This window comes from Sebastes umbrosus, chromosome 8 (genome assembly GCF_015220745.1).
Source record: "Sebastes umbrosus isolate fSebUmb1 chromosome 8, fSebUmb1.pri, whole genome shotgun sequence".
Lineage (NCBI taxonomy): Eukaryota > Metazoa > Chordata > Actinopteri > Perciformes > Sebastidae > Sebastes > Sebastes umbrosus.
Window position 1 is genome coordinate 274646 of NC_051276.1, and position 124379 is coordinate 399024.

At 42.1% G+C, this 124379-nt stretch overlaps 5 protein-coding genes across 7 annotated transcripts; 3 read left to right on the forward strand and 2 right to left on the reverse strand.

The window, feature by feature from the left end:
- Window positions 1-8363: 8363 nt before the first annotated feature.
- On the forward strand, window positions 8364-15484 carry LOC119492511 (perforin-1-like). The gene is made up of 2 exons (XM_037777003.1): window positions 8364-8498; window positions 14984-15484. The coding sequence occupies exons 1-2, from the start codon at window positions 8450-8452 to the stop codon at window positions 15382-15384; spliced, it is 450 nt and encodes a 149-aa protein (XP_037632931.1). The 5' UTR covers window positions 8364-8449; the 3' UTR covers window positions 15385-15484.
- A 15641-nt stretch (window positions 15485-31125) lies between these two features.
- On the forward strand, window positions 31126-34503 carry LOC119493208. Its single transcript, XM_037778359.1, has 3 exons — window positions 31126-31929; window positions 31972-32171; window positions 32236-34503. The coding sequence occupies exons 1-3, from the start codon at window positions 31126-31128 to the stop codon at window positions 34490-34492; spliced, it is 3261 nt and encodes a 1086-aa protein (XP_037634287.1). The 3' UTR covers window positions 34493-34503.
- Window positions 34504-38454: 3951 nt separating this feature from the next.
- zgc:113436 (uncharacterized protein LOC503528 homolog) lies at window positions 38455-42195 on the reverse strand. The gene is made up of 8 exons (XM_037778589.1): window positions 41801-42195; window positions 41081-41274; window positions 40872-40983; window positions 40632-40770; window positions 40318-40372; window positions 39956-40213; window positions 39761-39877; window positions 38455-39012 (listed from the first exon to the last, which is right to left on the reverse strand). Exons 1-8 carry the CDS (start codon window positions 41967-41969, stop codon window positions 38755-38757), a joined length of 1302 nt encoding a protein of 433 aa, XP_037634517.1. The 5' UTR covers window positions 41970-42195; the 3' UTR covers window positions 38455-38754.
- A 1748-nt stretch (window positions 42196-43943) lies between these two features.
- Window positions 43944-49483, forward strand: ogfod2 (2-oxoglutarate and iron-dependent oxygenase domain containing 2). 2 transcript variants are annotated; one of them, XM_037778591.1, is made up of 7 exons: window positions 43959-44247; window positions 44850-44906; window positions 47837-47947; window positions 48035-48134; window positions 48210-48334; window positions 48441-48698; window positions 48903-49483. In XM_037778591.1, the coding sequence occupies exons 1-7, from the start codon at window positions 44113-44115 to the stop codon at window positions 49164-49166; spliced, it is 1050 nt and encodes a 349-aa protein (XP_037634519.1). In that variant the 5' UTR covers window positions 43959-44112; the 3' UTR covers window positions 49167-49483. The 2 variants fall into 2 exon arrangements, with proteins under 2 accessions (XP_037634518.1, XP_037634519.1); XM_037778590.1 differs by having other exon boundaries at window positions 43944-44247; window positions 48035-48334.
- A 1149-nt stretch (window positions 49484-50632) lies between these two features.
- slc4a5a (solute carrier family 4 member 5a) lies at window positions 50633-115797 on the reverse strand. Of its 2 annotated transcripts, none has more exons than XM_037778585.1 (26): window positions 115612-115797; window positions 103007-103065; window positions 102045-102257; window positions 96568-96697; window positions 93091-93251; window positions 86382-86534; window positions 85857-85985; window positions 83279-83334; window positions 75342-75499; window positions 75152-75239; window positions 73802-73956; window positions 73364-73492; window positions 72072-72246; window positions 69019-69152; window positions 67204-67475; window positions 63605-63639; window positions 63110-63301; window positions 62729-62842; window positions 62229-62390; window positions 61948-62126; window positions 61705-61777; window positions 59756-59824; window positions 59155-59328; window positions 57079-57240; window positions 56926-56984; window positions 50633-51567 (listed from the first exon to the last, which is right to left on the reverse strand). In XM_037778585.1, the coding sequence occupies exons 2-26, from the start codon at window positions 103062-103064 to the stop codon at window positions 51369-51371; spliced, it is 3429 nt and encodes a 1142-aa protein (XP_037634513.1). In that variant the 5' UTR covers window position 103065; window positions 115612-115797; the 3' UTR covers window positions 50633-51368. The 2 variants fall into 2 exon arrangements, with proteins under 2 accessions (XP_037634513.1, XP_037634514.1); XM_037778586.1 differs by having other exon boundaries at window positions 51369-51534.
- Between the last annotated feature and the right edge of the window lie 8582 nt (window positions 115798-124379).

Sequence of the window (124379 nt, forward strand, 5' to 3'; positions counted from 1 at the left end):
CTGTGGCGGTGCCATCGGTCCAAGCCAACATCCAAAGGTGTCAGCGGATTTGGAGAGAGGTCCGGTCTGCCCTTCTCCGTTCAGCTGTCCGGAATCAACGCCTTGCTGACCGCCATCGATCCCCTGCACCCACTTACCAACCCGGTCAAAAGGTATGGCTTTCCTCCCGTGACTTGCCCCTTCAGGTGGAGTCCCATAAATTGGCTCCCCGATACATTGGACCTTTTGAAGTTGACAAGATCATTAATCCCACTGCTATCAAGTTAAAGTTGCCTTCATCTCTGAGAGTCCACCCCACGTTCCATGTTTCGCTGCTTAAGCCTGTGTCTTCCAGCCCCTTGTGCCCTCCAGCCGAACCCCCTCCACGCCCCCGGATCATCGACAATCACCCTGCCTTCACTGTTCGGCGGATTCTGGACGTCCGTCGCCGAGGCCGGGGGTTCCGGTTCTTGGTTGACTGGGAGGGTTATGGCCCAGAGGAACGCTCATGGGTCCCGCGCAGCTTCTTTCTGGATGCCTCCCTCATTCGGGACTTTTATCGGGAGCATCCAGACAAGCCTGGGGCGCCCGGAGGCACCCGTTGAGGGGGGGGTCCTGTCACGTCTCTGGCCTTGACTCCAGTAGTTTTTCAGTGTTCTGCTTCCCCTGGGTCTCCCCCTCCCCTGCCTGTGGGTGTGGCAGGGGCGCGGCTTCCTCATCAAGCACCTGGTCTCACTCTCCACTCTGCACTCTGCACCTGTCAACAATCACCTAATCAACCCACAGTACAAGAACACCAGCTTTCCTACCAGTCCTCGCCAGATTGTTCTGCCTACCAGTTGGTATTTTCTCGGCCGCTCTGTATTATAATTACCAGAGTTATTCTTGTGTTTCCTAGTGCTTCTGATATCTAACATTGTGTTCTCCTGTCTTCTGGATTCCAGTGCCAGCCTCCCATCAAGCCATCCTCACGCCGCCGCAGCTCATTCCTCCAGCTACTCCACCCTGCTCAACAGCCTGCCTGTCCCCTGCCTTCTCCAGCGCCCTCACCACCTTTATTATAATAAATCCACCTGACTTTCAACCACCATCCAGCTGTGTCTGTGTCTGCTTCTGGGTCCTAAACCAAAGCCCTCACAGAAATCAAGCTCAATAACAGAATCATTTGTATCCTGATAATGACCAAGTAGAGCAATATGGCATGAAGATTACATAGTTCTGCTTCAGATGTAGCAACAAACTAATATTAGTCTAATAGACAGGTCAGAAGAAATAAAGTAATTCAGTTTTACTTAAGTACATAAGTATTAGCTGCAAATGAAAAAGTTAATTAAAATAAATTAAAAGTACAAATTCTCATAATGAAAAATGACATTAAAAGACAACTTTGATATTTCTTTAAAAACATTTTAACCCTATTTTCCCATGTTGTGATGAAAGGGGACACCAGTTTCTGAAACTGATCCAGTATTGAGCGAGAGTGCTGTAACCAGCAGCTACTAAACAAGCTGTGAGGGCAAGTGAGAAGCGTTAATGTAACGTTACGTCCACTAAAAGTGCTTGTATATGCCACTGACAGGCTCAGATTGTTATTCTAAGTGTCAGACAACATCATGGAAAGGACCCTACAGAGAAATAAAACATTTTTCTTTACCTTTGTCTTGATCTGGTCAGTTTGTTATTGTGTCCAAGTCCCAGTCAAGGAGAAGTCTTGTTATGAAATCTGAATAACCTCCGGTTCAAATAAATACGTCCGGCCATCGGATTCAAAGACCTCATCCACATTGTGGAAATCATCTAAATATTCATCCATGACATTGAACATTTTTAGATAACACTAAGCTGCGCTTTCTGTACTCCAACACAACAAGCTCTGCCCGGCTGCCACTCAAATTTCCACCATGGATGTATTCCACTATTCCACCGTTGTCTTCCGGCAACACGTCACCTCGTCAGATTTCAGAATGAGATTTCTGCTTGAGCGAGACTCTTTCCATGATGTCAGATAACAATTAGAGCCTGTCACGGCAAAAACAAGAACATTTAGTGGACATAAATGATGGTGCCAGCTTGCTCCAATAGGATTGCTGCCATCCGCTGCGCTCTGCCTCAATACTGGACCAGTTTCACAAGTTGTTTTCTCTATCAGTCAGTTAGACACAAAAACATGTAAAAAATAGGGTCCAGGTTGAAAAATACCGGTTACCCTTTAAATTATAGGTGTATTATTGTGGCATCATGTATGAGTGGTTGTGTTATTTTCTATTAATGTAGTAGACAGAGACCAATGATGTGTGTGTGTGCGGGGGGGGGGGGGGGGGGGGCGATACCATGAGGAAGCACGAGGTGGACGTCACGTGAGAGGTTGCTCCTCATCGCGGACGATGCCGCGAAAGTTAAAGTAAAGATCACGTTATCACGTATCGTCAGGAACTGTGCCTAGGTGTAAAGGGGAAGAGTTGCAACGTTTGTACCTCCTGTAACAAGTAGAGTTACAATGGAAAGGCGCGTCCTTGTACGTGCGCTCTGCTTATATCTCCGGTGAGACGGTGGGCGTGCCACAGGAAACTTCCCCAAAGTTCCTGTGAGCTTCATCCAATGGGAGACCAGAATTTGAATTCTAATGAAATCTCGCACCCAGGTGAGCCCCCCATATAATTAAAATTAAAAAACGAGCCGTCAAATTTTATAAACACCTCCGATCTAGCGACCCCCACTCCTACCAGTACTGGGCCCTGCAGTGCCAAGAGTTGAACAAAGAAAAGAGTAGTAGCAGCAGTAGCAGCAGTAGTAGCAGAAGCAGCAGTAGTAGCAGAAGCAGCAGTAGCAGCAGCAGTAGTAGCAGCAGCAGCAGTAGCAGCAGTAGCAGTAGTAGCAGCAGTAGTAGCAGAAGCAGCAGTAGCAGTAGCAGTAACAGCAGCAGTAGTAGCAGCAGCAGCAGCAGTAACAGCAGTAGCAGCAGTAGCAGTAGTAGCAGCAGCAGCAGTAGCAGCAGCAGTAGTAGCAGCAGCAGTAACAGCAGTAGCAGCAGTAGCAGTAGTAGCAGCAGTAGTAGCAGAAGCAGCAGTAGCAGTAGCAGTAACAGCAGCAGTAGTAGCAGCAGTAGTAGCAGAAGCATCAGTAGCAGTAGCAGTAACAGCAGCAGCAGCAGCAGTAACAGCAGAAGCAGTAGCAGCAGCAGCAGTAACAGCAGCAGCAGCAGCAGTAACAGCAGTAGCAGTAACAGCAGCAGTAACAGCAGTAGCAGAAGCAGCAGTAGCAGTAGCAGTAACCGCAGCAGCAGCAGCAGCAGCAGCAGTAGCAGTAACAGCAGCAGTAACAGCAGTAGCAGAAGCAGCAGTAGCAGTAACAGCATCAGCAGCAGCAGTAACAGCAGCAGTAACAGCAGTAGCAGCAGCAGCAGTAACAGCAGCAGCAGCAGCAGTAACAGCAGCAGTAACAGCAGTAGCAGCAGCAGCAGTAACAGCAGCAGCAGCAGTAACAGCAGCAGCAGCAGCAGTAACAGCAGCAGCAGCAGCAGTAACAGCAGCAGTAACAGCAGTAGCAGCAGCAGCAGTAACAGCAGCAGCAGCAGTAACAGCAGTAGCAGCAGCAGCAGTAACAGCAGTAGCAGCAGCAGCAGTAACGGCAGCAGCAGCAGCAGTAACGGTAGCAGCAGCAGTAACAGCAGCAGCAGCAGCAGTAACGGCAGCAGCAGCAGCAGTAACAGCAGCAGTAACAGCAGTAGCAGTAGCAGGGACCTTCCCCTGCTTCTTTGAATACCCAACAGAAATAAAATCAGAAACAGGAAGAACACAGTACAATACAGTTTAGACACAGAGTGCAGAGAGAAAATGCAGAGACTTTGTATGCTGATCGCTCGAATAGTACTGGGGCTATTACCAACTTGCTCCTTTACACTGAGCACAAGCATGGCACACAGCCATATCAAAGCACTACAGCTTCACCACAAGGAGAGGGATCTGCAAGGGGAGGCAAATCCAGATATTTGAGGATGAAGACAAAGACCAAGAGGGAAAACTGATGACTGTGAACCTTCACCAGAATGGTACAGTAATGGTGCAGGGTAATGAAACCACCCTGGGCTCATTTACACAGGACTTCCCCACTCTGACAAATACGGCAGAATTAAAAAAGAATAAGAGCAGCACTCCGAGCTCCCCCATTACCACAGGCACCCCAACAGCAGAAACCCAGGCCCACAACATCATTCTATTGTCCCCTCTGCCTGGCTTTGACAACCAGAACCCAGACCACCAGAACCCAGACCACCACACTGTCAACCAGCTGAGAGAGAGACTGGCTCTGTTTGAAGTGGAGCTCACCGAGCTGAGGGAACAGGTGTGCTCCTATACCAGCACCACATCACACCCTGACCTCCGAGAACAGCTCTGCCAGGAGAAGCACCAGCTGGAGACTGCTGCCCAGGAGCTGAGGGAACACAGGGAAACACAAAACATTATGAGGAAAGAAATAGCACAGATGAAAGAAGAGATTGCAAGGGAACTGTCGACCTGGTGGAGCTACAACACAGAAAACAGATTGTAGAGACTCCTACAGAACAACTACAACCCCCCACCCCTCCCAATCCTCCCCCAACTGACGCAACTCACCTTCACCTGTCCAGGGTGTACCCCGCCTTCACCTGTCCAGAGTGTACCCCCCCACCTTCACCTGTCCAGGGTGTACCCCGCCTTCACCCAATATCAGCTAGGATCAGCTCCAGCCCCCCCGCGACCCTGAACAGGATAAGTGGTTACAGATAATGGATGGATGGATAGAAACCGGAGGAGCGAGGTGCGAGAAGACTTAGGAAGTACTAACAAAACTGAAAACAAAAGAAAAACATGACCTTAACCGTGAGACTGGGATGTAACAGACATATTTTACAAATGAATACATTGATCTACCAAAAAGAGATTAAATCAATAGGAATTTAATGAATTGATTGTAAGAAAAAGAACCATTTACATGATACCTGCGGTCCTCCACAAACTGAAGACTATATAAAGGGATAAATAAAAGACCCAACAGATAAAGTAAATTTAATAAATCTATCCAAAGATCAAATTGAAAATAAGAATATACTGTATACATTTTTGACTTAATAAAATAATGAATGAAAAGTATATAGCCAAGGAGAGCATTGTCGATTCCATAATGGATTTAGTTTTACCTCAATCTGTCCACACAGTGCTGCATGGCTGATCATGAACTTCTGATAGAATTGGACGAGTAAGTAAGTATTTGAAAATCAATCTCCATTTTAGATAATTAGGACTTTCATCCAGAGTGACCAACTAAGTGCTACAACAAAATAAACAAATACAATTTGCAGGAACTAATAGTCAAGAAATCAATGGTTGAAGGCCAAACACTCACTTTGAGTGTCAAATGTCTCGGACATATTGTGAATGTAGGTCGAACAGTCCAAACAAATCCAGCTGTTATGGAACTACATTTTCTCACTCGCCTTCAGTGAGGATGATGCAACATGTCAACATTCTAACCCAACAAGTTGTGTGTGGAAAGAAGACAACCACATACTCTAGGTTTGTATTATCTTTAATCTGTTAAAGCATCATTGGGCGAGATTGAAGCAAATATGATTAAAAAAAGGTTCTTTTTATAAAACGGTCGCTACATCATGACAGTAGTACATGAAACAGGTAACCTGACAAAAACCATGTTCGTCTGTGTCCTCCGTGCTCCTAACGGCATCTGCAAGAATTCACAGACTGGTGGAAAACAAGCAGTAAGAGCTGATCTGTTATCTGCTGTCCAGCTGCTGTCTATGAGAGCCAGCTGTCAATCTCTCGCGAACTCTTACCAAACGGTCAAACTTTTTGCCCAATGATGCCAAAAATATACTGACTACTGAAGCTTTAAGCCTTAGCCCTATCCCTTCAGATAACAATGCCTTAAATAATTACCCAAAATGAATCAGTACTAACTCCTCTGCTCCCTGCATATCTGGTCTCCTTTCAATGGTAAGAAGCTGAGGAATATGAATAAATTGTAAATAAACTAAACTATATTACCATGGAGATTACAATGGAGGTGCAATAACGTCATTTTTTATTTTCTTTATCCTCGCCAAGTATAAAATCTTTCAAAAGGTAATATCAACATTTCAACAAAGCTCTCACGGATAATGATGCATCTGAATGTGTTCTAATACTCTTTACTACAACTGGGACTGTCAAATTGATGAAAATACACAAAAATACACCATTTATGATACAATTTATAAAGATATACTCAGGCACTTTCCATTTTTTGGTCATGTACACTGTATACATATTGACTGTTTACTGGGAGTTTTACTCTAAAAAAACAATTTATTTCCATAAAGCCATACAATACCAACAAAATAAAGAAGTACATTAATATTCAGAATCTTTTAATGTTTGCTATTAGTAAAATTATTTTGCTGACTTACTGAATCATGTCATTTCCAGCACACCCTACCTGCTAAACCTTTCTCTTTTCAGTTGTTGGGGACAGGATTGTTGTTTCTTTCTGCCAGCTTACAGCATTTCTTTGGAGTAAGGCCATGGAACTGATCAGCCAACTTTTTGATGTCCGCAAACTCCTTTTCTACCTCCTCTGTATGAGCTTCCACTGTTCCAACCCTACTGTTTTACTGTTTTTACTTCCTTTACCTCCTTCTTTTTTTATGTACCAGGGTTGAACCTGTCACTATTTCTGTCTTTTACCACTGATTTGATGACTTTTTCACTCATAACATCAATGGCAGCTCTTGCCATCTCTTCAGGGGGTGTTGAGCAGTGGTGTAACTAAGTACATTTACTCAATTACTGTACTTAAGTACAAATTTTGAATTACCTTACTTGAGTGTTTCCATTTTATGCTACTTTATACTTCTACTCCACTACATTTCAGAGGGAAATATTGTACTTTTTACTCCACTACATAAATTATATCTGACAAATTTAGTTTATTTGTAGACTCAGAATGGCCATGGAGACGGGACCCCACTAGAAGACAGCCGTGGAGACGGGACCCCACTAGAAGACGGCCATGGAGACAGGACCCCACTAGAAGACGGCTATGGAGACGGGACCCCACTAGAAGACGGCCATGGAGACAGGACCCCACTAGAAGACGGCTATGGAGACGGGACCCCACTAGAAGACGGCCATGGAGACGGGACCCCACTAGAACACGGCCATGGAGACGGGACCCCACTGGAACACAGCCATGGAGACGGGACCCCACTAGAAGACGGCTATGGAGACGGGACCCCACTAGAAGACGGCCATGGAGACCGGACCCCACTAGAAGATGGACGGCCATGGAGACGGGACCCCACTAGAACACGGCCGTGGAGACGGGACCCCACTGGAACATGGCCATGGAGATGGGACCCCACTAGAAGACGGCCATGGAGACCGGACCCCACTAGAAGATGGACGGCCATGGAGACGGGACCCCACTAGAACCCGGCCATGGAGACGGGACCCCACTAGAACACGGCCATGGAGACGGGACCCCACTGGAACACGGCCATGGAGACGGGACCCCACTAGAACACGGCCATGGAGACGGGACCCCACTGGAACACGGCCATGGAGATGGGACCCCACTAGAAGACGGCCATGGAGATGGGACCCCTCTCAAGGACTCTGGGCATTGAGGTCAGGGAAACAGGAGACTGCTGAAGTACAGCCACAGGGGACTGCTGCAGCTCAGGAACTGGTCACTGCCCAGGTTTAGAAAGACAACCGTCCCTCTGTATTGATTATTAGAGGACTTTAGATTGTACAGTTCATCAAATGAAGTGTCTGCTGAGTCCATGACAGGTGGGTTCGTACTGTTACGGTTGGGAGAGCAGGCAGCAGGGGAAGGACCCAAACACAGTGAAAAGCAGGCTGACTGGTGCAGTTAAATGATATATCAAACAAAAGGATCACAGACTGAGATTGGAAGATGCAGGCAGGTCACAGCACGCAGTTATCAAGCAAACAAAACTCCACATAGCAACAAAAAGGGACCGACAAAGAAGAAAGGAACTGGGCTGGTATAACTAGTGAGTGACTAATGGGAGTGGGAAAAGGTGAGCAAAATGTAGTACTACAATGTTTTCCTCTCAAGCAGAAGTACACAGTATGTAGTATACAGCTGAATTGCATATTTTTGCTTTAGGAGCCTTTTGTAAGTTATTTCATGGTACAATGAGTTAGAATAGTAACACAATTAAATATTTTTCAAATCATATTAAATGCATAGCTGATTGGGGCCCTTTTAGTTGGGGGCCCAGGCAGTTGCCTACCTTGCCTAACGGTAAAGTCTGCCCCTCCAAGCATTGAGCCCGTTGTGAACAGGCATGTTTTGAACAGGCCCTACGCTAGTGTGATGTAATGCTGAGAGTGGAGCAGGTAGTGTTGTCAGCGTGTTGTGGGAGGGTGAGATGAAGCTGATATGAGGTTTGCTGGCCTTTAAAACCATGTGGAACAACACCCAGCATGGTGAGAGACCAGGTATCAAGACTACAGGTAAGACTTTCCATCTGTTACTGTAACTTTGCTTTAGTTTTGTGTTTGTGCTTTTAATTTCTTCAAACTAATCCGTGCCATTTTTTTCCCTGCATGTTTGTCAAGCGTTATCTACACTCTTCATTCCCTCTAATCAAGCTATCGAAGTGTCACAAACTGACATATTTGCTCAATGTGTTGCTAAATACATTGCAATGTGCACTTCTCAGTCTGATATCATTTAAATAAGCTTGTAGTTATCCAGTGGAACAGTTCTCTGAGGACACAGGACTAGAGGGAAACTGTGAAAACAGCCTAACAATGCATTACAAAGCTTGATGAAAGAAGAAAAAGGCACATGAAGATCCCTAGCAATGGTGTAAACATAATTTGGATTATCAAAAATCCCAAAAGAATGATTTAATGGGCTCCTGTGAATTCAGTATTTGATGTCATATGTATCCCCTATTCCTAATTTGCCTTTGTTTCTGTCTTGTTTCTTTTTTCTTTTTTTAAAGTTTAGAAGTTTTGTCTCTGATAATTGATGATTCTTACTTTAGTGAAAACTTGTGGTACATTTCATAAAATCTTCATTACATTCCTGCTTCTTGTTTAAGCCATAGCCTGTTTTTATTATTATTTCTTCCATTTTTTTTATATGATTAAACGTCCCACTGTGCTCCTCATTTTGGAATTATTTTCCATTGTCCTTAAAATGCTATTGTGTTGGAGGGTTTCATCTTCCGGTCCACTGTTACCAACACTGACATGCAACTGAGAGTCTGAAGGTATGAATAATAATAATAATAATAATAATAATAATAATAATAATAATATTAATAATAACTAACTAATTTCACAGTGGCAAAAAGTACAGTTTTAAAACACATGCCATTTTGTGTCTTATGATGAAACAATGGCTTGTCACCCCATCAAATTAAAAGGGATTTTTTTCTCTCAACCTTCGTTGCAGATGTGCAGACTGAGAGCATTAACACATTCAATTTTTAAGATTACAACTTAAAAAGGAATGTGTTTTAAGATGCTCTGATTGGTAAAACATGGGAAAGATTTGGCATAAGCCAACTAGATTAATGAATTAAATTGGACAGTGGGTCTGACACAAATAGGTCACCAGTTGAAGGAAGTGTCCACACCATAAGTATGTGTTTGGAATGATTGGAGATAACAAAGTGAATGGATCAACAATCTAAACAAATCCAGCTGTTATCAGACTACATTTTCACACTCTTTTCCTTTGAGGATGATAAAACTTCTCCCCCACTGCTGAAAACTCAGCGAGTCATAGTATTTGACTGAGCTGCTTTTTTTTAGGAATCACATCAAAGTGCTGCTATCATAGTGTCAGTCTGAGTTTGGACAGGAGGAAGCCGGCCCTTCGGCTGCATTCATTGAAAATACGACAACTCTGCACCTTCCCGCAGGGTTGTGCTGAGTTGTGTGTTTCTTTGTGCTTTAGAATTTAACTGCCGCGAAACAATCAGAAAACTAAAATGGCACTCAGAGAGCGCAGACCTCTGCCAAGATGCCCGAGTACGATTGCCCCCTCCCAACACCCCCGCCCCCTCTCCGTGCAGCTGGCGCCATCATCCACGTGTATTGGTGTTTATGTTGAGATCAGCTATATGTAGCTGAGCATCGTAAAACACTTCATTCAAACTGGACAGAAACAGAATAAAACTCACCTAAACCGTCGTCGTTACTCTTTCCAAGTGTGCTTTGGTCCAACTCGGTCTGGGTATCATTGGATAATCCGTTTTTCCTTTGGAATTCAGAAAGGAAAAAACGTTTTTTTATTTTTTCGTTTTAAACCAAATACGAGAAAACGGCTGTTTTCTCGTTTTTCGTTTCTGAATCAAAAAATGAAAAACGAACCCAAACCGAGCCGTTTGGTCTGGGTATCATCGGATAATCCGTTTTTCCTTTTGAATTCAGAAAGGAAATAACGTTTTTTTATTTTTTCGTTTTAAACCAAAAACGAGAAAACGGCCGTTTTCTCGTTTTTGGTTTCTGAATCAAAAAATGAAAAACGAACCCAAACCGGGCCGTTTCTTTGTTTTTGCGAATTCCTTTTCTCATTATTCGTTTTTAATTGAAGAACGGAAGTCACGTGGGTTTTTCGTTTTTTCGTTTTAAACCACAAACGAAAAACGGAATCACGTGGTGCTCTGTTTGTTTTTTGTTTCCAAACGAAAAACGAAAAAACCAAATTAAAAAACGATTCGATTTTAGTTTCTTCAAGTTTCTTTCTGTCATTTTCTCTTTTAAATTGAAGAGCGGAGAACGGCAGTCACGTGACCAGGAAGTGAAGGCAAACATGTCAAAATAAAAGCCAAGAAGATAGTTTGGTCATTCTATAAAAGTGTAACATTATTTAAGCACAGGATCAAAGTAACAGTAGAAGATAAATAGGCTAAATAAATACACAAATAAATACATACATAGATATTTTTTTGTTTTGTTATTTTCATTAACACATCATCATCATCATCATCTTTTATCCAAAAAGTGTGTGATAAATTACAGGGAGGGTCTCTACAGATGTTATACAACAGGGAGGGTCTCTACAGATGTTATACAGAACTCTCACATAATTGACAATTTTCTCTCTCACACTCTTACTATGGGCTGTTTCTTTATGTCGGCAGGTGAGAAGCACTATGTGGCTACTCCTTTCAACACACATGACACTTCCACCTGATCCCTTCACTCCATTAGGAAGGCTGTAGCCGAGTAGTTCTACATCATGATAATGCTGATTTTTCAACCAGCGATTATGATATTAATGCCAGCTAGACAGAATAAAGCTCTGTCTGTCATGACAATAGTACTGGACTGAAGGCCACTTCATCAAAATCATGGAAATTCACAATAATTAGGCCTGTGCTAAAAAAGCAGACACAAGTAAGCCAAGTGATCTGTGGCCTATCGCAATAACCTCCATATTGTGTAAAACCATGGAATGAGTTCTTGCCAGCCACCTGACCAGCACAGTGCTAGATCTGCTCCAGTTCGCTTAAATAAGAGCAACAGAGGCCCAGATGACGCTGTGCTGACTCTGCTTAACACAGTCACAAAACACCTTATGCATCCTAAAGGTTATGCCAGAGCTTTATTTGTGGATTTTAGCTCAGCTTTGAACTCAATGAAGACGCATATTCTCCTGAAAAGGCTCATTGATCTCAACATCAACACAGGGTTATTTGTGTGGATCAGAGGGTCTGTGTCAGGGAGAACATATCAGACGTGCTGCCCACAAGGCTGTGTTCTTTCCCCTGTGCTATTCTCTCTTTTTACTAATGAGTTTATGATCAATGAGAAACATTTTAGACTGTCTAAGTATGCGGATGACATGGCCTTAGTTGGCCTTTTACAGGAAACAGGCCCTCTAGGTGAAGCTGCCTATCTGGCCCACACTACAGCCCTTCAGACACGGTGTCACACTAGCCAGCTAGAAATCAATGTGGCTGAGAAGAAATAATGAATCATGTGCTGCACAAAACAACATCTGATCACAGAGCCAGTTTCACTTGATGGCCAACATGTTGAAACTGTGGAACACTTTAAATACCTCGGTACAGTCCTGGACACCCAGGTGAGCTTCTCTGAAAATACAGAGTATATTTTCAAGAGATGCTCACAGTGACCTTTATCTTCTAAGGAAACTTAGTGGCCTCGGTGTCAGCCAGCAGATTTTAGAATTAGTGTACAAAACTATTGTTGAGAGGATTTTAACCTTTAACCTTCCTGCCTGGTACGGTCACCTACACTGTAGATAGAAGAATAAACTGTCAAGGATTGTGTCAATGGCAGGCAAAATAGGTGGTAAACCCCAAAAGCCCTTGACTAAACTTTTTACAGAAAGGACGAGGAAGAAAGCGAGGAGTATCCTGGCAGATAGCTCCCACCCTCTCTTCAGCCAGTCGGGAGGCGCTATAGAGCCCCTCTGGCAACTAAACATGTGTTTAAAAAGTCTTTCATCCCAAATGCCATCAATATTCTAAACTCAACACAGGGACTGAGCAGATCTGAGCCACAGACACTGTCATGAACTGTTTTAATGTGTAACATAACCTGTCTCTGTGTTTTACTAACTGCTGTCTGGTTTTTAATGTCTGTTGTTTTCTGTGTTTTGTGAGACGAAGACATATTTCCACCCTGGTGGACAATAAAGTTTGATTGTATTGTATTGATCAGATCATATTGAGGGGCTGTTAACTTTACAATTTAGTTTGGAGGGAGATTCGGTATCAGGAAGTCAGTGCATTTTATGAGTAGGCCTTCTGTGACATTACCCACCGTAGGGGTCAGAGGTCACCACTCCTCAATCCCCAAGGATTTTCTTTTCAGTCAAATTTTCAATTTTGACGCATTTATAGATGAAAAGTCAAGTCAATAATCCTGGTCAATGATAGATAAGTATGGTTGATCAGCATGTTTGCCAACCTTCAGACATCATAGTCTGAGGATTAATCAGCCTGAGTTCACTAAAAAAATGAAATCACTAACTTTCTGTATTCTGTTTGGTGGTTTATGATCCTTTTCAATCATTTCTAGCCTATTTGTTAGTATATGTAATTTAGTTAATTTGTTCGACATCATGATAATGCTGATTTTTCAACCAGTGGTTATGACATTAATGCCAGCTAGACAGTCTTGTCTGTCATGACAATAGCACTGTACTGAAGCCCTTTCCTTTACTCGGGTGACTCTTTACAGCCATCTGAAGACAGCAGGTATCTGTTAAATCTACAGTATCTGGAGTGATGAAGTGGCCTTCAGTACAGTACTATTGTCATGACAGACAGAGCTTTATTCTGTCTAGCTGGCATTAATGTCATAATCGCTGGTTGAAAAATCAGCATTATCATGATGTAGAACTACTCGGCTACATCCTTCCTAATGGAGTGAAGGGATCAGGTGGAAGTGTCATGTGTGTTGAAAGGAGTAGCCACATAGTGCTTCTCACCTGCCGACATAGAGAAACAGCCCATATTAAGTGTGTGAGAGAGAAAATTGTCAATTATGTGAGAGATCTGAATAACATCTGTAGAGACCCTCCCTGTGATTTATCACACACTTTTTGGATAAAAGACATTCATGCGTTAATGAAAAGAACAAAACAAAAAAATATCTATGTATGTATTTATTTTTGTATTTATTTAGCCTATTTGTCTTCTACTGTTACCTCGATCCTGTGCTTAAATAATGTTACACTTTTATAGAATGACCAAACTATCTTCTTGGCTTTTATTTTGACATGTTTGCCTTCACTTCCGGGTCACGTGGCTGCCGTTCTCCGCTCTTCGATTCAAAACAGAAAATAACAGAAAGAAACTTGAAGACACTAAAATCGGATTGTTTTTTTTAATTTGTTTTTTTCGTTTTTCCTTTGGAAACAAAAAACAAACAGAGCACCACTTGATTCCATTTTTCGTTTGTGGTTTAAAACGAAAAAACAAAAAACCCACGTGACTTCCGTTCTTCAATTAAAAATGAATAATGATAAAAGGAATTCGCAAAAATATAAATAAAAAATTGTTTTTTTGTTTTTGAATTCAAAAGGAATAACGGATTATCCGATGATACCCAGACCGTTTCCCCCCTCCCTCCACCCCCGCTCTCTCTCTGTCTGCTGGCAGAAGGAAAGAGGCAGGGTGACGCGTCATGAACGCGCCATCAGTTACACTGCGCTTGTCTTAAAGCCTGTGGTGTTAATACACAGGCTGAGCGGAGTTATTAATAAAAATTTCTGAATCCGGATCATGATCCGGATCACCACCAAATTCTAATGGATTGTTCATTGTGCCACACCCCACCCCTCCAAAAAATGTCCTTCAAATCCATCACGGACTCTTGGAGAAATACTGCTAATGGAAAAACCAAAAACCAACATACCAACAAACCAACAAACCAACGCCGGTGAAAACAGAACCTCCTTCCTAGGCCTTCGGCCTTACCGGAGGTTATATCGTTTTATTTCTCAAAACTGGCGTTGGACATAAAAAAATGCTGTCATTGCATCTCTGGCAAGTGGTTGCCTCAAGACTCCATTCTCAAAATGTCTTTAAATGACTCTTATTATTTTTTTAAAGAGGGCGTAACAATCAAATAAATTATAATCCTGAATGATTGATGACAAGAGGAAGCAAGTAATATGGGGCCTAATAGTGATCCTTCAGTGACCCCACAGGGGATACCAGCAAAGCAGGATATGAAACTGCTCATACTGACTGAAGAATGCAGTCTGATACATCAAGGTCAACCAGTCCATGATTTTGCTTTTAATACCAACTTGGTTCTGAAGACAGCTAATCTGAATGTAATGGTCTACTGATTCAAAAGCAGACTTAATGAGGTCTAAGTGGAGTAAAACAGTGCAGTCACAAGCATCCTAAACTAAGAGTGTGTCATAAGACCCTCACAGGGCTGATTCATTGCCATGTAAGTCCCCAGATTAAAATGCTGCTGTTCCTCCTCCACAGCCTCCTGTGAAGCCATGGCCTCCAGCCGTCCCCTCCTTTTGTTGGTCCTGTGCAGTCTGACTGTGGTTGAAGCCCAGCTGAAGCTGTTTAACCTGCGGGCCAGTAAACTTCCCTCCAGCATCCTGGGAACCACAGATGGCTATGTCAAGGTTTTCTGTGGCTCCATCACTCTGGGTGAAACGTCTATTCGCAACAACAACAAAAACCCCTGGTGGGAGGAGGAGTTCACTGACTTCAAGGCCCAGCAAAATGACGTCCTGAGGCTCGAGGTTCATGACAGTGACTTACTCTTCGATGACCTGTTGGGAGTCTGCCAACGTCAGATCAAGCTGGGAACCCATCAGCATGAATGCTACCTAAAGAAAGGTGGCACCCTCCATTATACCTACATCCTCGGCTGAGACAGTCATTATGTATACTGTAGATGTATCTGACCTTAAGTCGTTACATGCAGCCTACAATTCTCTCAGATTAGCAATAAACTGTGCTACAACAACCAAACTTTTTGTTTTCAGTCATTTAGGATAATATTGTGGGAGTGAAACATATTACTTGACAAGAGTTGACTACCTTCTAAGGCTGACAGAGAGCTTGATTTATCACATTCCTAATGAACATCACACAAGCTCCTGCAAACCAATAGATATTCATGAGAATAGGATGCATATATGGGAAAGTTACAGCAAAATTTAATTGTTTGCTCCTTATACACATATCCCATTCCATCAGTGTTGAGCATGTTTATTCATGCACACACCACTGTCAAACACCAACATTGCTAATACAGGAAGGAGTAGGCCACATACTGTATGTAGGTAGAACATAAGGGTTGGGTTGGTCCATTTCCATACAGGACTGTGCATCCTGTCACAGACCTACAATTAACATTAGCCTTTTTGTATTAATCCTAACCACAGTCTTTCCCTAACATTAACCACATAGTTGCCATGCACAGAAAAACATCGTCATTGAACGTAAAAAAAAGCAGTTTCCCGGGGGCATCGGCCCGGAGGTTACCTCTCTGAATGAACTAAACCTCGGGGAGGAGACTGGCCGTGGGTCCGTGAAATAGTTCAGCTTCAAATTGTTGATGTGTACCGATACGAGGCAGCGGTGAGGGGGAGCCGCAGCAGGCAGATGACCCATTGTACGGAGCTGGGAACTATGACCGACGCTCTGACCCCATGACAACCACCTCATTTACATAATGAGGCAGAAATGCAAAAAGAAATGTGTAAAGAAAAAAAGTACAGAAATAAATAAGTTTGGGGAAATAAATAATGGGCAAAATGGAAAGGGAAAATAGTGCTGAAATAAATGAATAAATAAATGCATAAATACATAAATAAATATATTGTTTTTAAAAATGATGTAAAAATAATAGCAAAAAATAATAAATAAAAAATCAAAGCAAAAATAAATGAATCAATTTTAATTTCAATAAAAATAAAAACATTAATAAATAAAAGGGAACATTAAACAGAAGAGTAAATAAATAAGGGAATTAATACAGATATAAATAAATAAAGAATCAGGTCACATTTTATCAATTCATTAACTACATTTATTTTTAATGTAATTTTTTCTATATTTAATAACATTTATTTATTTATCGAGTCATGTATTTATTTATTCATTTATTTTTGATTCTGGCAGTATAAATAGTGAATGACTAATGGGAAAGTGGGAAAGGTGAGCAGGAGGTCTGGTGACTGTTGCAGGGCTAACTAGGGACAGATGAGATAGTGAAGTTATCTGAAACAAGAGGAGAGGTGAGTAACAAAATAAAACAGGCATGAATCAAACAAAGGAAAAACATAAGCGAGGAGCAGGGCTGGATTCCTTGGCATCTCATGCCTCCGTGTCTATTGATTCCTTTTATTGATTCTATTGATTCCTCTTATTGATTCTATTGATTCCTCTTATTGATACTTTCCAACAGGTACGCTGCACCATCAGTCGTCGAGTCCGCCCCCACATTGTTTTGCGGTACGTATATATGTCCTAGACATTACGGTAAGAGCGTGTCGGAACTGACTTCAAACTAAAAGCACCATTCTGATGAACATGATAGGCCTTCAAAATAAAAGCACTGTTCTCATAAACTTGAAAAGCCATTTCACATTTATTCAATGGGTCAATCAGTCAGTCAATAATAAATAAATAAATAAATAATTAAACAAATAAATACATAAATGAATACAAAATAAATATATGAAACAAAAAGAATACATATGAAATACTAAATTTTTTTTTTTTTACCGCCGCGGTCAGGACCAAGCCTTGATACATGGACGCCCGCTCTACCAACTGAGCTAACCCAGGCGCCATGAAATACTAAATTAAATGAATGATGATTTAAAAGAAAAACAACCGCCTCAAAAATGCAGTTCGCAGAAAAATGTTAATCCAATTGTGTAAATACTTAGTCAAACTTAATGTTAAAGAATACATTTCCAAAGACTAATCTGACTTTTAAATTATAGTATAACACCTCATAATCAGCACCTTCATGTTTCTACTAAGTGCTTAATTTCACTTGAGATAGATAGAATTGATAAAAGGAAACTGTCAATTATCATACGCTACTTTCACTTCAGAATAATAGCAGACCACCTTAGGGGAATCACTTAGACAATATATTCTGATGGAGAATTTAAAAATTAAAGCGCTTTAAAATCTCATATATGGGCTATCTTCCCTCTAAATCCAGATTGGAATTAAAAGGAAACTGTCTACTAGCACGAACTGATTTCACTTCAAAATGATAGCAGTCTACGTCAGAGTGTCACTCAGAGAATATTAGGACATTCTGAAGTAGAATTTCAAAATTAAAGCCCTTAAAACATCTCATATATATGGGCTATCTTACCTCTAAATTCAGAATATAATGAAAAGGAAACTGTCCAATATCACAGACCAATTTCACTTCAAGATGACAGAAGACGACCCCTACTGTTAACCTAAAGTGAACTTAGTGTGTGACAGTGGACAGTTTCCCTTTAATTGTAATCTGAAAGTTGTAGTTTTATTTCTTAAAACTAAAGAAGCTGTAGTTTTGTTGCCTAAATCTAAAGAAGTTGTAGTATTGTTGCCTAAATCTAAAGAAGTTTTAGTTTTCTTGCTTAAACCTAAAGAAGTTGTAGTTTTGTTGCCTAAACCTAAAGCACTTGTCTAAACCTAAAGTTGTAGTTGTATTGCCTAAACCTAAAGAAGTTATAGTTTTTTTGTCTAAACCTAAAGAAGTTGTAGTTTTATTGTCTAAACCTAAAGAAGTTGTAGTTTTATTGCCTAAACCTAAATAAGTTGTAGTTTTGTTGCCTAAACCTAAAGAAGTTATAGTTTTGTTGCCTAAACCTAAAGAAGTTGTAGGTTTATTGTCTAAACCTAAAGAAGTTGTAGTTTTATTGCCTAAACCTAAATAAGTTGTAGTTTTGTTGCCTAAACCTAAAGAAGTTATAGTTTTGTTGCCTAAACCTAAAGAAGTTGTAGGTTTATTGTCTAAACCTAAAGAAGTTGTAGTTTTATTGCCTAAACCTAAAGAAGTTGTAGTTTTGTTTCCTAAATCTAAAGAGGTTGTAGTTTTCTTGCCTAAACCTAAATAAGTTGTAGGTTTATTGTCTAAACCTAAAGAAGTTGTAGTTTTATTGCCTAAACCTAAAGAAGTTGTAGTTTTGTTGCCTAAACCTAAAGTTGTAGTTTTATTGCCTAAACCTAAAGAAGTTGTAGTTTTTTTGTCTAAACCTAAAGAAGTTGTAGTTTTGTTGCCTAAACCTAAAGTTGTAGTTGTATTGCCTAAACCTCAAGAAGTTGTAGTTTTGTTTTCTAAACCTAAAAGAGGGTGCAGTTTTGTTGTCTAAACCTAAAAGAGGTTGTAGTTTTGTTGCCTAAATCTAAAGAAGTTGTAGTTCTATTGCCTAAATCTAAAGAAGTTGTAGTTTTGTTGCCTAAACCTAAAGCAGTTGAACTTTTGTTGCCTAAACTTAAGAAGTTGTATTTTTTTTGCCTAAACCTAAATAAGTTGTAGGTTTATAGTCTAAACCTAAAGAAGTTGTAGTTTTATTGAATATACCTAAAGAAGTTGCAGTTTTGTTGCCTGAACCTAAAGAAGTTGTAGTTTTGTTGCCTAAACCTAAAGTTGTAATTTACTGCCTAAACCTAAAGAAGTTGTAGTTTTGTTGTCTAAACCGAAAGAATTTGTTGTCTAAACCTAAAGAAGTTTTAGGTTTATTGTCTAAACCTAAAGAAGTTGTAGTTGTTGCCTAAACCTAAAGAAGTTGTAATTTTGTTGCCTAAACCTAAATAAGTTGTAGTTTTGTTGCCTAAACCTAAAGTTGTAGTTGTATTGCCTAAACCTAAAGAAGTTGTAGTTTTGTTGTCTAAACCTAAAGTGTGATGGAATTTCTGATACACAAGTTAACTTAAAGGAAGGAAGAGGCCCCGGAGCTGTTGATGTCTTACATAGAAGGTTTATTGAAGCTTGATCAAGGAACAATTGTCAGGTCTCCACCATTGAGATGCTCTCTGCGTGAAGGCCTCACAACTCTGCCCTTCCTCTCTGGTGCTCAGTGTCTTACCCTTATCATGTTTTGACTTACTCCGTTCCTCTGGCCTCTCTGACCCTGGCTGCCCCAGCGACTGGCTCTATGGTCCCTCCTACAGACACAGCTGTACAGATAACGGTGGCTCCGCTAGACAGGACTCCAACCCAATAATGTCAACAGAGGGACACTCTGACAAACTCTCTGACCTCCCGACCAAGAAGAGAGGAATTAATAGAAAATTCCATCACATAAAGAAGTTGTAGTTTTGTTGTCTAAACCTAAAGCAGTTGTAGGTTTATAGTCTAAACCTAAAGAAGTTGTAGTTTTATTGCCTAAACCTAAAGAAGTTGTAGTTTCTTTGCCTAAACCTAAACGAGTTGTAGTTTTATTGCCTAACCTAAAGAAGTTGTAGTTTTGTTGTCTAAACCTAAAAGAGGTTGTAGTTTTGTTGTCTGAACATAAAAGAGTTTGTAGTTTTGTTGCCTAAACCTTAGTTGTAGTTGTATTGCCTAAACCTAACGTTGTAATTTTATTGCCTAAACCTAAAGAAGTTGTAGTTTTATTGCCTAAACCTAAAGAAAATGTAGTTTTGTTGTCTAAAATGTAAAGAAGTTGTACTTTTGTTGCCTAAACTTAAGAAGTTGTTATTTTTTTTCCTAAACCTAAATAAGTTGTAGGTTTATAGTCTTAACCTAAAGAAGTTGTAGTTTTATTGAATATACCTAAAGAAGTTGCAGTTTTGTCGCCTAAACCTAAAGAAGTTGTAGTTTTGTTGCCTAAAACTAAATGGGTTGTAGTTTTCTTGTCTAAATCTAAAAAAGCTGTAGTTTTGTTGCCTAAATCTAAAGAAGTTGTAGTTTTGTTGTCTAAACATAAAAGAGGTTGTAGTTTTGATGCCTTAATCTAAAGAAGTTGTAGTTTTGTTGCCCAAATCTAAAGAAGTTGTAGTTTTGTTGCCTAAATCTAAAGAAGTTATAGTGTTGTTGCCTAAACCTTAAGAAGTTATAATTTTGTTGCCTAAACCTAAAGAAGTTTTAGTTTTATTGTCTAAACCTAAATGGGTTGTAGTTTTGTTGCCAATATCTAAAGTTGTAGTTTTGTTGCCTAAACCTAAAGCAGTTGTACTTTTGTTGTCAAAATCTAAAAGAGGTTCTAGTTTTGTTGTCTAAACCTAAAAAAGGTTGTAGTTTTATTGTCTAAACCTAAACAAGTTGTAGTTTTGTTGTCTAAGCCTAAAAGAGGTTGTAGTTTTGTTGCCTAAATCTAAAGAAGTTGTAGTTCTATTGCCTAAATCTAAAGAAGTTGTAGTTTTGTTTTCTAAACCTAAAGAAGTTGTAGTTTTATTGCCTTAACCTAAAGAAGTTGTAGTTTTGTTGCCTAAACCTAAAGTTGTAGTTTTATTGCCTAAACCTAAAGAAGTTGTAGTTTTTTTGTCTAAACCTAAAGAAGTTGTAGTTTTGTTGCCTAAACCTAAAGTTGTAGTTGTATTGCCTAAACCTCAAGAAGTTGTAGTTTTGTTTTCTAAACCTAAAAGAGGGTGCAGTTTTGTTGTCTAAACCTAAAAGAGGTTGTAGTTTTGTTGCCTAATTCTAAAGAAGTTGTAGTTGTATTGCCTAAATCTAAAGAAGTTGTAGTTTTGTTGCCTAAACCTAAAGCAGTTGAACTTTTGTTGCCTAAACTTAAGAAGTTGTATTTTTTTTGCCTAAACCTAAATAAGTTGTAGGTTTATAGTCTAAACCTAAAGAAGTTGTAGTTTTATTGAATATACCTAAAGAAGTTGCAGTTTTGTTGCCTGAACCTAAAGAAGTTGTAGTTTTGTTGCCTAAACCTAAAGTTGTAATTTACTGCCTAAACCTAAAGAAGTTGTAATTTTGTTGTCTAAACCGAAAGAATTTGTTGTCTAAACCTAAAGAAGTTTTAGGTTTATTGTCTAAACCTAAAGAAGTTGTAGTTGTTGCCTAAACCTAAAAAAATTGTAGTTCTATTGCCTAAACCTAAAGCAGTTGTACTTTTGTTGCCTAAACTTAAGAAGTTGTATTTTTTTTGGCCTAAACCTAAATAAGTTGTTGTTATAATTTAGTTTGCAAAAACGTGGACCTAAAAGCAGCACACAACGAGAATTTTTTAAAGAGTGAACAAAAGAATATTTATTCCAAAAAGGTTCCAAATTAATCCATGAACAGAGTGCAGGAGTGAGCAGGCAGGTGGGGAGCAGCCACAGCTGGCAGGTGACAGACCTGAGCACAGAGCAAGAAAAACACGAGGTAAGTCCAAACAATTCCAAAACGAGAGCAACATCAAAAACAAGAGCAAAAATACTCGGGAGCCTGATTAAGTTCAATACCACTGAGGGCGACGGAACGATCTGGCGAAGAGTAGCAGGAAAACCGGGGTATATATACTGCAGGTGTGATGATTGGTGGCAGCTGCTCCAGCCGAGCCCGCCCAGAGGAGGAGGAGGAGGAGGAAGGCCACACCTCCCGACACACTGACAAACTAGACAAACCAGGGGAAAACACACAAGAGACAAAAGGACAGGGAAACATAGGAAACAAAAGGAACTCCTAGACTAAAGGTAGTGAACATGACAGTTGTAGGTTTACAGTCTAAACCTAAAGAAGTTGTAGTTTTATTGAATATACCTAAAAAAGTTGCAGTTTTGTTGCCTAAACCTAAAGAAGTTGTACTTTTGTTGCATAAACCTAAAGTTGTAATTTATTTCCTAAACATAAAGAAATTGTAGTTTTGTTGCCTAAACCTAAAGAAGTTGTAGTTTTGTTGTCTAAACATAAAAGTTTGTAGTTTTGTTATCTAAACCTTAGTTGTAGTTGTATTGCCTAAACCTAACATTGTAATTTTATTGACTAAACCTAAAGAAGTTGTAGTTTTATTGCCTAAACCTAAAGAAGTTGTAGTTTTGTTGTCTAAATGTAAAGAAGTTGTAGTTTTGTTGTCAAAACCTAAAAGAAGTTTTAGTTTTGTTGTCTAAACCTAAAAAAGTTGTAGTTTTGTTGCCTAAACCTTAATTGTAGGTGTATTGCCTAAACCTAACGTTGTAGTTTTATTGCCTGAAACTAAAGAAGTTGTAGTTTTATTGTCTAAACCTAAAGAAATTGTAGTTTTGTTGCCTAAAACTAAATAAGTTGTAGTTTTGATGCCTAAATCAAAAGAAGTTGAAGTTTTGTTGCCTAAACCTAAATAAGTTGTAGTTTTATTGCTTAAACATAAAGAAATTGTAGTGTTGTTGTCTAAACCTAAAGCAGTTGTAGTTTTGTTGTCTAAACCTAAAGAAGTTGTAGTTTTGTTATCAAAACCTAAAAGACGTTGTAGTTTTGTTATCTAAACCTAAAAGTGATTGTAGTTTTGTTGCCTAAATCTAAAGAAGTTCTAGTTTTGTTGAATAAACCTAAAGTAGTTGTAGTTTTGATGCCTAAATCAAAAGAAGTTGAAGTTTTGTTGCCTAAACCTAAATAAGTTGTAGTTTTATTGCTTAAACATAAAGAAGTTGTAGTTTTGTTGTTTAAACCTAAGCAGTTGTAGTTTTGTTGTCTAAACCTAAAGAAGTTGTAGTTTTGTTATCAAAACCTAAAAGAGGTTGTAGTTTTGTTATCTAAACCTAAAAGTGATTGTAGTTTTGTTGCCTAAATCTAAAGAAGTTGTAGTTCCATTGCCTAAATCTAAAGAAGTTGTAGTTTTGTTGCCTAAACCTAAAGCAGTTATACTTTTGTTGCCTAAACTTAAGAAGCTGTATTTTTTTTTGCCTAAACCTAAATAAGTTGTAGGTTTATAGTGTAAACCTAAAGAAGTTGTAGTTTTATTGAATATACCTAAAGAAGTTGCAGTTTTGTTGCCTAAACCTAAAGAAGTTGTAGTTTTTTTTGCCTAAACCTAAAGTTGTAATTTATTGCCTAAACCTAAAGAAGTTGCAGTTTTGTTGCCTAAACCTAAAGAAGTTGTAGTTTTGTTGCCTAAACCTAAATAAGTTGTAGTTCTATTGCCTAAACCTAAAGAAATTGTAGTTTTGTTGCCTAAACCTAAAGAAGTTGTAGTTTTATTGCCTAAACCTAAAGAAGTTGTAGTTTTGTTGTCTAAATGTAAAGAAGTTGTAGTTTTATTGTCTAAACCTAAAGAAATTGTAGTTTTGTTGCCTAAACCTAAAGAGATTGTAGTTTTGTTGCCTAAACCTAAAGTTGTAGTTTTATTGCCTAAACCTAAAGAAGTTGTAGTTTTATTGCTTAAACATAAAGAAGTTGTAGTTTTGTTGCCTAAACCTAAATAAGTTGTAGTTGCATTGCCTAAACCTTAAGAAGTTTTAGTTTTGTTGCCAAAACCTAAAGAAGTCGTAGTGTTGTTGCCAAAACCTAAAGAATTTTTAGTTTCATGCCTAAACCTAAAGGAGTTGTAGTTTTGTTGCCTAAACCTAAATAAGTTGTAGTTGCATTGCCTAAACCTAAAGAAGTTGTAGTTTTGTTGTCTAAACCTAAAAGAGATTGTAGTTTTGTTGTCTAAACATAAAAGAGTTTGTAGTTTTGTTATCTAAACCTTAGTTGTAGTTGTATTGCCTAAACCTAACATTGTAATTTTATTGACTAAACCTAAAGAAGTTGTAGTTTTATTGCCTAAACCTAAAGAAGTTGTAGTTTTATTGTCTAAACCTAAAGAAATTGTAGTTTTGTTGCCTAAACCTAAAGAGATTGTAGTTTTGTTGCCTAAACCTAAAGTTGTAGTTTTATTGCCTAAACCTAAAGAAGTTGTAGTTTTATTGCTTAAACATAAAGAAGTTGTAGTTTTGTTGTCTTAACCTAAAGCAGTTGTAGTTTTGTTGTCTAAACCTAAAGAAGTTGTAGTTTTATTGAATATACCTAAAACAGTTGCAGTTTTGTTGCCTAAACCTAAAGAAGTTGTAGTTTTGTTGCCTAAACCTAAAGTTTTAATTTATTGCCTAAACATAAAGAAGTTGTAGTTTTGTTGTCTAAAACAAAATAATTTGTAGTTTTGTTGTCTAAACCTAAAGAAGTTGTAGTTTTGTTGCCTAAACCTAAATAAGTTGTAGTTGTATTGCCTAAACCTAAAGAAGTTGTTGTTTTCTTGCCTAAACCTAAAGCAGTTGTACTTTTGTTTTCAAAACCTAAAAGAGGTTGTAGTTTTGTTGTCTAAACCTAAAAGAAGTTGCAGTTTTATTGTCTAAACATAAAGAAGTTGTAGTTTTATTGCCTAAACCTAAAAAAATTGTAGTTCTATTGCCTAAACCTAAAGCAGTTGTACTTTTGTTGCCGAAACTTAAGAAGTTGTATTTTTTTTGGCCTAAACCTAAATAAGTTGTAGGTTTACAGTCTAAACCTAAAGAAGTTGTAGTTTTATTGAATATACCTAAAAAAGTTGCAGTTTTGTTGCCTAAACCTAAAGAAGTTGTACTTTTGTTGCCTAAACCTAAAGTTGTAATTTATTTCCTAAACATAAAGAAATTGTAGTTTTGTTGCCTAAACCTAAAGAAGTTGTAGTTTTGTTGTCTAAATATAAAAGTTTGTAGTTTTGTTATCTAAACCTTAGTTGTAGTTGTATTGCCTAAACCTAACGTTGTAATTTTATTGACTAAACCTAAAGAAGTTGTAGTTTTAATGCCTAAACCTAAAGAAGTTGTAGTTTTGTTGTCTAAATGTAAAGAAGTTGTAGTTTTGTTGTCAAAACCTAAAAGAAGTTTTAGTTTTGTTGTCTAAATCTAAAAAAGTTGTAGTTTTGTTGCCTAAACCTTAATTGTAGGTGTATTGCCTAAACCTAACGTTGTAGTTTTATTGCCTAAAACTAAAGAAGTTGTAGTTGTATTGCCTAAACCTAAAGAAGTTGTTGTTTTGTTGCCTAAACCTAAAGCAGTTGTACTTTTGTTTTCAAAACCTAAAAGAGGTTGTAGTTTTGTTGTCTAAACCTAAAAGAATTTGCAGTTTTATTGTCTAAACATAAAGAAGTTGTAGTTTTATTGCCTAAACCTAAAAAAATTGTAGTTCTATTGCCTAAACCTAAAGCAGTTGTACTTTTGTTGCCGAAACTTAAGAAGTTGTATTTTTTTGGCCTAAACCTAAATAAGTTGTAGGTTTACAGTCTAAACCTAAAGAAGTTGTAGTTTTATTGAATATACCTAAAAAAGTTGCAGTTTTGTTGCCTAAACCTAAAGAAGTTGTACTTTTGTTGCCTAAACCTAAAGTTGTAATTTATTTCCTAAACATAAAGAAATTGTAGTTTTGTTGCCTAAACCTAAAGAAGTTGTAGTTTTGTTGTCTAAACATAAAAGTTTGTAGTTTTGTTATCTAAACCTTAGTTGTAGTTGTATTGCCTAAACCTAACGTTGTAATTTTATTGACTAAACCTAAAGAAGTTGTAGTTTTAATGCCTAAACCTAAAGAAGTTGTAGTTTTGTTGTCTAAATGTAAAGAAGTTGTAGTTTTGTTGTCAAAACCTAAAAGAAGTTTTAGTTTTGTTGTCTAAACCTAAAAAAGTTGTAGTTTTGTTGCCTAAACCTTAATTGTAGGTGTATTGCCTAAACCTAACGTTGTAGTTTTATTGCCTAAAACTAAAGAAGTTGTAGTTTTATTGTCTAAACCTAAAGAAATTGTAGTTTTGTTGCCTAAAACTAAATAAGTTGTAGTTTTGATGCCTAAATCAAAAGAAGTTGAAGTTTTGTTGCCTAAACCTAAATAAGAGTAGTTTTATTGCTTAAACATAAAGAAGTTGTAGTTTTGTTGTCTAAACCTAAAGCAGTTGTAGTTTTGTTGTCTAAACCTAAAGAAGTTGTAGTTTTGTTATCTAAACCTAAAAGTGATTGTAGTTTTGTTGCCTAAATCTAAAGAAGTTGTAGTTCTATTGCCTAAATCTAAAGAAGTTCTAGTTTTGTTGAATAAACCTAAAGTAGTTGTAGTTTTGATGCCTAAATCAAAAGAATTTGAAGTTTTGTTGCCTAAACATAAAGAAGTTGTAGTTTTGTTGTCTAAACCGAAATAATTTGTAGTTTTGTTGTCTAAACCTAAAGAAGTTGTAGTTTTGTTGCCAAAACCTAAATAAGTTGTAGTTTTGTTGTCAAACCTAAAGAAGTTGTAGTTTTATTGCCTAAACCTAAAGAAGTTGCAGTTTTGTTGTCGAAAACCTAAATAGGTTGTAGTTTTGTTGCCCAACCTAAAGTTGTAGTTGTATTGCCTAAACCTAAAGAAGTTGTAGTTTTGTTGTCTAAACCTAAAGCAGTTGTAGTTTTGTTGTCTAAATCTAAAGAAGTTGTAGTTCTATTGCCTAAATCTAAAGAAGTTATACTTTTGTTGCCTAAACTTAAGAAGCTGTATTTTTTTTTGCCTAAACCTAAAGAAGTTGTAGTTTTGTTGTCTAAACCGAAAGAATTTGTAGTTTTGTTGTCTAAACCTAAAGAAGTTGCAGTTTTGTTGCTTAAACCTAAAGAAGTTGTAGTTTTGTTGCCTAAACCTAAATAAGTTGTAGTTCTATTGCCTAAACCTAAAGAAATTGTAGTTTTGTTGCCTAAACCTAAAGAAGTTGTAGTTTTATTGCCTAAACCTAAAGAGATTGTAGTTTTGTTGCCTAAACCTTAAGAAGTTTTAGTTTTGTTGCCAAAACCTAAAGAAGTCGTAGTTTTGTTGCCAAAACCTAAAGAATTTTTAGTTTCATGCCTAAACCTAAAGGAGTTGTAGTTTTGTTGCCTAAACCTAAATAAGTTGTAGTTGCATTGCCTAAACCTAAAGAAGTTGTAGTTTTGTTGTCTAAACCTAAAAGAAATTGTAGTTTTGTTGTCTAAACATAAAAGAGTTTGTAGTTTTGTTATCTAAACCTTAGTTGTAGTTGTATTGCCTAAACCTAACGTTGTAATTTTATTGACTAAACTTAAAGAAGTTGTAGTTTTATTGCCTAAACCTAAAGAAGTTGTAGTTTTGTTGTCTAAATGTAAAGAAGTTGTAGTTTTATTGTCTAAACCTAAAGAAATTGTAGTTTTGTTGCCTAAAACTAAATGGGTTGTATTTTTCATGCCGAAATCTAAAGTTGCAGTTTTGTTGACTAAACCTTAAGTAGTTGTAGTTTTGATGCCTAAATCAAAAGAAGTTGAAGTTTTGTTGCCTAAACCTAAAGAAGTTGTAGTTTTATTGCTTAAACATGAAGAAGTTGTAGTTTTGTTGTCTAAACCTAAAGCAGTTGTAGTTTTGTTGTCTAAACCTAAAGGAGTTGTAGTTTTGTTATCAAAACCTAAAAGAGGTTGTAGTTTTGTTATCTAAACCTAAAAGTGATTGTAGTTTTGTTGCCTAAATCTAAAGAAGTTGTATTTCTATTGCCTAAATCTAAGGAAGTTGTAGTTTTGTTGCCTAAACCTAAAGCAGATGTACTTTTGTTGCCTAAACTTAAGAAGCTGTATTTTTTTGCCTAAACCTAAATAAGTTGTAGGTTTATAGTCTAAACCTAAAGAAGTTGTAGTTTTATTGAATATACCTAAAGAAGTTGCAGTTTTGTTGCCTAAACCTAAAGAAGTTGTAGTTTTTTTGCCTAAACCTAAAGTTGTAATTTATTGCCTAAACCTAAAGAAGTTGCAGTTTTGTTGCCTAAACCTAAAGAAGTTGTAGTTTTGTTGCCTAAACCTAAAAGAAGTTTTAGTTTTGTTGTCTAAACCTAAAAAAGTTGTAGTTTTGTTGCCTAAACCTTAATTGTAGTTGTATTGCCTAAACCTAACGTTGTAGTTTTATTGCCTAAAACTAAAGAAGTTGTAGTTTTATTGTCTAAACCTAAAGAAATTGTAGTTTTGTTGCCTAAAACTAAATGGGTTGTATTTTTCATGTCGAAATCTAAAGTTGTAGTTTTGTTGACTAAACCTAAAGTAGTTGTAGTTTTGATGCCTAAATCAAAAGAAGTTGAAGTTTTGTTGCCTAAACCTAAATAAGTTGTAGTTTTATTGCTTAAACATAAAGAAGTTGTAGTTTTGTTGTCTAAACCTAAAGCAGTTGTAGTTTTGTTGTCTAAACCTAAAGAAGTTGTAGTTTTGTTATCAAAACCTAAAAGAGGTTGTAGTTTTGTTATCTAAACCTAAAAGTGATTGTAGTTTTGTTGCCTAAATCTAAAGAAGTTGTAGTTCTTTTGCCTAAATCTAAAGAAGTTGTAGTTTTGTTGCCTAAACCTAAAGCAGTTGTACTTTTGTTGCCTAAACTTAAGAAGCTGTATTTTTTTTTGCCTAAACCTAAATAAGTTGTAGGTTTATAGTGTAAACCTAAAGAAGTTGTAGTTTTATTGAATATACCTAAAGAAGTTGCAGTTTTGTTGCCTAAACCGAAAGAAATTGCAGTTTTGTTGCCTAAACCTAAAGAAGTTGTGGTTTTGTTGCCTAAATCTAAATAAGTTGCAGTTTTGTTGCCTAAACCTAAAGAAGTTGTAGTTTTGTTGCCTAAACCTAAATAAGTTGCAGTTTTGTTGCCTAAACCTAAATAAGTTGTAGTTCTATTGCCTAAACCTAAAGAGATTGTAGTTTTGTTGCCAAAACCTAAAGAAGTCGTAGTTTTGTTGCCAAAACCTAAAGAATTTTTAGTTTCATGCCTAAACCTAAAGGAGTTGTAGTTTTGTTGCCTAAACCTAAATAAGTTGTAGTTGCATTGCCTAAACCTAAAGAAGTTGTCGTTTTGTTTTCTAAACCTAAAGTTGTAGTTTTGTTGCCTAAATCTAAAGAAGTTGTGATTTTGTTGTATAAACCTAAAAAAGTTTAGGTTTTGATGTCATACCTAAAGAAGTTGTAGTTTTATTGCCTAAACCTAAAGCAGTTGTACTTTTGTTACCTAAACTTAAGAAGCTGTATTTTTTTTGGCCTAAACCTATATAAGTTGTAGGTTTATAGTCTAAACCTAAAGAAATTGTAGTTTTGTTGCCTAAACCTAAAGAAGTTGTAGTTTTATTGCCTAAACCTAAAGAAGTTGTAGTTTTGTTGTCTAAACCGAAAGAATTTGTAGTTTTGTAGTCTAAACCTAAAGAAGTTGCAGTTTTGTTGCCTAAACCTAAAGAAGTTGTAGTTTTGTTGTCTAAACAGAAATAATTTGTAGTTTTGTTGTCTAAACCTAAAGAAATTGTAGGTTTATTGTCTAAACCTAAATAAGTTGTAGTTTTGTTGCCTAAACCTTAATTGTAGGTGTATTGCCTAAACCTAACGTTGTAGTTTTATTGCCTACAACTAAAGAAGTTATAGTTTTATTGTCTAAACCTAAAGAAATTGTAGTTTTGTTGCCTAAAACTAAATGGGTTGTATTTTTCATGCCGAAATCTAAAGTTGTAGTTTTGTTGACTAAACCTTAAGTAGTTGTAGTTTTGATGCCTAAATCAAAAGAAGTTGTAGTTTTGTTGACTAAACCTTAAGTAGTTGTAGTTTTGATGCCTAAATCAAAAGAAGTTGAAGTTTTGTTGCCTAAATCTAAAGAAGTTGTAGTTTTGTTGCCTAAACCTAAAGTTGTAATTTATTGCCTAAACCTAAAGAAGTTGTAGTTTTGTTGTCTAAACCGAAAGAATTTGTAGTTTTGTTGTCTAAACCGAAATAATTTGTAGTTTTGTTGTCTAAACCTAAAGAAGTTGTAGGTTTATTGTCTAAACCCAAATAAGTTGTAGTTCTATTTCGTTCTTCCTGACTGCCAGAGGCAGTGTTTAACACTGGATGTTATCCATCTCGCGCACGCGCAGGTTGAGTATTTAATATCAACAAAGTCACATGTGACCTGGGATGACGTAGTTTATATAAGCCCACGTCATCATCAGAGATGTCCCTTAAATCTTCTCGCGGCAGGTAATCCGCGAATGCAGGTTGATTAAAAGAGATAAGCCGTTGACTTTTCGCTGGAAGCCCTGCAACCGCATGGTTGGAGCTACAGTTTCGTCCTCCAAGGGCTGCGATTAGTTAATCACGGCTACACTCTAACACTTTAGACGCTGTAACACCGGTGTTTTCGCCGGTTCAATTCAGCTAGGCTAACGACAGGTGAGCTAGGATAACAAGGTGAGTATATCCTCCCGTCGTTAGAGTTTAAGTTACGTTTGTTGATAGGAGTCTGTTTTCGGTCTCCTTTATTGTTTATTGCCGCCGAGCTAAGTGTTTGCGCTACAGTATCGGCGAGCCTCCGTCGGACAACGAGCCCCGTTGGGCTGTTGTCGGCTAATTCATTTCCTTTTACAGTGTGTATTGCTCAGCAGCGAGTGATTTCGCTCGTTAAAGCAGACATCTCCTTTGTTGATAGATAGAGCGACCGCTCCCCAGTAAGTGATTTCGCTTGTGGGTTAACTTATTTTGTGGCTGCTGTTAAAGGGGAAGTTATTATCTCCCCTGTCTTTTGTATAATAACAGTCCTAGTTCAAAGCTAGTGTCTAGTTACTGAGACAGTTTGCTGTTGAGCAAATTGATGTAATTTTTTTTCTCTCTGTTACTAGAGAGTGCTTTCACTCCAGTGTAACCAATGATTTGCATAACTAAGTAAACACATTATATAAGTAAGATAAATACATTATTTAATTAAATATAAGAGTATAAAATTAATACTAAGAATTATTATAAATATCAGCAGCACCATGTTAGGTGAGCATGTTTGCCGTGCCTGCATGGCTCCACTGCTAGCTACTGATGGCCATGATGAATGCCCCACATGCCTCGGTGTTGTACACCTGAGGGAGGGGCTGTCCGACAGTCAGTGCATGAATTGTAGTTTTATGCCACGGGAGCTGAAGATAGCTCGATTAGCTGAGCTAGAAGAGCAGCTCGAGTTCCAGTTGCCCCTATCGGGTGTACCTTCAAATGCACGGAGTGGGCGGAGACGCGCCCCACCTAAGGGTACAAAAAAGGCACGGAAAGTGGACTGTTTGGCAACTAAGGTCGACACGCTAACATCAGAGTTTGCTGAGATTAAAGCGCTGCTCCTTAACCTTCAGCCAGGCAGGGTGAACGCAACCCAGAATGACAGCCCGCAGGCTATGACACCTACCCCACTGGGATGGGATGAGGATGCCCTGTCTACGAGGGCTTCCTGTAGCCAGTTCTGTGAGGACCGGCCTGGACAGGGAGAGCTAGTAGCCTCCTCCCACGTTTCTGACACCTGTTCCCAGCAGTCAGGAAGTGGGTCCAGGGCAGGCTCAGAGTCTGCTCCAGTGACAGTTAAGCCAGTGGTCCGTATGGCTCTGGCACGCTTAGGCTTGGATGAAGCCCCGACTGCGGGCACCTCATCCAGTGCATTTTTTAGGTGGGCCCCGCCCCTGGCGGGTTTCTCTGTTCCACCCTCCCAGCCATACATTGAGGAGCTCCACAAATGCTGGCCAGACCCGAAATCGCTTTCCCACCACACCACTGACGGCAGGGCCTTAGCTTCAATGCAGAACGCTGACACTTACGGACTGGGTAAGATGCCAGCAGTGGAGCCATCTATTGCCGCCCTTATTGTGTCTCCCAATTAGGTCTTGAGGCCTGATGCTCGCTGTCCCAGGCCCCAGTGTCGCATCACAGACGACTTTCTAGTCAAGGCTTATGAAACAGCGGCACGCATGGGCCGTCTTGGAAACTCTCTTTCCCACCTGATACTATCCTTGTCCCAGTCCCTGCAAGCTGCTGGCGTGGATGCTTCCGTCCAGAGCCTCAGTGATGCATCCCTGCAGGCGTTCGGTCTTATCACAAGGGAGCTTGGCAGACTAATGTCGACCCTTACGCTGACTCACCGGCAGGTATGGCTGGCCCAATCTCCGCTTTCGGAGCCGGGCCGGAGAGCCCTCCGCACTCTCCCCGTGGTTCCGGGGGAGCTGTTTGGCCCAGCAGCGCAGCAGGCCTTGGAGCGGGGAATCCAGGCGAACCAGACTCGGCAGCAGTTTGCTAGCTTCCGGGAACCTACGCCTTTATTGCGACAGCGGCCCCCACAGGGTGGTGGTACCAGTCGCCCTCGGCTTCCAGCTCGTCCTGATACGTACCCGAGGACCTCGCAGGCTCCGGCACGGCCGGTGCCTCAAGCGAGAAGGGGTCGGGGGTCAGGGTATCGCCCCCCCAGGTACCCAAAGGGCCAGAGGGGAAGATCCTGATGCCCCGGGGCCGGCAGTCGGACGCTTCTCCCAGCAGCAACTCAGCTGCTGGGAAAGCAGCACTTCAGACCCTTGGGTGGTGGCTACGCTTTCCCAAGGGTACAATCTCCAATTCCGACGCCGGCCCCCAGTTTTCAGTGGGATCAGACTGACCACGGTCAGAGATCCCACAAAGTCCCAGGCACTCAGACAAGAAATATCCACCCTCCTGGGGAAGGGTGCCATCGAAGAGCTGGGGCAAGAGACACAGCAAGGTGGGTTTTACTCAGTTTATTTTCTGATTCCAAAGAGAGAGGGTGGGTTTCGCCCTATACTGGACTTACGAGGGCTGAACACATTTCTGAAGGTGTTGCCCTTCCACATGCTGAGTACAGCAGATGTGCTCCAAAACGTGACACGGCACAGTTGGTTCACATCCATCGATTTGAAGGACGCATACTTTCACGTCCCAATAGCACTACCTCACAGGCAGTACCTGCGCTTCGCATTCGAAGGCAAGGCCTTCCAATTCAAGGTGCTCCCATTTGGTCTTTCCCTTGCCCCACGGGTCTTCACAAGGTGCATGAGGGCGGCACTCGCCCCGATGCAGGCCAGGGGTATGCTTATCCTCCCATACCTGGACGATTGGCTAATTTGTGCTCTGACCAGGGAACAGGCAGAGCGGGACACTGCGTCCCTTCTGCATCACGTGACGAGGTTGGGCCTTACCGTCAACCATGCCAAGAGTTGTCTCATACCCAGCCAAAGGGTAGTGTTCATTGGTTTAACTCTGGACTCCCGCCATATGCTGGCCTTCCCAACACCAAGACGAGTAAACGCCATACTCCAGCTCCTCCTCCGGTTCCGGAAGAACAGGAGGTTGAGGTACAGCCTGTTTCTCAGGCTGTTAGGTATGTTGACGTCAGTAACATCAGTAGTGCCACTGGGCCTCCTGTACTTACGGCCATTCCAAATTTGGATCAATTGTCTCCAATTAGATCCAAAGTCCCACAGATCCAAGAGAGTCAGGGTGTCCAGCCGATGCCTCCTTGCATTGCGGCCATGGAGAGCCGGGGCATATCTGGCCAGGGGCATCTCATTGGGTTCGATTCCCTCACGTCGCGAGGTGGTGGTGACCGATGCTTCGCCCTCCGGCTGGGGGGCAGTATGGCAGCACAGAGCGATAAGGGGGCTCTGGACAGCACAGGAAGCGGCGGAGCACATAAATGTGCTCGAGCTCCGTGCTATATATTTGGCACTTTGCAAATTCCTACCACATTTGAGAGGCAGGCATGTTGTTGTACGGTCCGACAACAAGTCAGCTGTCTACCATGTAAACCGGCAAGGGGGCACCAGATCAACCTGGTTGCTACAGGTGGCACGGAGACTTCTGGTATGGGCTTTCCCTTGTTTTTCCAGCCTCAGGGCCATGTATCTGCCAGGGCCACAGAATGTGGTGGCAGACTTTCTCTCCCGCCAGAAACCCCCCGCGGGCGAGTGGAGGCTCCACCCAGAGGTGGTAGAGGAGATATGGCGCAAATATGGCACAGCAGAGGTGGACCTGTTTGCCTCAGAAGCCTCAACGCACTGCCCTCTTTGGTTCTCCCTGACGGAGACAGCAAGCCCGTTGGGACAGGATGCCCTGGCACACCCATGGCCAGATTGCCTCCTCTATGCCTTCCCACCATTCCCACTGATAGCAGTAACGCTACACAGAATACAGCACGGCAACAACAGACTCCTGTTGGTCGCCCCAAACTGGCCGGGGAGACCCTGGTTTCCGGGGATGCACAGGCTTCTGGACGGAGTTCCATGGTGCCTGCCCAAGAGGCAAGACTTGCTCTCACAGCTGGGGGGCCGCATCTGGCATCCGAACCCAGATCGCCTACAGCTTTGGGTATGGCCCCTGAGGAGCCGGACCCACTCCTAAGGGTATGTGACCAGGCGGTAATTCAAACCATTTCTGACCCAAGAGCACCCTCCACCAGGGCACTGTATGCCAACAGGTGGAAAATATTCTCAGAGTGGTGTAAAGTTCATGAGGAGATACCTCAGAGTGCCTCTGTGCCAATAATACTGAGATTTTTGCAGTCTTTGCTGGAGAAGAAACTCTCTCCTTCTACCTTGAAGGTCTATGTAGCTGCTATTTCAGCCGGGCATGTCAGAGTGGATAACCAGACCGTGGGGTCTCACACTCTGGTGACCCGATTTCTTAAAGGAGCCCAGCGGCGGAACCCCCCGCAGGCTGTCAAGGTTCCCTCGTGGGAACTGCCTCTGGTGCTAGAAGCCCTTTGTCTCCCCCCCTTCGAGCCTCTGGATCAGTCGGGGCTGGGGTGGTCTTCAGTAAAGGTTGCTTTCCTTTTGGCGATGGCATCAGCAAAACGTGTGAGTGAACTTCACGCCTTGTCAGTGAGTGAAACGTGTATTCGCTGGAACTCGGATGGCACAGGGGTAGCACTTTGGCCTAACCCATCATTTTTCCCGAAGAGGTTGGCTCCGGCCCACTCTAATCAGGTCATTGAGCTGGCAGCTTATGACCCTTCATGCCTACAGGGTGAAGATGCTAAGTCAGCAGAACTGCTCTGCCCAGTGAGGGCCTTAAGGCATTATATACAGGTGACTGCGAGCTTTCGCCGCTCTGATAGTCTGTTTGTCTGCTATGGGGGCCATAGGAAAGGGCACACCCTGTCCAAGCAGAGGCTTTCCAGGTGGATTGTTCAGGCCATTGAGGAAGCATACAGGTCAAAAGGACTGCCTTTACCTCTTAATATCAGAGGCCACTCCACCAGGAGTGTCTCCACTTCCTGGGCAGCACTACGGGGGATCCCCCTAAGTGATATCTGCGCTGCGGCCAGCTGGGCTACTCCATGCACCTTTGCCCGTTTTTACAGGGTCAATGTTGCTGCTCCCCATGCAGTAGCATCGGTGGTCTTTCAGGAATCCACAGGCCGTTCCCGGTGAGGTGGGTTTTCCTCGTGACTACGTTGGTAGTCGTCATCCAGTGTTAAACACTGCCTCTGGCAGTCAGGAAGAACGAAATAGAACGAGAGTTACGTATGTAACTACGGTTCTATGAGTTCTGGATGACTGCCAGAGTTAGCTGTCACTCGGAATCTTGGCGAGAAGATTCTGGAGGGACATCTCTGATGATGACGTGGGCTTATATAAACTACGTCATCCCAGGTCACATGTGACTTTGTTGATATTAAATACTCGACCTGCGCGTGCGCGAGATGGATAACATCCAGTGTTAAACACTGCCTCTGGCAGTCATCCAGAACTCATAGAACCGTAGTTACATACGTAACTCTCGTTTTGTTGCCTAAACCTAAAGAAGTTATAGTTTTGTTGCCTAAACCTAAAGAAGTTGTAGTTTTGTTGCCTAAACCTTAAGTTGTAGTTTTATTGCCTAAACCTAAAGAAGTTGCAGTTTTGTTGCCTAAACCTAAAGTTGTAGTTTTATTGCCTAAACCTAAAGTTGTAGGTTTTTTTGCCTAAACCTAAAAGAGTTGTAGTTTTATTGCCTAAACCTAAAGAAGTTGTAGTTTTGTTGTCTAAACCAAAAAGAGGTTGTAGTTTTGTTGTGTAAACCAAAAAGAGATTGTAGTTTTGTTGCCTAAACCTTAGTTGTAATTGTATTGCCTAAACCTAACGTTGTAATTTTATTGCCTAAACCTAAAGAAGTTATAGTTTTGTTGCCTAAACCTAAAGTAGTTGTAGTTTTGTTGCCTAAACCTAAAGAAGTTGTAGTTTTATTGCCTAAATCTAAAGAAATTGTAGTTTTGTTGCCTAAATCTAATGAAGTTGTAGGTTTATTCTCTAAACCTAAATAACTTGTAGTTTATTGCCTAAACCTAAAGAAGTTGTAGTTGTATTGTCTAAACCTAAAGAAGTTGCAGTTTTGTTGGCTGAACCTAGTTTTAGTTTTGTTGCCTAAATCTAAATAAGTTGTAGTTTTGTTGTCGAAAACCTAAATAAGTTGTAGTTTTGTTGCACAACCTAAAGTCGTAGCTGTATTGCCTAAACCTAAAGAAGTTGTAGTTTTGTTTTCTAAACCTAAAGTTGTAGTTTTATTGCCTAAACCTAAAGAAGTTGTAGTTTTGTTGTCTAAACCTAAATAAGTTGTAGTTTTGTTGCCTAAACGTTAGTTGTAGTTGTATTGCCTAAACCTAACATTGTAGTTTAATTGTCTAAACCTAAAAAAGTTGTATTTTTGTTGCCTAAAACTAAATGGGTTGTAGTTTTCTTGCCTAAATCTAAAAAAGCTGTAGTTTTGTTGCCTAAATCTAAAGAAGTTGTAGTTTTGTTGTATAAACATAAAAGAGGTTGTAGTTTTGATGCCTAAATCTAATGAAGTTGTAGTTTTATTGCCTAAATCTAAAGAAGTTATAGTTTTGTTGCCTAAACCGTAATAAGTTTTAGTTTTGTTGCCTAAACCTAAAGAAGTTTTAGTTTTATTGTCTAAAACTAAATGGTTTGTAGTTTTGTTGCCTAAACCTGAAGTTTTAGTTTTATTGTCTAAACCTAAATGGGTTGTAGTTTTGTTGCCTAAACCTAAAAGAGGTTGTAGTTTTGATGCCTAAATCTAAAGAAGTTTTAGTTTTGTTGCCTAAATCTAAAGCCGTTTTTAGTTTTGTTGCTTAAATCTAAAGAAGTTGTAGTTTTATTGCCTAAACCTAAAGAAGTTGTAGTTTTGTTGCCTAAACCTAAAGTTGTAGTTTTATTAAAAGGAGGCTCAAAATGAGGCCTATAATACCTCTTTCTTATGGAATATTGTTCCTGTGGATATCAGATAGTCTTATTATGCCTCCCCCTAACCTGTCCCTTCAAAATAAAAGCCCCATCGAGTGACTGTTTCTTAACGGGAAGCTCCCAATTAGACTACTTTTACAAAATAAAAGCCCCCAACTCTCATTGTATGTTAACAGGAAACTAGGGATTCACTTAGTTTTTCAAAATAAAAGCCCCATGAGGTAACTTTCTTAACAGGGAACTCAGAACTAACTATTTATAATGCTTCAGCTGCTTTTCATTCAATTACAACATTTATTTACCGATTCATATTCTTCTGATTCTGATTCTGTATCCTTCTTCATACAGATTAAAGCCAGCAACGCAGTGTAGCATCAGCTATTTAAAAACCTTAAAATAGTCCACATCTTTTATACACTATTAGTATTATTTAACTTTTCAATGAAATTCATACAAATTAAACCCATTAGCACTTTTTCAACTCTTCCTACTTCTTCTCCTTCTTCATACAGATTAAAGCCAGCAACGCAGTGTAGCGTCAGCTATTCAAAAACCTTCAAATATTCCACATCTTTGCTAAATTATTGGTATTATTCAACTTTTCAATGAAATTCATAAAAATTCAACCCATTCCCACTTTTCCATCTATTCCTACTACTTCACATTCTTCTAAAAACATTCAAGCCAGCATTACAGCGTAGCGTCAGCTCTTCAGCAACCAGCATTCACACCGCAATTTCTTCAGAAATTGCTTTTTTAGTTCAGCTTTAATGTTCGCATGTGTGAAATTGCTGCCCCGTCTCTGTTTTAACTTCCATGTATCATCCATCTGATTTTAATCTGTTCTTATAGGTAACAAATGGATTCAAAATAAAGAAACTGAAACTCCACTACTGCAAATGCATCCGACTCATTGAGTTAACTAATTCTTTACATGTTTTCAATGTTTTCGCTCATTGACACTTTTGGTACTTGTGTGTTTAGTTTCTACAATCTGCAATGTTGAAAGCAGGTCCACAGATATAAACCATTGGGCCATATATAGACTAAATAAGTGGAATTAGACTCCACTTAATAACACTAACAAATCGTCCTCAGTAGTATCTAACTTCCCATCAGATAATGACTATACACCAAGGCTACCCAAATGAAACAATACCTTTATTTTAATGTATTGTAGCTTAAAAATCTATTGTATGACACAGTGGAGTAAAAATAAGTTAACATCATTTTCATGGGAAACAACATTTTTTTTGTAGGGAAACAATTCATGTGGGTGAATGTTTACTTCCATTTCTTTGGCACATTGATTCTGTTTCTGAGTGCCAGATAAATCTACAACTGATTATCACACTCATTTCACCAACATCTGGATTTCCCTTCTTGTGTCCAAGACTTCAGGCAGCTCATGACAACATGCGGATCTGTGAGCGTTCGTCCTCAGTGGACGTCAGGCTCAGATAAGTGATAGGCTAACTCCGTCTTCATGTCCTCGGAGCTGCTCTGCTCGGTGGCCAGCACCGTCTCAACAGGAAAAGATAAATATAAACTGTCTTTCAGCTTTTTCGGGGAGGGCGAGTCTCCTGCCCCGAACAGAGGATCTGCGATTTTAAAGGTCATCGAGGGCATGTTGTGTGTCCTTCGCTTGGCGTTCTTCTTCTTCTCTTGTTTGTAGGCTGCGTTCATGTTGGCAATCACCTGGAGGAGGAACACACACAGTCAGACACTAAACAGACGGGATTCTTTTAAATAAAAGGAACAAAACAAATAGAAAACATCTGGGCTGAACAATGGTACTTTTCAGTAAGAACATCAGTCAGGTATCACCACTCCCCTCTGGCAGGAGGCTGTGTGTGGTTTTTGCACATTCCTGCCCAACTCTCTTTTTCAACACTTACATTGTTCATCTCTTGACATTTTTAAATAGTATTTTTTAAATATTTTACTGTAATTTTTTTCTATTCCACATTTATGTTTCTTGTCCATGCACCACTACACCAAAGCAAATCCGTTGTATGTGAAAAGCTACTTGGCCAAAAACCTTATTGTGTTTCTGATGTCTTTCAGCTTGTTCTGCTGCCTCCAAGTGGCCAACAATAAATCTATTAATGCAGCTTGAAAAATTCCATCAATTCAGGCATTTAAATGTCCCTTCAAACCGTGCATCTTCACTGGTGACCTCATGCTGTATAAATAAAATGTCTTAAAGCCCATTTGTTTACACCTGACCGTGACCCCTCACATCCCATCCCAAAAAGAAAATCTACATCACACTAAGAGCATAGACTCCATTTCATGGGACCTTTAAAGACGCAGCAATGACTATCATCATTCCTGAACTTTTGTCAAAACCCACGAAGCAGTGATGTGCATGTGACAATCGGACAAACAAAGAAGAAAATCCACCAGCAGCACCCACTGTGACAGAGAAAGACTAGACAATTACCAGGTGCTTCACAGAGTTCTGTTGCTCCTGCATTATGGTCATATACGCTGAGGCCTTCTCCTTTGTGGAATACATATCCTGCTCTTGGTCGTCATAATTCAGCGGGCTCAGCGTAGTCTAGAGGAAAAGAAGGAACATCAGGAAGCAGAAACAAACCACACAGTTTGATTTTTTTCCATGTCAATGGAGTCTTACCTCATTTGGTAGATTAGCTTTCCTGTTGAACATGAGGGAGTACGGGCTGAACTTGGTCGTAGGGTTGGTGGACGTCCTGAACAGAAACAGCACAGGGTCCAGGAAGTCGTCCCAGTCGGCCTGCTTCTCCGTTGCCATCTGCACAACAGCTTCCCTCAGTAGAGGACTGGTGCAGTCGTGGAGCGGGTTGAGCTGAGGTTGATCCAGAGGAGACACCTTCTGCACAATGCTCCACCTGTCGTTTAGCAGCTTCGTCACCTAGAAAACACCCGTACTGATAAAACTGGCCCACAGCACTGCTACAATATCTAATCCGTTTATTGATCCGTTTATCTTCATTAACTTTGTGACTCACATCTCACCTCATCACAGAAGTCAGCAGTCTGCGTACACACAAGTGTTTTAGGGGCACCAAACCTGATGGAACAGAAAACAGAATGAGTCCAACTCCAGGTTAAAAACATATTGTCATTTTGTGGAAAATCAGAGTCAGAATTAAATGCCAGCATCCCGATAGTGGCCTTTTATTAAAGATTTGGAGGCATGAATTATCAAAAACACAAAATAATTTGGTTTAGGGGGACATGAAAATGGTCTCACATGGATCACAAAATAACACATTCTGTCTAAATACATCCACAATATGATTATTTAAGATTGTGTGAAATCTTTCTACCTGTATATGCATTTGGAAATACATTTTGCAACAGAGAGAGCGTCTGTCTTTTGCACTGGGAAAGCTTCTGGCCATTTACTGAAGTAATCGATGAGGACGGTGACGTTGGTGTTGCCCTGCGGTGTCTCTGGGAAAGGTCCTGGTGAAGAGAAGAGAGAAACAGCAAACACGGCTCAACGCATGGAAAGAGATGTTACAGCAGAAAAATATAGAAATGATGAAATTAATCAAGGCAAAAACCTATAATGTCAATCCCAACTATATCCCACGGTGCGTCCACTTTTATAGGCCGGACAGTCCTTGCCAGGTTTTTATTCCTCTCTGTGTGCTGGCAGGTCTCACATACCTTTATCTGAAACAGTCACCGTGAAGGTTAAACATTATCATCATCATCATCATCACGTCTCAGTGATGTTAAGAAAACACTGTAGACATAAAGATGTATGTACCCAGTCCACCACGTCCTTGATGATCCCCAGCCAGTAGTACTTGCTCTGGATCCTGTGGACGGTCTTCTTCTGGCCCAGGTGATGACCGATGTCATTGAAGTGGCAGTCGAGAAAAATCTGCCTCTTCCTCTCAGCCTCTATCACCACCTCCCTCTTCTCCTCTTTCTTGGGTCCCACATAGTACAGCTTGCCCTCTGGAATGAACCAATGAAGAGATATGGACAAGCTAGGACACCATAACGTTACACCATACTTCGTTAAAAAAAACAAGTATTTAATGTTGTCTTGCTTATCTTTCAAAGTAGACATACAGATAATAGCATAACTGGACCTGCTCAGAGCAGTCGGGTTCAACCCCTCCGGTTCGGCATATGTACATACTCTCACTTATCTCCACAACATTTGGACTTTTAGAAGTAGTTATGTTATTCCCATAATTCTCTTCCACCATGAAGCACACGGTAATTTACCAAGTAACGTTACTAGAGTCCGGTTTTAGGAGTGCAGGTGATAGTGAATCACTAAGTTAGTGAGCGGACTGTTCGACAGGCTCCTACAGAGTCATATCATATCTCACGTTATGTCCTACATGGTAGAACACTGACCCACAAGTTAAACCATTTGAAACTGTCAGCTTGTTGAATGGAAGTCCGTAATGTAGCTACATTACATTACATTACAGAGGAAAGTACAGCATCAGTGTTTTACAACAAGCCTTACCCTCGATGATAAACTTCTGGGCGTATCTTTTCAGGTTCTTCTTTCGTAAAGGATTCATCGTCTGAGGAAAACAGCCTTTAGCCACAAACATATAAATGTCACCGAGTTTATTGGAGCTGGATTCAACCACCTCCTCCTCAGCCACCTGCAGACACTCCACGCTCAACATGTCCGCTCACACTACACACATTAGTACTGGTAGCAGAAAGAGACACCTGTGAAGTTACACCTCCAGAAACAGACATCTACTGACTGCTCATCGGCATAGTTAGCAGCAGTGCTAGCTAATGCTAACGAAGCCAAATAGTCCACAACTAAACCACATCAGCATCATGGATGTCTGATCAGGACGAAGCTACAGACTGAGCTGTCTTCTTTCTCTTCTTCTACGTTTACATTCATGCTGTTTGTGTCCAGTTTTGTGCATTACGCTGTTTAGCGCCCCCTGCTGGACAACGACGGCTTCCTCCTGCCGGCTTCGTCCGAGATCACATCCTCTGCACAACATCCTCAACATGTGTACTATCATTTCACATACTTCTGTGTGAATTAACACTAGTATGTGTCTTTTCAGACGCACTGAACTGCAATTTAATATATTTGATATTCATTTATTGAACACGTGTTTGTAGATTGTTTTCATGCTACTTCTTTTTGGTTTAATTTACAGAAGAACTTCTCAAAACATTTTGAAAAAGATATCATACTAACAAAAATTGAGATATTACTCACTTTTAACAATCCCAGTTTTTCGGCAGATGAGATTTACATATTTATATAATTAATATGATTGATATCTTAGCAAAATATTATATACATAAAATGATATGGCTTAAAAGAATACCCTCCTTTTATATTTTTAAAGATACTGATTTTAAAACTAGGACTTGACTATGATTGTAACTTAAAACTCAAAAATTCTAAATTGGCAAAACTATGAAATTCTTTAGACATTTCAAATTTATTCCAATTGTTTAAAGGTCCCTTATTATGCTCATTTTCAGGTTCATACTTGTATTTTGTGTTTCTACTAGAACATGTTTACATGCTGTAATGTTAAAAAAAAACACCTTCATTTTCCTCATACTGTCTGCCTGAATATGCCTGTATTTACCCTTTGACTGAAACACTCCGTTTTAGCGCATTTTGACGGAATTGCAACAGGATTGCGTTGCTATGCAACAGCTTGGGTCCATGTGTACTTCCTGTCAGCTGATGACATTCACATACACTGCAACCAGGAATAAACTGGGACACATTTAGAATGTTTATGTTTAAAATTGTGTAAAGGGTCTAAATATTGTATATTTGTGACAACTTGTTTCAAATGCAGAGTTTCTGAATATGGGGTGTGTGTATTTCCCTGTGGATTGAGCATTTCGATACTTTCATTGTATTTATATAGGACTTAAGCCTGCTTTATAATAAAAAAAAACATGAAAATCTCACTTTTTATAATATGGGAGCTTTAACACAGCCTGATTGTTTTTTATTTGTTGTATAATTTATTTTATTTTAATATTATTTTTATACTGTAAAAAATAGTTGCAGAATTGTAATGAAAAGTCTTAACATGTTTATGAATCTACTGTTTTGAACTTTTGAAATGAAGTATTAAAAAAATAAATAATAAAAAATAACTGCTATTTAGGTCGTCACTTTTTGAGAGCCTCCTCGCCGGTTGGAGACGTGTAACCATGGTAACCCGTGCCAACCTCATGTGACTAAAACTACGTTTTGTGAGAATCAAATTCTGAATTAATTTAAAATCTATATTATACGCCTAGCAAAGTGACATCTTATACGTACAGTTGTTCTTCATGTTAGAGAGCTGTCCATCAACGTCTGTTATGAACATTGTCGTCCCTACCGCATTGCATCGTGGGATATAGCTATATGCACTGTAGGGTCCGGTGTTGTTGTTGTTGCTGTTGTTTTCTTGTGTTGGGGTTGCATACTGTAATATTTCACCGGAAATAGTATGCAATTCACGTACTGTTAGTTTCATACTAAGGTATCGGACATACTAAAATATCTCACATACTGGTTTAGCTACTACATAACATGTTAGTACGGAATGTTCAAGCAATCAATCAATATACGTTCTTTAACGTAGCTAGTTTGGGATTTGTGGAGATGAGCCTTTTATTTTGAAGAGTATTTGACGACCGGAAGTGTGAGGTTTGTTTGTTGCTGCTAGCCTGCTAGCTAAAGAACACGGAAGTAGCCGTGTAATACAGTGTTGGTGGTAGTACTGCGTTTATTACACGTCTGTGTGTTTGATTAAAGTCATCCCTTTGAAACAGATAGTAATGACAAACGAGGAGGACGGAAGTCGTCAGTTTTATTTCTGTAACTGTTTCACTACTGATCACATTTACCTGGAGGACTACAAGCTGCATGTCCGCTTCCTGTCCGAGCAGCAGTTCACACACGACTACCGAGCAGTGAGTGATGGTAGCCTCTCAGCTAGCTAAGCTAACAGCTCCACTGTCTGTCTGCTTTCTGTCCTCCACTGACTGACCATGGATGTATGACTGACTGACCATGGATGTATTACTGACTGACCATGGATGTATAACTGACTGACCATGGATGTATTACTGACTGACCATGGATGTATGACTGACTGACCATGGATGTATTACTGACCATGGATGTATTACTGACTGACCATGGATGTATTACTGACTGACCATGGATGTAGTCACAGGAACATCAAGCTGCTTGGAGATGGTCTTATAGCCTTTACCTTTAACATGCTGGTCTATAATTTTCTTTCTAATCTCCTGAGACAACTCTCAACCATGGACAACCATGGATGTATAACTGACTGACCATGGATGTATTACTGACTGACCATGGATGTATGACTGACTGACCATGGATGTATTACTGACCATGGATGTATTACTGACTGACCATGGATGTATAACTGACTGACCATGGATGTATTACTGACCATGGATGTATTACTGACTGACCATGGACCAGCCAGTTGGCTGACCATGGATGTATTACTGACTGACTGTGTGTGTTTGATTTTCAGCTGCTCGGGTCGCTCGGCTGTGAGACGGACCAACAGTTGGAGGATGTGTTCAACAAGGTAACACAGTGTGTTCGGGACGTTTTAACTATCGTTTTGTGATACTGTATCGATTCTCAACAATACTGTATTGATTTTTAATGAACAGTTCTCATGCAAGATGAACTCAGTCAATACTTCTAATAATACTTTATATCATTATCAAAGATCTGCTCCCTCTCGGTGTATGGGTCCTCTCATGTAGTGCTGTCATGTTGGATGTTACACTGATAAATGCAATGCAGATCTGTTCTGATTGCATAAAAAACACTTTTTTCATTCAGATTTTATGCATGTGGTTCTGTGTTTTTTACATTATGACAGTTTTCCTAAAATTACATACAAAAATCGCAATATATTGAATCATATCACCAGATTCTTGCCAATACGCAGCCCCAGTTGACACAGATTCCTGACATGACTTACTTACATTTGGTTCACTTCATTGTAGGGGTGAAATAAACCGCAAACATCTCACTGATAAGAGTTACCCACATACATTTGAAATAGAGCTGCACAATTAATCAACATTTATACAGACGTGGACAAAATTGTTGGTACCCTTCCGTTAAAGAAAGAAAAACCCACAATGGTCACTGAAATAACTTGAAACTGACAAAAGTAATAATAAATAAAAATTCACTGAAAATTAACTAATGAAAATCAGATATTGTTTTTGAATTGTGGTTCAACAGAATCATTTTAAAAAACAAACTAATAAAACTGGCCTGGACAAAAATGATGGTACCCCTAGAAAAGATTGAAAATAATTTGACCATAGGGACATGTTAAACTAAGGTGTGTCCTGTAAATAGCATCACAGGTATCTTCAAACTTGTAATCAGTCTGCCTATTTAAAGGGTGAAAAGTAGTCACTGTGCTGTTTGGCATCATGGTGTGTACCACACTGAACATGGACCACAGAAAGCTAAGGAGAGAGTTGTCTCAGGAGATTAGAAAGAAAATTATAGACCAGCATGTTAAAGGTAAAGGCTATAAGACCATCTCCAAGCAGCTTGATGTTCCTGTGACTACAGCTTCACATATTATTCAGAAGTTTAAGGTCCACGGGACTGTAGCCAACCTCCCTGGACGTGGCCGCAAGAGGAAAATTGATGACAAATTGAAGAGACGGATAATACGAATGGTAACCAAAGAGCCCAGAACAACTTCCAAAGAGATTAGAGATGAACTCCAAGGTCAAGGTACATCAGTGTCAGATCGCACCATCCGTCACTGTTTGAGCCAAAGTGGACTTAATGGAAGACAACCGAGGAGGACACCAAATCATAAAAAAGCGAGACTGGAATTTTCCAAAATGCATATTGACAAGCCACAAAGCTTCTGGGAGAATGTCCTTTGGACAGATGAGACAAAACTGGAGCTTTTTGGCAAGTCACATCAGCTCTATGTTCACAGACGCAAAAATGAAGCATACAAAGAAAAGAACACTGTACCTGCAGTGAAACATGGAGGAGGCTCGGTTATGTTATGGGGCTGCTTTGCTGCATCTGGCACAGGGTGTCTTGAATCTGTGCAGGGTACAATGAAATCTCAAGACTATCAAGGCATTCTGGAGCGAAATGTGCTGCCCAGTGTCAGAAAGCTTGGTCTCAGTTGCAGGTCATGGGTCCTCAAACAGGATAATGACCCAAAACACAGCTAAAAACACCCAAGAATGGCTAAGAACAAAACATTGGACTATTCTGAAGTGGCCTTCTATGAGCCCTGATCTAAATCCTATTGAACATCTGTGGAAGGAGCTGAAACATGCAGTCTAGAGAAGGCACCCTTCAAACCTGAGACAGCTGGAGCAGTTTGCTCAAGCGGAGTGGGCCAAAATACCTGTCGACAGGTGCAGAAGTCTCATTGAAAGTTACAGAAATCACTTGATTGCAGTGAGTGCCTCAAAAGGTTGTGCAACTAAATATTAAGTTAAGGGTACCATCATTTTTGTCCAGACCAGTTTCATTAGTTTGTTTTTTAAAATGATTCTGTTGAACCACAATTCAAAAACAATGTCTGATTTTCATTAGTTAATTTTCAGTAAATTTTTATTTATTATTACTTTTGTCAGTTTCAAGTTATTTCAGTGACCATTGTGGGTTTTTCTTTCTTTAACGGAAGTTTATAACAATTTTGTCCACGTCTGTAACAAAATCTGCAATTTTCAAATCAGAGGAGTCGCAATATTTGTTAAAGGCGAAGTGTGTGTCAAAATCCTATGCTAAATGAGATATTGTTGTGCTGCAGAGACGTCGTGGCCTATTCATCATATTCTACAGACTTAAGAAAACATCTTTATTTGGTACAGGTCCCTGCACAAATCACACCACAATCACTTCAATAGGTTTTTCAGTGGAAACGAGAATAATGATGTAAAACTGATCATTCCCTCTTATATCGCAAATCATATCACAATTGCAATGTCAGTCAAAATAATTCGCAATTAGATAATTTCTCAAAATCATGTGATGATTATTGATATTTTATTTGAAGTAAAACGCTTTAAATGTCTTCCAGCCTGTTGAAAGTGAATATTTGTTGCTTTTCTTAACCTAGTATCTTTGAGTTTTACTGTTACAAAACAAGACGTTGGAAGTAGAGCTAGACTGACATATTGGCCAGACTGAAATACAGACCCATGTTAGTTACTGCACAGATATATTGGTATCGTGTATGCCGACTGAAAAATAACATTTTAGTACAGAAATGTGAGGCCATTTACAAACAGTGTCTCCATCACATACTTTTTTTCCACAAGAGATCACTGACAAATGTATTTTGACATTGTCCAAGTATGTATCTGGATCACAATAAAGAAACATATCATCAAACAAATGATAAAAAAGCTTTGTGTCTCAAGATAATGAGATAAAGATGTGATGATGAGGCAGCGTACGTAGAACTGCTACCCTGCTACCACTGTAACGTATAACTCCTCCGTTTAGATTTCACAGGAAGTGGACAGGCGAAGGCGTCTAGGCGTGACGTCCGCTGAGAGAGCTGCTGCTATAAAAGACATGTACCAGCCTCTCCATCCTCATGTCTACCATCTGCAGGTACTTCAGCTACTATCAGCCGCTGCTATTAATCCTAATCATGAATAATGTGTCATTAACTCACTGAGACACACCACCTCTCCCCAGGAGTCCTACCTTGCACCCAAGTTCAAGCAGATTGTTGCGTACTGTCGAAGCGGCGACATCAGTGATGAAGGTCTCAGAGACTTGTTGGAGGAAGAGGCAGGTGAGCTTTCATTTCTTCTCAGGGGCTGCAGTTCAAACAAGAAGTCTTTAATAGATTTCCATCTTTGTGTTGAAGCTGCGAGGGCTTACCGCTTCCCCGTGTTTGAGAGAAGCTTCTGTGAGCAGCTGGTGGAGGAGTTGGAGCACTTTGAGCAGTCCTCCGCACCTAAAGGAAGACCCAACACCATGAACCACTACGGGGTAATGCATGTGTTCCTATATGGGCTGAAACCCCTTGAAGCTCCATTCAGTCCCGTCGTCCACCAGCCATGAAATCATGATGTTCTTCTCATTTGTTCTCTTTCAGATCCTCCTGAATGAACTGGGCTTTGACGAGGGCTTCATCACGCCCCTCCGTCGGCTCTACCTGCGTCCGCTCACCTCCCTGCTGTACCCGGACTGTGGGGGGGGCTGTCTGGACAGCCACAAGGCCTTTGTTGTTAAATACGACCTGAATGAAGACGTGGACCTGAGCTACCACTACGACAACGCAGAGGTCACCCTCAATGTGTCCTTGGGAAAGGACTTCACCGATGGCAACCTGTACTTTGGTGATATGAAACAGGTGAACTACTGTACTCTTATTACTACTATTACTTCTTATTAACATAATTTCTAAGATAAGAAAGCCTACTGATCAAATATTGAAAGCTTTTCTGGCAGTTTAGAAGTACTGTACTGACATTCCATTAGAAAGTGAATAGTTGATGATGGTCCTTAATGAACTGCTAAATCCTGTCTACGGTTGGTGGTTGTGTTGCTGCTGCAGGTGCCTTTAAGTGAGATGGAGTGTTCAGAGGTTGAACACCGGGTGAGCGAGGGCATCCTCCACCGGGGCCAGCACATGCACGGCGCCCTGCCCATCTCCTCTGGCCAGCGCTGGAACCTCATCATCTGGATGAGAGCCTCACAGGAACGCAACCAGCTGTGCCCCATGTGCAACCGGAGGCCCACGCTGGTGGCGGGGGAGGGCTTCGCTGACGGGTTCACACAACGCGATGCTCTGCTCAACACTTCCTGTGCGATGACGTGACGCATCCCGCTGCTGTCGGCCGCTAATAAAGCCACTGTGTCGGATGTGGCGTCCCCCAGTGCTGCTACCTCCGACGATGCTGGAGGAATACATTTAGATCTCAGTTGGTCCTGCCCAGAGACAGACATGCTACAGTTAATCAAGACTACACTGGTGGTGTCTTCAGATGTGGTGGTGTTTACCGTGTCCACCAGAAGAGTCCATATGAACGCCCCCTCTAGTCGTATTCACAACCTCGTCAGTAGAAGGTTTCTGAAAGCTCCGAGTTCACGACTTGTGACGTGTTTGTTGACGTCAGAAATGGCGGAGGCCGTGGAAGTTCATTTTTCGGTACATAATAAGTTAATATATTGTAATTTTAGTCGTATATTGTTTTTCTTGGTAATAATGCCTTTGCATTTAATGTACTATGTTACCCGCTTGTTAGCTTGCTAAATTGTTAGCCTCTGTGGCTTCTAGACGTCGACAGTAACATTAATATTGCCGTTGCTTAGCAGCGGTGTTCTCACGACTTAACCACTTGAACGCCACGCATACACGACTTCCCGTGTTGTAAACACCAGCTCACCAGTTTCATTTGAAGGCACCATTTGTCACTATAGAAAAAATGGAAATAATGATTAAATAATGATATAATAATAATTATTCTAATGACACATTGTGACTGCATTCCAAATTGAAATGATGAATATTTATTATTTTTACTTTTAATACTATAATTCTGTTTCAGACATTCCGTGTAGTGTCAAATATTATGATAAGTATATTTATGACTTTATTGTCTCAAATATTAGTCCAATAATGTCTAACAACCCATACATGTATTTATACAGTAGGATTGTACTGTGTTATGTGCCAACGAATTTAGAATATCTACTAAATATCTACTATCTCTTTCATTACCAGTTCCAACACCCAAAGTCTGTAAACATCTTTTTGTGCAGCCCTGCCCACAAATTGCGAAAACTTGCAAAAAGTGTGGTGAGGCTCGCTGCCCGATGACCTTTCCTAACCTTTACCTTCTCGCCAGTTTCCCAATTTGTGGGTTACCTTCTAGATAGGAGCAGCTAACATGGGTGTCAACAAACAATGCAGGAAGGAAATGCATTTAACATGTTTGTGAGACCTCAAGGAGGCACACCACACCTCCACAGGACACCTTTCATTTCAAATGATTGGTGTCCAGTCTGTGGTCACCTCTCTGTGAAGAATAGAGCCAGAACACCACCCTCGTTCTATCTGTCGGTGCCTGTTGGTGTCAGTCTGGGATCAATCAGACATCCAGAAGTCAACATTGCTGATATTAAACCAGCATCTTTAAACGGCTGGCTGTAACCTGGTGTTCTCCATCTGACCAACCGTGTGGTAGATCCGAAGGAACGGACGTGAACACACATTTGTGATGATATGTATTTAACGTTCAACATGGCTGAGCCAGCGTGTTCAACACAAGACAAACCACATGCTTTGGAATAATGGCATTTTAATGACATCAATTATATATCTGTCAACTTGTTGTTACTGTCATACGTGTTGTGTTGGAAGTTAATCGTGTTCTCATACAGAGTCTTTGAGAGTAAAAACACAAATAGAAACCTGTACGCTACATCTGGCTCAATAAATCCATCCTGCTCAGCAACATCAGGACTTTTTGGTTGTTTCTTTTTGTTCCAGATAAACCGAGGCCCACTACGGCACACTGAGACAAACACCGAAGACTAACATAGACAGGAGACTTTACGAGCTCGTGGTAAATAGTTGTTTGTTTTCACATTTCCTGCCTCAAGTCAAAGTCTGGGCACAGATGAAATGATTGGACAATAGGTTTTGACATTGTACCGATTTCAAGATTAGTAAAGATTTAAAGTAATAGTACAATATTAATATATAGCTTGTATGTATATAGATAAATATTTTCACATTGAATACATAATCCTATACAGAACATACAGATACATATTTCCTCTGTTGTTATGGACATTTACATCATGCAAGTAAACAAATACATTTAGTATTTATATATTATTCAACCAATTTAAAAGCTCAAAGTTGAAGCTGTCCGACTGCATTGATTTGGATCAGTCTGTAGACGGCCGTCTGTCAGTCTGTGCCACCTCGTACTGACCCTGGGTCAGCACTGGCTGCCCACACACACAACTAGACGTGCGTTGTTCTGTCAACAAGACGAGTAGAGTCTGAGCTTTATAACGTGGTCTCGCTGCTCATGTCCCGAGGGCGGTGGTGGTCGATGTCCGAGTCGTAGTCCGATTCCATCTCGATCTTGACCTGGGGCACGGGGCATGCCATCCCTCGGCCCAGGGGCATGGCTGGAGACGACGGGCACGAGATCTTCAGGTGGAGGGTGATGCTGAGGAAGGGCAAGCTCCAGTTACCAAAGACACTGAGGGAGGAGGAGGGAGGAGGAGGGAGGAGGAGGGCGGAGGAGGTCAGCCATGTGGCATCATGACCCCCGGTCAAACACCACAGCAGCTCCTGTCAGTGATGAGTGAGACGAGCTGCTGTGGTGGTCGTTTGTGGACACGGTGCCTTGTGGTAAAGTTGGGGACTGGGAGAGGACGTACACCATGAACATGGGAATCAGTTTGTTCAAACCCTCAGCCCAGGAGACACATTTCTCATATTCCAAAGGAGAGCAAAGACCAAACCACATGTTCTAACTTGGTCCATCTCTACCTTATGAGAGGAGACTGAGTTTAAGTCAGTACATGTTGTAACATTATGTGTTCAACTAATGACTGAATGCAGAAGCTCACTGGGAGGCTGTATAAACAGAGGGGTTGGTAAGGTTTGATGATAGAAATGCTTTCTAAGCAGCTTTAAAGGCAGAATAGAAAACCATCTTCATCTAAATCCACACACAACAACCTCATATTAATCAATAATCAGTTACACAGTCTACTCCAAACCATGCCTCTTTCAAAGCAATGCAGACATGAGGGTCAGTTCTCCAGCAAAGGATAAAAACAGAGTATTTGTGGTTAAAGGTTTCATACATATTGAGAAGAGGTGAGCAGAAACAGCCGCAGTCACATGCAGGCGCCAGACTGACAGTGATTCATGGAGGAAAAAGAAACAACCAAAACAATGATGCTTGTTGCATGTGGATGATTATACAAGTGGATCCTCTACATGATATACAACAGGCCTAATACAGCACATTCTCATCTATTGAAATCCCACACACGTTAACCTAAACAAAGAACCCTGACCAAGACACAGAGCTAGAACTGTACAGCCGGTAGTTCAGGTCAGAAGGTCACAAGAGAAGAATGACAGCTTGCCGAGTTACTGAGAGACGTCAGCACACGATCACAGTAACATCACAATCATCTGCATTGCCTTAGAGAGCATGGAGAGGAGACTGAGCCCAGCAGGAAAACGAGGGGACACTGGACTACGAGGACAATACTACGTGTAAATAATTTTACTTTAGATGTCCACCCACAAAGGGTATCATTTACATTTATTCAGAAAAATGAACGAAAGAAGGAATAAAAAGAAGTAATGAAGGGTGTTTTATTGTTGGAGGGCGTTAATCTGGGAGTAAACAACAGAACAGGGCTGATGGCTTGTCATGAGGAAAAGAACCTTAATATAATATAACAGAGGGCTTCTATGGATTACTGTCTCCCTCCGTATTTGTGTTTGCTGTGGTCATTTAAACTATTTAACCAATTCAATTCAAATGTATAGATTTGCACATATTTTAAAAGGTCAGTTCACCCAAAGAACAAAAAACATCTAATAACTGAGCTTCAGACGTATCTAACGGAGGTTCAGACGTATCTAACTGAGCTTCAGACGTATCTAACGGAGCTTCAGACGTATCTAACTGAGCTTCAGATGTATCTAACGGAGGTTCAGACGTATCTAACTGAGCTTCAGATGTATCTAACGGAGCTTCAGACGTATCTAACAGAGCTTCAGACGTATCTAACTGAGCTTCAGACGTATCTAACGGAGCTTCAGACGTATCTAACGGAGCTTCAGACGTATCTAACGGAGGTTCAGACGTATCTAACGGAGCTTCAGACGTATCTAACGGAGCTTCAGACGTATCTAACTGAGCTTCAGACGTATCTAACGGAGGTTCAGACATATCTAACAGAGCTTCAGACGTATCTAACGGAGGTTCAGACGTATCTAACTGAGCTGCAGACGTATCTAACGGAGCTTCAGACGTATCTAACGGAGGTTCAGACATATCTAACGGAGGTTCAGACGTATCTAACTGAGCTTCAGACGTATCTAACGGAGCATTAGACGTATCAAACGGAGCTTCAGACGTATCTAACGGAGCATTAGATGTATCAAACGGAGCTTCAGACGTATCTAACGGAGCTTCAGACGTATCTAACAGAGCTTCAGACGTATCTAACGGAGGTTCAGACGTATCTAACTGAGCTTCAGACGTATCTAACGGAGGTTCAGACGTATCTAACGGAGGTTCAGACGTATCTAACTGAGCTTCAGACGTATCTAACGGAGCTTTAGACGTATCAAACGGAGCTTCAGACGTATCTAACGGAGGTTCAGACGTATCTAACGGAGGTTCAGACGTATGTAACGGAGCTACAGACGTATCTAACGGAGCTTCAGACGTATCTAACAGAGCTTCAGACTCATCTAACGGAGGTTCAGACGTATCTAACTGAGCTTCAGACGTATCTAACGGAGCTTCAGACGTATCTAACGGAGGTTCAGATGTATCTAACGGAGGTTCAGACGTATCTAACTGAGCTTCAGACGTATCTAACGGAGCTTTAGACGTATCTAACGGAGCTGCAGACGTATCTAACGGAGCTTCAGACGTATCAAACGGAGCTTCAGACGTATCTAACGGAGGTTCAGACGTATCTAACGGAGCTTCAGACGTATCTAACGGAGGTTCAGACGTATCTAACAGAGGTTCAGACGTATCTAACGGAGGTTCAGGCGTATCTAACGGAGCATCAGACGTATCTAACGGAGCTTTAGACGTATCAAATGGAGCTTCAGACGCCAACGTTGTTAAAATCTGTTACATAGATTCCTGCTGCCACCTCATTACCACGGAGGTGAATGGAGTTTAGTGAGTGGCGCTGACATCATAAAGAATCCGGAGCAGTGTGTGTTTCCTGAAACACTGTCTGAGTTACTTTGGAGGATCCAGGGAGCTCAACGTCAACCGTCAAATCTTTCTATTGAAGAAATGGTCCCAGTGAAAACTGTTGTATGTGTTCTGTTATTATATGATGTAGCAGGGAGGGACAATGTTTCTAGAGCTACTGCTACTCTATTTTTTATTGCTGAGAGCACCATAAACAATATTCCATCACCTCCATTGTTTGGCAGAGGCTTAAATCTCTGAGGCAGACGTCTGAAAACATGAGCAGATAAAGTGAAGTCTGGTTCAGACCGTCACCTCCAGGCTGCTGCTGCTACAACACGGACTCTTCACACTACAACACAGTTTTTAGTTTATTTCACCTTTATTCTACCAGGATGTTCCCACTGACATTTAAAATCTCTTATCCACCTTATTCTCGGGGGTGTTACTGTAGAAAGGATGATGGGGGCGTAACTTCCGGTGAGATAGCAGAAGTAGCAGTAGGCTAGTTAGTCCCATACAACCCCCCAGGAAGAGCGCCGGTCATTGATGCCAACTTTCGTAGTGGCCATACGGCGGTACTACAACTTCCGTGTCCGTCACGTGATGCCATCGGGCCCAAAAAGACTTTTCCCATAGACTTCCATTGGGAAAGAGACGTCTGTAACTCAGAGGATCATTTATTTTGAGGTGAATCAACTCCCCAGTATGAACACTCTAATAGTCCTTATTTAAATCATCAGGTCCTAAAAGTTATAAAACGGACTAACAGCTGAATCCAGAGTTATTTCCCTTCCTCTGTTCATGTGAATGAGACCCAGACCGAGGCTGGAGTGAGGGCTGGGAGGAGGAGTTAAAGGAAACACTACTGCGCCTGCTCTATGGGCCCAATGGATGAGGAAGATCGCCGGAAGATCCAGGTACTTTTCCAGTCGGAAGTGGAGTCATTTTGTCTTCATGCTCCACTGAGACACTCTGGGCCCCGCCTCCAACGCTGGATCTAGTTCTCTTTATACATCCATGGTCCCATAGGCTAACCATAGTGGCTAACCATAGTGGCTAACCACCAACTGCTCTTCTTTTCAAGAGTAATTCTCAAAATCCTGCTTTATTTTTAACAGATATTTAACTAACGTTAAATTCGTATTTTCTAAAATGTCCTTGCGGAGCTCTGGTACGGTGTTCCATACACAAGCTTGTTTGTGTGCTCATTCTCCGGAGGACCATCCATTAGACAGTCTACACTTTGACTGATGTCTTTCGGACTAACGGTTTTTGAGTAAAGTGGTGAAGAGTAACGCCTCCGCCTGTGTAGGAAGATCATTAAGCTTAACGGTGTTCCGTACAGAGCGCGTAACATGATTTCAACGGCGATTAATGAAAATGTAAAATGTCAAAATATTCAATTGATGTAATAAACGTTAACTTTATTTATGTTTTATTAAATAACACTGCTGCAACATCAATATTGGGCGCAGGATGACCTGAAAACAGCGTCTGTTGACAGAGTTGCTGCTGCAGTGCCAAGTAGTCAGTGAGCACCGTTGATGTTAAAAATGCCCGTCTGAAAGCATTTATTCAACAAAGGGTAATACAACGTGTGATAGGGTCATAATCATTTCATACAGACTACAGTACTGTGAGAAGCATAAATTAAGTTGAAATGTACATTTTCGCTGATCTAGTCATCTCCCCTCTCAAGCTGCAGTCAGGTATGGAGCGTCCCCTCCGGGCGCTGTGAGCGCTGTGTATGCTGCTGTGGGGCACTGTGAGCGCTGTGAGTGCTGTGGGGCACTGTGAGTGCTGTGGGTACTGTGGATGCTGTGGACGCTGTGGGGCACTGTGAGTGCTGTGGGTGCTGTGGACGCTGTGGGGCACTGTGAGTGCTGTGGGTGCTGTGGGGCACTGTGAGTGCTGTGGGTGGTGTGAGTGCTGTGGGTGCTGTGAGTGCTGTGGGTGCTGTGGGTGCTGTGGACGCTGTGGGGCACTGTGAGTGCTGTGGGTGCTGTGGACGCTGTGGGGCACTGTGAGTGCTGTGGGTGCTGTGGGCGCATCTCACAAACTTACTCAAATCTCACAGGAAAAATGGCGTGGAGGTCGCCAGAAGTTGCGGCCATAATTCACGCAAAGCATCATAAGGTGGCTGAGACGGTATAAACATATATCTTGTAACCATGGAGGTGTACTTGAGCCATCAGTGCTCTGCTCACTCTTTTACTGTCTGCTGTCACTTGTTGTGGTATTTTATGAGCCTCAGCTGAACCCTAGCAGCATCCACTTGGAGGCTCGGAGTCTACAGTCCTCCAGAGGGAGTCCACTTCCTGCCTGCTGCTTCCATAAGTCAGAGCCTAAACAGACGCTAAACTTCTATATCACACATTCACATAATATTCTATTCCACCTGAGATATCGGCCTCACTAAGGGAGTAAGGGAAAAACTAAAAACGGACCCTTTAACTGACCCTTTAACTTGTGGATGTTTACTGTGTGTGACAAAATGGTACCTGTCTATGTGTGTGTGTGCGTGTGTGTGTGTGTTACAGAGCGCTGTGTGTGGCAGCCGCCTGGCAGTACGCTCCCCACTGAGACTGATCCACATCAGGATAGACCAGGTCTCTATAGGGGATGTGCAGTTTGAGGACACAGTACCTGCGGTCCAGGTCGGACTCGGGACTGGGGGAGTGGTTGGAGTAGACATGGCTCTTGTCCTGAAAGCAAGCACACCGAGAGACCCAGACCATCAGAAAGTGGTGTCATGATGCGTCAGTCCTGCAGGGGGCAGCAGCAGCTAGAGTTACTCACCTCCTCCTCGCTGTCGTCTGCTTTGGGCTTCTTCTTCTCCTTCTTCTTATCGTCCTCCTTCTTCTTCTTCTCTTTCTCAGGGAGGAGGTCGTCCATCCAGGCCAGGTCGTGCTGGGAGAAGACCATGTCCAGCATCTTCCGGACCACCATCAGACCCAGAATCTGAAGGGTTCAGCACAGAGACACACCAGCCTCCTTTAACTCCCATTAACATTCATCCCATGTCCCGGTTATGGTCTGATTATGATTTAGCTGGATGACATTTGTAAATAACTTTAACATGAAGCACTGCTGTACAATCACATCACTTCCTCTTTTACGCTCTTTAAAATAGACATTAGAACCTCTGCCATGTTTCTTTAAATCCACCAACATCCCAACTATCTATTCTGATCTGTGGATGCCCACTTTATGATAATCACATGCAGTATAAATGTGTTATTGTGTCCATCCTAAAATGGTGTATCTGAATATTTCTGCATACTGGGGTCCCTAAACAGTCTTGAATTCCAGAAATTGGGTATCACTGTAAAGCTAAGACTCTTGTGGATCCAATGAGCCCAACTGTATTCATGTGTGATGATGTTAGTCCCCATAGGATACATTTCATTGACCTCACTGTATAAAATGACCTGTGGTGACCTCTAGGATAATCACAGCCTCATGAAACTTTACAGCCACAAACTAGAGACCTAGAGCATTCAGAGGATGGATGGATCAGACTAGAGACCTAGAGCATTCAGAGGATGGATGGATCAAACTAGAGACCTAGAGCATTCAGAGGATGGATGGATCAAACTACAGACCTAGAGCATTCAGAGGATGGATGGATCAAACTAGAGACCTCGAGCATTCAGAGGAGGGATGGATCAGAGCATTCAGAGGATGGATGGATCAAACTAGAGACCTAGAGCATTCAGAGAATGGATGGATCAAACTAGAGACATAGAGCATTCAGAGGATGGATGGATCAAACTAGAGACCTAGAGCATTCAGAGGATGGATGGATCAAATTAGAGACTTAGAGCATTCAGAGGATGGATGGATCAAAGTAGAGACCCAGAGCATTCAGAGAATGGATGGATCAAACTAGAGACCTAGAGCATTCAGAGAATGGATGGATCAAACTAGAGACCTAGAGCATTCAGAGGATGGATGGATCAAACTAGAGACCTAGAGCATTCAGAGGATGGATGGATCAAACTAGAGACCTAGTGCATTCAGAGGATGGATGGATCAGACTAGAGACCTAGAGCATTCAGAGGATGGATGGATCAAACTAGAGACCTAGAGCATTCAGAGGATGGATGGATCAAACTAGAGACCTAGTGCATTCAGAAGATGGATGGATCAAACTAGAGACCTAGAGCATTCAGAGGATGGATGGATCAGACTAGAGACCTAGAGCATTCAGAGGATGGATGGCTTTCCTAGCTACATTGACAATAAAGGGGTTTCTGAGCAGTTTACACAACACAAGTGCTCGCCATCCAATCGCCGAAAAATGCAGAAATCTCCAAATGTCAAAAGTTTTTGATCCCAAATCACAGCATGTCTTCTTCTATGGTGTTCCTTAAGATCTCGGTGTCTTGATGTGGTATTTTGGAGGGATTATTGATCATTTTGATCAATTCTCCAGTGGTAAAAAATGGTTACATTTAGCACCAAATCTGTGTATCAACCCAAGAGACATAATAGAGCACGGGGATGACCATCATATACCTCTATCATAATGTTCTAAGCCCTTATACACTTTCACTATTGATTTTGATTGATTCATTATTATCTAGAACAACTTGACACACAGTGCTGAGCTGCATCTCAGATTAAGCTTCAGTTTCTCAGCTTTCAGATGATGTACACCACTTCTATGTGACATCTACTGTTGACCTGCTATCTCCCCCTAAAGACCCCCTGTACCCCCTTAAAGACCCCCTGGACCGCCCTAAAGACCCCCTGTACCCCCATAAAAAGACTAAAACAGGTCTATATGGGTCTCAGAGGGTTAAAAGCAAACAGCTGCCTCTCTTCCTCTACCCACGATACAACAACACAGGAGTCATCGGAATCACATACCATAACGGGGAAGATGATGGCCAAGAAGGTGGATTTGAGGGTCCAGAGCACAGCCAGACATGCGATCTGGATCAGTGTAAACAGGTGAATCTTCCTCAGAGGAACATGGCGGAGGTAGGAGAAGTCGGGCTGGTGCTTGGACGGCATCATGTACAACTTAATCCTGTCCCAGAACTGTGGAGGACGATGAGACAAGGAGGGGCAATGAGGAGACAGGTTACCTGCACCTGCTCCACGTTATCATCATCTAAATGCATCTGTAAAGGTGTTCCTCTAGATATTAGTTCTTATAATGAGACACCTGACACACCCACAGCCACAGCCACAGCCCAGCTCTCACATCTCTGGTTCATCTATTCAACATCATGACACACAATGTGGGAGCTTAAAACTCATCCTCCACATGTTTGTTTGCTTCCATGTGATTTTGAGGACACTGCTGATCGGATCACGTCTGCCTGCTTGTTTGTTTGTTTGCTTGGCAGCGTTAAATAGGCCACTTCCCGCCTGCCATCAGAAATGCAATAAGTAAGATGTTCAACCACAATAACTCAATTAATTATGATAAACAACATCAGCAGCTGGCACACAGTCAGCGTACCTGGATCCCACTGAGGGAAGCTACGCCCATGTAGAGGAAGACACCGTACAGCACGGGCATGGGGATGAACTACAGCAGTAGGAACACATGAAAACATCTTATTAATATTATTATTACATTATTACAGTTAGCAACATGGCTACATGGTTCAGGTTCTAGACTGCTAACACTGGAGACCATTCACCGCTATCTATATTGCATTGCTAGGCAAAAGCTTGTTTACTGTTTACTTATTATGTTTACTTCCTGTCAGCTTGTCTCATTCACACACGCTGCAACAGGAAATCAACTGGGTATTGTCCCAGTTGATTTCCTGTTGCAGCGTATGGATACAGTACGGATCAACACGTTACGGATCAACACGGTGCGGATCAACACAGTACGGATCAATACGGATCAACACGGTACGGCTCAATATGGATCAACACGGTACGGATCAATACGGATCAACACGGTACGGATCAATACGGATCAACACGGTACGGATCAATATGGATCAACACAGTACGGATCAATACGGTACGGATCAATACGGATCAACACGGTACGGCTCAATATGGATCAACACGGTACGGATCAATACGGATCAACACGGTACCGATCAATACGGATCAACACGGTACGGATCAATATGGATCAACACAGTACGGATCAATACGGTACAGAGCAATACGGATCAACACGGTACGGCTCAATATGGATCAACACGGTACGGATCAATACGGATCAACACGGTACGGATCAACACAGTACGGATCAATACGGATCAACATGGTACGGATCAACGCGGTAGGGATCAACGCGGTACGGATCGACGCGGTACAGATCAATACGGATCAACATGGTACGGATCAACGTGATACGGATCAACGCGGTACAACACGGTGCGGATCAATGCGGTACAACACGGTGCGGATCAACGCGGTACGGATCAACGCGGTACAACACGGTGCGATTGTGTAGACATGCGGTACCTGATATGAAAACGCTCTAAAATACATTCAGACACTTTGAGAAATGATCCTGGTTAAACTAGTTTCTACTACTTTCCTCTCAGGGCGTCCGCAGGATGGAGCCCCAATATGTTCAATATTAAATAAATAAATAATTATGAAAAACAATTATCTAGTGAATACATTTTATAGCAGATATAAATGAGTTATGAAATAAATACATTTTTCATTTCATCATAGAATTTTTAATTTCTTTTTCAAAAGTCAATTTTTATATTAAAATGGCATTTTTCCTGATGACGCTCATTTCATATTCATATTTTATTTCATGATCATGTCACATATCACACCAGGAAGCTCAATAACTGCTGCTAAATGAAGCCAAAGTAAAGTCAACTGGGAATAATACCAGTAGTGAAATAACATTTCATTCTAATAAGTTTAAATTAATTAATTAATTAATTTATTTATTAATTAACTTATTTGTTTATTTATCCAAATCTTTTTTTATTGTTTTTTTTGCAGACATGGCAAAGGTAATCTTATCAAATGTAGAACATAACTCTGTGTCTGTGACATGAAATAAAAACAGAAAAAGGACCACCCCTTCCCCCCCAACCCACCCCATGTTGGCCTTGATCACACAAAAGGGAAATAAATAAATAATAATAATAATAATAATAATGATGATAATAATGATGATAATAATAATAATAATAATTAAATAATTAAATAATTAAAAATAAATAGAAAATTAAATAAAATAATAAAAGTGAGTAAAAAAATCTATGAAATATTCATATTTATTTAATATTGAACACTTTGGGGTTCCATAGTGAAAATCAGCAAAAATCAGTTCTACTGTCAGGAAAGCATTTGTTGTTCAGCGTGAGTATTTAGATGGTTTTGTCCTCCATTACAACCCTGATTTCAGGAGACATGAGACAGAACAAAGACACGTATTGTTCATCATTGATCCACCGTATAACTTCATACCTTCAATACTGGAGCGAGAAAGATGGAGACTCCGGTGAGGGCAAACACCAAAATACCCGTCATTCTTTGTTCTCTGGATGTTGGACATGATGAAAAATATACACAAGAGACGGTCAAGTCAATTTCACAGGGCTTCTCTGTGTTTCAGCTACAAAGGGCTGCTCATATTGCCAGCGGCAGCCTGAAGGGAATCAGTCACACTTCTCTTTTCATTTCGTTGTTTTTATCTTATTGTGGACCAACCTGACCCCGAGGAACTGAGGCTGCTCTCCGGGAGCGCTCGACGCGCTCTCCATCTTCAGAGAGTCGATGTGGGCGATGGAGATGACGGTGGCAGCGACATACCAGGGCAGGCCCATGAAGGAGCAGACGGCCATCAGGATACCCACCCAGAACAGATCCAGGTGGTAGCCACAGCCTTTCTGCCGGGACGTTGGTTTGGTTTGGTTGAATGTTGAAATCAAACAATAATACCCTGTTATAATCATAATGAAAGCTCTGTATCATCCATAAATATGCCCTACCTTGAGTTTGTTCTCCTTGCGGTTGACAATGACGGCGCTGATCTGCTGGTCCATGAAGATGAGGATGGTGACGAGGAGGGCAGGGACAGAGCTGGCCAGGTAGATCCACCACGGGTTCTTACCGAACGGCATCACGAGCCAGCCGCGACCCGGCCGAGTTGGCTGGTAGGAGATGAGAGGAGGCCACTTTATCTCCACAACAACTGAGCAGTCCATTTCCACAGAGGAACATGAACATTTGAGACGGATATCAGTGTCTATATAGTGTTCAACATTTTGGGACAGACACTTCTTCGTCTCCTTGCAGAGAGTTAGATTTATAGGTGCTGGTGGGCAGATTGTTTTACCTCTGGAAGGAACCTATGCTAAGATTAGCTACCTGTCTTCTGGTTCCAGCTCAGATTGAATGAACAGAACAGTTTGTGATGTCTAAACCTCTGGAAGAGCAGCTCATTTAATGGCTATTTTAATCGTATTTTGAAGAAAATGACTTGCTGTACCTTAAACTCTGTGGGGACGATCAGTTTGGGAGTTTTGAGTCCCATCAACATGTCCAGCCCCACGAACGTCATGATGGACATGAAGATGGAGAAGTCACTGATGAGTTTCCTCAACTAACAACAGACATGAGAAAAAGAAATGAGGAAAAGAAACATTGCTTTGCAGAACTGAAATCAGTTCAGTCATATTTTCTAATAGTTTCAGGTCCATTAATATTTCTACTGAGTTAATCCTGAGATGAGGGAAACTCTGAGTTAGTTAATCCTGAGATGAGGGAAACTCTGGTTTAGTTAATCCTGAGATGACCGGATGGTAACTTGAGTATTTTGTTAAGATCACTTTAGAAGACACACAGATAGACGGGCAGATAGTTCTGTCACCTTGGTGGGGAAGTAGCGGCTGAACTTGAACTTCTTGAGGGTGACGGTCATGGAATAGGTGCCGAAGAAGAGGATGAAGGACATGAGGGCCAGATCGGGGACGAACTTGCAGGACTTTCCCACCAGAGAGCCTCCGTACGTCAGACACTCCTTCTTGCTCAGCTGGCTCCAGTCTAGACCTGTCACATTCAACTGGGATAGCGGGTGGCAGTGGTGGGGAGACGGGAGAGGACGAAGAACAGTGAAAGACGAAGAGGAGAATGTCAACACAGACATCGTCCCGAATGTGAAGTTATAACCCAGAGTGAGACGGGATGATGGGATACAAACAGAGGAGAGGACGAGGAGAGCAGAGCCACGTCTTTATCACACAGCTGATGATACCTGCAGACACATTCAGCTCTGTCATCTGGCCATAAATACAGCCTCTGTGATCCATCCTGCTCCAGACACAATGCACCAAAACAGAGGCAGAAAGTGAAAAGAAGCACTTACCCCAGAGACACTGGAGCTGTTATCTGGAGCTGGAACTAAACCATTGAAGATCATTGCAGCCACTGTTCATGAATAAGAGAGAGACAGACCGAGAAGTGAGGACGGAGACAGAAGGGACAGAGAAAGAAATGTAAAACAGGTCCATGCACACTGCAGAGAGCACCGTGAGCCCACTGCACACTGCAGAGGGCACTCTGAGGCCCGTGCACACTGCAGAGAGCACTCTGAGGTCCATGCACACTGCAGAGAGCACCCTGAGGTCCATGCACACTGCAGAGAGCACCGTGAGGCCCGTGCACACTGCAGAGGGCACTCTGAGGCCCGTGCACACTGCAGAGAGTACCGTGAGCTCCCTGCACACTGCAGAGAGCACCGTGAGGTCCGTGCACACTGCAGAGGGCACTCTGAGGCCCATGCACACTGCAGAGAGCACCGTGAGCCCCCTGCACACTGCAGAGAGCACCGTGAGGCCCCTGCACACTGCAGAGATCACCGTGAGGCCCCTGCACACTGCAGAGAGCACCGTGAGGCCCCTGCACACTGCAGAGATCACCGTGAGGCCCCTGCACACTGCAGAGGGCACTCTGAGCCCCCTGCACACTGCAGAGAGCACCGTGAGCCCCCTGCACACTGCAGAGGGCACTCTGAGGCCCGTGCACACTGCAGAGAGCACCCTGAGGTCCATGCACACTAACCAAGAGGTACTCACTTCCAAGAGACAGCCACATTGATGCATGGCGAAAACAAACAAGAGACAAATCAGTTACAGAAATCAATGTCTACAGAAATGAGTGCAAAGCACTGCTGCCATTTTCTAAAATACTAAAGCCATTAGTGAACATCTGGAATCGGTACGATGAAGGAATCTAGTTTAAATGAGACTGTCATTAAGCCTGCAAACCCACCAAGAATAGTTCAGGTTAATATAATCATTAATATAGTCATAATACAGCCCAACACATATTTGATATACTAGAGATCTGACAGCCATATTTAAAATACAAAACTTATATTTTTACACAAACACATTTTGAAAAGGACCCTTTGTATTGGTTATTCAAGATATGAATGGTACATTTTATAGTTAGAGTAGTTCTCTAGAGGACAAACTCTGTAATGGTTTCTAAACTAGCTCAGACCTACTGTATATTTGGTGATCTCATGCTACTTCTCAGCCGGCACAGACAACATCCTACAGTATATCTGCAGTGAGCTAACAGCAGCCCATACAGAATACTGGCCTACAGTTACCAGAGAGAAGCAAAAACCTCATCATACTTTTAGAAAAACAATTGACTGACATTTAATCGTGACCTAACGTTGCATATTGGATGCTGTAAGAGGTACCTGTTTGAGATATAATCAAAGTTATTATGTGACACTGAAGCTAAGAGGACTCCCTTCTACAGCTCTAGATGACGGAACTACATCAACATTAGCTGCTGCAAAGCTCCACCATGATGGAGTCCTATCAGAGCGATGAGCACAACGATGATCAGGAAAACATGGTTGAGATTTTGTCATTTCTTGCATTAAACAGTTTGTCGTTCTGCTGCTGACTGTTAACTCTCAAATGTCCAAGCGTCCTCAAACGCACCAAAAGAGACAGTTTTCCCAGCAGCTGTATGAGACCAGCTACATGTCTCTGTGAAATGAGCTGAAACCAGAGCAGGAAACTCATTCATAAACTTATGGTATGCTCTGGAAAAAAGGTTGGTAGTAATGTACAGTATATATGCAACTAGAATGGCACTCAGAGAGCGCAGACCTCCGCCAAGATGCCCGAGTACAACTGCCCCCCCCCCCCCTCCCCCCCTCTCCGTGCAGCTGTATTGTTGTTTATGTTGAGATCAGCTGTTCGTAGCGGAGCATCGTAAAACACTTCATTCAAACTGGACAGAAACAGAATAAAACTCACCCAAACTGTCGTCGTTACTCTTTACAACAATCACCAAGTGTGCTTTGGTCCAACTCAACTGGGATTTCATCGAGTTTAATGTGAAAAAACGCTGAATCTACAGGTGTCCCCCCCCCCCCCCCCCCCCCTCTCTCTCTGTCTCTCTCTCTGAAGGAAGAAGGCGGGGTCATGCGTATACCTAGAGGTCTTAATGTTCTGGCTGATCGGAATCCTTAAAAAAAATCATGAATCAGGATCATGATCCAGATCGCCACCAAAATCGAATGGATTGTTCATTGTGCCACACCCAATCCCTCCAAAAGATTTCATTCAAATCCATTGCGGACTTTTGGAGTAATCCTGCTAACAAACAAACCAACAAACCAACAAACCAACAAACCAACAAACCAACGCCGGTGAAAACAGAACCTCCATCCTAGACCTTCGGCCTTGGTGGAGGTAATTAGTACCTAATTTGATTTGGAAAAATAAAGTTACCACACTTCACCAATGAGAACTGTTCTCAGTATCTACACTGTTACTGAATGTTCTTTAAGATGAGAGAGCTGTTTACTGCAGCTGGGAAAGAAACTTCTAATGTCATTTACTGCAAGGTGCAATGTGTAATAACTGTCCACTTCACCTCTACTGGGTCCATACAATCTACCCTTACAGTCATCAGTTATAAACACTACTAACTAACAGCAGTAAGAAGCAGAATTCAACCAAACTGCTTACACTCTGAGAGTCTCTGCTCTCTTCTAATCTTCATGTGTGGCGTCGGCCTGTAGTTTACATTTACTGTGTCACTAACCGGGCTGTACGCTCTGGGGACGTTTTATAGTTTGTTTATTCGATTAAATCCAAAGTGGCAGAAAGGAGAAAACGACTTCATCTGGTCCTCCCCGCCACCACAAGACCACCTCACCAGAAGGACAGCATGCAGCGGCTGCAGGAGACCCCCCTTCACTTAGAGATTCTGATCTTGGTGGTCTGATCTTTGGGGTCTGATCTTGGGGGTCTGATCCCAAGGGGTCTAATCTTGGGGGTCTGATCCCAGGGGTCTGATCTCGGCGCTGGTGTTTGTGCTGGCTGAATGCTAGCTGCTACAGCTAACCGCTAACTGCAGGTCCGTCTCCTCCTGAAGACGTGGTCTCCTGGCAGCGGGGAGGACCAAACCAAAATAGGAGTCATTTTCTTGTTTCTGCTACTTTGGATTTAATAAAATAACCAAACTATAACACAAACATGGACCCCTTGTCCTCTCATGGTGGACTGAGGACAGACTGGACGCTACAGTGACTCACTATCAACTCTAGAGGAACAAGTGGTATTACAGGACAGGACCGACCGGGGCTAGCTGTTAGCATGCTAGCTGTTAGCATGCTCATTTCACTGGATATCTCTGTAGACGTCTTTGACATAACGTCAACACTGTGACCTCTGACCTCACATTGTGCTGACAACGGGGTTCACTGAATGTTTTAAACTGGTCACATCTGACATGTTGGACCTGAAGTGTCTCTGAAGACTATGCTGTGATGTCATGCAGAGGACTTTGGTGGACTGAACTCAGCTGCTTTTATTCTCATCTACATCCTGCCTGTGTCATCAGTCTACTGAGCCCACAAAGAGCCACTTGTAGCCACACTGCCTTGTGGGTAATCCTCCTGCATGTCCCTGAACCGAGGGCTGAACTCACTCAGGTCTGGAGCCAGGCATTCACACTTGTAGGTGGTGACGTAGTCGGGCTTGAAGTCGGTGTTGATGGGGTAATATTTGAAGGAGCCCACCATCTTCTTGATGGCGTCAGAGATGAAGATGAAGGAGATGAGGCTGGAGAAGCCCTCCTCAGTGAAGCGCGTCATGTATTTGATGATGTAACTGGCGTCTGTAGCTACCAGGATGAGACACTGCAGGCAGGAATGCATGCCGATCCACAGACGCAGCTCCATGTAGTCGATGTCGTTGCTCCTGTGGGGGGGAGGAGGCAGAGAGGCTCGGTGAATGTACTGACGTATCCACAGCTCTATATTTAGAACATCAACGTATGGAAAAGTCAAAAAGATTTCACAAATGCAGTAACTAAATCTAACAAGTTTTGACCTAAAACCTATCAAAATGCTAATGGGGTCAGCATTTTGAAACGACAATTGCCACATGTCATTATACAGTCAGCTCATTGTTAATGTACGCACTGGGAGGAGTTTGGCAGGTAGTATTTTGACTAAATCATTGCTGGTGGGAATATCTGTAGATCAGTGCTGGAAGTGGGCCGGTACTCACCGGTTTGCAGTACCAACACTACACTACACTACATTTTACTCCTTGTTGAACTGAGACTTTTTCTTGCATACTGTAATCTGGGAGATTCAGAATGTGATTCATAACGGCGCAGTGCCAGCGTTTTTGCGCCGCGCCTCATAATCTGTATGAACATTAAAAATATGTGGAGAGCATCTGGACGATCTGACGCACGACACCAGGGAGGTGCAATTTATCAATACAATGTTCACGTTCTTTATGTGAATTAATTAGTCAACTGCTCGTCATAACTTTTTTTTTATTTTTGAACAAATATAATTAATGAAACATTATTTTAAAGTTTTCTGAATCTGCTCTTTTGGGGTAAATATTTCCAGAAGAATGAAATGTTCAGACAAAGGCTGTGATAAATAATAAAATAATCATTTAACTAGTAGTAATAATAGTCCAAAATGATGTAACTGCATAGTTTTAAGGCAAAAACCTTCATATTTTCTTGGAGGATGACCCCCAAACCCAATATCTCCTGGTATCTTGTCTCTTTATCCTGCTGTATAATATGTAGAAGCATCCTGACTGGGACCTGAATGATACCCGACTATACTACAGGCTACTAATAACACATGAGAGCACTTTAACTATTAACACGTAACATACCCGCTCAACCCTACAATGTTCCAGTGTGAATATTAATGGAGTAATATAGACCTACCATAGAAGATGCATAGCTCAAGTATTATAATAATAGAGCAATAAAACCACAGCTGATTGTGACTGACACAGTAGAACAAGCTTAAAGAAATAATGAATAAACAGGAATAAGTTACAAGAGATTGCTGATCGAGGCCAACACAGCAACATGTGAATAAGAGAGTAGCCTACTGGCACTGCTGCTCTCCATGTTATCTGTAAACTCCAACCTGTCTTCTTTAACAGCCTTCAGGTCTGAACCGTCTGGATGAAGTGGTCACAAAATGAAGCACTACAGACCAACAGTGAATGGGTTTTCAATTTAAGCCTTAAGGGAATAAAAGCTAGAAATAGTGACATTTATAGACTTTGATAACTGCTATACACATATCATTTGAAGATAGGAAGAGGGGTCATCATACACCGTGAAGCAGGAGATTCATTTCTGTTTTCCTCTATAATGGGATCTTAAAAGAATCCTCTGAATGACACTAAAGAGGGGTCTACAGGACACAGTACTCCGCTCACTGTGTCTAACATCATTTGGCTGTAAAGATCTCACTTGCTGAATTCATAGAGGAGCTTTTCAAAGATGAGGATGGGTCCAGTGGAGCTGAGGATGATGAGGGGCTGACCACTGAAGAGGCAGAAGACAGAGCCGGCCAGAGCTGTGCCCAGGAAGCTCTCCATCACACCCTGTTGGAAGAGGAGACACAGAGGAGTCAGACCCCCCACCGAGTGGATGAGGAGTCACAGAGGAGTCAGACCCCCCGCCGAGTGGATGAGGAGTCACAGAGGAGTCAGACCCCCCACCGAGTGGAAGAGGAGACACAGAGGAGTCAGACCCCCCGCCGAGTGGATGAGGAGTCACAGAGGAGTCAGACCCCCCACCGAGTGGAAGAGGAGACACAGAGGAGTCAGACCCCCCGCCGAGTGGATGAGGAGTCACAGAGGAGTCAGACCCCCCACCGAGTGGAAGAGGAGACACAGAGGAGTCAGACCCCCCACCGAGTGGATGAGGAGTCACAGAGGAGTCAGACCCCCCACCGAGTGGATGAGGAGTCACAGAGGAGTCAGACCCCCCGCCGAGTGGATGAGGAGACACAGAGGAGTCAGACCCCCCGCCGAGTGGATGAGGAGTCACAGAGGAGTCAGACCCCCCACCGAGTGGAAGAGGAGTCACAGAGGAGTCAGACCCCCCACCGAGTGGATGAGGAGTCACAGAGGAGTCAGACCCCCCCATCGGGGGGATGAGGAGTCACAGAGGAGTCAGACTCCCCCACCAAGGGGATGAGGAGTCAGACCCCCACACCGAGGGGATGAGGAGACACAGAGGAGTCAGACCCCCCCACCGAGGGGATGAGGAGTCAGACCCCACACCAAGGGGATGAGGAGTCACAGAAGAGTCAGACCCCCCCAACGAGTGGATGAGGAATCACAGAGGAGTCAGACCCCCCCACCGAGTGGATGAGGAGCCACAGAGGAGTCAGACCCCGCCACCGAGTGGATGAGGAGTCACAGAGGAGTCAGAACCCACACCGAGTGGAAGAGGAGACACAGAGGAGTCAGACCCCCCCAGCGAGTGGATGAGGAGACACAGAGGAGTCAGACCCCCCCACCGAGTGGAAGAGGAGTCACAGAGGAGTCAGGACCCCCCACCGAGTGGATGAGGAGACACAGAGGAGTCAGACCCCCCCACCGAGTGGATGAGGAATCACACCCTCCCACCGAGGGGATGCGGAATAACACCCCCACCGAGTGGATGAGGAATCACACCCCCACACCGAGGGGATGAGGAATCACACCCCCACACCGAGGGGATGAGGAATAACACCCCCACCGAGTGGATGAGGAGTCACACCCCCCCACCGAGGGGATGAGGAATCACACCCCCACCGAGTGGATGAGGAGTCACACCCCCCCACCGAGTGGATGAGGAATCACACCCCACACCAAGTGGATGTGGAATCACCCCCCGCACAGAGTGGATGAGGAATCACACCCCACACAGAGTGGATGTGGAATCACCCCCCACACAGAGTGGATGAGGAATCACACCCCACACAGAGTGGATGTGGAATCACCCCCCACACCGAGTGGATGAGGAATCAGACCCCACACAGAGTGGATGAGGAATCAGACCCCACACCGAGTGGATGAGGAATCACACCCCACACCGAGTGGATGAGGAATCATACCCCACACCGAGTGGATGAGGAATCACACCCCACACCGAGTGGATGAGGAATCAGAGACACTTCTTTATGGAGCCAGACTCTCTCTGGTAAAGCTCATATTTAATGAGGGAGATCTCATTTCATTAAACAGGAAAACATTTGTATGTGATAAACTAGCAGAGCCTGGTAACCTCCTATTGACCACTAGACTCCAGTTAGTGATATAATATATAATAAGTTCCTCACATCTCTCCCCCCCCCCCCCCCCCCCCCCCCCCCCCATCATAAAAACACAACTAGCTGTTTTTAAACTTTGCATTTGTCTGGATTATCTGAGACAAAGCAGCTCAGTCGTCTCCCCCCGTCCCCGTTCCCACTCTTTATGCTAAGCTAACCCTTACTAAAAATACTATACTTCAAGTTATTATTATGAAGTAAAATGAAGTAAAGTTCAAGTATATTTGAAATTGGCCCACTTTTTAGTTTATAAAAGTATACTTTCAAGTGTACTTTAAGTGTAATAATAGTAAACTTTGAGTTCACAACTAGTTTACATCTAAGTTGTATTTTGTACTGCAACTATATTATGAAGTGAACTATACAACAAGTGAACTTATAGGTATACTGTTAGTTTACCAGTTATAGCCCACGTTTTAGTTTGAAGGTTTGAAAACTTTATTAGTTTTTACTGCGAGTATACTTGTAAGTTTTTCTTTAACTTATATGATTTATGCATTACATAAAGAGACTTTTGCTATTTGACTTGATGTTTTGTGATGAAAATTAGCGAAAATTAGTTTTTCTCGCACGTCTCCACGTCTCCACGGTGAACAGTGAACGGAAAAACTGAAAAAATTCTTGATGAATTGAAGTAAATTCATATCAAAACATACGTTTACAAATTCTCACACAATAAAAAAATTCTCACAAATAGGCTACTCTATTAAAAAGTAAGCATAAGCCAAGTACACTTAGACTTATCTCTGATAAGTACATAAAAAGTAAACTGAAAGTATACTCTCTTATTTGAAGTTTAAAAGAAGTATACTAATAGCACACTTGAATAAACTGTTCTTAATGCTAAGCTAAGCTAATCAACTGCTGGCTGTAGCTGAATATTTAATAGACAGACATGAGAGTGAGTGTGGCATTGATCTTCTCATCTCACTGTTGGAGAGAAAATCTACAAGCGTATTTTCCACAATAACAAATTATTCTTTAAGCATAATTTGCAGGATCTTGTTTTCTATGAAGTGTGTTTTATAATACAACATCAGTCACAAGATGTTTGAATCCAAATGACATCTTTAAAAAACATTGTTATTATATTTCCATTAACCCTCCCTGTTCAAAGTTGAGTTGAGTTCAGTTGTTGTGTTTCTTGAGTTTGTTGCTGCCACTGTGTGTACCATGGATGTATTAAGAGAACGGTGTGTACCTGGTAGTTGTCGGTAGCATCTCCCAGTAGACCACCGAAGGTGATGGCGTTGGTGATGCAGCCCAGGTAGATGAAGAGCACTGCAGAGATGGACTGGATGTGGAAACCCTCATAGATATCACTGGGTAGCCACGGCAACTTCCTCTTTATGTCCAGGTACAGACCACCACAGAAGCTGTTGTATACAGACACACACAGATCAGTGCTTTAGAACCGGATAAAATCACATTCACACGTTATCTCCTGGAAAACAAGACAAGAGGTGGAATATTTGGTTGTTTTAGGCACAGCTGAAACTGGTGGTCCAACAGAAGATTCATCTTTGTGTCCTCTGCTAAAGTGCTCATTAAAGGGACTGTTTTTAACTTCTTACACGTATAAATCACCCGGGTTGGTGTCCCATGCACGCTCGCATATGTGCGCTCGCGTGTGGCTACGCTGTTCAGACAAGACTCCAACACAAACTACAGTGAAGCACCAAAACCTCTTGGTTGTATCTAGTGAAGCCCGTCTGTTAAACAGTGTTGGCCGCGGTCGGAGGACGCGGGGGAGACCGTAGCTTTGGTCTCCAGGGCCGGAGTCTCTGCTGTACTCTGCTCCTCTGCTCCTCTGCCTGCCTGCTTGCCTTCACTCAGCTCGCTTCACCTCACATGCATGTGCGCACACTCCACACTGCAGAAGAGTTAGTTTAGCTCTGAGAATATCTAGTGAATGTACAGTGGATATTTGTGTAGAAATAACTGCTGCAGCTCCTCCAGACCAACAGAGGTTTTCCGTGTCTTGTGAAGTGACGGGGCTCCGCAGAGAGAAACGTTATCGCCTCTGACCGGGTGCCGGTGTCTCCCCTGTTCCCTCCGGCCGTGGTCGGGAGGCTGAGGCAGGAAAAGCTGACACTAGGATCAGCAGTGATTCATGGAGAGACCTTCGTCTGGTCAGCTAACATTACTGCCAAGCAGCTGAAATATAGAGTGATATTGTGCTTTTAGTTGACGTGTGTCGCCTCACTGTTTTGAGCGATGCTCGTTCATGTCTATGTAGAGCGAGCAAGCGCGAGCAACAGGATGCTGACTTTAGTTGACTTAACGGCCACAGGTGTCGCTGTTAACAAGCATTTCTGATTCTTACAAACAGTCCCTTTAAGCCTTTTGGGGAGTTGAATTTGTACCCAAATCATTTTCCTGCTTTGCCAAATTTTGATGAATTCATATTCAGATTTAATTTCCATATGCCAGAGTGAGGTTAAGGCTGATCCCAGCCTCTCAGCCATGTGCCGTGTGGCCTGGACTACCTACCGACCGGTGAATGCCAGCTCCTCTCCGAGCTCATGCTGCGGAGGCATCTCTTCATCCTCAGCCAGGCCTCCTCCTCCTCCAGCCGTACCGTTCATCTGGCCCAGCTCGTTTAAGGAGAACACCGACTTCCTGCAAAGGAGATACAGACGGCACAGAGTGGAGTAAATATGGGGGGTATCAGTTCATTCATGTATGATGTTATAGGTGCTGTTTCAGCGGCGTTAGCTGACATGGAGGCGTTGTTACACCCTGCATTAAGCTCCAAACTCAGGGCTCAATTCAGGAAATTTAGCTGCCGTCTAAATCTTTGACAAAACAAGTTGATTTTAGTGAAGATTTGACTTCGTACAATTGTTGTAGGCATATTGCTCGCTGTGCCAAAGACAAAGAAGCTGAGAGCTTTATGTGCATTACTGCAGTGGAAAGTAAAACTCCAACCTTTTGTCAACCGACGTGACTTTCTTGGGCGGCTCAATGCGGATTTTGGGATCCCATTCTCCAGGCGGCAACACAATCACCTCATCCAGAAACTCATCTATGCCTGCGATGAGGTCCTCCCGATCTCTGGCCTTGTAGGCGACATCACTGAAGAGCTGGGAGACGGAGAGAGAGCAATAAAGGATTTCACCATTTCAACTGGCTACTCAGAATAATAACTGGGATTTGACTCATTCCCATCCTCCCTGACGGCCTCTGGAGACTTGTTCAACATAAACTGTGGAAGCTATGTGGACATTTTGACCTCAGTGGATTACATTTAAAAACAGCTGTCAGTCAGTAACTAATCATAGAAACACTGAGTTATGAGCACCGGAGCATAATCAGAGGCCTGATTCTAGCAGGCACTCGGGCGTTGGTCCAGTTTAATTTTCTAAATGGTGAGTGCACGCTGCTCAGAGCGCCGCTCTTTAGGGCCGTAAACCAAGAAAAGAGCACAAACTGAATATCAGAGAGAAGCATTTTAAAATGAAAAGTAGCAGGTATCTGTAGAAGACAGAGACACACAGACAGCTTTACTTTATTCTGGAGTGTAGAACGATCAGTGAGTATGTTGGAGTCTCTAGATTGACTTATTATCCAGCCAATAACTGTATATGGAATCTAAAGGATGTCTGTGTTTACTGTATGTTAAATAATAAAGTTAACACTTAAATCAAAGTCTACAATTAAAGTCAGTGTTGCGATCTTCGGTTTTCTTTGTGAGTCAGACACGTACAGAAGAAGTAGGAATAAACCCAGAGACCAGTGATAGATGAGGAGACAACAAACCAGATCCTGTAGCTATGCTAGAACCACTAGAGCTAAATGCATGCTAACACGATCAAAATGACAATGCTAACATGCTTCTACCATGTTCCTAGCTGAGTGTGTTAGCAGGCTAACATTCATCATGTATTTGAATGTGAACTGAGGTGGTGCTGTGGTGTGAGAGGGAAGGTTAACTCCTGTTCAAATGTCACATTATAATGGAGGTCGATGTCAGGTTACTTACCACCAACTTGTCAGGGTTTCATTGTGGCAGCTGAAAATAGTATTTTTGTGCACAATTGTGGCAACGATTTAAAATAACAGCCTATTATTTCTTATCTACTTGCACCTGCTATTTAAATAGACACTCCCATCAGTGAGCCGCAGGCGACTCGTTACCCCAACAGAACCAATCAGCATCACTTCCAGATGGAGTTAAAACACGTGGCACATACATGTTCGGCTCTAGTACAACAGTTAATGACATGTTCTGTTGCCACAAGTTTGAAAGGCATGTCATGGAAACATGAAACCACTCACGTCATCCACCATTAGGGTTGCTATGGCTCGGCCAATCTCGTTGTAGGACTTGGCCTTTCCTTGAGGTCCCAGGAGAATAAACAGGAATCTGTGCAGTGATAAGACAGACAGTGATAGTGAGGTATATGCTGGGATGGCAGCAGTGTGTGAAAAGAGCTTTGAAGGAGTGAAAGACAACAGATCCTTTCACCTGGTGGGAACAGGGACCTCCGTGAGACCTCCGAGTGTTGTAGCCTGGGCCAGGCGGACAAAGGCCACGAAGGGTTTGTTGAGGAAATCCACCTCACCCACCAAGACGTTGGATGCCTCGGCGTCTCGGGGGATTTTCTTCATGAATTTATTTTTTAGCTACAGAAAGTGGAAAGACAAAGAGAACATGTTAAGATATGTTTTATCAGCACACATTCATATTTTATGTCAATGCAGAATTATTTTTTCTCTTCTATTTCTTACTTTTTCCGAAACAATTAGACAGAAAATGTAATACAAACTATTTAGATAATCAATTAATCTTTTCATTCATTTTTAAGTGAACATTACACAGCTGTGTTGAATACTCGATTCTGATTGGTCAATCACATCGTTCTAAGGTTTAAGGATATTACAGGAGACCGTTGCTACGTATAGCAGACCGTTGCTACGTATAAAAGACCGTTGCTACGTATAGCAGACCGTTGCTACGTATAACAGACCGTTGCTACTTATAAAAGACCATTGTGATGTAAACAGACTGTTGCTACTTATACAAGACCGTTGCTACGTATAACAGACCGTTGCTATGTATAGCAGACCGTTGCTACGTATAACAGACCGTTGCTACTTATAAAAGACCGTTGCAACGTATAACAGACCGTTGCTACGTATAACAGACCGTTGCTACTTATAAAAGACCGTTGCTACGTAAACAGACCGTTGCTACGTATAACACACCGTTGCTACATATAACAGGCCGGTGATACGTATAACAGACCGTTGCTACGTATAACAGACCGTTGCTACGTATAACAGACAGTTGCTTTGTGAAACAGACCGTTGCTACGTATAACAGACCGTTGCTACATAAAGCAGACCGTTGCTACGTATAGTAGACCGTTGCTACGTATAACAGACCGTTGCTATGGATAGAAGACCGTTGCTACGTATAACAGACCGTTGCTAAGTATAGCAGACCGTTGCTACGTGTAACAGACCGTGGATACTTATAACAGACAGTTGCTACGTATAACAGACTGTTGCTATATGAAACACACCGTTGCTAAGCATAGCAGACCGTTGCTAAGTATAGCAGACCGTTGCTAGGTATAACAGACCGTTGATACTTATAACAGACAGTTGCTACGTATAACAGACTGTTGCTATATGAAACACAACGTTGCTACGTATAACAGACCGTTGCTACATATAGCAGGCCGTTGCTACGTATAACAGACCGTTGCTAATTATAACAGACCGTTGCTATGTGAAACAGACCGTTGCTACGTATAGCAGACCGTTGCTACGTATAGCAGACTGTTGCTACGTATAACATACCGTTGCTACGTATAACAGACCGTTGCTATGTGAAACAGACCCTTGCTACGTATAGCAGGCCGTTGCTACGTATAACAGACCGTTGCTACTTATAACAAACCGTTGCTATGTGAATCAGACCGTTGTTACGTATAAGAGACCGTTGCTACGTATAACAGACCGTTGCTACGTGTAACAGACCGTTGCTACGTATAACAGACCCTTGCTACGTATAGCAGACCGTTGTTACATATAACAGACCGTTGCTACGTATAGCAGACCGTTGCTACGTATAACAGACCGTTGCTACGAAAACAGACCGTTGCTACGTATAGCAGACCGTTGCTACTTATAACAGACTGTTGCTACGTCTAACAGACCGTTGCTAGGTATAGCAGACTGTTGCTATATGAAACAGACCGTTGCTACGTATAACAGACCGTTGCTACGTATAACAGACCGTTGCTACGTATAACAGACCGTTGCTACGTATAGCAGACCGTTGCTACTTATAGCAGACCGTTGCTACGTAGAGCAGACCGCTACTTTGTATAGCAGACCGTTGCTACATATAACAGACCGTTGCTACGGATAGCAGACCGTTGCTACATATAGCAGATCGTTGCTATGTATAGCAGACCGTTGCTACGTATAACAGACCGTTGCTAAGTATAACAGACCGTTGCTACGTATAGCAGACCGTTGCTACGTATAACAGACCGTTACTACGTATAACAGACCGTTGCTATGTGAAACAGACCCTTGCTACGTATAGCAGGCCGTTACTACGTATAACAGACCGTTGCTACTTATAACAGACCGTTGCTACGTATAACAAACCGTTGCTACGTATAAAAGACCGTTGCTATGTGAAACAGACCGTTGCTACGTATAACAGACCGTTGCTACGTATAACAGACTGTTGCTACGTATAACAGACCGTTGCTATGTGAAACAGACCCTTGCTACGTAGCAAGGGTCTATTTCACATAGCAACAGACCGTTGCTACGTATAGCAGACCGCTTCTACGTAAAACAGACCGTTGCTATGTGAAACAGACCATTGCTACGTATAACAGACCGTTGCAATGTATAGCAGACCATTGCTACATATAGCAGACCGTTGCTACGTATAACAGACAGTTGCTATGTATAACAGACCCTTGCTATATGAAGCAGACCGTTGCTATGTATAACAGACCATTGCTACGTATAACAGACCCTTGCTATATGAAGCAGACCGTTGCTATGTATAGCAGACCGTTGCTACGTATAACAGACCGTTGCTACATAAAGCAGACCGTTGCTATGTATAGCAGACCGTTGCTACGTATAACAGACCGTTGCAACGTATAACAGACCGTTGCTACGAAAACAGACCATTGCTAGGTATAGCAGACTGTTGCTATATGAAACAGACCGTTGCTACGTATAGCAGACAGTTGCTAGGTATGACAGACCGTTGCTACATATAGCAGACCGTTGCTATGTATAGCAGACCGTTGCTACGTATAACAGACCATTGCTACATAAAGCAGACCGTTGCTACGTATAACAAACCGTTGCTATGTGAAACAGAACGTTGCTACGTATAACAGACCATTGCTATGTATAGCAGACCGTTGCTACATATAGCAGACTGTTGCTACATATAGCAGACCGTTGCTACATATAGCAGATCGTTGCTATGTATAACAGACTGCTGCTACGTATAACAGACCGTTGCTATGTATAACAGACCGTTGCTATGTGAAACATACCGTTGCTTCTTAAAACAGACCGTTGCTATGTATAACAGACTATTGCTACGTATAGTAGACCGTTGCTACGTATAGAAGACCGTTGTTACATATAGCAGACCAAAGCTACGTATAACAGACCGCTGCTACGTATAACAGACCGCTGCTACGTATAACAGACCGTTGCTACGTATAACAGACCTTTGCTACGTATAACAGACCGTTGCTACGTAGAGCAGACCGTTGCTACGTAGAGCAGACTGTTGCTATATATAACAGACCGTTTTTATGTATAGCAGACCGTTGCTATGTATAACAGACTGTTGCTACGTATAGCAGACTGTTGTTACATATAGCAGACTGTTGCTACATATAACAGACCGTTGCTACGTATCACAGACAGTTGCTATGTAAAACAGACCGTTGTTACGTATAACAGACCGTTGCTACATATAGCAGACTGTTACTATGTATAGCAGACCGTTGCTACGTATAACAGACCGTTGCTACATATAGCAGACCGTTGCTATGTATAGCAGACCGTTGCTACGTATAACAGACCGTTGCCACGTATAACAGACCGTTGCTACGAAAACAGACCGTTGCTACGTATAGCAGACCGTTGCTACTTATAACAGACCGTTGCTACGTCTAACAGACCGTTGCTAGGTATAGCAGACTGTTGCTATATGAAACAGACCGTTGCTACGTATAACAGACCTTTGCTACGTATAACAGACTGTTTCTATGTATAGCAGACCGTTGCTATGTATAACAGACCGTTGCTACGTATAACAGACCGTTGCTATGTATAACAGACCGCTGCTACGTATAACAGACCGTTGCTACGTATAACAGACCGTTGCTACGTATAACAGACCGTTGCTACGTATAACAGACTGCTGCTACGTATAACAGACTGTTGCTACCTATAACAGACCTTTGCTACGTATAACAGACTGCTGCTACGTATAACAGACCGTTGCTACGTATAACAGACCATTGCTACGTATAACAGACCATTGCTACGTATAGCAGACCGATGCTACGTATAACAGACTGTTGCTATATATAGCATATCGTTGCTATTTATAGTAGACCGTTGCTACGTATAACAGACCGTTGCTTCTTAAAACAGACCGTTGCTACGTATAACAGACTATTGCTACGTATAGTAGACCGTTGCTACGTATAGCAGACTGCTGCTACATAGAGCAGACCGTTGCTACGTAGAGCAGAACGTTGCGATATATAACAGACCGTTTCTACGTATAGCAGACCGTTGCTACGTATAACAGACCGTTGCTACTTATAACAGACCGTTTCTACGTATAGCAGACCGTTGCCACATATAACAGAACGTTGCTACGAAAACAGACCGTTGCTACGTATAGCAGACCATTGCTACTTATAACAGACCGTTGGTAACGTCTAACAGACCGTTGCTATGTATAACAGACCATTGCTACGTATAACAGACCGTTGCTACGTATAGCAGACCGTTGCTACGTATCACAGACAGTTGCTATGTAAAACAGACCGTTGTTACGTATAACAGACCGTTGCTACATATAGCAGACTGTTGCTATGTATAGCAGACCGTTGCTACGTATAACAGACCGTTGCTAGATATAGCAGACCGTTGCTATGTATAGCAGACCGTTGCTACGTATAACAGACCATTGCCACGTATAACAGACCGTTGCTACGAAAACAGACCGTTGCTATGTATAGCAGACCGTTGCTACTTATAACAGACTGTTGCTACGTCTAACAGACCGTTGCTAGGTATAGCAGACTGTTGCTATATGAAACAGACCGTTGCTACGTATAACAGACCTTTGCTAATAACAGACCGTTTCTATGTATAGCAGACCGTTGCTACGTATAACAGACCGTTGCTACGTATAACAGACCGCTGCTACGTATAACAGACTGTTGCTACGTATAACAGACCTTTGCTACGTATAACAGACCGTTGCTACGTAGAGCAGACCGTTGCTACGTAGAGCAGACCGTTGCTATATATAACAGACCGTTTTTATCTGTAGCAGACCGTTGCTATGTATAACAGACTGTTGCTACGTATAGCAGACTGTTGTTACATATAGCAGACTGTTGCTACGTATAACAGACCGTTGCTACGTATCACAGACAGTTGCTATGTAAAACAGACCGTTGTTACGTATAACAGACCGTTGCTACATATAGCAGACTGTTGCTATGTATAGCAGACCGTTGCTACGTATAACAGACCGTTGCTACATATAGCAGACCGTTGCTATGTATAGCAGACCGTTGCTACGTATAACAGACCGTTGCCACGTATAACAGACCGTTGCTACGAAAACAGACCGTTGCTATGTATAGCAGACCGTTGCTACTTATAACAGACCGTTGCTACGTCTAACAGACCGTTGCTAGGTATAGCAGACTGTTGCTATATGAAACAGACCGTTGCTACGTATAACAGACCTTTGCTACGTATAACAGACCGTTTCTATGTATAGCAGACCGTTGCTATGTATAACAGACCGTTGCTACGTATAACAGACCGTTGTTATGTATAACAGACTGCTGCTACGTATAACAGACCGTTGCTACGTATAACAGACCGTTGCTACGTATAACAGACCGTTGCTACGTATAACAGACTGCTGCTACGTATAACAGACTGTTGCTACTTATAACAGACCATTGCTATGTATAACAGACTGCTGCTACGTATAACAGACCGTTGCTATGTATAACAGACTGTTGCTACGTATAGCAGACTGTTGTTACATATAGCAGACTGTTGCTACGTATAACAGACCGTTGCTACGTATCACAGACAGTTGCTATGTAAAACAGACCGTTGTTACGTATAACAGACCGTTGCTACATATAGCAGACCGTTGCTATATATAGCAGACCGTTGCTACGTATAACAGACCGTTGCCACGTATAACAGACCGTTACTACGTTTAGCAGACCGTTGGTATGTATAACAGACTGTTGCGACTTATAACAGACCGTTGCTACGTATAGCAGACCATTGCTACGTATAACAGACCGTTGCGACTTATAACAGACCGTTACTACGTATAGCAGACCGTTGCTACGTATAACAGACCGTTCCTACGTATAACAGATCGCTTCTATGTTTAGCAGACCGTTGTTATGTATGACAGACCGTTGCTACGTATAGCAGACTGTTGCTACGTATAACAGACCGTTTCTATGTATAGCAGACCGTTGCTATGTATAACCGACCATTGCTACATATATTAGACCATTGCTACGTATAGCAGACTGTTGCTACGTATAACAGACCGTTTCTATGTATAGCAGACTGTTGCTATATATAACAGACCGTTGCTACATATAAAAGACCATTGCTATGTATAACAGACTGCTGCTATGTATAACAGCCCGTTGCTACGTATAACAGACTGCTGCTATGTATAACAGACCGTTGCTACGTATAACAGACCGTTGCTACGTATAACAGACCGTTGCTACGCATAACAGACTGCTGCTACGTATAACAGACCGTTGCTATGTATAACAGACCTTTGCTATAGGCACAATTCTGATGTCGGACTCTGGAGGACCATTTTCGTGTCAAATTATTGATTTCTTCAGTAAGTAACCGTGTAATAAACGGGATAATGTACAGCGAGCACTGATTCAATTTTCTCAAATGTGATTATATGCTGCTGTTCTGCTGTCACATGTGACAATAAAGTGAAACTTTTTTACTATCTTCTGACATTTTATAGAAAAAAATGCGAGAAAAAAAAAAAAATCAATGGTAAATATAACTATTAGTTGCAGCCCTATATTTGTAGCTGCAATGACTGGATCTCCCTGCAGGGATCATTAAAGTTTCATCTCTGAACATGGCGGAGAAGTCTGGGAGGGCGTCGTTGGATCGCCAGACATTTGCTAGATAACAACCCTGCGTTGTTCCATGAGCATTAAACCTCACGACACAGCAATCAGAGCTGTAAAACCACCGCAGGCTGACACGGCTGTGACTGAGAGAGGGGCGGCGAGCTGACCTTACCCGTCTGATTGCGTGTAAAGGTGTGGTGGGAAATTGGACGGCAGCACAATAACACTCGGTGATGGAGAGCCTCGCCAATAACCCCAATCTGTGGCTCCATGTGAGGGCCGAGCACGCGGACCGGACAATGTTCTTGTTGTTTCCAGTTCAGTATTGACCCACACACACAAACACACGCAGTAACAAACGGTCACATGTGACCTACTGTAGTTCATCCAGCCCACTACTCATAACGGGGATACTGGGAACTGGACAAGCAGCGCTCGTCCTCACAGTCACACTAACAAATGAAGTTCACAGCCTGCATCAGACGCTCCTCAACAAATTCTCATTCATTTATTTTTGTACATTAGTCATCACTGTGAATGACACTTAATCCTGACCTGTCTGTTTTAAAGCCCGGCGGCCTGATCTGAGCTACAACAGACGCCCTCGTATCGGTCCAAGCATGTGTCACCGGGTTTAAGCCACGTTACTGCACAAATGAGTTATGTGTTTGCACGCTTCCTCTATCGCTCGCTGTCACCGTCACTGGCAACAGCAGTGACAGATTGATGACACTTATAGGACGGAGCATCAATTGAACACAACACAGCGCCTCACGGAGACATGAGGCGGGTAATCTCAGCAGTAATGGAGAGCAACAAAGTGGAAAATGAGTAAAGACTCTAGAGACGGCGTCCATGCAGATAAACAGACATTTTGATATTTACATTATATAAGATAGGAACATGACTTTAATGATAAAAATATAAAACACGCTTGCTTTGAGGAAATGTTGGTCACTCTCTGATAATGTGTAAGTATGCAGAAGGTTGAAGTCATCACCTGGTCTGTGCTGGGAGTATCTGCAATATCATTCATGCTCCGACTCTGGGCGTGACCTGGATGCAAAACAACAACAAGTTATAACATCTTAATTACATGCTATATAAACTGGAAAAAAAAAGTTCAGAAACTTGTGTTTGATGGATTATTTCTCTGTTGTTACAATGCTAATTGGCATTGTATTTTACATTGTTGGAAAGCATGTTTATTTACCTTCACAATGATGTCCAACTTGTAAGGATCATGCATTTGTGGGATGAGCAGCCCAGCTGATTATGTGGGGAGCGCCCAAGAAAAATGTTCTAAAATGCTCTGTCAATGGTAAACAGAGTATTCTCCTGTTGGTGTTGACTCTTGTTTTGAGTTGTTTGGTGGATTGGATGATTGAACTCTCTATCAGTAACAAGGAACAAACAAGACATATTGGATATTTTACACTTTATTCATTTAATACACCGTCAGGAGCCTCAGTAGCGGTGGAAGATCCATACGCAGCCACAACAGCCTGGCACCTCCTCCTCATGCTGGTCACCAACCTGGTCACAGGTTGCTGTGGGATGGCGCAGCACTGCCCCCACCAAAAGCTGTTACTCCATCAGCATAGCGTTCTCCACGTCGTCTCCATACTTTGACCCTGCCATCCAACTTTCGCAGACAGACCTGGACTCATCACTGAACATGACATTCCCCCACATGTTCAGGTTCCATTGTCTGTGTTGTCGACACCAGCGCCAATGGGCCTGACGGTGAAGGGCAGTCATTGCAGGCTTCCTGGTAGCCTTATGAGAATACACTGTTTACCATTGGCAGAGCATTTTGGAACATTTTTCTTGGGCGCTACCCACATAATCAGCTGTGCTGCGCATCCCACAAATACATGATCCTTACAAGTTGGACATCATTGCGAAGGTAAATAAACAGGCTTTCCAACTATGTAAAATACAATGCCAATTAGCATTGTAACAACAGAGAAATAATCCACCAAACACAAGTTTCCAAACTTTGTTTTTCCAGTATAGTTACAAACATTCATTCATTCCATCGTCCATCAAAATATTAAACAGCAATAAATAGGTCTAGTATTATATGATATGATTTTATTGAGAACTAATATATCGTAAATAGATTATTTATTATCTGGTATTATATGGTATTATACCTGGTCTTAGTATTTAAAACTATTGTCTTTTATTACCTTTTATCATTTTAAAGAACTACTGTCTCACACTCACCATGTGAATTTAAGCACATTCATGTATGAGTGTATGTATGATCAATGTTTTACGTGTGTATGTACATTGTGACTTTGGTATGTTGTGTGATGCAGTGGCCTGGAGCCCAAGACAAATTTCCCTGTGGGACAACAAAGTATATCTTATATTCCTTCATTTAGCGCAGAGATTTTAAAAGTGTCAGATAAAATTTCTGAATGGCAGACAAAAAACTACTACCTACCACAGTGGCAGGAAGTAAAAAAAGTTAATTTCAGAGCCTGGTCCTTGAGTAAAATACTGAACCCCATACTGGTGTGAATGAGTGTTTAAATCCTGATGGTCCTGATCCCATCAGGATCTAATCTAAATACCTGTGGTATTTAGGTACATGTATGTATGCTAACAGGTAACGTGAAGTGCTTTGAGTGGTCGGACGACTAGAAAGGAGCTATATAAACGTCTTACTGTACTTCAAGGTCATTTTACACACTCTTTGAATTTTGATTACTTTAATAACTCTTATAAATTGGAGTCAGAAGTCAAATGTTTGCTTGTTAGTGTGTGTTGGACTGAGCAACAGGACGCTGACTTTCGTTGACTTAAGACATTTCTGATTCTAACATAACATAACCCCACCATAACATAAAACTTACATAGAATCCCTTTAAAGGGACTCTGTAAGTTTTTACACATTTTTTAATCGTTTTTTTTATTTCCAATGTGTGAACAGGTTGTAACCTAACCATGACTTTCTGAGTTTCCTCTCTCAGCCTGTAGACTGACTTTAATGTGAAGAATGTGGGACGTTTTTTTTTCCGGGAAAATCCAACAGATGTGCATCATGCGTGCTCGTGAGTGCCATGATTTCAGCTCCGCTACAGGGCTAAAACTGTGTAACCATAGCTAACGGTTGGTTAGAAATGGAGTCCGCTAACGCCAACAAATGACCAGCCCCCCCCCACCACAACTCAGACTCAACATCGACCTTCGATTCATGGAGGGACCTTCAGTTGGTTTTAGGAATCAAAAAGCTTGCAGAATTCCTACTGGACAGGTGAGCTAACATTACTGCCAAGCATGTGAAATATACAGTGATATTGTGGTTTTAGCGGTCAGTCACGTTCAGTCTTGTGTGAGTCGCCTCACTGTTTTGATCAATGCTCGTTTGCGTCTACGTAGCACAAGCAACAGGACGCTGACTGTCTTTGACTCAACGGCCACAGGTGTCGCTGTTAACAAGCTGTTTCTGATTCTTACATTGAGTCCTTTAAACATATCAGTATCTGCCTTCAGAGAACAACACAAACCCTGATTTCATGAACACCATCAAAACAGACAGTATGTAAGTTGAGACAAACACTCACGCAGGCGACCGTAGTTGGCAGACTGCTGTTTCATCCGGAGGTCCTCTGTGGATCGGTTAAAGTTGGCCATCGGCCCTGGACCTGGACCTGGTCCCAGACCCGGTCCACCACGGGGCCCCACATTACGACCTGGAACAAGAAGGGAAACAGAACCAGACACAAGCAGTGAGCGAGCGGTCGGAGGTGATAGCAGTATGTGCCCTGCCTGGAGGTGAGGAGGAAATGCTACAGCGGTAATGAACTCATCAAACATTAATACGTCCCTTGTGGAGGATGTGAGCCTTGTTGACTGCATTGTGTTCATTAATTTACCAAGTGAGTCCAGTACATGCATGATGGGTTTCTAAGAGGCTGCACATTAATATACATGGGACGAAAATGGACTAATCTTTGATAATTGTTATGATATGTCATAATGCACGCTGTCCAACACTGTGTGTAGTATTATTAACCATAGTGGTCCCATGATGTATTGTTTCTCTCAGATATAAAGCTAGATGATCATTTCCAACACTGGACACTCACCGGTGGAAGAGCTGGACTTTCCGATGTCAGCTAGCGAGCGGTGGATGGGCTTCTTGGTCTGGTGTCGATGTTTCCTCAGCAGGACGAAGCTGATCTTCTCTCTGAGCTCAGGAGAGATCAGACCTTCCTCTATCTGTCTCTCAATGATGTCGTCTGGAAACGGACACGTTCATATTACACATGAGGACATCTGGCATCCAGTGTTCACACATTACTGTAGTTTGATACCATTGTGTTGAATGTATAAATATATATACAGTCCTGTAGAGCACATGGCTGACTAGCACTAAAGCACTACTGGTGTTGGGTTGTGCTGGTTGATTTCCGTCCTCATATTGGCTAATAGAGATCCCCTAGGCTCCATGAGAGCAACACACAGTGTCTGTGCATCCAATAAACTTTTCTTGTGTATCATCATCATGATTTTCTGGAGAACTCCCCACAGCAAACAGACATTTTCTAAGAACAGACAATAACCAATAATTTGAGCTATTAACACTAATAACACAGATTTTACTAGCTAGACAGGATCCCATTCAGTTATGATCCGTTTAGAGACACCCAGCATGCTGGGAAATCAAACTAATCAGAGCTCAAACTCTTCAATTATGTAGTATTTGAAATTAGCGAAAATATTTGGTAACACTTCATTTTACAGGTCCGCAAATGTCATGGTAATTAGGTGATAATTAACAAGTAACCTATTTGAAATTTCTTTGGAATTACTGCCAAATTACCTTAATATTTACCTCAACATGTATCTAAAATGACTTTATTATAAACATGATTTAATAATTATATGCTAAACTATCCTCTAATGGTTAAAATAGGGCCCTGAGGCTGAGAAGCGGCTGTGTGCTGCTCTTCATCTGAGGTGGAAAACCAAAACTAATAGAAGACACTTGTGATCACTATGGTGACTGATTGTCTCCACAGATGTAACCTGGTAGCTGACGTCATGATTCAGGGAGGTTTTTAAGACATTTATTATTATTATCGATTCATCAGCAGACATGGAAATAAAACAGATCAACTAACTTTGTATTCTTTTCCTGGAAATGTATTAATTAATTACCAGCTATTGGGAAATAGTGGAATATAATTATTAAATAATGTTTATAATAGATATAAAATAATATATGCCTCTACTAAAACTTCTCCAACATCAGTCTGTGCACAGGTGATGTTCAGATGTTGTGATATGGTTTACTAAAGGTTTTCGGCTGCAACTGCATCATTCCAATCACTCTAAAAGTGTACAGGCAGAAATGAAATCTTTCATTTATGCATTTTTGCAGCTTCATTTACTCTGGCCCAGTAACATATACTGTATACTGTTGGGACTCACCATTCAAGAGGGTGGCAAGAGACCACGTGAACTCAGTCACATGATCCTTGACCCATGGACTCAGCTCAGTAACTATTGGCTACTGTAGCATGATGACTCATTTACACATACTTGTGAAATTCAGCCAGGACAAAAGCAAAGGACACTCCTTTGTTCTTTCTCTTTTCTTTCTTCCTCTCTTTCCTCTTTCCCTTTGGCCCTGCTGAAAAAGGCAGGGGAGCTGCTGCTCTCCCCACCTAAGCTCTCTGATCTATGGCCTGTTAGAAAACAGACATAGAAACACAAGGAACTTTCTTCTAAGGCAGAAGACGCGAGAGCTTGCCTTTTGACCAGCTAACTTCAAGCAACAAGAGCAAGGAAGTCAGAACCAAGCTACCAAGCTGTAGAAACAGAACTGGACCAGTTTCCCTCCAATCTGCACCACTGGATTTGAGCACAGCAAAGACAACATCTTTGACTTGGAACCACAACTTCAAAACATGGAATTGGACCTTTTCCTCCATGGATTGGTAACGTACTGGGCTTACTTCATTATTAGCAATTGCACATTATAAATATATGTTAATAATAACTGGGCACCAAATTATAATGGTACATAAGCTCAAAAGACAATAAAATGAAAATAATTATTAATTATATTGAATAATATGATTTAATGTATATTAAGTCAGCAAGACTGTTCAACTTAACTTCTGTGAATGTACCTGTATTGATATGTTTAATGTGATTCATTGAGTTTGATTGTTGTGATATTATTTGTAGTTAAGATATTTGGGTAGCTGGCTTCGCCACATCTGATGTGTTTAGTTTATGCTTCACATAGACTGTAGGTCCTTCTTATTTCAGCATTTTTCGCCTCCTCGTCTCCTCGCTCCTCGATCCTCCGGCTGTGACCCGGAAATCGATCTCACTCCTCCATCTTGAAGGACGCCCCAATTCATAAAATGCGCATCGAGGAGCGAGGATCGAGGAGCGAGGAGGCTTGCTGGAGGAGCTATGAGCGAGGATACACCAGTGCATCCTCCAGTGTTTCCTCCACGGAAGTTTATCACCGACCGACACGCCCCCTCATTGGATATCAGTTATTGATTGGACGCTGCGCCGATCAGACTGATCTGATACATCAACATCACTGAGTTTTATACCAGAGTGAAGACAGATCAGAGATTAAACGATTTATAGTTTAGTTGTCTTCTGATTCACCATCTAGTTATAATCTGTGTTAACTGTAGGTGTGAACAACAAACGGACCATGTTGATGGTGAAGTGTTCCAGCAGCAGAAGGACCTGCAGTATCTCTGCTTTACACACCGTCACTGAAGGAGTCTGACACTGAGAGGGGTTTATAAAACCTGATAACGAACAGACTTAAATAACTTTCTGTATTTATTAGAAAGAGTTTTCTTTTGATGATCTGTTATTTCTCACGTTAACTTTTATTATGATTCCAGTTAAAGTCAGAGAGAAGGAGAGTCTCTCTTTTACACCTTTTACATCATTTAAGTCATTTCCATTCAGTCACATGAGGCTGATAATTCCTGAACGTCGGGTTTGATATGAGTTACGTTATTTCACTTTTCCCTGAAACATTCAGCCTGATACATACCTTCTACTGTCAGAATATCAATAACTACAGACGCTAATAATGAATAAATAATATAAAGATATTGAGCCAATAGAGATGGTTCCTGGTCCTCTAAGCAGGACTCAGTCCACAATATAAACACAGACTGCAGCTGTTATTCATGTGCAGGTGTTTGTTAAACAGGTAACAGGCTACAGAGAGGAAACACTGCTGCTCTGATAACTCTGTTTCTTTATTAGGGCCCGAGCACGAAAGTGCCAGGACCCAACGGTGTCCTGGCACGAAGTGCAAGGAACCTATTGTTTTTGTCAGTATTATTATTATTTTTCCGCTGGTAGATCGCGTTTTTGGGACCTTAGCCATCCCCAAAAACTCACCAAAAGTGGAGTATGCGTCAGAACTGGTGGGAAATTCAATGTTCTGGAGTGACTGGGCTCGGGTTTCTCCAGGGGGCTCCATAGCGCCCCCTAACGTACGCAGTTTTTCCGAGAAAGTTTCTTCGATCTTCACGAAATTCAAGTATGTCATTGCTCACGCCCTCATACCTGGATTAAATGATTTTGAGATTTCTTCGGCCAACAGGAAGTCAGCCATGTTGGACTTCCTGCGTGATTTTAAAATTTACGAACGCATATTTGAAGACTTTAGGATGCACAAAAAATAATGAAACTTTACACGCACATCCAAACTCGTAATTAGTTTATTTTAGTGGTGAAATTTTGCTTGGGCGTCGCATGTTGGCTCTCTAGCGCCCCCTTATGTCTTTCAGATTTTGAACATACCTTTAGGTACTCGAAAACTCATGAAATTTGGCAAAATGATAGACACCTGTGAACTTTATTTAAATGTATAGCCATTAGGCTCAGTGTGTTTAGCCGGCTCTATAGCGCCCCCTAACGCGTTGAAATTTTAACTTTGTCAAAGTTGATCCGATATTCATGAAATTTGGTATGCATATCCCACTCATCATTTGAAACATATTCCTCATTGGGTTTCATTAGCTCCGCCCACCCAGAAGTCGGCCATATTGGATTCCATGTCATTTTTAGCGTTTTATAGGCCGCGTACTTTAACGAACTCCTCCTACAGATTTAATCAGATCGAGTTGAAATTTGGTCAGGACCATCTTAAGACCTTGAGAATGAAAAGTTATTAAAATCGTGAGTTTTCACTTAACGACCTAACCGTGGCGTGGCGGCCATTTTGAGCCATTCGCCATGAAATGGAAAAATTGATATCCGCGCTCCGGTTTCACCTACAAGTACAAAATTTGGTAGACAGATGTAAGATGTGGAGAGAAACAAAAAAGCCTCTCGGAGGTATGCCCAAAACTCAACAGGAAGTCAGCCATATTGAATTTTATGTGCGATTTTGCCCATTTTTCGCCCATTTCTGGGGGTTTTTGTAGGCCGCGTACTTTAACGAACTCCTCCTACAGATTTCATCAGATCAAGTTGAAATTTGGTCAGGACCATCTTAAGACCTTGAGGATGAAAAGTTATTAAAATTGTGAGTTTTCACTTAACGACATGACCGTGGCGTGGCGGCCATTTTGAGCCATTCGCCATGAAACAGACAGTTATTGTAACTCAACTGTACACAGTCCGATCTGCCCTAAATCTCTCAGGTATGATGGTGGACCAGTACTGATGACATGTATATGAAAAACTATACTCATAGCCCCGCCCCAAGACGTTAGCCCCGCCCCCTTTCATATCTCATGAACCGTTTATAGTAGAGTATTGCGGGATGTGTCATATCACTCAGCAGAGAGTGGGTTAACCCTAACTCAACTGTACATAGTTCGATCTGCCCCAAATTTCTCAGGTATGATAAGGGTCCAGTCCTGATTATATGTAAATGCAAAAATATAGTCATAGCCACGGCCCCTACACATTAGCCCCGCCCCCTTTCATAACTCATGAACCGTTTGTCGTAGAGTCTTGTGGGAGGTGTCATATCACTCAGCAGAGAGTGCCTGTTTCATTGGTGAAGGTTATGCCCGCCCCCTACACATTAGCCCCGCCCCCTTTCATAACTCATGATCCGTTTGTCGTAGAGTCTTGTGGGAGGTGTTATATCACTCAGCAGAGAGTGCCTGTTAAGTTGGTGTTGTTATCCCCGCCCCCTACACATTAGCCACGCCCCCTTCATAACTCGTGAACCGCTTGTCGTAGAGCCTTGCGGCAGGCGTCGTTGCGCTCGTCAGAGTTTCGGTTTCACGGTGCCCGGCCGCGTCGGTCGGCGTCCCGCCAGCATCCCCGACGCGCAAGGGGCGAGGGCCCGTTCATCGCTGCTTGCAGCTTTAATTAATATTAGATCAGCTCAGACATAAACAGCTGTTGAAGCCGACTGACAGCTGATCCAGCTGTGATCAGCTGCTGCTGTCATCAGAAACGGACGTCGCTTCACGTGACGCTTCAGAGGAAACAACGTCTCATGTCTCTAAAAACATATTTACTCGTTTCCTCTCTCCTCGAGTCGTTTCCTCGCCTCCTCCGCTCGCATCTCCCGTGGGCGGGACTAAGACGCAAGTCGAGGAGTCGAGGAGAGGAGTCAAGCCGTATAAAAGCACTAATGGGAAAGACCCAAGGTCTTGCATGCAAACTAACCATATTTTCTAACCCACTGCATTATCTGACACACATTAAGATCACAAAAATAAACTGTGAATTAGTGTTGAACATAAACATACATATTCAGAGAATCTCAACCCCCACATCACACCCCCCTTTGTCCTTCCTGAGCACATGTGCTCCGAAGAACATGTTGGCGGCCATCTTTGATCCAGCCATCTTTGTAGTTTTACAGAGTCAACCATATTGTCTGTAGGCACATGCAGACATCTTGAGACAAGTAGCCATCTTGTCTCTGTTTCTCTCCCCCCCTCTCTCTCACACACACACACACGCACACACACGCTCAAACACTGTCTTTGGTTTGTTTAGTTTAGTTATTTAGTTAGGTTAATATTGTGTTCTAAACCTTTATTATCTAGTAAATAAATGTTTGTGGGTTATACATGCTGGTCTGGTTAATGCTGTACAAGAGTGAATAATATCGATTGATATAGTGATTTTTGGTTATAGTTATTAATTTAATTATTAATCAAAGTTCCAAATTGATAGTTTAGTATATTTAATGAGACTTATCTATGAGACTACATTAATTTGCTATCATTTTTCATAAGAGTGGTGCCCCGAGGATGACTTAATATACATTAAATCATATTATTCAATATAATTAATTATTATTTTGATAATTATTATTCACTTTTGATAGCCATTTTATTGTCTTTTGAGCTTATGTACCATTATAATTTGGTGCCCAGCTATTATTAACATATATTGATAATTTATTAATATTAATTTTATTAATATTGATAATTATCTTTAATATTTTCCAATAACTGGCCCAGCTCCTATTTGCGTCTCCAACAATACTGATGCTTACAGTGTTACCTTTATAATGCTACCAAGAGTAAATAGACCTTATAGTTGCAGAGATGCACTCAATTTATTTTGTCCTGAGCCAGTGGCCGATGGTTCGAAAGGCAGAAGTCACTTCCAGCCTGTTTTTAACAACATTTTACTATATTGCACTTGTGGGGTTTTGGAGGGAGCTGAACTTCTGGTGCACTGAAATAATTCAGCTTTGGTACAATCAACATTGTGTATACACAAAAAGACATAAGGCCGAAAATGATGCCTCACTGGATGAATATGATATTAACAATAAGACACCGTGAGAAAAGGCGCTAATCTCAAACATCTCACCAATAATCTGAGGCAGTGAGTAGCCGTCCAGGTCCAGCAGCACCGTCCCCGTCTGGAGACACGTCCTCAGCTCAAACAGACTATGCAGGGACAGCGTGGACACGTGTGGTTTACTCCACCTTTCTCCTCCCTCCTCCACCTTCTCCTCGAACTTCACCCACCTGAAGGCAGAAAAACACACAGCGAGAGGGAACAGGTGAGGAATACACAGCAGCCTGGATGTCTTTGAGCTCTGCTGGTGGTTCCAGTAATCAGTAGATGTGTCTGTGGCACGACGCTGTATGAATGTGAAGGAGCAGAGTGTTTGAGGAAAGAAGGAAAGAATCACTTTTAAGACTTTTCCCAAAGTTTCGGTTTTACCTTCTAGCACTCCACACTCTGACAATGCCAGTTAGTTCCACTGTGGTTTCTGTGGTCTGAGGTTCATTTTGCATTCATTTCAGCCAGATATCATTTTTAAGTAGGCTGTGCAGTAGAAGGTTGATAGTGTGTCTTACATTGTTGCCTGATTGTACAAATGCACCATTTTCTGAGTTGACCTATTTCTGGTTTTCAAACTGATAAACATGACAGCTCTTCAGGAAAGTACTAGGAAGCAGGATTAGGTTAGCGAGGTAACTTCAGGGTTAACCCTTCAGGGTTTCAGTCCTACGAAGGTGGATCACTTCTTACCCGGGTAAATCGCCATTGTAACTGATGCTGAACAGCTAACCTGCTCCGGAGCAGGTTATGTTCCAGATCAACTCGTATAAAAGCACCGCCTACTGACCAATCAGAGCTCTGTGAGTAGATTGTATGATAATATTACACACATATGAAGAAGTTACAGTCATAATCAGACTAAAAGCATCCATCCATCTTCAACCGCTTATCCAGGATCGGGTCGCGGGGGCAACAGCTCCAGCAGGGGACCCCAAACTTCCCTTTCCCGGGCCACATTAACCAGCTCTGACTGGAGGATCCCGAGGCGTTCCCAGGCCAGAGTAGAGATATAATCTCTCCACCTAGTCCTGGGTCTTCCCCGTGGTCTCCTCCCAGCTGGTCGTGCCTGGAACACCTCCCAAGGGAGGCGCCCAGGAGGCATCCGTGCTAGATGCCCGAACCACCTCAACTGGCTCCTTTCGACGCAAAGGAGCAGCGGCTCTACTCCGAGTCCCTCACGGATGACTGAGCTTCTTACCCTATCTCTAAGGGAGACGCCAGCCACCCTCCTGAGGAAACCCATTTCGGCCGCTTGCACCCGCGACCTCGTTCTTTCGGTCATGACCCATCCCTCATGACCATAGGTGAGAGTAGGAACGAAGATTGAACGGTAGATCGAGAGCTTTGCCTTCCGGCTCAGCTCTCTTTTCGTCACAACGGTGCGGTAAAGCGAATGCAATACCGCCCCTGCTGCTCCGATTCTCCGACCAATCTCACGTTCCATCGTCCCCTCACTCGCGAACAAGACCCCGAGGTACTTGAACTCCTTCACTTGGGGTAAGGACTCATTCCCTACCCGGAGTAGGCAATCCATCGGTTTCCTGCTGAGAACCATGGCCTCAGATTTAGAGGTGCTGATCCTCATCCCGACTGTGCCACACTCGGCTGCAAACCGATCCAGTGAGTGCTGGAGGTCGCAGACCGATGATGCCAACAGGACCACATCATCTGCAAAAAGCAGCGATGAGATCCTCAGCACACCGAACTGCAAACCCTCCTCCCCCCGACTACGCCTCGATATCCTGTCCATGAATATCACGAACAGGATTGGTGACAAAGCGCAGCCCTGGCGGAGGCCAACCCCCACCGGAAACGAGTCCGACTTGTTGCCGAGGATCCGACTAAAAAAATCAGACTAAAAGCAACACAGTTTAAACTGACACATACAGTACAGGAAGGACAGCTGGATTTATGCTGTGGGTGTTTACTATTTTGAATTATGCAGCTGAGAGAAGGATGAAATGCGCATACACGCCTTATCATTGCTAAAAGGCATAACAAAGTGTTATCCATTCATCCATAATACTCTGAAAGCTATTTATAATATCACTGCCCCATCTAGACAACTATATCTGACTTTTGAGTGTTCCGTTAAATGAATAACTCTGTTAAAGGGACTGTTTGTAACTTCTTACACGTATAAATCACCCGGATCGGTGTCCCATGCGCGCTCGCATATGCGAGCTAGCGTGTGGCTATGCTGTTCAGACAAGACTCCAACACAAACTACACGGAAGCACCAAAACCGCAAAGTTATATCTAGTGAAGCCCGTCTTGAAAAACAGTGTTGGCTGCGGTCGGAGGACGCGGGGGAGACCGTAGATTTGGTCTCCAGGGCCGTAGTCTCTGTACTCTGCTCCTCTACTCCTCTGCCTGCCTGCTTGCCTTCACTCAGCTCGCTCCACCTCACGTGCATGCGCGCACACTCCACACTGCAGAAGAGTGAATTTAGGTCTGAGAATATCTAATGAATGTTCAGTGGACGTTTGTGTAGAAATAACTGCTGCAGCTCCTCCAGACCAACAGAGGTTTTCCGTGTCTTGTGAAGTGACGGGGCTCCGCAGAGAGAAACGTTATCGTCTCTGACCGGGTGCCGGTGCCTCTCTCCAAACGCGGTCGGGAGGCTGAAGCAGGAGAAGCCAACACAGTATCAGCAGTGATTCATGGAGAGACCTTCGTCTGGTCAGCTAACATTACTGCCAAGCAGCTGAAATATAGAGTGATATTGTGGTTTTAGCTGACGTGTGTCGCCTCACTGTTTTGAGTGATGCTCGTTCATTTCTATGTAGAGCAAGCAAGCGCGGGCCCGACGCTGAATTTTGTTGACTTAAAGACCACAGGTGTCGCTGTTAACAAGCATTTCTGATTCTTACAAACAGTCCCTTTAATTTACGCATTCACACATCCAGAGCTGTCCATCCTGCATTTGGCAGCTTCAACGGTGTTACTTCTAGTCTGGATTATGTCTTTAAATTCTTCGTATTTGTCTGCCTGTCTGTCTGCAGTCAGTAGACTTGTCCATGTCTGTGATTGGTCAGATGCTGTAAATACCGTTCATGTGAACGCGCTCATTACCAGACTGAGAAACCCTGGGTTGATTTACCGAGTTGATAACCAGTGTCGTAGGACCGTTTAGCGAGATCTCATTTGTTAGGTTAAGTGAAGCAAGATAAGGAGACGATCGTGGGTATGTTGAACTTGCTTCGTAGTACAGGCCTCTGGTTTCATCCAAACTATCTAACAAAAGCATTTTCTTAATAAATTATGAGATATTAGCTGTGCAGTTGCAAAATCATGCTTCCTTTTATATCTACAATGTTTGCAAAGAGGTAGCGTTGAGTCATAATCTGAACAATCATTTTTGGAGCGGATGTACTCCAGATTTCAGAAGCAGAAGCAAACAACATAAAACAAGAGTAATTGTGTTTTTGAGTGGTGGAAGCGTAACGGTGGCTGAATTTAAGTGTGCATGTGAGTGTGAGTGTAGTCGTCCACCTGGCAGACTCCTTCCACTCCAGCTCGTCTCCTTCCCGCTGCAGAGTGTCCATCTCAGTGAAGAGCGTCGGCGTGGGCATGTCATCGTCCTCATTCAGGATGTAACGCAGACGCTCGGCCGCCGGAGACACTTGGATGAAAGGAAAGAATATTTTTGACATTTTTACTATTTGTAATATCATGTTATAGAGTTTGAATGATTAGAAGCTAAAACATAATGCGTACAGACAAACAGGATGTCCCTTTTCCTATGCTGACAGGTCAAATTAAACTGACCTGTCACTTATGAATGTAAATAGTGATCTCCAATATCAATCAATAGGCTTTTCTAATTAGAACTATTTTCACTTACACCTTGTTTACATGCAGCTGCAGGCTGTTGTATGTCGCTCCATGTGATGATTACAGTACTGAAGCGTACATCCAGATCACACATTTCTACCTGATTATAGGTATTCAATCATGAGCCTGCTCTACTTACAGTCCAGTTCATTACTGTGTGGAGGTTGAATTGGATCCCATGTTCATGAGCGGTGCTGTAGGGCAATGAGTGAACCTATAGACTGAGCTGTATGGTAATTACTGTACACGAGGGGAGTCAATCATATTGAACTGGCAGTGAATTATATTTATATGTTGTTTTATCTGAATGGCAAGCGAGAAAAATCAATGAAATACAACATTCACGACTATTTAACGTATCCTCATACATGATATCTTACCAACAGTTATGTTGGTATGACTTCATTTTACAGGTCCGCAAATTTCATGGTAATTAGATGATAATTAGCAAGTAGCCTATTTTACATTTCTTTGGAATTATTGCCAAATTACCCCAATATTTACCTCAAAATGTATCTAAAATGACTTTATTTTAAAATATCCTCTAATGGTTAAAATAGTGTTACCGTTATTTTAGTTAGCAGTATGTATGTCACTTAAAAACTCAAAAGTAAAAAGTATGTTAAAATAAGTCAACGTTGACTTTTGGTCTCCATTGTGAAAGTCCTGTGTTGGTTTGACCCGTACATCACCCCGACCTTCATCTTTATCTTTATTCTGCGTCACCTGCAGCAGCTGATTTATGAATTATAGTGCATTACCTTTCATTTACCTTCATAGGTGTACGTATGAACAGTGGATGAGAACAGCCTGACCATTTACACCTCTCTAACACCTTGTTAGATGTAAAGCTGGTCAGCTCCTCATTAAAATACTCATTAGCTGTTAAACAAGCTATAGCCAAACTTCCTTCAGTCTTCCTCTCAATGAGGATCATCAGAGTGCTTTACTTTCCCCACACTGGGCACCGGCTTCTCCCGTTGTTGTCTTACGTCTTTAATCCTCCTGCTAGTAAAATGACACCATGCGCATTATTGATATTCATGCACTGACACTCTTAGAGTGGTGTGTAGATACAGTCCAGACAGAGTAAACACCTCTGCTGCACTCGCCACTGATTGCACCAAATCGATTTAGTGAGGTTGACAACCTTCCCAGCCGAAGTCTTTGAAAGCCGAGGCAGCGAGGTTCTGCCAGCTACTCATTACTCCGACCTGAAACAGTCTCAGGCTGTGTCTCCGACTCCTGCTGTTCACCGTTCACAACTGCCGGAAGGAAGCGAAATCAAATCAAAAGCATGAGGTAGGAGAGTGCAACTAAAATGTAATACATGATTCCCAGACTGGAGCTGGAGCTATTTCTACAGAGTGCAGCCTCACTTCAACATTTTCACAGAAGTTGTTGTTTGGTCGGTCACAGACCAGATCGGTCCTGAGGGGGTCTCCAGCAGTACTGCACCTCCATAAAGCTGGGCGACTTGTAAGAAGCAGATTTTAAAATAATAACATAATAGAATCAATAAAGCAGAGGCTGTGATATCCTGGCTTTAGTTCTTAGTACGAGTCAAAACATTCAACCCCTACATTTCCCATAATGCAACTCATCAGCTGCCTTCTAAACAACCTTCAAACTCCACATGCCTACGATGAGCTGTTTTAACATTTAATAGCTAGACAGGATATTCATTAGATATATCTGCAGCGTCATTTTGACTAGTCAAAACTCTGATTCAAGATATTCCTAATTACATTTTGAGTAGTACGATTCAAACTACTTTTGCCATTCATGTGTATGGGGTTTCTCATTACAGATATCCCCAATTCAGTTGTAGATATCCACAACTGAATTCTGACTAGTCATAATTCCAGTTACAGATATCTTTAATTCCCCTTAACTGTAGATATTTACATGGTCCTTTTTAAATACCTGGAATTGGAGTTTTGACTTGTGAGAATAAGGTTGTAGATATCTCTAACTGTAGTTAGGGAGAGTCTAAATTAATTACAGACATCTAGAATTAGAGTTTTAGAGTTGAAATGACGTTGCAGATATCTGTAATTACGTCGGGGGGGGGGGGGGGGGTTGGGAGGTGTGTGAAGCTATTCAAACATACGATGTCACTGCAGCCGTACGGGTTTATAAAGTGTGTCTGGAGACAATAAATCTATAATAGGCTGTACATTTCTAGCACAACTCTCTGGTGAACAAAGCTCTCGTTGGCCACAGACTCCTGATGATGAGCTCTTTCTATTTCATGTCATTTTCTAACTATCTGATCCACAGTGGTCCCGACCACTCGTCTCACAGCCGGCTGCACATAGAGACCGATTTTATGTGTCCAGCTCGGAGGACTAAAGGCTGGTTGTGATTAAAATGAGCTTGTAGCTCGTTGTCTACCTCACTACGGTTAGAAAGAGACCTCGTTGGTGTTTGAACTATGTTTCTCTGATGAGTTATTGATCCGGGAAGTTTGAATCTGTCAATATCTTTCACACTTTACCGAACTATCCAAGTTAGCTAAAGCTTCTGCTGACACTGTTCAGATGCTTTGTTGGGCCGATATTCAATGGGAAGCCTTGATGAGCAACGTCATGACAACAACTCTGACTAATCATAATGAGGTTTGAGATATCTGTAACTGTTATGTAGGATAGTCAGAACTGAATTACAGATATGTCTAACTGTTGTTATGACTAGTCACAATGATGTTATAGATATCTGGAATAAGAACTCTGACTAGTCACAATGACGTTATAGATATCCGGAGTAAGAACTCTGACTAGTCACAATGACGTTATAGATATCTGGAATAAGAACTCTGACTAGTCACAATGACATTATAGATATCTGGAATAAGAACTCTGTCTAGTCACAATGACGTTATAGATATCTGGAATAAAAACTCTGACTAGTCACAATGACGTTATAGATATCTGGAGTAAGAACTCTGACTAGTCATAATGACATTATAGCAGTGGCGGCCGGCCAATAGAGGGCCACGGGGCCTGGCCCCACCCACCTTGAGCCACCAAAAAAAAAAAAAAAAAAATTATAAAATTATTAATTCTAAAAATTCTAAAAATTCTAAAAATTGTCAATATGTGTGTTTTTGACCTATGGAATATACCCGTAATATTTGTAAAATAGGATAACTGCGCCAAATATCTGCTTTCCTCCTTGAACTCTCTGCTAGTGCACCTCTCAGCTGCTCTGCTGCACGTGCACTTTCTGGGGCCAAATGGATTTGGCCCAAGGAAGGCGGGTCTAATAAGCAGTACAGCCAATCACTGATTAAAGATATATGATTACAAGCATGAATGACATACAATTCATCCAATCAGCGCCGTAAAAAAGACTTCCGGGAGGGCCAAACTGATTTGGCCCATGGTGTGCGCGCGCACGTTCACGTGTGTCTCTCTCTGTTCTCGTCAGGGCTCATGTCAGTTCTCGCGTGATCTTGTCTTCTCGTCTCTCGCTTCTCTCCACTTCTCTTCTCTCACAGCCCATTTTAACGGCATGACAATGGAACAGCCAAGCACTAGTAGCGCTACTCTTGCAAGACTCAACCCTAACTCGATCAAATCTCTCCTCCAAGACCCGTTTGAGAGAAGGACTTTGGCGGAGAAACTCCTGGTGAAACAACTGGGCCCAGATCAACCTCCTGGACTCAGCATAAAACAACAGACACATGCGGAGCTTCTGTAAAGACTGGTACACGAGGAAGGCCTGGCTAGCTGGATGCAGTCAAGCTAATGCTGTATTTTGCTTCCCATGCGTGCTTTTTAAGTCGACAGGGTCAGATTCAGCATGGGCAGAGACGGGAGTAAGAGACATGAAACACTTGTCTGAAAAAATAAGAAAACACGAGAACACCAGGATGCACATAGATAACTCCGTGAAGCTAGCTATGCTAGGCAGAGTGAACATTGCAATGCAGCTGGACGAAGGACACAGGCTTGCGGTAAAGAAGCACAATGAGGAGGTGGATAAAAACCGGCACACCCATGGTGAATCCGAGAGGTGCTTCTCTACATTGAAGAGGATCAAGACCTTCCTGAGAAACACCATGACACAGGATCGCCTTAATGCTCTGGCTATGCTCTCCATGGAGAAGAAACTTGTCAGGAACATGCCTGACTTCAATAAGAAGGTCATTGAGAGGTTTGCCACTCAGAAGGACAGAAGAGCAAAGTTCCTTTATAAATGATCTGTCGTATGTTATATTAACATACTGAATTGTATGAATAAGATGTCCTTATGTCAGTGTTGGAATAAATGATAAAAATGTAACTGCAAAGTAGTAATGCGTTTTTGATACCTTTTTTTGCATTGAATCGTACTAGGATGTTTGTTGAAATTGATTGGCCCTACCCAAAAAAAAATCCACCAGCCGCCACTGCATTATAGATATCTGGAATAAAAACTCTGACTAGTCACAATGATGTTATAGATATCTGGAGTAAGAACTCTGACTAGTTACAATGACATTATAGATATCTGGAATAAGAATTCTGACTTGTCACAATGACGTTATAGATATCTGGAATAACAATTCTGACTAGTCACAATGACATTATAGATATCTGGAATAAGAACTCTGGCTAGTCACAATGATGTTATAGATATCTGGAGTAAGAACTCTGACTAGTCACAATGACATTATAGAGATCTCTAATGTTAATTCAGGATAATCAAGCTTAGCTATTAAATGTTAAAACAGTTGCCATACATGCCACAGGTTTCATGTTAAAGATGTGTAGCCTAAAGCCGTGGCTGAGATGACATCACAATGACATCATCGGGGTTATTTTCTCAGATGTGATGAAGCTCCTCCAGAGACACAGAGGACTTTATACAGCTGCTTTCAGAGGCTCTAGGTACTAACCAGGACGAGTTACCCTTCGAAACATCGGTGCAGTGCCCCTTTAACACAAGCAGTAGACCCTGAAGACATTCATGTTTAGTCTGGTGAGGTTGGTGATTGACACAAAGTTCAGCCAATCAGAATGTTACAGCAGCTCAACAGCAACAGGAAGAGAGTGACAGGTGACTGTGATCAGACCTCGTGGTGGTTAGAGGTGAGACCTTGTGAGACTAAAGCCGTCCTATATCGTCTTCTACCATCACTGACTTACTGGTGCGGTTGATGTCTTGGAGACTCTGCTCGTTTGAGTCCATCAGTCCTTCCTCTATGTCCATGTCTCTGTAGCGGTCGGGCTCTTGGTGTCGGTGGTGGTTATAGCGTCGCTCCCTGTCCATGTCGGCAGCCTCACGACTGGAGCGCCTTCGCCTGCGTTTGCGTCGATAGCCTCGCGGCACTGGGACACCGATGTAGATGGACTGATGGTCTGGGGACAAATACGGACGATTCCTGGATGGTTACATGAATACTGTAAAAATGGTTGCACTCGTATGAATGTGCCAACATGGTTCCTGTAGAACAGCAATTTACTTAAAGGATGACAAAACGCTTTTTCCAAAACAAGTGACTGAAATGAATGTTTCATGACAGACCCCAAAACAGCTGATTGACACTGACACTGGCAGTACTCAGAGGAGTGTTTTCATGAACGTTCAACCACATTGACACACTCTGAATAAATTATGTTTCACACCACGCCTGCTAATCATCAGATAAAGTCTGTTCAGAATCAGTGCGTAGCTTCCTGTGCCTCCTATAATCCCTGTTCTGTTCTGCAACAAAACCTGAATATTGTGAGTTTGATCATCTGCTGGCAATTATGGTGTCGCTTTAAAACTAATTGCACACTAAACTCCACGTGGAATAACTAAACAGACGCAAACCAATATTGGATGTTTGTAAAAAGAAGAGGAGCTGCTGCTCAGTGTGAAGACACAGAATCACTCCAACATGCAGCAGATTCATAGAAAAGTGCACAAACAATCTCCTGTCAATGTTCACTCCTTGTCTGCAGTCCATTAACAGCTCTCACCCACCAAGTCCTCCAACAAATCACAAACTAGAAGTTAGTGGGATGCGGTGACGGTCTCATGACAATATTAAGAGACAAAGTGGGTGTAATGACTTCATTTCCTGTTTCTGTTAGCAGAGGGCCACTCCATCACAAACACTCACCCTCCTCCTCCTCGTAGCGAAGGTGAGAGACGCCCATCCCTCGGTCTCCATGGTCCATCCTGGTAGAGAGACCAACACAGACAGATTAGAGTCAGTGTGAACATAGACATATATACATAGACATACAGTTTATACATAGACATATATACATAGACATATATACATAGACATATATACATAAACATATATACATAGACATATATACATAGACATATATACGTAGACGCTGCATTGACTCCTGGATCGTACGTCAACGTGGGCGCCATATTGGACCTGGCCAGACTGACCTGTAAGCCTGTACAAGTGAATGGGGGAGCTGCCGTTTTCCTGGATAAAAAGCACTATAACGTCTACATTTCTCAACCCATTATTATATTAAAGGGTTTATGATCTACGAAGAGTAACGTTAAGTTAAGATTTTTTTTCTTTTCCCAAAGATTTTGGTGAAAAACTGTTAAATACGTTAACGTCACTGCTTCCGGTTCCTGGATCAGCGGTCTGTCCTTCGATATGGTAGATTCAATCAATTATTAGGTAATTATTAAAAACTAGTATGATCATATCACATTTTCCTTTAAGCATTTTTCACATTATCAACTGTTCAAGTTAACGTTCCATCTTTACAAAACGTTGGTTATATTTAGCTATTCGATATAAGCTAATGTTAGCTTATTGATGTTCATATCTTACATGATATTGTGTTCAAAACATGAAATGTATGATACGTTTTAAAAATAATATGTGTCTAATATTGTAAACAATAAAACTGATGGCATGTCTTGGTTAACAATAAAGCTATTATATTATTTGTTTTTTATAATTGCTGTATTATCACCATTATTTCAATAAATTCAGATCATAACTAATATTATTATACTAATATGTGTCCCGACTCTGGCCGTGACTCCAGTGGTTTCCCTGTGTTTTCCTGTGTTTTCTGTTTTCCCCTGTGTCTCCCCCCCCTTCCTCCCCGCCTGTCTGTCTGTCTGTCTGTGTGTGTGTGTGTGTGTGTGTGTGGGTGTGGGTGTGGGTGTGGGTGTGGGTGTGGCAGGGCACAGCTTCCTCATCAGGCACCTGAGGCCTGTACTACGAAGCAGGATTAGGGGTTAGTGAGGTAACTTCAGGGTTAACTCAGGGTTTTCCGTCCTACAAAGGTGGATCACTTCTTACCGGGGTAGATCACCATGGTAACTGATGCTGAACAGCTAACCTGCTCAAGGGCAGGTCATGTTCCAGATAAGAGATCAACTTGTATAAAGGCACATCCTACTGACCACTCAGAGCTGAGTGCGGTGATCATATGATAGTATTACACAAGTAAGAAGAAGTTACAGTCATATCATGACTAAAAACAACACAGTTTAAACTGACAGATGCAGGAAGGACAGCTGGCTGTATGCTGGGGGTGTTTACACCTTTGAATTATGTTTTTATATTTATTTTTTTTACTTGCGCTCAAGTCCGTTTCACACCGCCGGAGAGACGCAGCTGAAAAAAGGTTGAAATAGTCATAGACGCTGTATCCTTGATAATGGGCATAATGAAGTGTAATCCATTCATCCGTTATACATTTATAAACTATTTATATTTAGACGACTATATCTGACTTTTGAGTGTTCCGTTAAATTAATAAGTCTGTTAATTTACGCATTTACACATCGGGAGTTTTTTCTTTTGCCAGCTGTCGTTCCTCTATTTGGCAGCTTCAACTGTGTTACTTTTAGTCTGGGTTATGTGTTTAATTTCTTCGTATTTGTCTAATATAGTTTACTCTTTTTACCTTTGTAAAATGTGTCTCTCTGCCTGTCTGTCTGAAGTCAGTAGACTTGTCCATGTCTGTGATTGGTCAGATGCCGCAGACACCGCCCCGTTCATGTGAACACGCTCACAGCCAGACTGAGAAACCCTGGGTTGATTTACCGAGTTGATAACCACCTTCGTAGGATCGTTTAGCGTGATCTCGGTTGTTAGGGTTAGTGAAGCCAGATAACGAGAATATAGCCTGGGTATGTTGGACTCGCTTCGTAGTACAGGCCTCTGGTCTCACTATTCACTCTGCACTCTGCACCTGTCTACAATCAACCTTATCTAGCCACAGGTCAAGAACACCAGTTTTCCTGCCAGTCGTGGCCAGGTTGTTCTGCCTACTATGTGGTATACTCTCGGCAGCTCTGTACCAGTAGTTACTAGAGTGATTCTTGTGCGTTTTCCTCGTGCTTCCTGTGCTAACATTGTATTCTCCTGTGCTCCAGGTGCCAGCCTCTCATTGAGCCTCAGCTCATTCCCCCAGCCATCCCACCCTGCTTATCAGCCTGCCTGTCCTCTGCCTTCTCCAGCGTCCCTCATCACCTTCTATTACAATAAATCCACCTGACTTCCAAACAACACCCAGCTATGTCTGTGTCTGCTTCTGGGTCCTAAACAGCAGCCCTAACAATTTGCCTGTTATTCTGATTGCTCTTATCAGTAAGTACATGATAGTAATTGTAGTGGCAGTGTTAGCGGTAGCCTATAGACTGAAAGCATGATCGCTAAAACGGATCATACAATTTCATTGTAAATTATATTATTTATATATATATTATGTTATGTTATATTATATTATGTTATATTATATTATGTTATATTATACTATTTTATGCTATATTATATTATGTTATATTATATTACATTATATTATATTATGTAATGTTATATTATATTATGTTATATTATACTATTTGATGCTATATTATATTATGTTATATTATATTATATTATATTATATTATGTAATGTTATATTATATTATGTTATGTTATGTTGTACTATATTATATTATATTATGTAATGTTATATTATATTATGTTATATTATATTATATTATATTATGTAATGTTATATTATATTATGTTATGTTGTATTATATTATATTATATTATGTAATGTTATATTATATTATGTTATATTATATTATATTATATTATATTATATTATATTATGTAATGTTATATTATATTATGTTATGTTATGTTGTATTATATTATATTATATTATATTATGTAATGTTATATTATATTATGTTATATTATATTATATTATATTATATTATATTATATTATATTATGTAATGTTATATTATATTATATTATGTTATGTTCTGTTATATTATATTATATGATATTATATTATATTATGTAATGTTATATTATATTATATTAAATTATGTAATTTTATATTATATTATATTATATTGTGTTATGTTATGTTATGTTATATTATATTATATTATATTATATTACATTATATTATATTCCTTAAACAAGGAAAATAAGCCAAAGACATGTAAATGAACATATATATTAGTGTTGTCATATCTGTACACACGTGTGCATGTGTGATTCACTGACTTATGTATGCGTCCAGCAGCAGCTCTTGTTCACTGACCTGCATGTTGGGTTTCAGTCCAGATCAATGGGGAAATAATTAAAAGGGAGGTTGAGTCGATGGAAAACAGATGCGAGGATAACTTATTGCACGTGACACCAGTTCACACATTGAACGCCACCAGCAGAGTTTAAGGGCGCCCTGTTCCTGCTGGAGGCAGGTTAGATAGATCACAGCAGGATGCACAGAACTGGAGCTGCTAGATGCAGGCTGGAATTTGAGTGTGAGACGTGAAACTCGCTCAAGTCATTACAAGACAGCAGTGAAGTGAACCAGGCCTGAGACTCAGTGGGAGATTCTTGTTTACATCAGCGAATCATTGCAACATGAACACTGTGTTATTTCCACACTTCAAACATACAAGTGTGTCCACAAAAGGACAGATCAGACATGGACAAAGGACAGATGTTGTGAGACTCCAGCACACATGGATAATATTGTTCAGTTTCAGCATTTAAAGAAACAGGTGTGGTAGGCTGGCTTTAAGTTAGCAGCGGTAGCCTTAAATATGTAAAGCATTAGTCAGTGTTTTCCTGCTATAGTGGGAAGAACAGACACTCGGCTCATAACGCTTTTCTGGCTGCAGACGCCAGAGAACATTTGCCTTCATCTGGAGCATTTGGTGTTTCTGGTCCATTATTCATTCTCTTTTTAGTATTGTTTATTTAGTTTAACTTGTTAACTTTGACTTTCTTTAGCAGCTAGTCTCTAACGTTGGGCAGGTAGGTCACAGTGGGCTTTACCAGAGCTGCCTGGCGCTGCTGGACCGCGACTGTGTCTGTCTCACTGAGAACAGTGAAACTGAACCAAATGTGCAGCCATAAAACCGACCCGGTCTCACTCCCAACTCCTCACGATGCTTGATCAGTGTCCAATACCGACGCACCGAGGCCCCTTTAGTGTCTGTATGAGACACTCCAGGCTTTCAACTAACTCTAATGTAAACCCATCTACAACCTCTGTGTCCGTCACGTGATGCCATTGGGCCCAAAGACTTACTTACCTTCCCATAGACTTACTTTGGGAAAGAGACGTCTGTAACTCAGCAGACAGTTTATTTTGAGGTGAATCAACTTCCCAGTATGAACACTCTAACAGTCCTTATTTAAATCATCAGGTCCTAAAAACGCGCTATTAGCTGAATCCAGAGTTATTTCCCTTCCTCCGTTCATGTGAACGAGACCCAGACCGAGGCTGGAGCGAGGGCTGGGAGGCGGGGTTAAAGGAAACACTACTGCACCTGCTCTATGGGCCCAATGGATGAGGAAGATCACCGGATGATCTGGATACTTTATCACTCGACAGTCGAGCCATTTTGGCTTCTTGCGCCACTGAGACACTTTCACTTTGAGCGGGGCTCCGCATCCAACGCTGTAACCAGTTCTCTTAATACATCCACGGGATGGATGGGTCAAACAAACACTGGACTTTCATCCAGGAGACGCTGATCGTGTCCCGTGTGAAACCAACGTTGACTTATTTTACCGTAGTTGTGTTATGTAACTTAGGTAATTTACTAAAGCCAGTTCCGTAACAAGTGTAGTTATTTTACGTGACCAATATACTAATTTTACTGTACGCATTTACTGTACGCATGTAATGAGTTTAACCTGACACATCCAAAACTGACTCTAGAGGGGTACCTAGAGTGTCATGTTTGAAGCGTAGGGCTGCTGAGCAAGCTGTCGTATTTAACAAGTTGGGAGTGAGATTGTGTTGATAAAACTGAAACAATGACCCCCTTTCACATTACACAGTCAGTTGAAAAGTATTTCTCGTTATCTGGCTTCACTAACCCTAACAAACGAGATCTCGCTAAGCGGTCCTACGAAGCTGGTTATCAACTCGGTAAATCAACCCAGGGTTTCTCATTCTGGCTGTGAGCGCGTTCATATGAAAGACGCGGTGTTTGCAGCATCTGACCAATCACAAACATGGACAAGTCCACTGACTTACAGACAGACAGGCAGAGCGGCACATTTTACAAAGGACAAAACCATATTAGACAAATACGAAGAAGTTAAACACATAATCCAGACTAACAGTAACACAGTTGAAGCTGCCAAATGCAGGAAGGACAGCTGGCAAAAGAAAAAAATGCTAGTGTGTGAATGCGTAAATTAACAGATTTACTAATTTAACAGAACACTCAAAAGTAAGATATACTCGTCTAGATATAAATAGCTTTTAAAAGTATAAAAAAATGACTGGATTACACCCAATCATGTCCAGTAATAACAATTTGGCGTGTATGACTATTTCAACCTTCTTTCAGCTGCGTCCCCCTCTCCGGCGGTGTGAAACGGGGGTGAGGTGGAGGATGGTGAGGTGGAGGATGGGTTGAGGATGGTTGAGATGGAGCATGGTTTGAGGTGAAGGATGGTTGAGGTGAAGGATGGAGGATGGTTGAGATGGAGGATGGTTGAGGTGGAGGATGGTGAGATGGAGGATGGGTTGAGGTGGAGGATGGTTTGAGGTGGAGGATGGTGAGTTGGAAGATGGTTTGAGGTGGGGGATGGTCGAAGTGAAGGATGGAGGATGGTTGAGATGAAGGATGGGTGGAGGATGGTTTAGATGGAGGATGGTTGAGGTGGAGGATGGGTGGAGGATGGTTGAGATGGAGGATGGGTGGAGGATGGTTGAGATGGAGGATGGTTGAGATGGAGGATGGGTGGAGGATGGTTGAGATGGAGGATGGTGAGGTGGAGGATGGTTAAGGTGGAGAATGGTTGAGATGGAGGATGGGTTGAGGTGGAGGATGGTGAGGTGGAGGATGGTTGAGGTGGAGGATTGGTTAAGGTGGCGGATGGTTGAGGTGGAGGATGGTTAAGGTGGAGAATGGTTGAGATAGAGGATGGGTTGAGGTGGAGGATGGTGAGGTGGAGGATGGTTGAGGTGGAGGATGGTTAAGGTGGAGGATGGGTTGAGGTGGAGGATGGTTGAGGTGGAGGATGGCTGAGGTAGATGATGGGTTGAGGTGGAGGATGAGTTGAAGTGGAGGATGGTTGAGGTGGAGGATGGTTGAAGTGGATGATGGGTTGAGGTGGAGGATGGTTGAGGTGGAGGATGGTTGAGGTGAAGAATGGTTGAGGTGGAGGATGGTTGAGCTGGAGGATGGTGAGGTGGAGGATGGGTTGAGGATGGTTGAGATGGAGCATGGTTTGAGGTGAAGGATGGTCGAGGTGAAGGATGGAGGATGGTTGAGGTGGCGGGTGGTTGAGGTGGAGGATAGGTTGAGGTGGAGGATAGGTTGAGGTTGAGGATGGAGAATGGTTGAGGTGGAGGATAGGTTGAGGTGGAGGATAGATTGAGATGGAGGATGGTTTAAGGTGGAGAATGGTTGAGGTGAAGGATGGAGGATGGTTGAGGTGGAGAATGGGTTGAGGTGGAGGATGGTTGAGGTGGAGAATGGGTTGAGGTGGAGGATGAGTTGAGGTGGAGAATGGGTTGAGGTGGAGGATGGGTTGAGATGGAGAATGGTTTGAGGTGGAGGATGGTTGAGATGGAGGATGGTTGAGATGGAGGATGGGTTGAGGTGGAGGATGAGTTGAGTTGGAGGATGGTTGAGGTGGAGAATGGGTTGAGGTGGAGGATGGTGAGATGGAGGATGGGTTGAGGTGGAGGATGGTTTGAGGTGGAGGATGGTGAGGTGGAAGATGGTTTGAGGTGGGGGATGGTTGAGATGAAGGATGGGTGGAGGATGGTTTAGATGGAGGATGGTTGAGGTGGAGGATGGGTGGAGGATGGCTGAGATTGAGGATGGGTGGAGGATGGTTGAGATGGAGGATGGTTGAGATGGAGGTTGGGTGGAGGATGGTTGAGATGGAGGATGGTTGAGGTGGAGGATAGGTTGAGGTCGAGGATGGTTTGAGGTGGAGGATGGTTGAGGTGAAGGATGAAGGATGGTTGAGATGGAGGATGGGTGGAGGTGGAAGATGGTTGAGGTGGAGGATAGGTTGAGGTGGAGGATGGTTTGAGGTGGAGGATGGGTGAAGGTGGAAGATGGTTGAGATGGAGGATTGGTGGAGATGGAGGATGGTTGAGATGGAGGATGGTTGAGGTGGAGGATTGGTGGAGGTATAGAATGGGTGGAGATGGAGGATGGGTGGAGGTGGAGGACGGGTGGAGCCCAGCAGAGCCCTGCTTAGCTGCTGCTGTGGATGTTTTTAGTTGTGTCTCTCCTCCTCTGTAATTAGTTCTGTCACATCAGTGTCCTTCACGCCCAGTAGGCAGCTGGAGCTGCAGGCATGTCCCCTCCCCCCCCACGGCCTGATCGATGGGCTCGCCCTGCCTCCAAACCCCACCACACCACACACTCACACACATACAAACATGCACATGTGCACATGGGATAATGTGCTCATGTGCTCTGCCAGTCGGTGTGCAGATCAACACAAAGTCCGGTGAACACCAACTGGCAAAAATGTGAATATAATCATCCCGTGAAAACAAACAGCTCATTCTGTCTGAAAACATTTGGAAACATCTGAAAACATCTGCCAACGTGGAGACACTACTGACCTCGTATGACATTCAAATCAACCTGAAGTGATCTGGTATACTATAAACTATACTAGAAAACATTTCAGCCTTGTTTGAAGAAAATCAAGGAAAAGTGGAACTATGACACTGATATTATTTCACTACATGACAACTATTTGACTACTTTTAAGAAAATAAAGACAATGTGATTCAATTCTAAACATTCATCATTTACAGATTTCTGCAAATCACAACATTCATGCACAATAAACAATAATTAACATATGAACTCCTCCAACAAAATCACACATAGTACTGTATAGGTAATACAGTACTCTATATAGACACACACACACACACACACACACACACACACACAGTGCTATTTCTAATATGTGCAGCGTGTGTGTGTGTGTGTGTGTGTGTGTGTGTGTGTGTGTGTGTAGATAAAGTGTGAGAGAGATTATGGTTATTAGGAGAAGTGGAGCTCATTATTGTTTCAGTGACTTTAAAGACATTACTGTAGCTATGCTCCATCAACTCCTCAGAAACATTTTAAAAGCCTGTTTAATGAACTTTATCTCTACCAACGGAGGCCGGAGTCACATATGAGACTGTTATAACTGCTGGGTAATACATGGAGTCACATATGAGACTGTTATAACTGCTGGGTAATACATGGATACACATATGAGACTGTTATAACTGCTGGGTAATACATGGAGCTACATAAGAGACTGTTATAACTGCTGGGTAATACATGGAGCTACATAAGAGACTGTTATAACTGCTGGGTAATACATGGAGTCACATATGAGACTGTTATAACTGCTGGGTAATACATGGAGTCACATATGAGCCTGTAATAACTGCTGGGTAATACATGGAGCTACATATGAGCCTGTAATAACTGCTGGGTAATACATGGAGCCACATATGAGACTGTTATAACTGCTGGGTAATACATGGAGTCACATATGAGCCTGTAATAACTGCTGGGTAATACATGCAGCTACATATGAGCCTGTAATAACTGCTGGGTAATACATGGAGCCACATATGAGACTGTTATAACTGCTGGGTAATACATGGAGCCACATATGAGACTGTTATAACTGCTGGGTAATACATGGAGCCACATATGAGACTGTTATAAATGCTGGGTAATTCATAGACTCACATATGAGACTGTTATAACTGCTGGGTAATAAATGGAGTGACATTCTAAACTATTATAACTTCTGGGTAATACAAGGAGTGACATTCTAAACTGTTATAACTGCTGGGTAATACATGGAGTCACATATGAGCCTGTAATAACTGCTGGGTAATACATGCAGCTACATATGAGCCTGTAATAACTGCTGGGTAATACATGGAGTCACATATGAGACTGTTATAACTGCTGGGTAATACATGGAGCCGCATATGAGACTGTTATAAATGCTGGGTAATTCATGGACTCACATATGAGACTGTTATAACTGCTGGGTAATAAATGGAGTGACATTCTAAACTATTATAACTTCTGGGTAATACAAGGAGTGACATTCTAAACTGTTATAACTGCTGGGTAATACATGGAGCCACATATGAGACTGTTATAACTGCTGGGTAATACATGGAGTCACATATGAGCCTGTAATAACTGCTGGGTAATACATGCAGCTACATATGAGCCTGTAATAACTGCTGGGTAATACATGGAGTCACATATGAGACTGTTATAACTGCTGGGTAATACATGGAGCCGCATATGAGACTGTTATAAATGCTGGGTAATTCATGGACTCACATATGAGACTGTTATAACTGCTGGGTAATAAATGAAGTGACATTCTAAACTGTTATAACTTCTGGGTAATACAAGGAGTGACATTCTAAACTGTTATAACTGCTGGGTAATACATGAAGCCACATATGAGACTGTTATAACTGCTGGGTAATACATGGAGTCACATATGAGCCTGTAATAACTGCTGGGTAATACATGCAGCTACATATGAGTCTGTAATAACTGCTGGGTAATACATGGAGTCACATATGAGACTGTTATAAATGCTGGGTAATTCATGGACTCACATATGAGACTGTTATAACTGCTGGGTAATAAATGGAGTGACATTCTAAACTGTTATAACTGCTGGGTAATACATGGAGCCACATATGAGACTGTTATAAGTGACATTCTAAACTATTATAACTTCTGGGTAATACAAGGACTGACATTCTAAACTGTTATAACTGCTGGGTAATACATGGAGCCACATATGAGACTGTTATAAGTGACATTCTAAACTATTATAACTTCTGGGTAATACAAGGACTGACATTCTAAACTGTTATAACTGCTGGGTAATTCATGGACTCACATATGAGACTGTTATAACTGCTGGGTAATACATGGAGTCACATTCTAAACTAGAAAATTTCGCAAGAAATTTTGACCAGTGTGCCTGGTGCTGGGGGGATGGGTGGGGGCTAGGGGTGGTGTGTGTGTGGAAGGGGGGGGGGCAGATTCAGACTGTCTGAGGTCCATAGTGACGTCATCACTGTAGGCCCTTTCGCTGCGTGTGTGCCTGTCAGTGGTTGCTATGGTGATTGGGGAGCCGTGAGGAGTGTTTAGTTTCCTGTTAACATACAGTAAGAGTTGAGGGACTTTATTTTGAAAAGTAGGTGAATACCTAGTTTCCTGTTATCATACAATGAGAGTTGGGGGCTTTTAATCACAGGTGTAATTGATCACATTAATTACGGCCCTGATCCATTGAAGCCCTGGTTTAGAGCATGCTGGCTCACTGAAAAGACGTGATACAGTAAATAGTGTGTGTGTGTGTTAGTCAGCCTGCACTGATTGGCTAATGTGAATCAGCTGTCTAGCAGCAATCGAAAGTTGCCGTGGTGATTGGCCACTGCTGCAGTGGGGCAGTTTATAATAGGAGTTAACCAGAGACGTACATGTCATAAAAGTGCTTCTACGACAGAAACCGTGACTCCTATCGCTTAGATTGTTCATGAGACCAGTTAGGAGTCTCTGATGAACAAATGGTGCGACATTTGGGTCTGTAGTTTCAAAAATGTGACCTCGGCGGCAGTTTCGAAAAGTACTAACTTTTTTCTCTGATCCAAAAAATTCTGTGAAATTTAATATGGGGCCCTATGGGAGCGAAGCCTGCAGTTGCTCTCACGTTCAGGCATGTGTCGCCAAATATGTAAGTCCGACTGATTCCATAACTACATGGCTGCGACCGGCACAAAAATACCTACGTTTTGATGTATTAATTGTGTATGAGGAGTGGACGTTGTGGGCTAAGGAGCAATTTGTTCGGATAATTTCCAAAAGATTTTAAAATTGTGCTCCACTCTAGCTCTGACATCACGTGCTCTAGCCCTTAACGACCCACGCAATACACACCCATTATAAAATCTGAAACGGTCTGAAAATTTCACAAAATGTAAACTGCGATTTCGTGAAAACCGTGCCAGCTATCAAAAAATTCCCATTTGGCCAAATAAAGTCACAAGTCTCGTGACCCATTTAAACTTTTAATCACGTTTCTATGTTAAAATATGGCGACTCTGTATGGCCCCAAAGAGGAGTGCTTTTGAGCACTCTTCACGTCGATTTTCAATGCATTCCAATGGAGCAAAAAAAACGCGCTTTCGCGCGATTTTCTCGGAAACCGCTGCGCGAATCTCTTAGTCAGGTCATAGCACACGATTCCCGATCATTCCGCACGTTTTGATGTACTTTTTGTACATGTGCTGGCAACGCTGCAGGACTAGTAGCGCCAAAGTTTAGGCAGAAGAAGAAGAAGAAAATAAGCCCGTCGAATAATAGACCAGTGTGCTTTGCACAAGGCTTTGCCTTGTGCTTCTAGGCACACTGGAACTATTATAACTGCTGGGTAATACATGGAGTCACATATGAGACTGTTATAACTGCTGGGTAATACATGGAGTCACATATGAGACTGTTGTAAATGCTGGGTAATACATGGAGTGACATTCTAAACTGTTATAACTGCTGGGTAATACATGGAGTCACATATGAGATTGTTATAACTGCTGGGTAATACATGGAGTCACATATGAGCCTGTAATAACTGCTGGGTAATACATGGAGCCACATATGAGACTGTTATAACTGCTGGGTAATACATGGAGCCACATATGAGCCTGTAATAACTGCTGGGTAATACATGGAGCCACATATGAGACTGTTATAACTGCTGGGTAATACATGGAGCCACTGATGAGACTATTATAAATGCTGGGTAATACATGGAGCCATATATGAGACTGTTATAAATGCTGTAAAATACATTTTACATGAGAATGAGCACAAGCAGGGGAACTAGACCCTCCAACCCTGACAACATGAAACCATCACAGCTCCAAACTGGGAGTATTAGACCGATCTGACACACGGTGAGGTGTTAAGATAAGACATCAGGACTGGCTGTCAGACATCAGTACATCAGTGGATGAGAACCGAGAGATTGTCCAGAGCACCAACATGTCTAGTAGTGTTTCTCCTACACAGCACTGACTGTCACCTGGAGCTGAGGAAGGAAAACATCTCTGACCCAACGGGCTGACAACATGAAACGGTTGAGACGAGACTGAGAGAGAGGAAAACTAAAACCAGGATGGGACAGTAGACAGATGGATATATAAGACTATTAGACCACCTACCTGGATCAGATGTTAGCTGCAACGAGTGAAAGCAGTAAAGGTGTGAGCTGCTCGGAGGGTTGCATCAATGGAAACATGCCACTGGAGCTCCAACTACGAGTGAAGGGAACAAACTCAGCAAAGAGGAAAGCTTTCTATCTGACTGTCTGTCTGTCTCTCTCTGTCTGTCTCTCTCTCTATCAGGGCTGAGTCAATACTGGGTAAACTAGGACTCAGCAGAGAGCTCCAGGCAGGACGCTGTTTCAGAATATGTTTGACACCAACCACCGATAGAAAACCTCTCCATATACTGAACCAGCAGGTCAATATATAACATTGTGGAAAAAGTGATAAAGGAAGTTACAGGACGCTGCTGGTGAAAACACACTGAGGGTTACAATAGATTTAGAGGAGAGATGAGCGGTTACAGACCTTACTGTCACAGTCTGGTACTGAGTCCAGATGTCCTCAGACTGTTGGTAGACCGGACTGAGTTCATTTCTGTGTATTTCCTCCTTTGTCCATCTACACACCTGCTCTAAATCAGCTTCCTCAGACCGTGGAAGTTCATTTTTTGGTGCATAATAAGTGAATATATTGTAACTTTAATCGTATATTGATTTTCTTGGTAATTTTATAAAATGTCTGAGGAAAATGTTGATATTCCCAATGGCCTCATCTTCCTCCTCTGTCATTATACCTTTGCATTTACTGCATTATGTTACCCACTTGCTAGCTTGCTAAATTGTTAACCTCTGTGGCTTCTAGATGCGGACAGTAACGTTAATATTGTCGTTGCTTCACAATTTAACCATTTGAACACCAAGCATATCATGTACATGACTTCCCATGTTATAAACACCAGCTCACCAGTTTGAAGGCACCAGAAGTCCTGGTTTTCACTTCAGTCTTTGTTGGATCCTTGATTTTGTTGTGAGAGTTTCAGTTCTGCCTGCACCAGATATTAAATTAAATTATCTCTCCAAATTCCTGTTGCCTGTAATCTCCTGTTGCCTGAAATCTCTTGTTGTCTGTTATCTCCTGTTGTCTGTTATCTCCTGTTGTCTGTAATATCCTGTTGCCTGTAATCTCCTGTTGTCTTTAATCTCCTGTTGTCTGTAATCTCCTGTTGTCTTTAATCTCCTATTGTCTGTGATCTCCAGTTGTCATTAATCTCCTGTTGTCTGTAATCTCCTGTTGTCTTTAATCTCCTGTTGTCTGTAATCTCCTGTTGTCTGTAATCTCCTGTTGTCTGTAATATCCTGTTGCCTGTAATCTCCAGTTGTCATTAATCTCTTGTTGTCTGTTATCTCCAGTTGTCATTAATCTCTTGTTGTCTGTTATCTCCTGTTGTCTGTTATCTCCTGTTGTCTGTAATATCCTGTTGCCTGTAATCTCCTGTTGTCTTTAATCTCCTGTTGTCTGTAATCTACTGTTGTCTTTAATCTCCTGTTGTCTGTAATCTCCTGTTGTCATTAATCTCCTGTTGTCTGTAATCTCCTGTTGTCATTAATCTCCTGTTGTCTTTAATCTCCTGTTGTCTTTAATCTCCAGCTGTCTGTAATCTCCAGTTGTCATTAATCTCCTGTTGTCTTTAATCTCCTGTTGTCTGTTATCTCCTGTTGTCTGTAATATCCTGTTGCCTGTAATCTCCTGTTGTCTTTAATCTCCTGTTGTCTGTAATCTCCTGTTGTCTTTAATCTCCTGTTGTCTGTAATCTCCTGTTGTCTGTAATCTCCTGTTGTCTGTAATATCCTGTTGCCTGTAATCTCCTGTTGTCTGTAATATCCTGTTGTCTGTAATCTCCTGTTGTCTTTAATCTCCTGTTGTCTGTAATCTCCTGTTGTCTGTGATCTCCAGTTGTCATTAATCTCCTGTTGTCTGTAATCTCCTGTTGTCTGTAATCTCCTGTTGTCTTTAATCTCCTGTTGTCTGTAATCTCCAATTGTCATTAATCTCCTGTTGTCTTTAATCTCCTGTTGTCTGTAATCTCCTGTTGTCTGTTATCTCCTGTTGCCTGTAATCTCCTGTTGTCTGTAATCTCTTGTTGTCTGTTATCTCCTGTTGCCTGTAATCTCTTGTTGTCTGTTATCTCCTGTTGTCTGTTATCTCCTGTTGCCTGTAATCTCCTGTTGTCTGTAATCTCTTGTTGTCTGTTATCTCCTGTTGCCTGTAATCTCCTGTTGTCTGTTATCTCCTGTTGTCTGTAATCTCCTGTTGTCTGTTATCTCCTGTTGTCTGTAATCTCCAGTTGTCATTAATCTCCTGTTGTCATTAATGTCCTGTTGTCAGTAATGTCCTGTTGTCTTTAATCTCCTGTTGTCTTTAATCTCCTGTTGTCTGTAATCTCCTGTTGTCTGTTATCTCCTGTTGTCTGTTATCTCCTGTTGTCTGTAATATCCTGTTGCCTGTAATCTCCTGTTGTCTTTAATCTCCTGTTGTCTGTAATCTCCTGTTGTCTTTAATCTCCTGTTGTCTGTGATCTCCAGTTGTCATTAATCTCCTGTTGTCTGTAATCTCCTGTTGTCTTTAATCTCCTGTTGTCTGTAATCTCCTGTTGTCTGTAATCTCCTGTTGTCTGTAATATCCTGTTGCCTGTAATCTCCAGTTGTCATTAATCTCTTGTTGTCTGTTATCTCCTGTTGTCTGTTATCTCCTGTTGTCTGTAATATCCTGTTGCCTGTAATCTCCTGTTGTCTTTAATCTCCTGTTGTCTGTAATCTCCTGTTGTCTTTAATCTCCTGTTGTCTGTAATCTCCTGTTGTCATTAATCTCCTGTTGTCTGTAATCTCCTGTTGTCATTAATCTCCTGTTGTCTTTAATCTCCTGTTGTCTTTAATCTCCAGCTGTCTGTAATCTCCAATTGTCATTAATCTCCTGTTGTCTTTAATCTCCTGTTGTCTGTTATCTCCTGTTGTCTGTAATATCCTGTTGCCTGTAATCTCCTGTTGTCTTTAATCTCCTGTTGTCTGTAATCTCCAATTGTCATTAATCTCCTGTTGTCTTTAATCTCCTGTTGTCTGTAATCTCCTGTTGTCTGTTATCTCCTGTTGCCTGTAATCTCCTGTTGTCTGTAATCTCTTGTTGTCTGTTATCTCCTATTGCCTGTAATCTCTTGTTGTCTGTTATCTCCTGTTGTCTGTTATCTCCTGTTGCCTGTAATCTCCTGTTGTCTGTAATCTCTTGTTGTCTGTTATCTCCTGTTGCCTGTAATCTCCTGTTGTCTGTTATCTCCTGTTGTCTGTAATCTCCAGTTGTCATTAATCTCCTGTTGTCATTAATGTCCTGTTGTCAGTAATGTCCTGTTGTCTTTAATCTCCTGTTGTCTTTAATCTCCTGTTGTCTGTAATCTCCTGTTGTCTGTGATTTCCTGTTGTCTGTAATCTCCTGTTGTCTGTAATCTCTTGTTGTCTGTTATCTCCTGTTGCCTGTAATCTCCTGTTGTTTGTTATCTCCTGTTGTCTGTAATCTCCTCTTGTCTGTGACCTCCAGTTGTCATTAATCTCCTGTTGTCTGTAATCTCCTGTTGTCTGTAATCTCCTGTTGTCTGTAATCTCCTGTTGTCTTTAATCTCCTGGTGTCTTTAATCTCCTGTTGTCTTTAACCTCCTGTTGTCTGTAATCTCCTGTTGTCTTTAATCTCCTGATGTCTGTAATCCCCTGTTGTCTGTAATCTCCTGTTGTCTGTAATCTCCTGTTGTCTGTAATATCTTGGCATCACCACCACGGAGCATCACTGCTCACCACCACGGGGCATCACTACTCACCACCACGGGGCATCACTGCTCACCACCACGGGGCATCACTACTCACCACCACGGGACATCACTACCCCGGGGCATCACTACTCACCACCACGGGGCATCACTGCTCACCACCACCACGGGGCATCACTACTCACCACCACGGGACATCACTACCCCAGGGCATCACTACTCACCACCACGGAGCATCACTGCTCACCACCACGGGGCATCACTGCTCACCACCACGGGGCATCACTGCTCAATACCCCGGGGCATCACTACTCACCACCACGGGGCATCACTGCTCAATACCCCGGGGCATCACTACTCACCACCACGGGGCATCACTACTCACCACCACGATGGGGCATCACTACTCACCACCACGGGGGCATCACTACTCACCACCACGGGGCATCACTACTCACCACCAAAGGTACTCACTACTCACCACCACGGGGCATCACTACTCACCACCACCACGTGGCGTCACTACTCACCACCACGATGGGGCATCACTACTCACCACCACGGGGCATCACTACTCACCACCACGGGGCATCACTACTCACCACCACCACGTGGCGTCACTACTCACCACCACGGGGGCATCACTACTCACCACCAAAGGGCCTCACTACTCACCACCACGGGGCATCACTACTCACAACCACCATGGGGCATCAATACTCACCACCACCACGGGGTGTCACCAAATGGTAAATGGACTTGCATTTATATAGTGCTTTTCTAGTCTTCCGACCACTCAAAGCGTTCTACACTACATATCAGTATTCACCCATTCACACATACATTCATACACTGATGGCAGAGGCTGCTAAGGTGCCAATTTTGCCCATCAGGATCTAATCTAAATACTCATCCACAATTTGGGGTTAAGTGTCTTGCTCAAGGACACATCGACATGTGACCCAGAGCAGCCGGGGATCGAACCACCGACCTACCGATTGGCGGACAACCTGCTCTACCCTCTGAGCCACAGCCGGCCAAACTACTACTACTCACCACCACGGGACATCACTACTAGAAGGAGTGGAACCGTGGGCCAGGGTAAGGGAAGTGTCACACAGTAACAGCTAAAACCAAAAAGATTAGATCTCACTAAACTCATGCTTTAAAAGACAATCTCCAGTTTTGAATGGTGGAACACCGACTCTACAACAGCATGCCAAGCAGAAACAAGAGGACCTACCCGGCTCAGGGTGCCTTATATAGCCTGGTCTGATTAGTGGGTCGGTGGAGGAGGAGTCAGGTAAGGGGCGCCTTCAAATACTGCAGACACTATTAGGGGAACCAAAAATGCACCTTACCACAAGCTACCTCTGGGTTTTAAATAGTCGACCCGCTGATTTACACTTACTGCCCAGGCCTAAAAATAGCAGAGACAATAGGCACAGGTACCTGAGAGGTTGTAGCCCCTATTGCCCTACTCCCGGCTACCTGATGAAGGTTTGGGTGCTGTCCAGCGTTGGTATGGGTGGTCCTTCTTGTTGTTGCCAGGGGGAGCACGATCTGTCCCAGGTAGTTGACATGTATGGTAATGATTGGCAGGAGTTGGTGCTGTGACCTCTGGCTGAGCCAATGGAGAAGAGGCATGAGGTTGCAGGGTTGGGTTCAGGGACCAGAACAAACCATTGGCCATCACATCAGGTGGAGACTGATCCACAAACACATCCATTAAAAACACTGAATGTATCTCACCTGGAGATTAAGAGGTCAATTAAATTTAGAATACTCTTACTACAGAGATCCACACATGCTGGTGTTGGTGAATGCCTTGCTCAAGGGGGAGCCATGTTGGCTGGAAATAACTACATCAAGCAGAAAGTAAATTACAGCACTTCATAACAAAATAAGTCCAAACCCAGAAGACAGAGTCTGGATGTGAGAGGGGACACTGAAAAGCTCCCATCTCTTCACAATAAATCAATAGAAAGTTACTCAGACGATAATCTCTCTGCTTCTGTCACACTGAGCCGACTCACAGAGCTGAGAACACCAGAGAGAGACCATTAAAGGTTGTCTGTTCAAACCTAATGGAGAGGGACTGTAAAGAGAGATGAAACTATAAAGAGGTTAAGTAGGAGGATGAGACGTGATGTGTAACCAGGCAGGATAATAATCTGTAGCCCTGGTACCTGAGGGAGAAGCTTCTGTAAAGGGACTGTTTGTAACTTCTTACACGTATAAATCAATCCGGGTCGGTGTCCCATGCACGCTCGTGTGTGGCTACGCTGTTCAGACAAAACTCCAACACAAACTACAGTGAAGCACCAAAACCTCTTGGTTGTATCTAGTGAAGCCCGTCTGTTAAACAGTGTTGGCCGCGGTCGGAGGATGCGGAGGAGACCGTAGCTTTGGTCTCCAAGGACCGGAGTCTCTGCTGTACTCTGCTCCTCTGCCTGCTTGCCTTCACTCACAGCTCGCTCCACCTCACGTGCATGCTGCTCACTCCACACTGCAGAAGAGTTAGTTTAGCTCTGGGAATATCTAGTGAATGTTCAGTGGACGTTTGTGCAGAAATAACTGCTGCAGCTCCTCCAGACCAACAGAGGTTTCCCGTGTCTTGTGAAGTGACGGGGCTCCGCAGAGAGAAACGTTATCGTCTCCGACCAAAACTCCGGTGTCTCCCCCGTTCCCTCCAGCCGCGGTCGGGAGGCTGAGGCGGGAAAAGCCAACACTAGGATCAGCATTGATTCATGGAGGGACCTTCGTCTGGTCAGCTAACATTACTGCCAAGCAGCTGAAATATAGAGTGATATTGTGCTTTTAGCTGACGTGTGTCGCCTCACTGTTTGGATGGATGCTCGCTCACATTCACGTAGCGCGTGCATATGGGCGAGCGCAAGCAACAGGACACTGACTTTAGTTGACTTAACGGCCACAGGTGTCGCTGTAACAACCAATTTCTGATTCTTACAAACAGCCCCTTTTAAAATTTAAAATTTCATAACTTTTGATGTTGCTCTGCTAACATAATAATGGCTGTGGACATGCAGTAGGGCAGCCACTGCAGTGGATTTCATTAGGCTATACATTATTGTGCTGGTTGTTTTCTAAATTAACCTCGTAATCATTCTGTTTATACTATGTAAGACATAGAAAAACCCGGCAGCACCGGGAGCGTCCGGTGTCAAATGGAGCGCAGATCGTTGGAACTGAGGCCAGATGGAGCTGATTCAACGGAGGGTGACACATGACACATGAGACAGAGCTTGAGTTACCTCCCACACTGCTGGTAGAGACATCAGTACGTTCTTTAAACCAGAACAAAGATCAGAGCTCATAAAAGCCTCTAATGATGGACTTGGTCTTGCATTTTATATAGTGCTTTTCTAGTCTTCCGACCACTGCGCGTGAACGTGAGCATTCACCCATTCACACACACACACTGATAGCAGAGGCTGCTAAGGCGCCAACTTTGCCCATCAGGATCTAATCTAAATGCTCATTCACACACCAGGAGCAATTTAGGGTTAAGTGTCTTGCTCAAGAACACATCGACATGTGAGCAGCCGGGGATCAAACCACCGACCTTCCGATTGGTGGACATCCTGCTCTACCCTCTGAGCCACAGCAGACTCAATGAGAGTCCCTCAGTGTCTCCCCTTACACAGTCTGACCCCTGGCAGCCAGTCAGAGCTACTGCACTGTTTCTAGCAGTGGTGGAAAGTAACTAAGTACATTTACTCAAGTACTGTAAGCACAGCTTTGAGGTACTGTTACTTTACTGGAGTATTTCCATGTCCTCCCACTTTATGAGTCATTCCACGAAACCGGTATGATGTATGTTTTACTTTTCAGCCCACAACATTGAGGTCATATTTAACTTTCAGAAAAAAACACATTTTCCATTTCAGGCATCAGCTCCCTATTATTATTATTGGTCATTATTTTATGTTATGGGCACTATTAATCCTCAACCCCTTTATGGACACTATGGAAGCTGCCTGAATATGATTATAAAATGTATTTAGAATGACATCAACATGTTTCTATTAATCAGATGCCCCTCACACTGATTCAATAATTGCAAATAGAAAAATACTTACATAAAATCTCATACTTTTTGTTATAATAAAGCCTGAAATGTGCATGTTCTGTGACAGCGACCTCGTAATTTTTTTGATCAAAGATGTGGTTTAAGTTCAGAATTTGAACTAAACTCAATATTCTTATGATTGCTTTAAACATTTTAGACAGAGTTAAACATTAAATTACTTTTTCAATAACTTAAAATAATAATTAATAAAGGTATGACGAGGTTGAATAGACCATCACAGCTTAACATATAAATAGTAGGGCTGTCAAATTGGTTTTAATGCCACTAATTTCTTTAATGCAACTTGTGATTTTTAAATTTTGAGGCTCAGTTTTAAAGCTAGGAAGGAGGTTAAATAACGCTCCAAACTTAGGCTAACTGTTGGTGAGGAAAAACTGGCATGGGCATTTCCAAAGGGGTCCCTTGACCTCTGACCTCCTGATTAGTGAATGGGTTCTATGGGTACCCACGAGTCTCCCCTTTACAGACATGCCCACTTTATGATAATCACATGCAGTTTGGGGCAAGTCATAGTCAAGTCAGCACACTGACACACTGACAGCTGTTGTTGCCTGTTGGGCTGCAGTTTGCCATGTTATGATTGGAGCATATTTTTTATGCTAAATGCTAAATGACAATATCTTTCATCGTTTTGTGTTGTTCATTGATTTCCAATAATAAATATATACATACATTTGCATAAAGCAGCATATGTGTCCACTCCCATGTTGATAAGAGGATGAAATATTTCACAAATCTGCTGACAAGCTTTATGGAGAAGCCGATTTCCTACTCCAGCAGGACTTAGCACCTGCCCACAGGGCCAAAACTACTACTAACTGGTTTGCTGACCATGATATTACTCTGCTTGATTGGCCAGCCAACTCGCCTGATCTGGATCCCATAGAGAATCTATGGGGTTCAGGTCAAGAGGAAGATGAGAAACATCCAACCCAACAATACAGATGAGCTGAAGACCGC

Bases quoted from the DNA above. Each gene is read 5' to 3' on its own strand.
- LOC119492511 (XM_037777003.1), top strand. From the start codon at position 8,450: ATGTGGAACAACACCCAGCATGGTGAGAGACCAGGTATCAAGACTACA. The intron at 8,499-14,983 runs GTAAGACTTTCC...CCTCCTCCACAG, and splicing joins ACCAGGTATCAAGACTACAG to CCTCCTGTGAAGCCATGGCC.
- LOC119493208 (XM_037778359.1), top strand. From the start codon at position 31,126: ATGGCTCCACTGCTAGCTACTGATGGCCATGATGAATGCCCCACATGC. The intron at 31,930-31,971 runs GTGGAGCCATCT...TCTCCCAATTAG, and splicing joins GACTGGGTAAGATGCCAGCA to GTCTTGAGGCCTGATGCTCG. The intron at 32,172-32,235 runs GTTCGGTCTTAT...ACTCACCGGCAG, and splicing joins AGTGATGCATCCCTGCAGGC to GTATGGCTGGCCCAATCTCC.
- zgc:113436 (XM_037778589.1), bottom strand. From the start codon at position 41,969: ATGTTGAGCGTGGAGTGTCTGCAGGTGGCTGAGGAGGAGGTGGTTGAA. The intron at 40,771-40,871 runs GTTTTTGCCTTG...TCTCTTCACCAG, and splicing joins AGTTGGGATTGACATTATAG to GACCTTTCCCAGAGACACCG. The intron at 39,013-39,760 runs GTAATTGTCTAG...TTCCTCCTCCAG, and splicing joins AGAACTCTGTGAAGCACCTG to GTGATTGCCAACATGAACGC.
- ogfod2 (XM_037778590.1), top strand. From the start codon at position 44,113: ATGACAAACGAGGAGGACGGAAGTCGTCAGTTTTATTTCTGTAACTGT. The intron at 44,248-44,849 runs GTGAGTGATGGT...TTTGATTTTCAG, and splicing joins TCACACACGACTACCGAGCA to CTGCTCGGGTCGCTCGGCTG. The intron at 47,948-48,034 runs GTACTTCAGCTA...ACCTCTCCCCAG, and splicing joins CTCATGTCTACCATCTGCAG to GAGTCCTACCTTGCACCCAA.
- slc4a5a (XM_037778585.1), bottom strand. From the start codon at position 103,064: ATGGACCATGGAGACCGAGGGATGGGCGTCTCTCACCTTCGCTACGAG. The intron at 67,476-69,018 runs GTGAGATCTTTA...TCCCCCCCACAG, and splicing joins CTCCTCTATGAATTCAGCAA to GAGCAACGACATCGACTACA. The intron at 59,825-61,704 runs GTATGAAGTTAT...CTACTGCTGTAG, and splicing joins TTCTCGCTCCAGTATTGAAG to TTCATCCCCATGCCCGTGCT.